At 43.2% G+C, this 136,884-nt stretch overlaps 9 protein-coding genes, 2 long non-coding RNA genes and 3 pseudogenes across 11 annotated transcripts; 8 read left to right on the forward strand and 6 right to left on the reverse strand.

Annotated features, from left to right (window-relative positions):
• Window positions 4,740-7,609, reverse strand: LOC8067412. Its single transcript, XM_002467029.2, has 3 exons — window positions 7,225-7,609; window positions 7,054-7,142; window positions 4,740-5,237 (listed from the first exon to the last, which is right to left on the reverse strand). The coding sequence occupies exons 1-2, from the start codon at window positions 7,414-7,416 to the stop codon at window positions 7,077-7,079; spliced, it is 258 nt and encodes an 85-aa protein (XP_002467074.2). The 5' UTR covers window positions 7,417-7,609; the 3' UTR covers window positions 4,740-5,237; window positions 7,054-7,076.
• LOC110431609 lies at window positions 9,104-13,141 on the forward strand (annotated as a pseudogene).
• LOC110431836 lies at window positions 14,209-15,246 on the reverse strand. The gene is made up of 2 exons (XR_002449297.1): window positions 14,761-15,246; window positions 14,209-14,679 (listed from the first exon to the last, which is right to left on the reverse strand). It is a non-coding gene; the product is annotated as an uncharacterized LOC110431836 (long non-coding RNA).
• On the forward strand, window positions 20,934-22,950 carry LOC8067413. The gene is made up of 6 exons (XM_002464434.2): window positions 20,934-21,180; window positions 21,276-21,402; window positions 21,511-21,677; window positions 21,828-22,116; window positions 22,209-22,366; window positions 22,482-22,950. The coding sequence occupies exons 1-6, from the start codon at window positions 21,159-21,161 to the stop codon at window positions 22,634-22,636; spliced, it is 918 nt and encodes a 305-aa protein (XP_002464479.1). The 5' UTR covers window positions 20,934-21,158; the 3' UTR covers window positions 22,637-22,950.
• On the forward strand, window positions 26,235-28,383 carry LOC110431776. The gene is made up of 6 exons (XM_021451331.1): window positions 26,235-26,364; window positions 26,478-26,685; window positions 26,873-27,042; window positions 27,130-27,430; window positions 27,584-27,759; window positions 27,872-28,383. The coding sequence occupies exons 1-6, from the start codon at window positions 26,337-26,339 to the stop codon at window positions 28,021-28,023; spliced, it is 1,035 nt and encodes a 344-aa protein (XP_021307006.1). The 5' UTR covers window positions 26,235-26,336; the 3' UTR covers window positions 28,024-28,383.
• Window positions 29,587-31,881, forward strand: LOC110431611 (zinc finger BED domain-containing protein RICESLEEPER 2-like). Its single transcript, XM_021450764.1, has one exon. The coding sequence runs from the start codon at window positions 29,587-29,589 to the stop codon at window positions 31,879-31,881; it is 2,295 nt and encodes a 764-aa protein (XP_021306439.1).
• LOC8070477 lies at window positions 39,397-43,952 on the forward strand. Its single transcript, XM_002464435.2, has 7 exons — window positions 39,397-39,479; window positions 39,868-39,925; window positions 40,732-40,858; window positions 41,129-41,295; window positions 41,735-42,038; window positions 43,237-43,400; window positions 43,488-43,952. Exons 2-7 carry the CDS (start codon window positions 39,898-39,900, stop codon window positions 43,643-43,645), a joined length of 948 nt encoding a protein of 315 aa, XP_002464480.1. The 5' UTR covers window positions 39,397-39,479; window positions 39,868-39,897; the 3' UTR covers window positions 43,646-43,952.
• On the reverse strand, window positions 56,252-57,421 carry LOC8070479 (F-box protein At5g65850). Its single transcript, XM_002467030.2, has one exon. It carries the CDS (start codon window positions 57,419-57,421, stop codon window positions 56,252-56,254), a length of 1,170 nt encoding a protein of 389 aa, XP_002467075.2.
• On the forward strand, window positions 61,767-63,717 carry LOC8067414. The gene has a single exon (XM_002464437.2). It carries the CDS (start codon window positions 61,857-61,859, stop codon window positions 63,195-63,197), a length of 1,341 nt encoding a protein of 446 aa, XP_002464482.1. The 5' UTR covers window positions 61,767-61,856; the 3' UTR covers window positions 63,198-63,717.
• On the reverse strand, window positions 68,206-69,071 carry LOC8070480 (annotated as a pseudogene).
• On the forward strand, window positions 76,017-78,327 carry LOC110431616 (annotated as a pseudogene).
• Window positions 87,764-89,217, reverse strand: LOC8070481. Its single transcript, XR_002449474.1, has 3 exons — window positions 88,948-89,217; window positions 88,321-88,850; window positions 87,764-88,238 (listed from the first exon to the last, which is right to left on the reverse strand). It is a non-coding gene; the product is annotated as an uncharacterized LOC8070481 (long non-coding RNA).
• LOC110431621 lies at window positions 89,950-91,392 on the reverse strand. The gene is made up of 3 exons (XM_021450801.1): window positions 90,878-91,392; window positions 90,170-90,308; window positions 89,950-90,038 (listed from the first exon to the last, which is right to left on the reverse strand). The coding sequence occupies exons 1-3, from the start codon at window positions 91,076-91,078 to the stop codon at window positions 89,950-89,952; spliced, it is 429 nt and encodes a 142-aa protein (XP_021306476.1). The 5' UTR covers window positions 91,079-91,392.
• On the forward strand, window positions 120,344-122,757 carry LOC8067417 (transcription factor MYB4). The gene is made up of 2 exons (XM_002464439.2): window positions 120,344-120,800; window positions 121,847-122,757. The coding sequence occupies exons 1-2, from the start codon at window positions 120,538-120,540 to the stop codon at window positions 122,472-122,474; spliced, it is 891 nt and encodes a 296-aa protein (XP_002464484.1). The 5' UTR covers window positions 120,344-120,537; the 3' UTR covers window positions 122,475-122,757.

The raw sequence follows: 136,884 nt of genomic DNA on the forward strand, positions 1-136,884 counted from the left end.
CGACCCCCGACAATCCGCGTGCGGGGCTGGAGTCTGAACCCCTAGGCCACAAAAGCCCACGAGGCCACGCCACCACCTTTCAGTTTCAGGTGTCCCCGATCTCAAACGGCTTTGCTTCGGTGAAGATCGATCGAGCACTTGCTAGTTGTCAAGATCGACCGGGATCACTCTATACATTGAATCCTGACGAGGATGGTTTATATCTAACATATACTTTTCCCGTGTTGGACAGATGCGTCTAGCGCGGCTCAGATGCTTCGCGACATGCATGGACACACGGAATGACGCATGGAAAGCACCAAGGCCCAAAAACTCAACACGTCGCGCGCCCTTTCCCCCCTTTCGCCGCTTCGATTCTTTTCCTACTCCTGCTAGCAGTAGTACTACACTAGTATTTAACTTCACCGACGGCAGGTGCCCCGGCAAGCCAAACCAGAAGAAGTCCTGTCCTGGGCCGACCGCCCTTCCGCGCCATTTAAGCGATCAGCTCTGCACGCCACGGTCCCTCCCGAGAGCAAGAACGCCGCCGGTAGGAGCAGAGGCAGGAAGCAGCTCCTCGTTTTTGTACCTCAGGTCGGTCGCGTACACAGACGCAGCGTCGAGATGCAGATGGTGCTGGTGATCTCGCTGCCGCTGGTGGCCCTCGTCGTCATCGTCGCCATCGTCCTCTGCATCATCTGCCGCTGATCGCCGGGTATCGCGTCTTCAGGCCGCAGCACCACACAATCATGCGCTGCAACGTCGCCGTCGCCTGCGCATCAGCACCTGACTGTTTTGTGATTGTCACGACATAAACAGCGTGCGTGTGTCTCCACTTCGGTGTGTATTAGTACGATTTGGGTATTGATTGGTTTTTATTTGGGTCCTTTCGTGTCCTTTTCCTTGTCTCTCTTTTCTTTTTATCCTTTGACTCCAAAGGCATCATCAGAACCGTTTGTGTGTGCATGCTGTGTCTGCACTAATAGCTTGTCTTCGTACCTAAGCAACTAGAGGCTTCTCAAGCCCTTTTGAGTCTTGTATCAGTTCACTGAATCACTGATGAGTGACGAAATGGCCAATGACCGGTTGGCTTGGCTTCACTCTCCACCGTGTACTGTGTGTGAAGCAACGCAGCAGCATAGCACCGTCCAGCTAGATTCAGGCGCCCAGCGCGGCGCCACCGGCCACCGGGGCACGTGGCACGCGTTTTCGCTTAGCCGATTACATAATTTAACGGGCTCCCACCACCGCACCCGTTGGCATCCATCGCCCATCGCCTTCTCCTCCGCTTTATCGGCTCTCAGGCATCTTGCCCAGCTCTTCTTCCTCCGTCGCATCGCAGTCCCCATACATTCCTGCGCTCTGTCGCCTCCCTCCCCCACCTCGCTGCTCCGATCCAGCAAGAGCAGCAAGTACAGCTCCATCTTCGCGCGCAGGTACTGGTCCCTTCGACTCTGTCCTTCTTGCGCTTCAATTATTTTCCAGTCCGCTCGCCGTCGCAGCTTTTATTACCTCGGCAGTTTCAGGGGCTCCGCCTTTGATCCTGTAGGTTCAGGTTTCAGGGTTGTTCATGATCTGGCCCCCCCATGGAATCTTGAATTCGTAGCCGTGGCTTCTCCCTCCCACCTGCTGTTGTTCTCGACAAAATCACCCATCGATCTTGGTTGCCACCGTCCATATATGCCTTGGCGACTCTAGCTTGTAGTCAAGTCCTGCGAGTGGGGATACGCTTACGCCTACGACGTCCTTGTTAGATCAACCAACGCTAGTACGTGTGCTCATGAATTTCACATCGATTTGAGTAGCTTTCAGCAGAAACGAAAACAGTTGTTTAGAGAGAGCTAGCTGCAGCAGCCAGCACGCAGCATATTTTATATCGGCTTAGGTTAAGAAATGGAGTGGTTGAGGGAGCAAGAACTGTGCCTCACTATTATTCTGGACAAAGTTCCAGACGCAAGAGTCATGTGTTGACTAAGGTGACTGATCTAGGCGAGACTTTGGTGTCCAAGTTTGACTGCGTCCAACTACTAGAGATTAGCGAAGCAGTAGTGATCCATAAGCTCTTAGCCTCTTACGAGGAGCAGAAAAAACCTACTGCACTTCTAGTGCGACTGGCTGAGGGAGAGAAAGAAGATGATACCTTCTACTCGCATGTCAGCTAGCCAAGTCCTAGACTAGAGGGGGACCAGTAGTGAACCAACACCTCCTAACAGCCTTCTGTGATGTGTTGTTCTGTTCTGAAAATCCAAAGGCAGGTTTATTTGACCCAAAGCGCCACACTGATCAAGAATCAATTCGTACCGGCCGGCGGGCAAGGTGCGCCGTTTCCATTGGGGAATCGGATCCATTACCTTTCCAACAATAAGGCACTGTTGTGCCTTTGTCAGTTGTCTAAGCAAAAAGCAGCAAAGATCGAGGCGGTTGACAGGTTCCTCTAGAGGTCCAATGCGCCTGAATTCTCTGCGAGTCCGTGACTGTTTTTGCAACAGACACTCAAATCAAATGTAGTGGCTGATGATCAAGAATACGGATGCCATTCTGAATATATTATACTCCTAACTCGTTGTGCTAATAATGGGCCAGCCCTGCAAGTTATAGAATCTGGCCAGTCTAACTACTAAAACCACCGTATACAGGTGGTGGCAATTTTTTTTTTTTTTTGCCATTTGCTAGTCGTGAAAGTATAAGGTTCCATCTCATTTTGCAGGGCCAGGGAGGTCAGATGGAGTTCGTGCTCATCATTTCACTGCCGCTGCTCATCCTGATCATCATCGTCGCCGTCGTCCTCTGCATCATCTGCCGTTAGGCTGAACATGCACATAGAAAAATATTCATCAGCCCCGTCTCTGCTGTGATGATCATATCATCATACCATGTGCTAGTGCTAAATTGACTTTGTACAACATGACCTGATAAAACCCTTTTTTTCTCTGCATTACCATGTGATTAATCGGCTGTAGCTCTATACATTGTTTCTTTTTTCTTCTCTCTCTTTTTTTTCCCCTAAAAAAAGAGGCTTCGATTCGATCCCGCGTGTCAGATTGGTTGCCTTTCCGTTATTCTGCATCCTTCGAGACCCGAGAAATGTGTTTTGAGGGGATCAGGCATGCGACTCGACACGCTTTGCGAATCCGCGACGTGCGCTGCTGCGGTTTTGTGTCGTTTGTCGTGCCGCCCCACGACGAAAGCGGAAAAGCGCAACGCTGGAACAAGAATCCTCTATTTGTTTGAGCAAGAAACGCAAAGAGAAGCTGATGAACTGATGATCCAGTCATCCAACAACGCGTTGCCGACACTTTACAGACAGACAGACATCTTAGAAACAGATTAGCGCTTCACCAACGCTACATGGGGGCATGCTGCCCTGTCCTCCACGTCTTCACCCAGCCTCCATGTCACAGCAGATGGTGGCCTTGCAGGTTGGCAGAGACTCTTGCAGAAGAGTCTATGGTCTTATTTGGGCCTTGTTTAGTTCCAAAAAATTTTGAAAAATTTTTCAGATTCCTCGTCACATCGAATTTTTAGACGCATGCATGGAGTATTATATATAGACGAAAATAAAAACTAATTGCATAGTTTAGTCGGAATTGATGAGATGAATCTTTTAAACCTAGTTAGTCCATAATTGGACAATATTTGTCACAAACAAACAAAAGTGCTACAGTACCTATTTTACAAAATTTTTTGGAACTAAACAAGGCCTGACAAAAGCTGCAAGCAACCGTTCTAAAGCGTTGCGGAGATGGAGCCACACTGCTATCGAGCGACGTACATACGCGGAGACGTTGATGACACATATTCTCACACGGAGCAAGCACGCCATCTGCATCCTCCGCGAAGAGTTCTGGCAGCCCAAATCATTGATGTCTATGTGGCTTGGGCTTTGTTTAGTTTCAAAATATTTTGCAAAATCGACACTGTAGCTCTTTCGTTTGTATTTGACAAATATTGTCCAATCATAGACTAACTAGTCTCAAAAGATTCGTCTCGTCAATTTCGATCAAACTGTGCAATTAGTTTTTATTTTTGTCTATATTTAATACTTTATACATGTGTCTAAAGATTCGATGTGATGGAGAATCTGAAAAATTTTGCAAAATTTTTTGGAAACTAAACAAGGCCTTGGATTTTCAGTGTGAGGCATATATGAGTTGTGGCCCGCGTTGAAGAAGGCCTCCTGCTGTACTGACTGCTGAGCTAGGCTGCCACATGGCGTGATAGTAGCAGGCATACCGGCACTCTGCACTAGGCTTTCGGATCAGTTCTAATTTTTTTTAATTTTTTAAAATAGGCATCGTAACACTTATTTTGTTTGTATTTGACAAATATTATTTAATTATGAACTAGCTAGATTTAAAAAATTCATCTCATAAATTACAGATAAACTATATAATTAATTATTATTTTTTATCTATATTTAATGCTCCATACATGCGCCGCAAGATTTGATGTGACAGAAAATCTAAATTTTTTTGCAAAATTTTTTAGAACTAAACAAGGCCCAATGTGCTAACAGTGAACACCTAAAAGTTAGCAGAATTATCCAAATATGTCACCTGCTAAAAAGGTGAGCTAACTAGTAACATAAATTAAACTCTCTAATTTTGACCATGTCAACATGGGCAAGTTAAAATAAATGCTATTATCGAAATATATTTCTTGAAGAATCGAACAAAAACAAATTTGATATTCTGGATGTCTGTGCAGTTTTGTATAAACTTGAGAAAGCTAATAAAGTTTGACTTAGGATAAAACCAAAATGAACTATAATTTGAAACAGAGGTAGTATTGTTAAGGTAGAGATTGCTACAAAGTGCTATGGGTTAGGATGCTAAACTTAGCAGGATACAAACAGGCACCCAAGAAGCTTAGAACCTGAAATTTCCCTTTTCATGGATTAGCCCGAATAAAATGCTGCTCATGGATTAGATTACAAAAGCCAACAACATATGAAACGGCACACCTGTCTAGCTACTGTTCTTTACACGGAGACGTCGACAGATGACAGACCTCCCAGCAACCGAAAACTATTTATGCCCAAAAGGGCCACCTTTCAAATATCAGCTACCGTCACTTTTTGTTTTTTTGAAGTGTATCGTCACTTTTGATACCAACATCTGAACAAACCACTGGATGAGATCGGGTTTCCCTGTCCTAGTTCTTTCAGGAATTTTGCCACGACATCACCTGACGTTGGAAGCCTTGGAGATCAGCAAGCAAAGGATGCATGACTGAAATAGCAAACACTGGTTGCAAGCCTGTAACAAAATGGATGGAATCGGTCAATCCCAAAAGGTTACTGGTGGTGTTTGAGAGGCTGTCTGATGTTGCATATTACTCAAGCACTAAGCAGATTTGGAGGAAACTGAAACACCAATTTTCTGTTTTATAGTCAAATGAACTACAAACTTAATAAATACAAAAAAGCAGAGACAGTTTTGCCAGCCCCTTCTCTTCTAAAGACAAAATGCAGAAACAGAACACAGTGACTTTAGCATTAAGGTGAAAATGGGCAATGGGACGTGCTCCTGGTTACTGCTCGAATGATGTTGTACTCAGTCAAGTAATGTAACAATGTTTGCAACAGGGAGTTGTGCTGTTAGATTATTTGAATACCAACATGACTCCATCATAGAAGTAGGAAAGTTAAAATAGATGTTAACCATGGATTTGTCTGTCATCAAGCCTAAGAAAGCAACAGACCAAACATTAAACTTTGCAGAGGAGACTTTTTCTCCAAATCCTCATACAGAAGGCTCACAAATGGACACAACATACAAATACATTAAAATCTTGACTCATCAATCGTTTCCAAGTTAATGTACAACGTAAAAGACAGTATACGTATCCCTTATCGTAGTTTAGAGTGAACTAGCAAATTAACAATTTCGAGGGCACGCCATATTGTTTTGAAATAATTAGGTTTTGTCTAGGTCAAAATACAAGTTGCTGATTTCATCTGAGCTCGAAATCATTGTTTTCTGAGAGAGGCTTTTCAAAGAACATGGCTATTTACTCTTTGTTTCAGAGAACATACAGCTAGAGTAATGTTTCTTTCTTTCATATATGTTTGTTTCTCTTCAGTTAAAGCACATATAGTAAGCACAGCACGATAGATGGTTCAGAAAAGAAAAGAAAATAAATATTGAAATGTGAAGATAAAAACATTTGGAAAATTCTTTTTACTACCAGTACATGATCCAACAAACAAAGTTAATGCACTCAAGACCAGTTCAAAATTTGATTAGAAACACACAAAATTTGAGGAGAGAAGAAAATTAACTCCTCTTACAACAGCATAATGTACCAAATCCAAGAATAATGTGCGGGAGCATATGAAACACTCAGAAGATCAAATACTTCTCTTCAAAACATGAATCCCACAGAAAAATGTTTATGCCTCCGGCAATTTAGACAAACAAACCCCAAGTTCAGCAGGATAACTTGATAAAAAGCTTAACAAATCAGTGACCGATAAAAAGAAGATACACAAATGAGCGGGGTTCAATAATTGTTCTCCTAAAAGGGTTCAATAATTGCATACTGAAGTGGCAACGAAGAAAGCAATCCTAATCCACCAACCGTACCATCACCATCCAATGTCCTACACTGCATCTATATCCAAATCCAAGGGACCCCCAAATATGTATCAGATATCTTCAGTCTTACATATTTATTCAATAAATGCTAAACAAGCAAGGGACCAAACCTAAAATGAATCATCCCTATTTTCCCTAATAAAGAAGGAAGTAAAATTGGACTAAAGCTCCAAACCAGTTGCCACCAAAAGAATCTTGAGAAACCAAGTAAAATTTTGCTATTGAGATGACCGAACTAGTACTGGTGTGATATATAAGATCACCAAAATGCGCAGATCAGAGTTGCGAATTGTTAAGAACAACAAAATTCCCTGTTATCAACGTAGCATTTCGGCAACCAGCATTTCGAGCACCTGCCTGAGCCTAGCAGGAACCAGGCAGCAATTACGTAATCAGGAATTCCTCGTCCTCCGATAATTAACATTCAGTGACAGCATCAGAGCTCATGAGAGAGAGAAGATGTGAATAGCCTTACATCCAGCCGAGGGCGCCCTCTCCTTAGTGCTTCTTGCTCCGCGCGGGCTGCCTGGACCCGTCCGTGGCGAGCCTGTAGATCCAGTAACCCTGCGACGGGAAGCCAAATTCACACCCCCTCCAATCTCATCCAGCAGGTGGCAAGCAATAACAGGAGATGCAGAGGACGCACGAGGGCGAGGACGTGGGCGGCGATGAGGAGGACGACGAGGAGCGGGAGGAGGTCGACGAGCCAGGGGCGGAGCCCGGGCACGGCGGTGGCGGTGGCGTCGCGCGCCATGGCGACGCGGCGGGAGAGGGAGAAGGCGCCGGGGTGGCGGAGGAAGGAAGAGAGAGGGTCGGCCGCCGGGTCGCTCGAGCCCATCCGCGTGGAGCGTGGTCCGGAGCACCAGCTCTCGCGTCGCGTGCGTGACGCTTGCTCACTCTCTGTCTGTCTCTCTGGGTGTCTCTCGGTCTCTCAGGCTTTCCCCGCGGCGTCGTGGGCTGGGCTGCCTGCGTTTCTGCGCCGGTCAGACTCAGATCGGAGGGGCAGGCAATGGGGAGTGGAGCACGGCACGGACGCGGTGGTTGGGTTCGGTGCCGTGCCGCTGTCTTCTGGTGCACCTAAACCGGGCCGCACGGCACGGGCCCAGGTCGCGCGGATTAGTCCCGTCACGCCCCGTCCGCCGCCGCTCTCCCCCGCCAGGAAAGTGTGCCGTGCAAAAATTAAAAAAAATTCTCGAGAAGTAGTGTCAAGGCAGTCCCCCGCGCACACACGTCTTTCTTTTTTTTTTTTCCCATAGCTTTCGAAGGGTTGGAGTCAGATCGAGCTTGGGTTGGAGCCAGAACGACACAATATGGGTGACGAAAGCTCGGTTTGGCTCCAACTCTTTGAAAGCTATAGACAAAAAAAAAGAAGGACATGAGTGTGTGCTTAGGGGCCTTGAGGTGGTGGGCTTGGAAATCTATCAACTATGGGCTGGTCATTTGTACTTTCTTGTAAGCTTCAAGTTTTAGAGTTATCCTAAGTCAAATATTTAAAACTTTAACTGAATTTTTAGAAAAAAAATACTAAGTTTTATAATACTAAATTAATATTATTAGATTTATCATAAAATATATTTTCATAAGATACTCATTTCATGTTATAGATATTGATGCTCTTTTCTATAAAGCTGATAAAATTTTGAAAAATTTGACTGATACGGATTCTAGGAGTTGAAGCATTCAGGGATAGAGGAAGTATATCGTTAAATTGTTAAATTATGAAGAAAACATCATGCTTGAGAGCATCTCCAAGAGATTAACCAAAAACACTAGCCAAATTTACTGATTTAGCTACTCTCTAAAATAGATTTGACAAAAAAAAAATATTAGAGTACTCTAATAGACTATGTAAAGGATGGCTAGTGAGGTAGACTATCCAAAGATAGAGAGTGAATAAGATGGAATCCGAGAGCTAGGCCTTGTTTAGATGTGAAAAAATTTTGGATTTTGCTACTGTAGCACTTTCGTTTGTTTGTGGTAAATATTGTCCAATCATAGACTAACTAGGGTCAAAAGATTCGTCTCGTGATTTACAGGTAAACTGTGTAATTAGTTTTTATTTTCGTCTATATTTAATGCTTCATACATGTGTCACAAGATTCAATGTGACGGATAATCTTGAAATCTTTTTAGTTTTTGGGGTGAACTAAACAAGACCCTACTAAATTTGAAGAGTCATCTATAGAGTCTGTTGAAAACAATTTTCTTTCATCAATAGCTAATTTATTTTTAAAAAATAATTTAGCTAATCTCTTTGAGATGCTCTGAGGTTGAGACGACCTGACCCGTCACTTTGGTTGGAAACTCCCGGTGTACGCACCCATCTGCTTGCATTATATGTGTACTTGAGGCTTATCCAAGCTCCAAAGTCTCCGCGTAAGGAAGAAACCTCATCTCATTGCCCAGTAATTTTGGCACCATCTAATATGGTTCTCCAGCTACTACATAGTACATATAGTGCACTTTCTTGTTCAATTGTAAGGATCAGCGCAAAACCAGGCTGCACTGACGTCCGAACGAACATCATGGGGAACTCTTCGTCTAGCGGTATTTGGAGTTTTCTCTTCTGGAGTGTTTAGTTTTCCATAGAATCCAAAATGCAAAATGACAACTACTTTGGAGTGATGAAATGTAAAATGCCAAAATTTTCAGAGTCATGTTTAGTTCCATCCAAAATGCAGAATTTATTGTCCTCATGAGAGCCTCTTGAGGCTCATTTTGTATTTTTTGGCCTCTTGAGTCTAAAATCTAAAATGAAGAATAACCATGTTTTTGCTAAAAATTTTGCATAGTATTTAGTTCTATTTTGCAAAATAATAGATTAAAACTCAAATTTTTTTGGAAAAAAAAGAGAACTAAACACCCCCTCTGTAGTACAGCACTGAGTTTAGTTGTTGCTGTTCTGTCGTCCGATTGCTGTGTTTCAGGCCGATCAAAGCTGGGGCAGGGATCTAAGGTGGCGCCTTCTTCTTCAGCTCAGCAGAGCCAGCAGACTACTTTTTTCTCAATCACGCAAAAGGTTTGCGCGTATTTTCATTAAGAAGGATAGTTTGAGTACAAGCGAGGCGGTTTACATATGCAGGATCGCTCTTCCTCGCAGCTCAGTCTAGACTAGCCTATTCTCTGAACTAGACGCCCCAGGTTCTTGGCTCCTGCAGAGATCCACAGCTCGACCTGTCCTCTGATCGTGTCCTTAACCGCGCTGAGCTGTGTGTTTGCTCCACGGAAGCATCTAGCGTTCCGTTCCTTCCATAACTCCCAGGCGATCAGGGCGAGAAGGGAATCGCCAGCAGACTACTTTCAAGTGGAGCATCAATGGATTCTACTCCTTCCTTGACAAGGGTGAAGGATGGACCTACTCAAGAGTGTTTGAGATCATGGGTCATATCATAACTGGTATTAGCAGAGTAACAGCTCCTTCTAATTGTTTTATTGCTTCACATAGTCCCTGTGTCTAGAATTTTACTACTTTCGTCGTCTAAAAAAGGATGCAGTTCTATGTTTGGTCTAAATCAAGCTATTTTAAATTTGACTACAAAATATTATCGACGTTTATGACTCCAAATAGACATATATTATGAAAATACACGACATGACTAATCTAATCGTCTAACAACACATATTTAGTAGGATAAATATTAGTATATTTTTATATAAATATGGTAAAATTTAAGATATTTTGACTTGGCAGCATGCTAGAATTGTATTTTCTCCAAGACAGAGGGAGTGGTAGATTGTTAATGATCCCTCTTTGACGTGTTTGCAGGTACCTGAAACTGAATCCAAGGGACAAGAAGAGTGGCGACGAGGAGGAGTATATTTCTCTTCAGGTTGAACTAGCGAGTAGTTCAGTGAAACACAACACTGTTGTAGATGCATCTTTCAAGCTCTTGATATATGACCAGTTGCACGGAAACCACAGCAAGCATCTAGGTAAAATAGCAAATTAGTTCTGCTAGGTTCAGCTTTATACTCACAACCCACTGATGTTTCAGCGTTTTCGAGTTTCTGTTATTCTGCAAAAGTATTCATGATTTCGTATACAAGTTTCTGGTCATTAAGAAAGGAAACGGATTAAGCTTTGAGATATTGTGTATGTGCAGTTAGTCATAATTTCCAAACTGCAAGCAAAAGCTCTGGGGTCTCGTGCATGACCTCTCTCAGGAAACTGAAGAAACAGTCCTCTGGGTTTCTCGTCAACAACAACTGCGTCTTTGGTGTCGAGTTCATCAAAGTCACCACCTCGAAAGCGAACGCAACGTCAGAAACGCTGTTTGTCCAAAAGACGAGCATCTTCAACGAGGCCAAAACTTACACTTGGGACATCGAGGACTTCTTTGCACTGAAGAACCCCGACTGTTCTCCGGAGTTCGAAGTCGGCGGATACAGTTTGCAGCCATGTCGGGTCGTCTGCACATCAACTTTGCCAAAAGTACCCTGGTTCCGATTCATGCAGATGTCCAGCTCGTAGAGCAGTGCGTCCGCATCCTGGGTTGCAGCAAAGGAAACTTCCCTCAACAGTACCTAGGCCTTCCTCTGTCGACACACAAGCTTCCAGCTTCTGCGTTCAACATCTACATCCACAAGTCCGACAAGTTCCTTGCATCTTGTCAGGCTGACCTGCTGAACCCAATGGGACGGACTGTCCTGGTAAACTCGGTGCTCGACTCCTTACTTATTTACTTGATGAGCTCGCTGCAGTTACCTGCGTCCGCTGTGCACGCAATGGATAGGAAAAGGAGAGCTTTTCTTTGGTGGGGGACAAGTCAGGGCTCTCGTCTCCGGCCGGGTGCCTGGTCGCTTGGACGAAGGTCTGCAACCCCCGTGAATTTGGTGGCTTGAGCGTTAGAGATTTGGGAATCCAAAACATCTGTCTGCTTCTCAAATTACTGCATCGTCTACACTGCCCACAATCGTCGGCTTGGGCAGAATGGGTGCAGAGAAGGGCTTCAGTCATAACCTTAAATGGGGATCTCCACGGCGATCACTGGGAGACCTTGAGGGCCATCATCCCACTATACCAAGCCATTACTTCTGTCATGCTCGGCGACGGCAAGTGCACCTCGTTGTCTCATTGCACCCTAAAACAGGCTTCGGTGTGGGAAATCAAAACAACCGGTATTCTGCCGACCCTGGTGCCCCGTCTGTCATCCACAGCAGAATAAGAACTACAACTAGTGCTCCATATCATCGATCAGATAAACCTAACCGCAGAACATGACAAGAGAAGCTCAACTTTCCTCAGGCCAGACAACAGTCTTAACAGTGGTGTGCTTTACAAGATGCTCAAAGCAAGGGGACAGGAGGACAATCCAAGGGCAAACTTCGTTTGGAAGAGCCTGGCTCCGCCAAGAGTGCAACTGTTTTTATGGCTCTTAACGCAAAGGAGGATACAGTGCCGCTTGGTGCTCTTGAGGAAAGGCATCGTTGATTCCGGAATTTGTGAAATCTGCAACGCAGCCGACGAGTCACCGGAACATATCATCCATGGCTGCTCCCATGGTCGCGGTGTTTGGACAAGCTTGAATCTTCTGTCCATGATCTCAGTGGATATGAATGACCTCCATTCAGTTCAAGCTCATTCTTCTAACCCGCTCCCAGAGCTGGCGTCTTTTGTGGCTTTGATCTGCTGGCAGATTTGGAAGGCAAGGAATGCAAAGATATTCAGGAATGAAATGAAAACAGTATCTCAGGTACTGCAGGAGTGCTTATCTGATGCCAATTTGTGGAAGCACAGGCTCCCAACAAGGAAGAAACCAGTCATAGACCAATGGTGCTCCATTCTAGTAATGGCTAGGGAAGGGCTAGGCTAGAGGTTGGTAGCCAAGCTCTCAAACCTCAGCAACGTGTGTTTGCTGCTTTGTAACTCTGTCGCACTCTTTACCCCCCACTATCTCCTCTGTAACCTCTCTAGCCTCTGTAAACTCTACAATCCCGCGAGCCGTTTCGGGCTAAAATAAAAATCTTTTCAGGTGGGGATCGCCTCCCCCCGTTGACTAAAAAAACAAATGGTGATGCCATCTTCAGCTTCGAACGCTTGACATGACTGAATCCTGTTGATTTTATCTGAATTGTTTTACCAGAAAGATTTGGTCATTCAATGCTATTATCATGAACTGAATTGTTACATGCTATCCGATTCGCAGGTATATCAGTATGTATCCATCCCGTGAAGGGAACCATCTCTCCTTGTATCTGAACCTGAAAAAGACCAATGATCTCCCCAACGACACTGCAAACCTTGTAGAACTCACTCTATCCATCAAAAACAAGGAAGCTGGCAATCGCCGGAAAGGAACAGGTTCGTCTACCCAGCAGGATTTGGAGATTTGCTGATGCGCAAGAATTTAGATGCCAAAGTATCTTTGCGTATTTGTAACTTATTTTGTGGGGAAAATCTAGGTCGGTGCCAGTTCTCACGGAAGGCACGTTGCTGGGGATGGAGTAAGTTCATTTCGCTGGGGGATTTCAAGGGCTCGTCAAATGGTTATCTCGTCAAAACTAAGTGCTGCGTTGAAGCGGAGGTTGCAATCGTTGGTTCCTCCAGGATGGAATCTGGCTGAATCGCAGTTGTGCGAAGGTGCCCATCTCTGCGTGTGTGTTTGCTTGTTCGTGCCACAGACACTGAAAGTGCGTATAAATGCCAGATAATGGTTCAGCCATGAACATATCCTCGATCGATTTGCCCAATTGCACGTCATACTTGTTGGTTTAGTTTCATCTACTGGCAATCGCCATCTGTTTGTAGTGTTTGAAATTCTTGATCCCATTTCCAGTGAAGAAACCCAATCCAGAAAATTTTCAGTTTCGTCCCTTACAGATGTGTAACTGAAATTCTAGTTTGAGGAGTAAGAAGTGACAGGAAGAAAATTAAGCACAGTAATACCACGTTACTAGATCATCTCCAAGAGTTCTAAAAGTGCAGGCTGAGTACCTCCCCTTAGGGTGGTCAGAGTTCGAGTCCAAGAGGACTCACTCTTTATTTATGGCTTCAGCCGCACTAATCAAAGGGAAAAAGAAGCTCTCTAGTCTATTCCATATCCAAAGCACAGGTCTAGTCATCTCATCTCACATAGCTATAATGCCGATGTGTATGAGTGAAGCATGAATTCGAGGGTTTTCTGATCTGCATGAAAAAATCTTCTTCTTAAGCCAAAATATCTAGGGGCTATCGCCACCGTGGATCGAGTTTTTCAAGAGTTCTAAAAAATACTTGGTAAATTAACGAGTATTCCAAGAGGCTAATGTATGTAGAGAGAGCTCGTTAATTTATTTTTCTCCAACTGTTTTTAATTAAAAAAAATACAAAAACCTAGCCAACTCGAAGATTTTTTTTTTGAACGCTACACTTGGTCCTCATTTGTGTGCTAGGCTGCTACGCCTACCGCTGCCACCCCTTGATACACCAACGCCGCTCTGGCCACCCTCAGCCATGCCTTAGCCAACCACAAAACAGGTCCTTGATCTTCCCAACCGGCCAGTAGTATGCGGCTAGGAGCTCCTCTAGTTGGCTAGCCTCGAATCTTAGACTATGCAATTCCATCACAACCCACTTGCGGTACTTGCCTTAGAATTAAGAATCACACTAAGGTCAATCTCAATAGCCAGTGTCATTACACGATTACCAAAATTAACATGTCATCAACACTCAAATGAAACTATCTATGAAATAATCCCAACAATGCAAGAGTTTCACTTTGACGTTTCCAAGACCAAACAAAGTATTTAAATGATACAGCTTGTTGGGATTATATGTACTCATGTAATCCTGTAGCCATTTCTCATCCGGCGTCAGGTGCACACGCACCCAACAGAACCTGCAATTTCGCATAACTAGGATGCCAAGATCATTAACAAAATGGCTACTTCTAATTAGAGGAAAACCATCAGGAACATACAGTGGACACGTCATCGTCAGAAATCAGAATATGCAGCAACCGAAACCAGATCATGCTCCTAGACTTAGACTTGTCTGCTATCGCAACCCTACCAGATTAGCTGCAGGCAAGCACTTGCATTCAGAATTAAACTCAGCTAGTTGCAGGCAAGCACTTGCATTCAGATCGACAACCAGGCAAACACACACACCAAAATCAACTACCTGCACAAGCACAAATCGATTTGCAGGCATCAAAATCAACTACTACCAGACATCAACTTGCACAGATCGAAGTTGTGCTACCATGAATTTGGTGCTTGCTGCGGTGTCCATCCTCCTCGCGGTACCGTTGGGTCAGCCCCGGCAGCGGAAATCACCGGCCGCGGAACTGGCAGCGACGACGCATGCGACGGCGCCTTCTTGAGTCCTAGCCGACTGCCCCTGTGTCCCTTTGCTACTCTGCTAGATGCAGCGCCGCCCGGAGCTCCCGGCGGTGGATCCATCCTCTACCATGCCGCCCAGACCTCTCAGCGCTGGATCCGCTCTGCTCTAGTTCAGACTACACGCACGAATCAAAAGGGAAAGGGCGGAGGTAGAAGTGGCGCGGGAAGAGGCAGGAAGAAGGCCGAGGAGCGCGCGTCGGAGTTTCGCCCGCATGGGATCGACGAGATGAAACCTCCCCACCTCAACGCGAGTTTCATGCTGTTTTGGTTACGGTGCCCAAACGTGTCAAGGCCATGAAACATTTGCATTCTCTCTCCTTCTCAAATCATGCAAAGATTACTTTTTTTGCTGACGTGTCATCCTAATTAATGTGCATGACACTCCCATGACATCTCCATTGAGACTGGCCTAACAAGTTCTCGAAGCCATTGCGCTAAACATATTCTTAAAAAGGTCATATTAGGCCAGTCTCAATGTATAGTTTCAACATGCTATCCTACCAAATTTGCTAAAAGTATAAAAATCCTTCTCCAACAACTCCTTATCTCAACTTGCTAAATTTTCCAAGTTGCTATCCAGAGGTTTCTACTGCCGAGATTTGTCAAGTTGCTATCCCAAGTTGCTATCCCGAGCGCAACTTGTTGGAGACACATATTCTTTTACCAAGTGAGCGGGTCCCATCTGTCATCCTCTATTTTTACCAAGTGAGAATAGCAACTTATTGGAGACACATCCTTTTTTCTTTTGCTAAACAAATTAGCAACTTGCTATAACTCAAGATTTGACAAGTGAATTTTACCAAGTTGTTGGAGATGCTCTTACCAAGACTATAAACTAGGTAACCGAGTCATATGAGTTTCATGGGGCTGAAACTCCTCTCTCATCTGATAAAACTTATTCATTTAATGACTCTACCAAATTAGCAATTCTGCTTATGGGGCACCTTATTTAATGTCCATGACACTTTCATTAAACATGCATTAGGCTATCCTCAATGGAAGTTTCATGACCCAGTTTCCAACACATCCATATTTTGGAAACAGTGCATTGGAGTTTCATGGGGATGAAACTCTCTCTGCTCCCATGAAACTCTTATCATCTCTCTCTTCATTACTATAGCGCCATATCAGCATATTTAATGTGCATGAAACTCTATTGAGACTGTCCTTATGGAGAGTTTCATAGCGTTGTTTCCAAGGTTGCCATATCATGTGAAATAAAATGAAACTTGGATAAAACAACCACTCTCAATGGAGAGTTTCATTCTATGGTTTCATGGACATTTAATTTCAAGACTCAAGAGAGTTAGTAATCGCGTCAAGAGAGTTTCATCCAGATGAAACTCATTTCTTCTCTCTCTTCTTAAATACAGTGCCATATCATCCAAAATAATTATATAGCAGCCTATTTAATATGAATAAAACTTAGATGAAACTTCCACTTAAACTAACCTAACCTAAGGAGCGTCGCGTTTGGCTCCTTGGACGGTCACCAGAGCGTGGCTGGTGGCATGCAAAAAGCCTCGCCGGACCTGGTTCTCGGGAAATAGATTTTGATTTCGTTTCTCACAGGCCTGGCTCATGGTGGTGTGAGCGTGCTATCTTGACTGAGAGAGCGAGCACAATGAACGAGCAACCAACCTATTGTTCTTTGGATCCTGGCACAACAGAACAAGGCAAACAAACAAACATGGGTTGCATGACCATAGCCTAGCATCGACTTGGCTATCTAGATGAGCGTTGTAATAGGAGAAAAACATCAAATGACCATAGAAAGTGATGATATAATGTTGTATATCTAGTTATATTTATCTTTTTTTATAAAATTTAAAGCTCGTAATTTATTTTATTGATAACCATGACATCTATAGTATTATGATATTAGATAGTTAATATTTACAATAATATATAGCTTGGAGACATATTTATTTAATAATAAAAATAGAAATTAGTTAAACCTTATCTTACTCTAATATTACCTCTTAATATACCTTAGTATTATATTAAAACATGAGAAGTTTGTTGCTAACTTTTTTTATTTAGATTAGAATTTCTATGAAATATGATATATCAGTTAAATGTATGTAGATTATGAACACATGGGCTTATAAAGTGTTCATATGACATAACAACACATCGTGCAAAGGTAGTGGAAGCATCCTCAAGCATAAATTTAGGTAAATTAGTAAATCAGTGAGATATGCAGAAATGATACTAAAACTTTTATCACAAATCAAGCATCACATTAAATAGGTTATCATGAAATTTTCATAATAATTGGAGCAAGATAACTATAATTTCAATTTTACACTAAAAAGCATAGCAAGCATCTCCAGCAAAAGAATATATTAAAATTTGTGATATTTTTTGTTTACTGCATGGATGTACATATGTAGAGCTGAACAAAATTTGTTTTGTAATTTTTTGTTTTTTCTATAAATTACTGATATTTTTTGTTTACTACATGGATGTACATATATAGAGCTGAACAAAATTTGTGTTGTATTTTTTTGTTTTTTCTATAAATTACTGTACATTTATCAATTTTCACCCAATTTAAAGAATAAAAGAAAAGTAAACTAATAGGACAAACACTTTGTATATATGCTTCTATACTTTTTTTATTCTCGACGTGGTCGATCTGATGTGTATAGGAGATTTTGCATTGAAAACCCCTAGAAAAACTTCTATTTTTTTACACTTCGATCAGCGTGCCTGGGATATTCCGAACGAAGGCCGAGCGGCCAGCGTGCCGGGCGATTTTGAACGGAGGGGAGGGGACAACTTTACACTTAGGCCCCTGCATTTTTCTTATTTTTAATATGCTTTGATGTGTATAGAAAATTTTATATTGGGAACCTTAGAAAAGCTTTTATTCTTTTTTTCTTCTTCCACTACGTATCAGGGCAGATTTCGGACTGGCGGGGCAGACAGAAAAGTTTTAGATAGACTGAAATTTTCTCTCTTTATAGATAGGTATAGAATAGATATGGGCTAGCTAAGAAGCGAACCAAACAAACCCTAAGATATTCTTCTTAGTTGTAGAATTAAGCCCTACACGTACACTTTAGCATACAACCATATTTGTGAGATTCTAGCACACAAACTAGAACTAACTACTAAGCTAGAACAAGCTAGTAATGCAAGAAATAAAGAAGCAAAGAGACAACCAGGTTTTTCCCCATGGCATCAGTTGCCAAATCATAACCTCTAATCTGTGCTAGAGCTCTATCCAGGTGTGCTCCTGGACACAAAGTCTCTTCAGGACATAACGACGCTCCTGAACCACAAAGTATCTTCAAGGCACGATGTTTGCTCTAGTCCTTTCGTGTAGCATGGTGGAGACTATCTAAGTTGTATGGTGACTCAAATCCTAGTTGGACTAAAACTCAAAATAGGTGTACTATTATGACTTCTAATTTTGTTAAGACTTGAGTGTAGAATCCTACTAGGAATCGGACTTCTACTTGTATGTATAAGATCCTTGGAGGAGGCTATATAAACAAGGGGTGAAAGCCATATGCATCAAGTAAGCCAACACACAAGGCTCTCACCAGGGCTTCTAAGGAGTAATTAGAAGCACTTAAGATAATTAGGCTACACAACTCTATTGCACTAGAATCTTGTATAGAGAAAGAATTAGTGGGTCCTAGAGGGTCAATAGGGTTGTGAGAGAGTAACAATCACACATATTCTTTTTAGCTGAGGTTATAGAATTTGTGGTTGGCTTTGCCAAATTCTAATGCCTTGTCCTGATTACTTCAACATCATCATCTAGGGGTTTCTACGAGATCCGTCGGTGCTTGCAATATCGTTTAAAAGATCCAAGTGCTGCTACACAAAGTGTTCTTCTAGTTTATTCTTAAATACACACTTAGCACACATAGTTTTTCCGAAGAAAAAATATGCACCTACCTTTGTATAATTGTGTTCTTTGTGGAGACCAAGAGAAAGAAACACTTGAGTATTTCTTCATTCGTTGTCCTATCTCTCAAGATTATTGGGCACTTCTAAATATCCAGGATCATACTTAAACTCATCCCTTCCAAGTGTTGGAAAGTTTAAAATTGCAACTTTTAGTTAATTCTCGGGTGATCAAGCTTTCACTATTTCAGACGAAAAGAAAATGTAAACTATCATGGAAGAAGAAAGACATGATTAAGGGACAACGTTATATCTGTGTGACATAGAGGATCACATGAGAGGGACTATCCTAGTTTGAAGACTATGAGAGGAGCATGCTTAGTGGCAAGTAAGGATGAAAGTGATGTACTTATCGTTAGTCCATCAGGTGCTATTCATGAGTGGATACTTGATTCAGGGAGTTGCTTCCATATATGCTCGGTGTGGGAGATGTTTGGTGAAGGATCTATACATGCTTGGTGAATGGAACTATTCACATAGCAGATTGCAAGGAGTGTGTAGTCACTACGGTTTCATTGGAGATGCATAATGGATCACACTGATGAGAGATTAGTATATCCTAGGCTTAAAAAATAATCTAATATATGTGAGGTCACTAGAACTCTAAGGTTGTGGTTTATCACTTCAAGGCCAAGTCATGCAAGTTACTTATAAAGGGAAGTTAATTATGAAAATTATCTAAATTCATGGAGGATACTAAGTGATAGGAAATCTTAAGCGTGGTGCAACAATGAGGATATTTGGTATTGTAACATCCCACCTCTTTGTGGCCGGGCCTGCTAATATCTGGTAGCTTTTCTAGGATATAGATTGCCTTCACAAATCAACATCAGTCATTTGTGCACACTGTCCTCACTCAAAACCAACACCAGTCTTTTCTGCATATTTTGTCCTCACTTGTGCGCACCGAGAAAGACTTTCTAGTCGGTCACCCATCCCAAAATTGCTCCAAGCCAAGCATGCTTAACCTCAGAGTTCTTTGAAAATAGACTTTTGCAAAAGAAGTTGCAACTTGTTGGTATGAATACCCTATTAATCCCTAGGCTGGTATGTTACATCACCCCAAGCCAGAAACATCCTCTCTTGGCCACATTCGTATGTCTAGTGGCAGCACATGTGCCATGTTGCATGACCACTCTAGGTCCACACCAGCCATGTACACCATACGTGCGCAACTACGACACATGCGTGCCCGTAAACCACGAGAGTTGGCTCTAATGCTATTCTATAATGGTCCCACATCTTTAAAGCCGGGCCCACTTGCATTTGGCAGCTTTTCTAGGATATAGACTGGCCTCACAAATCAACATCAGTCTTTTCTGCACGCTTTATCCTCATTCGTGCGCACCCGGGAAAGACTTCTCATTCGGTCTCATCCCAAAATTGCTCCAGAACAAACATGTTTAACCTTAGAGTTCTTTGAAAATAGATTTTCAGAAAATAAGTTACAACTTGTTAGTATGTTAGTATGAGTATCTTATTAATCTCATTAAGCCTGAGCCGGAATGTTATATGTATTTTGATAAGGAAAAGGAGGTCGTCTCATCAATGGCATGCACTCAAATCTCAATTTGTGGTCAATTGCAAGGTTGTAAACACGGTTGCAAAATTTAATAGTCATAGAGGTGAAGCTATGAGCTGTTGGAAGAAGGAAGACTTGATGGGACCGACCACGTAGATTCTTTTAAAAAAAGGAGAGCATAATTTCTAAAATCGTTGCTAAGTAGCAAGTACAAATATAGATATAAAAAACAAAACTCAAACACAAAAAAAATGTAACAACAGCTGAACCAGCCGCGTTATTTGTGTAGGTTTTTTCTAATAAGTCGTCATTTGTGTGGGTTACCTTCCAGTTTCAGTCTGACTTGAGACTTTCTTTTTTTGCGAGGAAACAGAGTTGTGCAGGCATGCAGGTTACATCAGTTCGCTTGTCTTATAAGTCGTATTTTTTATGCCAGATAATAGCGTTTTTATCTCATAGTAAATCAGCAAACAATACTTTTAATTATGTTTTTTTAAACTAGCGAACAGGCTCGGTCGTACACTTACACTGCTGCATGGTTTTACTTCGTCCATTGCTTGGAAATTGCTAGCGTGACTTACGCACCCCCCTCTACCTCTACTTGCATTATTTTGCACTTGTAGAGTTGTCCAAATTCCAAAGTCTCCTATGAGAGACAGAAACCTCACCCTATTTGCCGAGAAACTATTCGCACACCTTTTTTTTGACAAAACTATTCGCACACCTAATCAATCTCTTTCTACATATAGTGAAAAGGAACACCTTGTGCACAAACCAAGAGCCTCAATACCAGGCTTAATTGACGAAACGTCATGGGTAACTCTTCTTCTCGAGGTATGCACTCGGATGATTCTTCTGTATTTGCTGCTGATTTTTGCTCTTGCTGTGATCTTTCGTACCGTTTATTTATCTCCTAATTGCTGTTTCAGGGCGATCAAAGCTGAGTCAGCGCCCGCAGACGACCATGAAGTGGAGCGTCGATGGATTCTCCTCACTCCTTGACAAGGGTGAAGGATGGACCTACTCCAGAGTGTTTGAGATTATGGGCCACAACTGGTATGCTAATTAATAGGCTGCTCTTTTTAACAGCCTGGTTGCATCACAAAGTTCCTGTAACTACAGTAGTGTTTGCAGATTCTCAGTGATCTATTCGCTTCTTTGCAGGTACCTTAGACTGAATCCAAGGGACAAGAAGAGTGGTGATGACAAGGAGTACGTCTCTCTTATACTTGAGCTGGATATCAGCTCAGTGAAGCCCGATACTGTCGTGGAGGCCTCTTTCAAGCTGCTGATATATGACCAGTCGTACGGAAACCACAGCGAGTATCAAGGTAAACTGCAGTGAAAATTTTAACATCAAGCTAATCAACAATATATATATTCATATCTCTAACATTTCCATGTTTTTGTTTTGTTCTGTACACTAGAATACTTTTTCCATACACGAGAATTTCATCTTATGCCATGATTTGTCCCTGCAGTTAGGCACAATTTTCAGACTGCAAGCACAAGCTCCGGAGCCTCTTGCATGATTTCCCTTGAAAAACTGAAAGAACGGCCCTCAAAGTTTATTGTCAATAACAGCTGCACCTTTGGTGTCGAGTTCATCAAAGTCACCACTTCCAAAGTGAGCACGACGTCAGAAACGCTATTTGTCCAGAAGCCGAGCATCTTCAACGAGGCCAAAACATACACTTGGGACATCGAGGACTTCTTTGCACTGAAGAAATTCGGCTACTCACCGGAGTTTGAAGTTGGAGGATACAAATGGTGACAGCCTGCTGCCCAGCTCGCAATGCTTGACACTACTGATTCATGTTAATTTCGTCTAACTGAATTTTTACGTGCTGTCCAATTTGCAGGTATATCCGTAGCCACACGTCTTGCGATGGGAACCACCTCACCTTGGACCTGTGCATGAAAAACACAAATGATCTCCCTAATGACTCTGCGAACCTGGTGGAATTCAGCTTGTCCATCAAACACCAGGAAGCCGCGGGCAATCACTGGAAACGAACAGGTTCGCGTACCTTCTAGAGGAATGAAATCTGCTCAATGGACAGTACATATTGCACATGCCAAGTTAATTATCATATATAACATGTTCTTGGCTTGTTTGGTTGGGAAAAATACAGGCCGGTGCGAGTTTACAAACAACGCTCGTCGCTGGGGATGGAGAAAGTTCATCTCGCTGGAGGATTTCAAGGACTCCTCAAATGGCTATCTCATGAAAAACAAGTGCTGCATCGAAGCTGAGGTTGCAATCGTTGGTTCATCAAAGATGGAGTAGTGTGTATCCTTGTCTATATTTGTGGGCTGAATCGCAATGGTGCTGAGGTTTCTCGACGTGCGTGTAATGTGTCTTGTATTGTGTTTGTTTTGTTCGTGCTGAAGATACTGAAAGTGTAAAGTGCCAAATAAAGGTTCGGCGCCGAAGATATTGTTCAGTTTGCCCGCCATCAAGGCCATCGACCTCCCGATCCTGGGCCTCCTCTTCGGCACCATGGTGGTCAGCATCTTCTGTCATCCATTTGTAATGTTAAAATTCCTGTTTTCTCGAATACAGGACAACTGCATATGCCACTGCATATAAGTGTTTCAACACTACAAATGCCTCGAACTTTTTCTCCATTTTTTTAAATTAAAAGATGTGTTATAAATTTATTATTCATAGAAATGTTTTTCAGGTACAGTCATGTATATGGCCCTGAGGTTTGTTTCGGTTGTCTAACTCCGAATGATCAGCCCTCTAGCCGGGTAGCGGTAGCCTTTTTTTTTTCTTTTTTTTTTGAAAGATCTGGCATTACCGGCTTCGATTGATTAATAAGAGAGGAAGCAAAACATCCAAATACATGCGCGAGCTGCGCCCCCCAACTTTGCCAGGCCACGTAGGGCTTAGTTACATAACGGATTACTCGCTAATTACATGGTCGACCCTGAGGGCATTGCAGCTGCCCAGTTCCATTGTTGTGCCATGTCCTTTATCACCGTGAGTGTTGTTTGGATTGTCTTCCAGACCCCTCTGAAGATAATATCATTTCGGCAATTCCAGATAGTACCTTGCAAATAGTGTAAAACTCTATCTAGGCTTGTTCTAAGTTATTTTTTTTTCTTTAGCTTGATGCAAACATGATTAACTAGCGACTATAATAGTCAGATTATATAATTAAGTTTTGATCCAAACATGACTAATTATATGTTGAATTATTATAATTATGCCCCTGGTTACCATAATTTCATTATCTGGCGGGTGAGACTAGGCTATAGGGGATTATGAGTGATGAAAGTGCAATTTGTCCCCAACTGATTGTCCAACTTGCCAAACTGAAGGATAAGATAAAAATTTCTCATTTTAACCAACCATAATCAATCACTATAATCTAAGGACTCAAACACTATTGTAATTCATAACTCTGATTATAATAACCATATGCATAATCCCTATTATAATAATTTAATTGTGATCAGATATACCCTCATCAATATCTAAAAATTTACATAGATTACGACACGGAATTGGCATGCACTTTCCTGATATTACCAAGTTACCAACGTTTTTCCATGTCTAGGTTTTATGTTAAGAATAAAAAAAATCAAAACCTAACAAATACAGATTTTCCTGTAATCAACAATTGTTATAAAACTCTGGGGCGATTAAAAGTGGCACATGTGCAAAGTATTGTGGACAGATCCAGGACCAAACTTGCAGGTTGGCAAGGGCGACTTTTGAACCAAGCAGGCAGAAGGGAGCTCACTCGGTCTGTGCTAAGTGCTATGCCTATTTACCTGCTGACCTCAGTGAGGGTGCCAAAGCAAATGCTGCATGACATTTTTTTTTTGAAAAATCTGGAGGGACGAAGCCCCTACAGTTGAATTATTGAAAGAATAGAAGGTCGGTTACAGTTTGAACAGAGGTACACAAAGAAGAAAGGAGAGAAAGAAAGAAAGAAAGAAAGAAAGAAAGATAGATAGATAGAAAGCTAGATAGAAAGAAAGAAAGAAAGATAGGGAGAAAGTCAAGAAACAAAGAAAGGACAAAATGCTGCATGACATTGACAAGATCAAAAGGAGGTTTCTCTGGCCTGGTGACACGGAACTAACGGGGGAGTGCAAGGTGGCATGGACGTCAGTAGCCAAACCAATTGACTTTGGGGGGCTGGGTCTAATTGAGCTAGAAAAGTTTAGCAGAGCTTTGCGTCTTAGATGAGTGTGGTTTCAATGGACGAACCCAGAACGACCTTAGAGTGGCTCAACATTGCCGGTAGATTCATTGGATATGGCCCTCTTTGCTGCCACTACGGTTACGGTCTGGAATGGGCTTAAAACTTCTTTCTCACACTCTAGTTGGTGGATGGTCGACCACCTGCAAAACTCTACCCGTTGTTGTACAGACATAGCAGGAGAAAAATCGTTCGGTCAGAGATGCACTCACAAGCTAGAATTGGGTCCGAGACGTAGCCTACGACCTAAATCATGATCTCCTAAGCGAGTATGTTAGACTACTGATATTGAGGAGGTTGGTTTCGATCATGATGAGACCGGAGATGACATGATAACTTGGACACTTGAGAGCTCTGGAGTATACTCTGCAAAGTCAGCTTACGTAGCATAGTTTGCAGGTCAAATTTCTTCAAACTATCCATCTCTGATCTGGAAGGTGCGGGCTCCGGCGAAGTGCAAATTCTTCATCTGGTTGCTCCTCCATAACAGACTTTGGATGGCGGCGCAACTATAACTGCGCGGGTGGGAGAATAACTATTTTTATGCTCTTTGTGAACACAGTTTGGAGACGGCGCTGCACCTGTTCTTCGAATGCCCGTGCTCGCGGATGATCTGGCAATTGATAGCCACATGGAGTGCTTGCAGCACCCTCAACCCAAACAGCTTGGGTTCATGGCCAGGAACTAGAACTTGAAGATTGGTACAGCCAAGCCTACAGAAACAATGAAAAGAAATGCTAAACCTTGGTAATCTTAACCCTCTAGAGTATATGAAGAAATGACAAAATTTTCAGAAGGAGCACGAAGACACCCCAGATGATTGTGGCTGAGATAAAGAAAACAATGCTGCAGTGGTCTTTAGCAGGTTGTAAGCCTCTGAGGTCTCCTATGGTCGATTCAATCCTTAGCGAGTAGTTAATTATGTAATAAGCCCCGCACGGCTTAGGCAGTGTCGGGTAGCGCAGCTCGCGCTTGTAAAACGTTGATGTTTCTCTTGCTCCTCTTATTAATCAATGCCGGCATTGCCGGATCTTTCAAAAAAAAACAATTGTTGTAAGGATAACTTTATAACTGATGAACAGTTAGGATTAGCTAACCGCCTAACTCTATAGAACCTTCGATTACCTGTCACCATGACAAACTGGTTGGGACGGCACCAGCTTGTGTAGAAATTTGAAAGCTGAACAACGGAACAAACCATCTCAGGCTTCATTTGTCAAAGATTCCAATTATTAACATAGCCACCCTTCATTTTCCAGTGAAATTTTAATCTGTAAAACTACACCCGTGCAACTGATGATCAACACAGCGGTGACTGTCAGATGACTAGATGACACATTCGCAAGCAAGGTAGATAATCATATATAGACTATTTTCTGCTTAGTGGTTACATATCTCCTTAAGCACTTTGGGTTGGGAGACACAAAAGGGTTGACCTGGACTTTTAGGGTTATTCGCTAATGACATAAAAGATTTAATATGTCCAAGTTTGTTCAGTTACAGGGAGATTTTTTTTTTCTGGGTCGTGAAGCTGAATAAAATTTAGACGCCATAGTAGACTTCTAATGCCAATGCTAGGAAATTTCATGTGGCGTAGACATCTGTTGGGTTCTGTCCTTTTTGAGTTGGTCCTAGTGGCCAAAAAGAAGAAACCTCACCTCAATTACCCGGAAATTCTGAAAGACTTACAGAGAGTTGTATTGTACTTATAATAACGTGCAATCATAGGTGCCTGAAGCAAGAGCAGGAAGACTCTTCCAACAAGCAATCATGGGTGCCTGCGCCTCTTCATCTCGTGGTAACACTAACACACATCGACTTGGCTTTCTCTTCTGCTGTCTTCTACTACTTTCTGCTATACACTTCATATGATCACTTAATGCATATATATGGATTGTGGTTTCCTTTCAGGTCGCTCAAACCATGGCAAGAACCAGAAATCCGCAAAGGTTGCGGCAATTCCATCTACTCCAGCAGCGCAGGCAGGCCGTGCTGTTGCCTCTTCTGGGATGGAAGAAAAGAGCAGCTTCACATGGAGGATCGATGGCTTCTCCTCGCTTCTTGACAAGCAAAAAGGATGGACCAACTCTGGATATTTTGAGATGAAGAAGCTTAAATGGTAATCTTCCATACAGTGTGCCTTTGCCTATGTTTTACCGAGCTATCTGTCGCAAAACTATATTTTCCATCTTCAGTAGAACATTTTTTCAAATCCGCTCAGTTTTAGAATTGCAGAATGCAAGCAATGCATGTTTGCAAACATCTGATGAGCAGTCCTTCATTTCTTTGTTATGACCTCTTTGCAGGTACTTGCAGTTGAACCTGAAGGACAGGAAGAGTGGCGACGAAAGAGACTACGTCTCTCTTATCCTCGTGCTGTCAAAAACTTATGATCTGAATCCCGACACCATCGTCGAAGCATCGTTCAAGCTCTTGATATACGATCAAGAATACGGACGACATAGAGAACATCAATGTAAGATTCAAATTACATTCTAATCTGGTAGGCTATAGCTGGCACATGGAACTCTACTAAGCTCATAGCTGCACTGTTTTGCTTTAGTTAGCCACCAATTCCAGACTACAGAGAGCAGCAGAAGCTCCGGGATCTCATGCACGATCCCCGTCGAGACACTCAAGGAACCCTCCTCTGGTTTCATCGTTGGCGACAGCTGCGTCTTCGGCGTGGAGCTCATCAAGCTCACCACTGCTGCTAAGGCCAAGCACAGTTCAGGAACGCTGAGTGATGTTGAGAAGATAAATGGCTTCAGCGCCCGGGAAGCCTACACCTGGGTCATCGATGACTTCTTAACCCTCAAAGGCCGGTGCTACTCACCGGAGTTCGAGATCGGTGGACGCAAATGGTACCACTGTACCACACACTTGCCAAGTACTATCATACATAACATAACAAATATAAATACTCAATTTAATAATAAAACCTACCTTAGATGAGTATTAAGTTGTTAACCTTTCATCCATGATATATATATGCACTAAGTCCTGTGATCCTTCAGGTACCTGACCATGTACCCTTCCGGCATCGACGACGGTGGTAATGAGGAATTCCTCTCCCTCTACCTTCATATGGCCAAGCCAGACGGAGACGCTTCCCTCCAGAACTCAGGGGTGCTGGTAGAAGTCAGTCTATCCATCAAAGACAAGGTGACCAGCAATCGCAGCGCAATGACAGGTTTGTCACTCGTACCTGCTCCTACTGTAACATGATCCAGATGCTCAGACCGATATACGATTATTTATGCTGTAGTATGAATTTGGGATATGTATTGTGTGTGTGCGTCCAGGCCGGTGCCAGTTCCAAGCGACAGACGACGGCGATGGCTGGGGATGGGCAAAGTTCATGGCGGCGAAGTCTGTGAAGGACTGGTACCTTGTGAAGGGCAGCTGCTTAATTGAGGCAGATGTTGCCATCGCTAGCTCGTCCAAACTGGAATAAGGATCATACGACTCTACTTACTAGTTGTGCGTGTGTCGAGCCAAAATTGGAACTGTGCAGGCGTGGGTTTTGTCTTGTTTTTTTTTCTCGAACACCCAGACAGCTGCGTATCATTATATTAATAGAAGAAAAGGAAAAATCTTACAGGGGCTAAACCCATACAGAGGCAAGACCCCACAAACACACACCGCCTTAAAACAAAACAGCTAAGTCACCGGAGAAGAAAGGGTTTTGTCTTGTTGATATTGTCTTTCTGAACTCTGAATCTAAATGTAGCTGTACACTACAAAATGGTTGACAATTATTTGTTGTGTGACAATATGAAGTGAGGTCGCTCTCCTGCGTCCATACGTCTGAATTTGGCCTAGGATGACTTTTATTGTGTATTCACTTGAGATTGCGGTGGTTTCATCTCACCTTACATGGCGATGGTGGGTTAGACTAATACATAAGACTTTCCATATTGCAATATACCACTAACTTTAGGTTTTACATGAATCGTGGACGAAAATATAAGTGGATCTTAACTGTTTGGACACTAGGTCATTATAAATAAAGATGGCCAAACGGATGGTCTAACCCTAGCATAATATGGCGCAACACTGATCAGCATGGTGCCTAGTTGTCGTTATAGATTTCCATGCAGCCCGCAGCCCGGCGGCCCGGCACGGGGCACGGTTTTTCGGCCCGGCCCAAGCACGGCACGGCCCGTAGGCAACCGGGCCCGGGCTGGCACGGCACGTCGGCACAGGCCGTGCCTGGGCCGCCTATCGAGCCCGCGGGCGAGCACGGCCCGGCACGGCCTTTTTAACGAGGCACGGCGACGGCCCGCCCCGCACCCCCGCGCCCCGCCCCGCACCCCCCCCTTGCCAGTATAAATTCGATGCGGACGGGGGACGGGTGCCCTAACCCTAATCCCCAGCCCACCCCACCCGCAGCGCAGCCGCAGCCGCGCGCTCCCTGGTCATTCCCCACTCAGCACTCACCTCGGCACCTCGCCTCGCCTCGCTCCCTCGCCTGAGCCAACACCGTCGACCTCGACTCCGGTGACCTCCATAGGACCGCAGCCGCCTCTCGACGCTCACGATTGGCTGTGCTGGACGTCGGCACGGCGGCCCGTTGCCGTCTTCTTCCACGACTCCGGTGACCGCATGTCACCTTCGACCTTCCTGAGCTTCCTCTTTGCAGTTTGCCTCTACGTCCTCCCTCTCCAGCTCTCCTTCCCATCTCCCCTATCTAGATCCTGGTGATATGTGAGTTTGTTCTCTGTTGTCCATCCTAGTCTGTCCTCCGCCACTGCTCGCCGTCGTTGACAGTGTATCGTTGTCTTCTTCTCTCTCTCTGGCCTCTGTTACGGCATCCTATCCGGCACCGGGCTCCGGTTGCGTAGGTACACTGAAACCCTAACCCTAATCGCCTAACCCTAACATTTCGTTTCATCTTTTTTGTGTTTTCTAATCTTTGTGTTTTCTTTGCAGGTCGGTAGCCGATGCTGCGTCCTCTAGCTACGATCTAGAGCGAGCAAGGCGGCCACCCGCACCGTCGAGGTACGGGGCTGGAAGGATGGCTGAAGATGAGGGCATGCTGCCTCCTGGCCTTGCACCAGAGGGTGAGAACGACGACGACATTGCTGACGGTGCTGCTGCTTTATTTGGCATCGATCTTGTGGATGGGGACGATTCTGGTGCCCCTGTCCACATCGATCTGGAGGGCGACCGTAGCGGAGGAGTGGCAGGACCGACAGCAACGGTAGACTCTGCTCCTTCTGTTGCTGGTAAACCTAAAGGTTCTGGTAAGCGCAAATCTCCTGTCTGGGCTGATTTTGATGAGATACAAGAGGAGATAGATGGTAAACCTACTGTTGTTAAGGCTGTTTGTAAGATGTGCAAAACTATTTTGTCTGCAAGATCAGCCGCTGGCACTGGTCATTTAATAAGGCATCAAAAATCATGTAAAATGAAAACTGACCAACGTGCTAGGGTTCAGTCTAGGCTTTCATACAATCCTGATGGCTCTATTTATAACTGGGATTACAAACCTGAAGTTGCTAGAATTGAAACTGCTAGGCTGATTGCTAGACTTGATCTTCCTTTATGTATTGTTGAGTCTGATGCTTTTGAAGAATACATTGTTAAAGCTCATAACCCTAGGTTTGTAAAGGTCTCAAGGCAGACCACTACTAGAGATCTTGCTAAGTTGTTTAATGAACGTCGTAATGCAATTAGAAACAATATCTTGTCTGGTGCCTCTTCTATTTCATTGACTTCAGACATTTGGTCTGGCAATGCAAAAGAAGACTACATTAGTGTAGTTGCTCATTATGTCAATTCTGATTGGGAGTTGTGTAAGAAGGTAATTGGTCTTAGATTGGTTGAGTCAAGGCACACTGGTGAATACATTGCTGAAAAAGTTGCTTGTGTGATTCAAGAATTTGGTTTGCTTGATAAGATTATGGCTATTACTCTTGATAATGCTTCTTCTAATACTAAAGCCATGGAAACCTTAAATCCTATGTTTGCTGGTTATCTTGGTTCTGAACCTGCACCAACTGGTAAAGATCCTAATGCTAGGAAGTACCATCTTATACATCAACGTTGTGCATGCCATATTATTAATCTCATAGTTAAATCTGGCTTAAAAAGAATCAAATCCTACCTTGAGGACTTTAGAACTGCTATTATTTTCTTGAACTCTTCTAATACTAGAATTGCATCTTTTAAAAGGTACTGCCAAGGTGAAGGTCTTAGACCTAGGAAATTTGGTGTAGACATGGATGTTAGATGGAATGCTACATACTTGATGCTTCAACACTTGATGCCATATAAAGAGCCATTTACTGCTTTCATTAATACAAATTATGGTAAAACATTGTTAACTACAAAACACTGGAAGGTAGCTGCAAAAATACTTGAGTTTCTTGAGATTTTTTATGATGCAACTGTTTCTTTGTCTGGTGTTTATTACCCAACTAGCCCACTAGTGATGCACAATCTTATAGAAATTATCTCTCACATGGATGAATCTGAAAAAGATACTGATATGTTCCCTATTGTCTACCCTATGAAACTTAAGTATCTAAAATATTGGAAAGACATACCTTTGCTATATTCATTTGCATTTGTTCTTGATCCTAGAGCTAAAATGAGAGGCATGTTTAATGTTCTTCAAATAATGCAAGAAAAAACAGGTAATGATTACACTGCTTACTATGCTAAAGTTAGAACTGAGCTGTTTAAACTGTTTAACAAATATGATGAGAAGTATGGGTCTTCAAGGACTCAAAGGAGGTTCACTCAGCCTGGGCCAACCACTGGTAAGAAAAAGAATCCCTGGGAGGATGTTTTTGGAGGCCCTGGAGCCTCTGGTGTTGTTGGACCTGCTCCTTCCTCTGTCCCAACTTCTTCTGCTGCACCCTGTGTATGTGAGCTATCTGCATATCTGGACTGTGACAATGTCACTGCATATGTGCAAGACTTTGACTTGCTTCTCTGGTGGAAAGACCACAAGCTTACATTTCCAGTTCTGTCTATCATGGCAAAAGATATTTTCTCTATTCCTGTCTCAACTGTGTCTTCAGAATCTTGTTTTAGCTTATCAGGCAGGATCATCGAGGAGCGGCGCCGACGACTACTACCTGAACATGTGGAGATGCTTGCTTGCATCAAAGACTGGGAGCTCGGTGATAGAAGGCTTCAACACTCTGCTGGCAGCCAAGATCTTGCAGATTCCTTTGAGAATTTATACCTTGATGTTCCTGAAGATCAAGGTGGATCTGGTAATGCTAGCACATCTGCTGCAACTCCTAGTGGTTCTGTGTCTGTGGCTTCTGCTCCTGGTCCTAGTGTTGCTGGTTCTTGAGAATTAGAGTTGGGAGTTGAGAGTGTTTAAGTGAGACTGAGACTCTGAGAGGTTGAGGGGTACTTATGACTGTGACTGTGAGTTTGTGATGTATCTGTGAACCTTTGAACATTTTCATTATATAAGAGCTGTGCTGCACTCTTTTTTCCTTTCTGGGGTTTCTCACAAGGGCGAGTTTTACCCAGAAAGGTTTTTAACGAGGCAGCATTGCACACAACTCATTTTCTTTTAACTTGTGTGCTCTTTGTTCTGTGTTTCTGTGTTGTGTTATAATCTTGATGAAATGATGAGTTGATTGAGGCATTTTGAATTACATGGGCCATGGGCCGGCACGGCACGTTATTTTTTTCGTGCTGCTCGGGCCGAGCACGGCCCGAATTCGGCCCGTGGGCCCATGCTTGGGCCGAAGGCCAAGCACGCAGGCTGCTGAGGCACGGCACGGCAGGCACGCGGGCTAATCCGGCACGGCACGCTGCGGGCCGTGCCTAGCCCGGGCCCGTGTCGGGCCGGGCCGTGCTGGCCCGCTGGCCATCTATAGTTGTCGTGTCCAACTTTCGGTCTAGGCATGGCCCTATAGGCACTTAGTCGTGTTGATGGGCACGATGGCCCATCAGGCCCATGCAAGCCCGAGTCCATGTCATGCTATAGTTTGTAGTCGTGTCTCCACACCCTACCTTGAGCCTGTTGCAACATTGTGTGGATTCGGAACGCGTCTATGACTCCCGAGTTGGGAGATGACGTTGACAACCTGATGAGATGGTAGATTGGGAATAGGTGGAGATGGAGGAGGCCATTTATATCTAGGAGTTTTTTTATAAGGTTATCTAGAGTTGAGAAAGATGGTGCTAGAATAGTGCTAGCCCACTAATCGTGCCATGCTCATGCCATCACTACAGGACTAGACTTGCGGCCCAGACATAACATTATGGTCATGCTCTTGCCGACACTGGCACTAGGAACTTTTTCATGCGGGGCCATGTTTTTTCAGATTATGTCTAGTGCTACCTAATGAGTCAAGCCCGTTTGACCATCTGTAATCTATAACTCTTATAAAGCTAAACTCCACTAGATGAATTCTCTCTCCATATAAGGTGTCCACATCATTTCTCACTAAGTGACCCACTAAATATTCTATCTCTTCATGCAAGGTGTCCACATCATTCCCCACTAAGTCCATGTCATCCCATATTAATTACAAAAAATTACCATGTCATCTATATCATGTGAAATACTTTAAATCTTTAATCTATTAACATACAAGTCATGTACATACACTATTTGTTTCATCACCAATTAATTCCTCTATAATGTAACCAAATATTAGATTTTATTCTATTAGCTTAGCAATTTTTTACTAGATCTAATACAATAAAATACATGCAAGTCAAATTCAAATGTATACATACATAATAGACTGAATACTATATAGTAATGGTATATATATAATAATTTATTTTAAAAAAATCCCGCATCAACGCGCGGGGAATTCATCCAGTTACAAATGGTTGTAAGGTCCTAGACTTTTACAAGATAAAGTTACCCAGAGGGAGCTGGACAGGAAGAGGTGGGTGTCATAATGCCTCAGATGCATTAGTGGAGGAAGAAGCTCTTTATTTAGATGTAAATACTACATGGGAACGTGGACACGTGGTGACCTATCTCGGCTCATCCATGCACATGGCTACGTGTTACATACTAGCCAAAATTTAAAACGATTATAAGTTATTATACTCCCTTCGTTTCAAATTATAAGAGATTCGTTTCTAAAAAAATTATAAAACATTTCAAAAATCTTAGAGAGTTTAAGGATATGAAGTTTGACCAAATTTATATAATAAGATAATAATATCTATGATACCAACTAAGTATCATTAGATTTTTTATTAATTATATTTTTATAGTACACGTATTTAATGTTATAAATTTTTGTAATTTTTTCTATAATTTTGGTTAAATTGAAGATACTTTTTTCTCTAATTTTTTTTGAAATGTCTTGTAATTTAAAATAAAGGGAGTAACTAGGTTGCACCCTCCATGTAGACGGAGGCGAGTCAGACTTTCTTCTGTGTTTGATAGTGCGGAAGAACTGCTCCGCCTTATGAAGCCAGATGACGGGATCTGTGGCATCGTGGTAGCGCGGGACGGCGGGTTGTTAAGGCCTTGTTTAGTTGGATTTTTTTAAAATTTTAGCTATTTGTTTCTATTTGATAATTATTGTCTAATCGTGAATCAACTAGACTTAAAAGATTTGTCTCGTAAATTATAAATAAACTGTGTAATTAGTTATTTTTCTTATCTATATTTAAATAAGTCTAAAATTTCGATACGACGAGAAATCTTAAAAAAAAATTGGAAACTAAACAGCGAGCGGTTGGAGCGGCACCCCTGTCTCGGGCCAAGCGGAGGTGTCACCGGTGTCGATCTTGTCACTCTGCAGCCAGTTGATGGCTACTCACATGCGGCTCTTCTGTGTTGCGAGTTCATCCTTGACAGAGAGGATCTCACCGAATAGCTTGTCCATGGTAGTCTTGAATTTGGCGGTCGAGAGATGGTCACCCATTGTCAGGTCCCAGGATGAAGGTCTTTGATACCAAAGATGATATATATGGTGATTAGGGGAAGAGCAAGATACAGAGGGCATGTGCTTGCCTTCGATCCTCTAGGAGCCTCTGAACTGCCGATGAGATGGGAATTTGTTAACGAGTGTTTATTTGGTAGATAAGTCTTAGCTGATTTATTGTGAGAGAAAACTATTGGCCAATAAATTTGATGGAAGCGGACGGGCTATAACCACAAGCCAACTAATCTTCACAAATTACTCTCTTCTTTCCAACTAATCTACATGCATACAGAGCCTAACAAATTGAACTAAAAACGTGGCCTTTCTGCCACTTGTGGACAACGCCAGCGTCACCGGCTTCCTATTGCGGCGCTTAGGCCTTGCCTACAAGAGCGCCCACAACATATATAGTCATTCACATTAAATTTGTGGTTGCAAAGATGATAGAAGATAGAGAAGACGAACACAGAAAGCATGTGTAGTGCTGTGCCTGATTTCATCACCAACAAATTCCACGTCAGTCAGTTATAGCCTTTGTTCCAAAAACAGAAACTAGAAAAAGGCCCATGCGCAACTTGTTAAAACTCACCATCCATGATCATATAAGTATCAATAGATTCTACATTAATAGTTCACTCTCAAATCCAGAAAAAAAATCAAGATTCCCTATTACATCAAATCTTACGACACATGCATAGAGCATTAAATATAGATAAAAAATAACTAATTGCACGGTTTACCTGTAATTTGCAAGACGAATCTTTTAAACGTAGTTAGTCTATGGTTGGACAATAATTACCAAATGGAAACGAAAGTGCTATAGTGTCAAAATTTAAAAAATTGGATCTAAATAAGACCTGATACTGATTGTTTCGTTGATTCACTAGTTGTAGATCTTCACGCATTTGCAGAGGGTTGCTGCGTCCGTGTTGCCACCTGGCAATTTTTTAACCGATACGGTCTGGTTGCTTTAGGGCGTGTTTGATTTGCAGCCAAGTTTGTACATATTTCCTCCAGAAAAAACAATTCTCCGACCTTTGTTTAGTTGAGGAGTTAGAAAGTTTTTAGGTACTGTAGCATTTTGTTTTTATTTGATAATTATTGTCCAACCACGGACTAACTAGGCTCAAAAGAATCGTCTCACAAATTACCGACAAGTAGTGCAATTAGTTATCCTTTTTATCTATGAGTAAATTGCACTCACCATACAACAACTAATTAAGTGGGTGCATGTTAGTCCAACATCTTTTAATTTGTCCAATTTAATATGACAACTATATAGGTGGGTGTTTATTGGTCCAACATCTTCTAATGTGTTTAATTTGAAGCAAGAACTTAGTTCATTGATGTGTGTATGTTCCAAGTAGTGTCTTTATACACTCTGAAGTCTGAATCTCAATCATCAGAAGCTACACACCCTAGCACGCTCATCTCGTCCATCACTCAACTTGAATTATTTACTATATTATGATATCATTTCTCTGACTTTGGCCACAAATAAAAGCTTACATTCAATTTCTATTTTAAATTTGAGTATAGAAAAAGTCATACCATTAAGAGAGACATAAAGTGGTAAGCTTATGAGGAATCAAATGTTCACTACCTATCCTTCTAAAACTTCCGCGAGAATTTATGGAACCTCCGCATTATGCTAATCCGTTGAATCGAGTTTTAAGTTTTTAAAAGCAAATTAACCTCCCCTTCTCTAGGCTTTTCCTATCCTTTGGACGGTGCATCATCTTCTTTTTTTTTGTCTACTGCGTCATCTTATTTTTTGTGTCTACTACATCCTTTAAACGGTGCAACCGCTTTTTATTTTCTTTTTTTAGCTTGGTAAACCTATATAGTTCGGTTATAGGTAGAACCAAACAAAAAAACCAAAACCAAATTTTGTTGATTCTTGTTTTTGAAAAAAACTCTTGGTTCTTGATTCTTATGAGATGGACAACCCACGTATCAGTTCAAGTAAGCCATGAATGACAATAAGTTGGGATTAAAATAATATTATGGTATAGAAAGAAAAATAATCGGTTTGGAATTTTTTATATTTATGAAATCAATGACAACTTTTATATTTGGCCAAATTCATAAATGATATCGTATAGTAAACGCTTCAAGCTGATTGATGGATGAGATGAGCATATTTGGGTCTATAGCTTGCAATGACAGTGATTCATAGTGTACATAGATGCGTTGTTACAATACTTGGACCGTATATGCACGAATAAGCAAGTTATTGTATCAAATTAAACTTGTGAGAAGATTGTGGATCAATATGCACCCACCTATATTGTTGTTGTATTAAATTGGACAAATTATAAGGTGTTGGACTAACATGCACTCACTTAGATACTTGTCGTATGGTGAGTGTAATTTACTCTTTATCTATATTTAGTGTTCCATGCATGTGCCGTAAAATTCGATGTGGCGGGAAATCTTGAAAAGTTTTTGGGTTTTGAGGTGAACTAAACAAGTCCTCACTTACCAAAGAAATAAAATGTATTTAAGCTTGACAAAAAAGTATAAAAGTAGTAGCATTTATGATTTGAAGAAGTATCATTATATTAATTATAAAATATTTTTGCATAGGAAACCTATTTAGATATATAAATATTGAGAGTATTTTCTATAAACTTGATTAAACTTTAAAAAGTTTAACTGACCCTAAATCTAGAATTACAATCTTTGTAGAAGCGAGGAAGTACATTACATAAGATAAGTTTACTAACAATAGGTTCTTAGTGGAAAAAATCTCATGTAGGTAGAACCGACGTATGCCTACGAACTCTCTTCTCTCTATTTTAGGCCTAGTTTGGTAGCACTTCTTATGCTCCACTCTTGTGAGAATCGGCGGAGCACTGCCAAACACCATCGCTCTGTGTATCTACCCGAGAAGCGCTCCCACCTCTTTCTCTTTTGCACTATGGGCAAGAGCGAAAAAACCCACTCTCCATTATTGTGCTCCTCTTTGCCTTCCCACGCATCTCTTCACCTCGTTGCAACCTCCCCCGCCTTTGTCACACTCTTTTTCGTCAGGCAGCTCTTCTCTATCGCAGAGCTCATCAAGATTCAACTTGTCATTGTCGCTATCGTTGCAATCGAGGCAACCGTGACCAAGCCTATTGTTGTCCTCCTTTTTGCACCGTCTCCTTGCACCATCCTAGCTTGCCCCCTCTTCCTCTAGCATGTTAGGAGTGGGAGTTGTTGAGGGAGCTCCACCAAACAGGTCCAAAACTAGTGGGAAAGCTAGAGCAGGAACGGGTGGAAGTGGGTTGGAAGCTCTGCCAAAACGAAGCCTTAGGTGAAATAAGACAATAGCTTGTGTACCACTACAGTGCTCTGTTATGAGTTTCTGTTACTACCTAGGATCTAAAACAAAGTATACAAATGTCACATTCAAATATTGTTCCAATAAAGCATAACTGGTGGGGTCTTCAACTCTAAGTATGTATGACATCTAAAAAAGTGTCTTGTAGATGCCTGATGGAGTGATGGTAACAAACTACTCCCTCATTTTTCAAATAAATTGAATTCTATAATTGTCATCAAATCAAACTTTTATAGATTTGACCAAATTTACTGAAAACACCAATGTTTTATGACACAAAATCAATATGATTAAATATACTATAAATATATTTATATTGTACTTAGGACTACTCTAAAAGTTAAATAATTTGGGGACAAAGAAATATTGTGTTTGTGGATGCAGTGATTTATCTTGATTCGATCAAATACATTACGATAATAAAAAAAGAAGAAACATACACATCAATTTTGAATCTATTTGGATGCCACAAGATTCCTTCAATATAATTAATAAAAAAATCTAATAATATTTATTTGGTATTAGATGTTTTAACTCTCTAAAAAATTAAAATGACTTATACTGTATATAATTTGGAATGGAGGGGGGTAGGAGATAGTCCAAAAAGCCTAGCTTTTATCTTAGCTTCTATAATTCAATTACAACCAACTTCTGTAGTCCATAAGTTGAGAGAATTGTAGCTAGATCCAAAAACATCATCTCGTCTTTCTGTTTTTCTCCTAGTTGTGCTACAGCTAAAGAGTAAGGGTACTTTGGATATTTTACTTTCAAAAGCATCTCATTCAAGCTTTTACTATCTAGGGATCTAAACATCCATGAACCCAGATTTTATAAATAACTTTTTAATAATAATCTTCGAAGAAAAGACATACAATTCAAGTTATTCACTAATTTATCTTCTAAACGTGATAGTTATTACATCTTTTATATGAGAAAGTACTATTGTAGGCTAAATTAACTACCAAATTGAGGCCCCGTTTGGTTCCTGCTGCTAAACTTTAGTCTCTATCACATTGGATATTTTGATACATGCATGAAGTATTAAATATAAACTATTTACAAAACTTCAAATTTAGCTAGAGACTAATTTATGAGATGATTTTTAAGCCTAATTAGTCTATGATTAGACACTAATTGCTATAGTAACACATGTGCTAATGATGGATTAATTAGCCTTAATAAATTTGTCTCACGGTGTACTAACTATAATTTATTTTTCTGTTAGCATCTGAATACCCTATAGACCACCTCATATAATATATGATGTGACACCTATTAAACTTTTTGTTTAGATCCATTTTTTTTGGATTTTAACACTGTAGCACTTTCGTTTTTATTTGACAAACATTGTCCAATTATAGAGTAACTCGGCTTAAAAGATTCATCTCACGATTTACAGACAAACTGTGTAATTAGTTTATGTTTTTATCTATATTTAATGCTTTATGTATGTGTTACAAGATTCGATGTAACGGAAAATCGTGAAAAGTTTTTGGTTTTGGGTGAAAACAATGTAACCAAACTTTAGCCACCTGTCCTTGAGTACACGCTGAAATGCCAGTTTTGCCCCCTCCTCTGTTCACGATCTGTTCCGCTTCTCCGTGTTAAAAAGGCAAAGCCCTCCCTCCCTTCCCCTGCACGCCTCCAAAACCCCCTCGCCGCTGCGGCCAAGGGTTTCACCCGCCGCGGAAAGCATTGCAAGGTGCCGAGGTGTGTGTGCTCAATCTCTTCCCGATCCCCTCTTTCTCTTCGAGTCGTCTCCCGATCCGTAGCAAAGTCTGCTCTTTTGGTTTACCTTCTTCTGCAATCATGGTCCGTAAAATGTACATCGAGGGGAATTGGAAAGTTGGGACTTGATCGGTTTCTGTAGTGGCGATCTAGTGCCCGCCGGTTCTTTGAGTTTTCGGCAACGCAAGTTCGTAGCTTCCGTGGCAATAAGAGGGGAGGGGTTTGTTCTCCAGAGTAAAGTTCGTTTCTTATAAAGTTTTGATCTACCTGTTTGTTTGTAGGATGGGGGTTTTACCTATAACCACTATTTGCTCTTGATTCTTAACTCTGCACTTTTTGCTCATGGCACGGCGATTGATTTCACCTACAGGGATTTCTGAGTAGAGGAGTTGGAAGAGCCATGGGCAACTCTTGCTTCACTGGTGCCTGTAAGGATCCAATTGAGCTTCCTTTGCTTGTCGATTGAATTATTCTGCTAGAACGTTGATTAATACTTTTTTTTGAATGGTCAATTTTTCATCATAGTTCTTTTGGTTGATCTGTGTTTTAGATTCAGATCCCTCCTCATATGACGTGTTTTTGATGAAACTGAGATAATCCTTCTATCAGGAAACGAAATTAAGATAATCCCTTGAATATATAGTTGGGCAAAACTGGAACCCTCGCTCTCCAAAATTTTCTTCTTCTTTTTTTGTTTGATGCACGAAAAAAAAACATAACCAATACTTTAGGTCTTAATGCCACCGCTGCCACCTACCACTACTATGATTTTGCGTTACCAATGTTACAACGCGTAGAATACTATGAATAATGGCATGTGCGTGTGCTATTGCCTAGAAGATTTATTTTGGAAATATATGAAAATGCTTAACTTTCTAAGATATCTACTTATCTATGGATTGTGCAGAAAGAGTAGTGTGTGTATTATGTGGTAAGCTCTGCAAAAGCACATAGATCATTACTTTTGTTTAGCCAAGTAACCAATTATCACGGTATAAGCTGAGTCATCTATCACAAGTAACCTGCGTATATTTTGATCCAGACAGTTCGAAGTTGAATGCAATATTACTATACAGAACTATTCTTCTGTCTGTCATTTCCTTTCTTAAAGTTTCTATTTTGGAGTTTATTATTTTGAACTAGCATGCTCCCTAATCTCCTCATATCATGTAATCTCTACATTTTCCCTTTGCCTTTCTCAAACTTTTTGTGATTGTTCTTGTAATGATTTCAGCTCCTGCACTGCTGGGAAAGACCCATGATCCAGCTTTCAAATGGAAGTTCTATGGCTTCTCAGCTCTACTTGATAGGGGGGCTGTATCAGCCAATTCTGCCATTTTTCGCTGTTGTGGATATGGTTGGTATGTACCATACTCGAAATGAATACATGTTAAGAAGGCACCATGCACACACTCTCAAAATCTTGTCCAGTTTGTTTGAGAAGATAACATAGTTGTCTGCCAAAAATATTAATTAGACTGTCAGGTAGTCGCAAATGATGTTTTAGTAAATTTAAACATCATGGCTCCAAAATTTCAAACTCCCTTCACAGTCCTTAAGAAAAGCCTTTTGTTTTCTTCAGCATTGATTACTAATCTGTGTACATATCTGCTCATTAATTCATTTAACAGGTTCCTGCAAGTGAGCCCAATGCAGAAAAAAACTGGTCACAAGATTCCACATATTGCTCTTTCGCTCTCGGTGTACCAAAACAGCTTAAAGGCAGATGACATCTTGAGCGCTGTGTTCGAGTTGTCAATGTACAACCATTCAAAAGGGACATATCATGGATGCAAAGGTAGTTTTTGTCAAGCCCAAACATATTACAAATGGGAGTCCTTATTCATGCTCTATAAGCTTCGGCCATAGCTCCCTGAAACTGAAACTACTGAGCATCATATTATAATTTACCCTTGCAACTCAATTGGTATGGAATTTGATATATGGTCAAATACTTAGCACATTATCTTTTAGATTTTCTCACTATTTCGTTCACTTCATATAGTCTTCTTATTTGATCAATATTTCAGAGTAAATAGACATGCTGCTGTTACTATTTTGGTCATTCTGTAGTTGCAGTTCACAAAAACCTAGCCCTGCATAGCTGTTTATATACTTTTTAAATTAATTAAAATAATTAACTAGGAGTGGAAACAGATTGCATATGAGTACCTAATTTTCAATGCGTATTTCTAATATATTTCTAATACTGTTATATTTCCTTTATCTATGAGCAGCTAGCTACCACTTTGATATCAAGAACACGCGATCAGAGAAACAATGCTTGATTCCTCTTGAAGAACTACTGAAATCATCTGATTTTCTGGTTGATGATAGCTGTGTCTTTGGTGTGAGGATATTAAAGGCACATGTCTCTTCTCAGAATAAGCCTATTGTGATTCAAAAGAAGCCTAGCACAGTTCAGAACATCTTCCTCCAGAAAAAGGGGTTCATCAAAGGAACCTACACCTGGACCATGAACAACTTCCCTGACATTGTCCCAGTCCGTTCTCCTGCATTTGAAGCTGGTGGGCATAAATGGTATGCATCTATTTTTGTTCCAGTGTATTTGGTTCATATAATATGCATTTGACATTAACCATTCAGTGTGCAAGTAACCTTCCATTCAGGTGGTAGTAATAGTTATTCATGCTGGCTCATCAAAAAAAAAAGTTATTCATGCCACCAACATTATTTTATTACTTATTACTTACTCCTCCCTCTTCCAAACTATAAGTCATTCTCGCTTTTCTAGGTACATTAACTTTGCTATGGACCTCTATAAGCTATGTCTAGATACATAATAAAGGGTAAGCTATGTATCTAGAAAAGCCAGAATGACTTATAATTTAAAATGGAGGTAGTGCTAGTGAATGTTGTATACTATATAATCATGTGTGGTTTTCTTTTTGCAACAAAATCTCTCTTGCTCCTTTAGATATTTTCACTACTCCTTTATCCTGAAACATAATGGCACATATTTCAAGACTACTTTGTTATCGTTGACAAAAAAATTAGTCAAACATGTGCAAAGTGTGTACTACGAAAGTGGTTACACTGGATTCATATTTAGAAATCTATTGATCATAATTAATTTTATTAAAATCAAAGTGGATTCTTCGGTCCATCATATTTTACTTCTTACAATGCTCTCGTGCACCTCTCTTCTTTGTCCATGACCTAAACTTACGACATGTGCTCATACGAGTTAGAACAACACATGTCTAGCCACAGTATGGAGTCTGGTTCCAAGACATATTGGATTAGATGATGCAATAGTTGCAAAAATCTCTTAGTCGTAAGTCTTCTAGGTAACCCTGAAACAGGCTGAATGTTCCATTACAACTCACAGGTACTTTCTAATGATTAAGCTTTTGTTGCCGCAAATGATATACTATAAAAAAAATAGCAGCAAAAAAGTGATCTTTAATGGTTGTACCAAGTCAAACCACGCCTTGTATTTGGGATAGAGGGAGACTTTTGTATTCGAGTTAAATTGTAGTGTTATCTCCATGTATGGAGCCAAGCACTAGTACTAGTATGTTTTGAACAGCCATTTATATTCATTTCCAGTCTGTTAGATCTATTGTTTCTGGAAGCTTAATCTTGTTTAACTGTCACTTGGCTTGGGCACAAGTCTGCCAACAGCATCACCTTCCAAGGAGCCTAGCATCATACTTTCTTCTTTTCTTTTCTTACCTGTCAAGCATTAAGACAGATTGTGTTCATTCCTTCTCAGGTACATCAACATGTACCCACTTGGTGACCAATGCAGCACCAATTCACTTTCCCTCTACTTACACCTGCATGATCTGAACAAGATCCCTCTTGAGACTGGAATGGTGATTGAACTGACTCTCTCCATCTTGGACCAGAAGCATGACAGACACTACACAGTTACAGGTTCAGCTCTCCATAATATCTATCAACATTACTATTGACTAGTGGCTACTTTTGTTTGGATACAACCTTACTTTGCCGCAAATGCAGGTCGCTTTGTTTTTGGAGTTGCAGCAAAGAATGGCTGGGGATGGCCCAACTTCATTCCTCTCAAGACACTCATGGATCCATTTAGCTGCTATATTGTGGGAGCAAACTGTATGCTGAAGGCAGATGTCACCATCATCGGGTCATCCAATGACGGTTAGACACGGATAGACCTTTGATGGACTTGGGAAGGAACAATGGCTTTGGCGACTTAAACTATTTTCAGAGACACCTATATATATAATGCATATGTGATATGTGATACTAATGCTTAGGCATTGTCTTATTATATATGGTATCAGCACGTAAGCTGAGCTATAGAGGTTCAGGAACTCTAAAAGGATAATGTGCCTCGTGTGCATATTATTGGCATGGGGAGTAATACAGGGCTTGTGTTTACCAATTGTTAACTTCAGTTATAAATCGTAAAATAATTCTGCATATATGTTATTGCATTCAGCTTAATCAGACGATTCATGATTGTGAGCTGGTCTCACTGGATCAGTTTGTCTTGTATTCTGTATAGTCCCGTTGACTTGCCTTGTGAATGCGTGCCTGCAAATACTCAAAGGTCTCATCATTTATGGCCAAACTAAGTGCAAAATAGATGGTTCAGTTCCAGGAAAAAAAATTAACTACTCCCTCCGGTCCTATATATGTGGCGTACATAACAGGCGAGGCCAGATTACCGAAGGTTGAATAATTATTTCTCTAGACTGCTCTCAACTTACGAAGCTATGCATGCTGCATGCATTGGCTAGTATTTTCACTTTTAGCGGCGCGTGTGCTATTAGGACCCAACAGTTAATACTATGTGCATATTTCCATGAACATCTTGGTATCTGGAATCAGGCCTTGTACGCCAGATATATATCTGGAGGGAGTATGTTTTATATGCTTTAGCAGCTTAACCAAAATTGCTGCCATAACTGCATTAAAAACTCCATGAACCTTATGTATCAATTATTGGTATATCTTCAGTGTATCAGAAAAGAATAGAGTTCATTCTCAGGAGGAACCACCCATGTAGCTATATACTATTGACAAAGGGACAGAAGATTATGCTGGATCCTAGACCTGAGTTTCTAGTTGATGAACTGATCCATTCATTCTCATATTGGCGATGTGAGGCTGCAATAGCCCGACCGCTGTGTGAACTTCTGCTAGGTGCGCATGAATCAAAAAAAAAATCATGTACCCCTCAAGGTCTCGGCTATTTTATAAAGAACTAAACACCGTACCTCTCAGGGTCTCAGCTATTTATAAGGTGTGTACACTAGCCATTATTGGCCCCTCGGCCGAGCAACCAGGCACGTTTAGATTAGATTAGACTATAAAATCAGTTACATCTTCAACGAACTCAAATTCGATTAGAGATGCCATGTTCGTTGAACGGAGGCGTGAGGGTGTAGGACATCTTAATGATCTACATCTTACATCGATGAAGGGAGGCTCAAATAAAATGATGCCTAGATCAGATGGGTATTAGAGGGAGAGCTAAAAATAATCGCAGTTTTATAGTGGAATTATTATTCACGTCTTGTTCGTTTGGCTGATAAACCATGACAGAAAATACTATTGACTGATTTGTTGTGAGAGAAAAATACGGCTGAATGACTGGCAGTTTCAGTTGATACACTCAAGCGAACAGGCTGGAGTCTTGTGGTTGTGGGATCAAACTGCATTGTGAAGACATATATCACTTTTGTTGGGCCATCCACTTGTGAATAAACACGAGGCTATTTGTGTGAGAAATAAGGCCCTTATGTGTTTGGGAGTATCACCTAAGTGACAATTATGGCCCCATTATCAATACCTAGTCATGGCCTATGGTAACAGAGGTGAACTATTTATATCTTGTGTTTGCTACATGTTCGATTTATGTTATGAAGAGATCATGACGTCTAATAGAGAGATGAATTAGGCAACTTAAATCTAGGTCTCTAAAACCTACTTATCAAAATCTATGCAAGATACTATATAAATTTGCACTATGGTTTTGCCAAGTGTTACTATCTTCACGCTGCTTAAATCTAGATCTCTAAAACCTACTTATCAAATTTCAACCTCATAACCAGAGCCTGCCAGCCCTCACCTCTTTATATAGCGCAGTGTGACAGGGGCTCTCCAGCCATAGATGGGCTGGGCGTCCCTAATCAGGTCGCGAGTCAAGGCCCAACAAGGTCATTGGGCCATATTGGTAGGAGATCAAACCAAGTAACCAACACTACCTTCTCACACCAGCTGAGTATGTGTAGGAGATGAAGCCGGTGCTGCTTCCCAACGGAGAACTAAAGATTGAAGCGGGGCACATCTTCTACTATGCGACCCCAAACCATTATGATCGCGAGGTCATTGGTCGGTACCTGGTGGAGTCCCGTGGCGAACTGCTCATGATCGTCAAGCTTTCAGAAGCTGAATCTCCTGGCCAGACGGGATCATTCAAGGTGTTCCGCATGAGGCCGCTCAAGACTATTACCGAAAGAATGATTGTCGTCTCCTGTGTCTGGGAAGAGGTGCTTGAGATGGATAGGCGCATCTTCTTCACTGCACGGGCTTCCTCCAGAGCCTACGAGTTGGCAAACTTCCCATCGCTGCACTTGGAGGATGCCATCTACTTCCTGGACGATCTGCATGAGAGTCATCAGATTCAGGCGTTCCCATGTCATGACATGGGTAAATGGACGATGATGCCTCCCATCGTTAGCCATTGCTTCCCACCTGAGGTACAAGACTCTGACTATTCACCTCTTGCTTGGCTTCTGCCATGATGCGGCACCGTCCAGGCGTCCGACTGCTGAATGTTACTGATGAATCATATTGAGTTTGAGTGTTCCACTGATCAGACACTGGTTGATCGCTTTGAGATAATTCTTGCATTCCCTTCATCTTGGATTCCTTGTAAACTCAATGCAGAGATTTGTGCCGTTTGTGGACTTTTCATGTGAAGCAATTGAAATTTTAGTTTGATTTGCATCGCATTTGAACGGAAATTTGAACACTGATCTTGTATATTCCTTACAACTCTCTCTATTCATCTGGTTGTAGGCTGATGGCTACAAGTTTAGCATGTAGGTTATATGCTTGTCTTTACTGAAGTACCAAATAGGCAAAGGCTCTGAGATTGTAATCTGAATTACAGAGCCTGCAATACCTGACTGATGGAAGGCAGGGCTACTCGTTTCATGTTGGAAAAGCCATGTCAGTTACCTACCTTTTCTTTTGAAAATACTTCTGAACAAAATGATTACCACTTAATCTGATTTGGGCTCCTTCGTTTCAGCTGAATCTAGGCCAGGAATAATTCCTGTTCACTAAAGCTTATTTAAATTGTATAACGAATCCTGCCAGAATATTTCCAGGGAGTATGTTCCCCTTCAACCGAACGTTGCCTTAGTCTGTCAAAACTTGTTTCAATTACATTCATGGATGTAAGAGCTCATGCCCCTAAGGGCAGATTTAACTTTACCTGGATGGATGTGGATTGCAGACTTGCAGAGCACTGCTTATGAGGTAGTCATGTAGTTCCTGATTGCATTCAGATTGATGGCCCGTTCTCACTGAATGCAGATACGTTCCGAGCTTGTGGATCGGTCGCAATCGCATCTTTAATTTGTCACACCCATATTTTAAGAACAAAATAGGATGCACAAAAGACTCATGTGTGCCCTAGAAACAGTCGCACACATAAGTAGACAAATCTCAAATGTACCATTGCAGTGTTTATTACATAGCGGAACATAATAAATCACATAGTCTTATACAAAAATGATAGCATAAAGTAAACAACGCTCTCGACGGAAGCTCCACACAGGGACACTGTTGACTGGTTGACTCCAAACCTAGTACTCATAACGGTAATCCTCATTCCAGTCATCTTCATTATCATAACCTGGGGTGTTGGAAAATTGCAAGAGTGAGCATATATCGTACTCAACAAGTATAACCAGGGGTTCATGAGGCTCAAATAGCTGACACTGGTTTGACTGTATTTAGCTTTTAATGGTGGATAGCATGTTCATAATTAAATAGCAATTGTCAAGGTAGCATAAATAATCCATTAATCACATGATCAAGTGTAAGCATAATTAATCTCATAGCATAAACGATAATCAAATGAATATAACAACTTAACAAGCTCATCGTCGGCGCAGCAAGAACCCCCAAGGCCGCTCATAACCATGAGCACGGCCAGTATACCAGTTTTACACTCTGCAGAGGTTGTACATCTTTACCCATGAGTCATGATTTACCCTTTCGCCCGAGGTAGCTAATCTCTTAACCCCCTTCCTAGAGAGGTCGGCAGAGATCACTATGAAGCCTTTCAAAAGTTCGTCTAACAAGTTAGGGCCGCAAGGTTTCCTTTGCGCGTAGATATAGAGCCCCCCTTCCGATGGCACAATGACTCGAGCCTATACTCATACAGACAGAGGCCACACTATACCCATACAGACAGAGGCCACACTATACCCAAAACGGTTCAGCCCCTCCGCCCTTTCGGGTAACCTCTAACAAGCTAGAAAAGTGCTTCATACTGAGCTAAAGCCAGAGCCATTATAGCCCTCATGGTTGCACTGTTGTCCTGGTGATCACTTACAGACAAGATCTCATACAGTTATTTGTCATTCTTTTATGTTCATTGCATAGCTATTAATCATCTTGCAAGATCATGGATTATATCAAGCACTAGCACATCTACACCAAATGCATATCAAGTAGGTAACAAGGAATCCAGGTAACAATCATCTATGATTTTGCTAAGGTCGACAAGGTGATAGCATGCATATGATATATATGTGTAGTTATAAGTGAATAGGTAACAAGGATGATCCCAAGTTATACTTGCCTTGGTCAAAGCTCTCCTGAGCCTGCTGGTCCTCAAAAGCTTGGTCTTGGTCACCAACGTACGGCTAACCGTCTAATCCCAATCATCAATCAACAACACGCAATCCAATATAGACAATCATACACGAAGCAAACAAGCTATGATTAGAACATTACACCAACAGTGGTAAAACAAATATAAAAGTTTATGAAAACATTCTACGCAGCGCTACGATCACACAAACGTAAAGTTCACGAAAATCGAAATTAAAACATGAAAGATATGAATTTTTCAAGATTTCCTATAGAGAAATAATTAATTAAATAGTACCAGAAAATTAGAAAGTTTCAAAACAGAGAATAAAAAGTTCTAACATGTAGAGCTCGTAAATACGAATCTAACGAAACTTGGATGGACAAAAACGGAGTTAAAATGAATATTTTATGAATAAAACAAATTCGATGGCAATTCTGTAATTATCTGAAAGCGTATTTTAGTTTAACCGCCAGAGAATACGTTTTCTGACTTTGGAAAGCGCAAACCTGCTCGGGGCGCCAAGGACGGCGGGTCCTATTCTAAAGAAGTGTGAGGGCTCTTTAACAAAAATGCCCCCGATTTGGGCCCTTGATCTGAGAATGGACGGCTTTGGGCGCGTTTGGGTGCCAGGCGGCGGCGGGCCGGCCGCCAGGAAGACTTCCGGCGCGGCGGCGCCATTGCTGCCGCCTCGAAGCTCGCCGGAGCTTGCTGTCCGGGCGTTTCCGAGCACCAAAGTTTGAAAGAAAAACATCGGGAGAACGAGAGGCTTACCACGGACTCGTCTAGGAGATTGTTTTGGCCCGAGGGAAAGCAGGGAGCGCGCGTCGCGATGGAGAAAAAGCTCGGCTCCGGGGAGATTCCGAAACACGCAGTTGAAGGCGGCTAGGGCTCGGTTTCGCGACTTAGGTGCAAAAACACGACGCAGGGCATCACAGGATGCTTTATAGGGCCTCGGGGATAGCAAATCCCGTCTAAGACGGGATCGGGTCGGATCTCTTTCTCGACGCAGCCGGTGTCCTGCTCAGTTACGCAAGGAAGGAGAAGAGAGCACTGATCCGCGGGCCCCACGCGTCAGGGAGAGAAGAACGAGCCCATCCGTCAGCCAGAGGAGGGAGGGGAGAAGGGGACGCGCCACGGCCTGGGCTGGCTGTGCGCGCTGGCTGGTCTGCTGGGCTGAGAGAAAAGCGGGCCGCGGGAGGGAAGGTGGGCCGAGAGGGGTTGGCTGCGGGGTTCTTTCCCCTTTCTTCTCTTTTTTTCTATTTTATTTTTCAAAGCTCTTTTCAAATAGAATTTTGAACACAATTAACTTCAATCCAAAATCTCACAGCACAAATAAAAATATGCCCCAGCATGAATGCAAATTCATGTTTCTAAACTTATGATGAATTTTTAATTTGCACAAAATTATTTATTTGCTAGATTCAAATGCTCACAAAAATACTTAAATAAATCAATTTAATTCCTATAACTTGGAAACCAGATTTTGGGTGTCACATAATTTGTCTCAGATAAGCAAAATGTATGAAAAATGTGCTAGTATGATAGCGTCCTTGGAATTTCCTTATATACATACAAGGTTTTAAATAGCGGGCTAAGGTGTTTAGCGGTTTATGTATAAAACAACTAATAGCGGAGCTAAATCGGGCTATAGCGGGATATAGCGGTTAAATTGTACATGAACACAAATAGCGCAATCAGCAATAGCGGGAGATTTAAAACTATGCATACATAGAGTGGTGGCAGTCTACAAGAATATTTATTATGTATATATCTAGAGGGCATGCTTGTAGGCGACGTGGAAAATCACAAACACAACATAAAACATTAACGTTTCTTTATATTTGAAGGTTTAAAGAAGCCACCACCGTTCGCCGAGAAGACCAAGAAATTTTCACGTTAATCAAAAAAAAAGAGACGGATATATACGGTCGGATTTTATGAAGATCTAGCATTTACATTCACCTAGGGTCTAGGACACGGATACCGTTATAAGATTACCAAATTCGAAAAGAAAAAAAACATCTATTTGAGTTCCAATCAGATTTCATCGACATAGAAAATTTCAGAATTAAAAAAAATAACCTATTTGAATTCCGATCGGACATTATGGATACCGAAAAATAAAAGAAAAACCTTTGCCGGTATAAATTTACTTGACGTTCAATCAAAAAATAATACGGATCGAGATATCAGACTAAAGGAGGAAAATATTCTTTTCTTAAAAGCTTGGCTAACCAAAACTTATGCAAACTTAAACCAATATAGTCTAGTAAGAGTTCACCCCTCAATCTAAGTTCACAAGCACCATAAAAGATCTAAAAAAACAATAAAGGTGTCGTGCTAGCTAGTGCTCACCTAACCAATTCTAGCTTTCAAGGTCACACAAACTTATGCGGTTAGTACTTTAACCAAAGGGAGGAGCACGCACACAAACTAATGATACAAATCGTCCAAAGCCTAAGCTCACTAGCAGTGCTCAATAACAAGGCGACTAATATCAAATTAGAGAGCGTAAATGACTTAGCTACAAACTAAGCAACACGACTAACAAGGTTACACAAATCAAATTAGTCACGCAACGACAACTACTTCTAGCTACACAAGCAAGAAGGTAGCTAGCAAGCTACATAAGCCAACTAATTACAAGCACAACTATACAAGCACAAGTATATGAAAGTAAATACAAACTTGTGTTGAGGATTTGCAAAATCAACAAGAAGAACAATGTTGACGCGATGATTTTTCTCTCAAGGTTCATTTGGTTGCCACCAAGCTAGTCCTCCCGTTGTGTCGACCAACACTTCGTGGTTTAACGGCTAATTGGTATTCCCATAAATCGAGCCCTCACGTAGGGCACCACAAGAACCTACCGTAAGTGTGGTAGCTCAATGACACACTATACTAGTGTTGCTCTTTGCGGCTCCCGTAAGGTAAGCATGGTACCCCTCACAAATTCTTCTTCGGAGCACCGCACAATCTTCTTACGTGCTTCACAACGGAGAACTCGTCACCAAGCCATTTAGGAGATGACAACCTCCAAGAGTAACAAACATCACTGGCTTGCAACTCAAACACCTTGTGTCACTTGATGCAATCTCTCAATGCAATGCACTAGGAATCACTCACTCATATAATCAGATGATCACTATCAAGCATATACGAGTTAGAGGGGATTCAAACACCACTACATAAGCCACCAAGACCCTAGTGTGCTCAGCCTGCTAGTCAATGCCGACCACCATTTCTATTTAAACCCCCATGGCTCAAAAGAGTCATTGCTCCTTCACTGGGCAAAACACACGTCGACGGTCGACCGGACGCGTAGGTATGACTGCGTTCAATGTTGCATGTTAGATCTCAACAGTCAAGTTCACATTGTATGTACTTCACAAAATGACCAAACACAGACAAGCAGCACCCAGTCGCTACTCAGAGAGCTCCAAAAACGTGAACTCCACGCCAAGATGCGTCCACTAGACTAGGACCGGACGCAGCCTAGCGTCCGGTGGTCTCTCTACTCACACGTGAAAGCCCAAGTTTGGTTTTGGATAATTGATGAAACCCTAGTACTAACCTCTATACTAAGTGTGTGTAGACTTAATAAGGTTGGTACATGCCAAGTGATGAAGTAAAAGATGATCATGGTGATGACCACAGGATGATCAAGTGCTCAACTTGGAAAAGAAGAAAGAGAAAAACAAAACCCTATGGAGATCAAGGCAAAGGTATTGCGTAGGGTTTTGGTTTTGGTGATCAAGACACCATAGAGGGTGTGATCACATTTAGGATAGATAGCCGTACTATAAAGAGGGGAATTCTTTGACTAAGCGGTTATCAAGTGCCACTAGGTGTCATTGTTTATGTGCATGCATTTAGAACCTAGTGAGCTAACTTAAGTCTTTCGAAGAAAATGATTGTGAAAATACTAACACACGTGCACATGTTGGTTTACACATTGTGGTGTTGGCACACTTTGAGAAGGAGGTGGAGTTTGAAGGGTAGAGAGGGTTTGGGTTCCTCTCTCCCTAAATGTGGGAAGAGAATAGAGAGACCACCGGAATGCATATTTTCTATTGCACCGATGGGAAGTTTTCGACGCTTTTGAGAAAATAAAATGCATATTTTCTGTTGCACCGGTGGGAAGTTTAGAGAAGTTACGTGAGTGTTTCTCACTAAGAAACACTCACCGGACGCTGACTGCGAAGGCACCCGATGCTAGGCCTGCGCGTTCGGTGTACTGTCAGTGCCTGGCCCTGTTAGGGTTAGGCACCGGATGCGGGTTAAACCCTGTTGGCGTGTGCGATGTTGCCTGACTTCTTTGGGTGTTTCTGACTGAGAGCATCGGACACTAAGGGTGCGTCCAGTGGTGCGCGTCTGGTGTCCTTGCACGTTTGCAGTGTTCTCTAGGTAAGGGACCGGACGCTCAGGAGCGCGTCCGATGGTGTGGGTCCGGTGACCCCGTGCATTTGCAGACCTCTCTGTGCACGTGACCGGTGTGCACTGGATGCGGTAAGGGACCGGACGCTCAGGAGCGCGTCTGGTGGTGTGGGTCCGGTGACCCCGTGCATTTGCAGACCTCTCTGTGCATGTGACCGGTGTCTAACTTGAGCGCGTCCGGTGGTTCAGTTTTGACCGTTAGAGATCAACACGCCTGGTTCAAAGGTTGACACGTGGCCTCTTCTGGTGCACTGGACATAGGGGTTGTGCATTCGGTGGTCACTGGTTGTGCGCCCGGTGGCCCCGTGTGTTTGTCCAGTGAAGGAGCCAACGACTCTATTTGTTTGAGAGGCTTATAAATACATGTTGGCTGGCTTGGGGTTCACTCTCTCAGCATTCTAGCATACTTGACATCCTTGTGAGCCTAAGCAAACAACTTTCACTCATCTTCTTCATAGATTAAACATCTTTGTGAGATTGAGTGTGATTCTAAGTGCATTTGCTTGAGTGATTGCATCTAGTGGCACTTGGGGATCGATTTGGCTGCGGTTTTTTTGTTACTCTTGGTGGTTGCCGCCACCTAGACGGCTTGGAGCAGTGGAGGAGCATTGACACGAGTTGGTGATTGTTCGTGGCCATCTCCCGGTGATTGTGAGGGGTTTGTGCTACCCCGGCGGAGAGCCAAAGGCAACTCTAGTGGATTGCACGTGTCAATGAGCTACCTCACTTGTGGGTAGGTTCTTGCGGTGTCCTAGTGAGGACGAGGTTTGTGCTACATCTCTTAGCCACCGAACCACCAAGTGTTGGTCGACACAACGGGGACATAGCATGCCGGCAAGCACGTGAACCTCAGGAGAAAAATTGGTGTCTCATTGTGTTTGATTGGCATTCTCCCGGTGCTTGATTGTTCATATATTGGTGTTTGGTTCATCCCCTACACGACGGTATAAATATCTCATCCTCTCCATTTACTTACCGCAAAGTAGTGTAACTAGTTTAGTTGCTAGTCTTGCCTTGTATAGCATAGTTCACTAGTGTAGCTTGTAGTGACATAGCACTTGTGTGCCTAGTGATTTTAGCAACTAGAATTGTTGGTTAGGTGGCTTACAAACACCCCATTAGAGCTAGAGCAAAAAACTTCGTTTTGTTATTTACTAACATTTTGCTCTAGTGAGTTTGTAGAATTTTTAAATAGGCTATTCACCCCCCTCTAGCCAATTAGGACCTTTCAACACGCGAAGCCAAGTCACTATGACCAGATGCTGAAAAGAGTTCACTCGGCGTCCAATCGCTTGTGTTTGTTCAACTCCAAAAGGTGAGTGGACACGCCAGTTAGGCCACGCTAGCATTTGGTGCTCAAATCTAGCGAAACAGAGAGCGAGTGTTGCACCAACAACACTGACCAGACGCTGCCCTAGCATGTGGTGCGCCCGACGCCAGCAGCTGGTGTCTAAAAGAAAAAAACTTTCACGACTTCGCCGAATCCTGCTGAAGTGTATACCACTATATGCATATGTGTTAGTATTTCGATAAACAATTTCCCAAAGGAGTTAGCCTCTTAACTTGTCATACCACTCAATCCTAACACGTATCCATAGTTAGATCGCTCAAGTGGCCCTATATGATCGATATGCAAACAAGAGTGCCCTCTTGATAGTACGACTATCTATTCTAAATTCGGTCATCAACTTCTCTACACACCTATGACCGGTAAAAAAAATATCCTAGGTTATACCTTTGCCTTGCACATTCTATTCCAACTTCTCTGATGGTAATGCAACACATGCACCAACCAAATCACCAAATAATATGATCTACTTCATATCATCGCATGACCGTATTGGTTCATCGATCTTGACCCCACATGCTCTTCACCGTTGCGTTGGTCTATCGGCGCCAAGTCTTGCTCAATTTTCACCGTCACACGGGCGCGGTCCCTCACTTCAAAGCCTTCAACTTGCCCTTCACTTGCAACCGGTCTATCGAGCCAAGTCTTGTCTTGATCTTCTCCACCTTGGTCATATAATTCCATGACATGTTTCATATTCAATGAGCTCCTCCATCGCATATTTACTTGTGGACTAATCTCTTGTTTATCTCACATAAACACATATTAATCCACCTAGGTTGTCATACAATTACCAAAACCAAACAAGAACCTTTCATACTCCCACCATTGCAAATTATAAGTCACTTCAACAATCTTGGAGAGTTAAAGTTTTTCAAGTTTGATCAAATTATATAATATAATATAGTAACATTTATGATACCAACTAAGTATAGCTAGATTCTTTATTAGTTATATTTTTTATAGTATATGCCTATTCAATGTCATAAATCTTTGTATCTCTCTATAATTTTGGCTAAACTTAAGATACTTTGACTCTCCAAGATCCTTGCAATGGCTTATAATATGGAACAGAGGGGGTAAAAATTAGGTGAACTTACAAAACCACCCTATTACATCATTTAGGTTATGATATTGATCCTATAAGATGTTTTGTTGCAAAAGCTCACCTTTGTTGACAAAACCACCTCACCACGTATCAAAAAAAAGTCCCTCCCTCTTGAGTTTTGCCCTAGGGAACCCCCCTCCCCTACGCGTGCTCTTCCAGCACCGCTAATCTTCCCCCCTTGCCCCTCCAGCATCTCACTGTAGATCGGAGCGAGTGAGGATCCATTGTATTAATAAGTATTTTTTTCATATGATCAAGTCCTTTAGGGTTAGGGTCTCTTCGTGCCAAGTTTCTTGGCAGTGAAGATTTATCATCTGCTCTTCCTTCCCGATGATGGTGAGGGGGTAGGATTATTTTGGTCAGCGGCTCTAATGAATATGGGGATGACAATTGCAGCGCCAACAAATTCCTCAGCATGACGACATTGAGATATAGGTTTCCGAACACGACATCAAGACGAAAATGATATTGCCACCATAGAATTAATAATTTTCTTTAGTCTCTTCTCTATTTTGTTGTGGTTAAATCTGACGACAATGAAAGACTAGTGAGAATAAGTCTGCCCCCTCAAGGCAGTTACTGGTACATTGAGTTCGAAAGATTTAGATTAGTCTTCCTTATTCTTCGGTGTAGGAAGAAGAAAGAAGACACAAGAAAGAAAAAGCTTCTCAAATGCATGTAGGAATATTGGTTGTTGTTTGTTGGACATCTATTCTCGGGCCTTTTTCTGAGTGTTTGTCTGTACGGTCATCCATACGATTCTGATACAAGTTTGAGACTGAGATTTGGAGCTACACAAAGTGTGGGTGCAATGTAGATGAAGATTAGTTTCTAGATATACATATTGTATTTTAGAATGATTATAACATGATATATGCAGCTATAATCTAATATAAATCTTCTTTTTTCAATACAACTTTCATAAAAGTTATCTTGAAAAAAATTCTACAAACGTTTTTGCAAGACTTTACTATATATATTTGGAAAATGAAGATGGGAGAATAATTACTATGTTATTGTGGACTATGATGAAGATGGAAGAAGTTGTGTCGCTCAAGGCTGTCCCTAAATAAGAGGGCATGCACCAGCGTGGGAGGCGCAATTCCACGCCTCTCATTGTCAGCAAGTAGAATTTTCTTTAACACCCTCTTCTGCTTGACATGGTATAGCCCCACCCAACATGTCCTGCTGTCTCCTAGAAGAATCACATCCTGCCCTGCTGCTCCTTCCACGTCGGCGTTCACCGCCCAACATGCATGCTGCAACGGTGCCGGCAAATAAACCTGGAGACGACGTGTCCAGCTATTGTCATCATTATAGTCCTCCAGCACCGAAAGGTGCATCGAACCATCGAGAAAATCCGCCATGGCCAGCATCCCGTCCATCTCCAGCAGGAAGAACTCGGCGACGCCGTCCCTCCTCCTCAGCGGCGGGCGGGAGATCCGCCGGAACGTCTCCGACATGGTGTCAAACGCCAAGATCTTGTACTTGTCGTCGTCTTCGGCCGCCATGAGGTTCTCTGTCGAGAAGATGACCCGGGGATGGCGCAGCCAGTGAAGCTTCCCGCGATGGTTGAGGGAGCAGATTGGCTGGTCAACCAACAACCCCACGACCGGCAACGCTTGTCCCAGCCGCCGGGCTTGGGCGGCTTCGAGCGAGTAAACGTAGTGCGATCCCTGGTGGTCGCTCGTGAGGCACAGCAGGCGGTGCTCGCGGGTTGGCCCGTGGACGTAGAAGCCGCAGGGCAGCGTGAAGGTGCCGGCGGGACGAGGCAGCACTGTCGTCCACTGCCGGGTTACCGGGTTGCAGACGTAGTAGGTGCCGCCGCCGCGACCTCGCTGGAACAGCAGGAGCCCGTCGCAGGAAGCGATCAGGTTGTAGCCTCGCCAGCTAGATTCCTCGGGGTACTCAACGTCGAGGCACCGGCGCTGAGGCTCGTCGAGGGCGGCCGCCGGGATGCTTTCGAGCGCGCCGCTCGGACCGTGGCGCTGGAAGATGAGCTCCAGCGGGCGGCGGCGGGCGTGGGCCGCGGCGAAGGCTGGGCTGCTGGCGATGCGGCGCCACGCCCTGCAGACGGCACGGGAGCGGAGAACGGCGGCGGACGGGAGGCGGAGCAGGATCTCGCTGACCACGTCGTCGTTCATCAGATCTTGCCGCGCTGCTTCTTCCGGCTGAAACGCCATGATTGCCGTATATATATATATATATATATATATATATACGTACCAGGAGCTAGCACACGACGCAAATCCGGACTCCCCTCCTCTTTCATCATATATTCTTAGGCCTCGTTCACCCCGAAAACAAAAAGTTTTCAAAATTCTTCGTCACATCGAATCTTTCGGCACATGCATGAAGCATTAAATATAGACAAAAATAAAAACTAATTGCACAGTTTACCTGTAAATCGCGAGAAGAATCTTTTGATCCGAGTTAGTCTATAATTGGACAATATTTGCCATAAATAAACGAAAGTGCTACAATAGCGAAATACAAAATCTTTTCGCGTCTAAACAAGACCTTAGGCCGTGTGTTTAGTTCTCAAAGCTAAAAATTTCACGACACTATAATACTTTTATTTATTTATGGTAATTATTGTCTAATCATGGACTAACTAGGCTTAAAAGATTCGTCTTGTAAATTTCGACTAAACTGTATAATTAGTTTTTATTTTTGTCTATATTTAATACTTCATGCATGCGTCTAAATATTCGATATGATGAAGAATTTTGAAAAAAATTGGATTTTAGAGTGGAAGTAAATAAGGCCTTAAGGCCTTAATTAGTATCTCGTCCAAGCATGTTGTACCTGCGTATCCTTATCGTGCGTTAAACGATCCTAGAATTCATAGGCACGCGCGTGTCTACTAACCGCCCCGCGTTAAACATTGCTTGTTCTTGTTGCGGCCATGTAGTCTCAGTGCCACACCGATGATCCTTTGTCAGCACAACTTCAAGTTGCAATCTTTTTCCAAGGAACAATGCAAAGAGTTGCATTTCTTCAAGGGGTTCCTTCCTCTCTCTTTTTTTTAGCAAGTTCCAGGGGTTTTTTTGGCAAATGGAGGACCAGGCTTCGACTGCACCGCACCAGCTCGCATCTCAGATCGATCTCCAAATGGCAATGGGGACTCGAAGCCCGATTCCCCGCGGGACTTCCTCCATTGTGGATCGGGGATGGGAGAGAGTTGCTCCCCACACAAAGACTAATGGAGAAAATTCCCTCCCCATCGGGTCTAGCGGGTTCGGAGATGTTCAACCTGTCCTCTTACCTGAAACACGCATACCCGCCCCGTTAATAGAAATATATGTGCAGAATGTGGATGTGGAGGCCCAAGATGCTAGGTCCATCTAGCCCAACTAACAACGAGTATATATTGAGAGCTTGCAACCAGATAACCCTAATCCCATTACCCTAGTCCCAGACCAGACTCCAGTCCAGTCCCCAGCCGACAGCCGCCTCAACCTCAAGGGCCCAGCGCTCGACGTCCCCAGACGGCCAGACCCTAGATCCAGATTGAGTAGCTCAGCAGTCAGCACGGCAGCACAGCACCTAGCATCCCAGCTCCAGCAGCAAGCCGCCAGCCCGCCACCTAGCTCCAGCACAGCACCCGCCAGGGCGCCACCCGCCGTCCGCCGTCCGCGTGAATCCCAGGCTCCCAGCGCCAGCAGCAGGTCGGTCGCGGGCCACCGTCGTCAGCACCCACCAGGGATAGCCGGACAGGGATCCCAACATCCCAGGTGCCGGCCGCGCGAGTGCACAGGTGTGGGCGCGTGGGTCCACAGCGCAAGTGCACGATGCTCGAGCTCCAGACCTACTGTGGTACTGGTATAGGTTCCCTGCTTCCTCTTCCTGAATCCTGAACATGGATTCGTCTAATGGTTCCTCTTCCTCGCCTATGACTGTGACCATGAGCTCCGATGGTGACAATGCTAGGTGAGCAGTGAGCTCAACTTCACATCTTTTTTGTTTCATAAATTGATATTGAAGGGATCTTGCTAATGACTATGTCGAGCTCGTAGTATACTTGATTTCCATCGCTGCTTGCCTAACTAACCCACATCCGAGGGTCCTTGCGAAGGGACGCCACATCGGACGCCAAGGGGACACCATCCGCAACGAGCGTTGTAGCCGCTATGCCTGCTGTTGCAGCTGCACCTGTTGCGGTGCAGCGTGTGCCTGTTGCATCTGCCACTGTGCCAAGTGTTGCGCCCGCTATCGCCAATGCTAGAGTTTCCACCGGCTCTAAATCAAAGTCCCGCTGGCAGATGCCACAGCCTCGTGTGAAAAGATTGGCTACCACGACGAAAAGTCGTCTTGCAGTCGAAGGAGCTCCATCTGCTCTGACAACTCTAGAAGCTTCGATGGCGGCGCTCAACTAATAAAATCTCTAGGGTTTGATTTCAAGCACGCTACTCTTTTTTGTATTTTATCTGTTCTAACAATTTAGCCTATGTAAGATCGATGTTTTATGAATGATTGCAGTTCGTGATTGATTGAAGTTCTGAATTTTATATTACATTGCCGCATATTGCATAAGCTTATCTATTGATCCTAAACATATGTGGACAATGTGGTGCTGATTTATTAAATTTCAGCATGTTACATCTTAACATGTGGTTCTGATTAATTAAATTTTAGCATGTTACATAATTAAATTGCTGCAGATTTTATATTTGTCATACGATTTTATGTATGCTAAACCTGAATTGTGCTATTTTGTTCCTGTTTGTGGAAGCAGCATCCAACAAGAATCAGAGCAACCCTCCACCGGTCCACCCCACAAACTGAGTCGGTTAATGATTAGCATTGCTCTACCTCTAAAGGCTATTTTTAACCGTGCAACATGTGTTGAGAAGCTTTTTGATTGTGCTCCTAGTGAGGAAGAATGGGCTTTTGCTAAAGAGGTAGTTGATAGGCTAAATTTGTTCAATAACATAACCGAAGTATTTTTTGGAACAAATTATGTGACAACCAATGTGCAACTTCTAAAAATTTGTGAGGTTAAAGAACAAATGAAGCAATGGGCTGCATGTGGCAATCATATTATACAAGAAATGTCAGTAGAGAAGATTGCAAAGTTTGACAAGTATTGGAAGGAAATTTAAAGATATATGGGATTAGCCACCATTCTTGATCCTCGGTTTAAGACTGACTACTCCTTGGGTTTATGGAGACACTTAATGGTGACTCAAGTGAGGATAGTGCAGAGAGAGTTAGTGATGTTACAAACACTCTTTATGATTTGATGAGAGAGTATGAAATGGATGATGATGAAGATAACACAGAATCGTCAACCCCTGCACTTGCAAATTTAGGTGTGTTGTCCACAATCAGTGCACGTGTTGCTAGTAGAAGACCAGCAGCAGTTAGGTTCAAATCTGAGCTAGATAGGTACTTAGAGGATGAGTTGGTCTCTATTCAAACAGAAAACTTTCAGATTCTTGATTGGTGGAAGGTGGTTGGCACACGTTATCCTATATTGAGGAAGGTAGCAAGAGATATATATGTTATTCCAGTTAGCACAGTTGTATCAGAATTGACATTTAGCACTAGTGGAAGGGTTGTTAGTGAGCACTGGAGCCGCCTCACTCTAGAAATATTGGAGGCCTTAATGTGTTCACAAAATGGCCTGCGAAACAAATATCGAGGTATACATGTTGTACCAATTATAGACTATCATTAATACATTTTCTTACTATCATTGTTGCATGACCATTGTAATTGTTTTTTTAGGTGATGAGAAGGAAGAAACAACAAGCTTTTGGAGTTGTCTTCAAGAAATCCAAGATGGGATGGAGGTATTAAATGCATAAAATGATAATTGACATGCATTGCTACTCTACAAGATACTTGGTCAATTTGTATTTATATATTCATTGTTGCATGTTGTATGCAGGGACTTGCGCTTCTATGAAGATGTGAAGTCTTGGACTGCTCCCTGGAGGACTGCTCAATGTTGTTTTGTGTTCTCATTTCTCACTTTTTAGTTATTTAGTGTTTGTTGTATCCTATGCCAATGTGCAAGTGCCACTATCACGAACTTGTAAACTTATGGCTATGCTTTTGTGCTGCTGCTACTAAGGCAAGTGCCATGACAACATGTGCTTGCTTTGCTTAGCCTTGCAGCCTTGCTGGATGTTGTATCTTGTATGCTTTTGTTCTAGTAGCTTGGACTTGGATTGCTCTGAGAAACTAAGAATTTGAATATGTGACTGGCTGTATGCTACGATTATGATGTGTATATGAACTTTAGATGACAATTGATAATCGGTCTTAGTCATGCTTATTGTCCCATTGCTTTTATCTTGTTTAGTGTAAGGTACGGGGATCCCCGTCGGGGACTAATTCCCCGCGGGGAACGGGATGGTAGAAAAATGTCCTCCGATGGCCTTCGCGGGGATGGAGACGGAGATGGTGGGTCAATCGGGAATTCCCCATTGCCATCTTGAGATCGACCCGCTACCATTTAGCCTAGCTAGAGCCCACACCAAGCCCAAGCCAAGCTCAAGCCCAAACCCACGTTTGCAGTCCTCTTCGTCACGCGCGCGTCAACCTCCTCCTGGCCCGAATTCCCCATTCGCTCACCTCGCTGAACGCCGATCCACGCTACGACGCGCCATGCCGGCCGCCGCCGCCGCGCCCGCCCGCGCACCGCATCCACCGCCCGCGAGCCTGGACGCGCGCACGGGCGGCCGCATCCTGCGCCGCGCGGCGGGGCATCTCCTCCACCCAGCCTCCCTCCCGCCGCTCCTCCTCGCGGCGCTCCTCCTCCTCCTCTTCCGCTCCGCTCTCCTGGCCGGCACGCTCCGCCTCGCCTCCTTCGCTGACCGCGACCCGGCCCTCCGCTCCTTTCTCGCCCGCTTCTCCCCTCCCAGCCCGCCATCGCCGCCGCCTCCCTCGCACCACCTCCCGCGGCGCCGCTCACCGTTCACCTCCCCGTCGTCCTCGCTCTCCGACGACGATATCCTGGTCAGCCCCCTCGATCCCGCCGCCTCAGCCCCCTCCCGCCGCCGCAACACCTCCAACCACCATGTCCTATTCACCTCCTACTCCGCCGCGCCCAAACCCTATCCGTTGCCGCTCCCCAACCCGCTTCCGGCCTCCACTTCCCCCTTCTTCCTCGCCGTCTATAATGAGACGGCGCCTCCGAAGCCCGCCTCACCGCGAGGCAGCGAGCTCGGCCTGCTTGACCTGACCAGGCGCGACGCAGCGGCCATCGTCAACCTCATCGCGCTGCTCTCCTCCGCTCATATCTTCGCGATCCTCGGGTACATCGCCGTGCACTCCGCCGCGCTGGGCGCAGTGTTTGCGTCCGTGGCGGGGCACCACGTACCTGGGCGGCGTCTAGTGTTCCTCCTCACCGGTGCTGTGAGGGGCGCTAAGAGACTCACAGGGTTCGCGTTCCTTCGGTGGGCCACGCGGGACGCCATTGTGCAGATGCTCTGTCTCTGGTTCTTTGCTGATGTGCACGACCAGGCCCAGCTGTTCAGGCTCTTTGTGGTCGCCAAGCTCATGCCATTCTCCGCCTCTGTTAACCCGTGGCTTGGTGCAGCGGTTGCAGGCCCAGAGCTCGATGGTTTCTTTGTTGCCTGGGCTGTTCTTGATGCAGTCGTATCAGTTTTGTTCACTGTGGTGCCTTGGGTGGTTGTCATGGACCGTGATCCGCGTCCACCTGGGCGCAATGCTGTGAAGGAAGGGTGCTATCTTGTGTCTCTGATGGCAACTGATGCCACATTGCTCAAGTGCTGGGAAACAGTTATGTGTGGCAGCATGGGGCGGCTCATCATGGTGACATTTTGTGGAAAGGTTTTTGGTGGATTCCTGCATTCGATTGCGCAGGTCTACTTCATGGTGGTATGGCTGCTTTTCTACTTTGCAGCAAGGTGTAAGGAGGTGAGACTGGGTGGTCGTCAGTTTGGACTGGAGGATGTTGCAGCTGCTCTTGATGGATTTAGGTAGTGTCCAGTTGTCGGTTGCCGCTTGGATCATCATTACTTGAAGAGAGGTATATTTCATGGCCCATAGTGCTTATTGATGAAACGCTGCTGATCTTGGCAAAGTAGAGGTTTTTGTAGTTATCTTGATCTTCTAAATCTTGCTGAGATGGTAAATGGTTCGGATGAGAGAAAGAGAACTTGACAATGTTGTATGTACAGTTTTTGCCTCAGAGTGGCATACAAAGAAAGGCTGTTTGGTCCCCTTTTCCATGGAAGGTTAGAAGCAAGATGCCTGGTAATAGGCGATGTAGCTGCAACATGATTTGTGAAGTTTATATACCTGTGTTGTGCCAGCAAAATTTCTCTGGGTAATAGGTCAAAACATGTGATGTACATCCAATCATGGGTATACTTTGTTGATATCCGCCCTTCTGTTTATAAAAACCTTCCAAATCCCATCTCATAACCCTCTTGTAGATGTGGTTGGCTCATGATTGAATTCCTCTATAATGATTACTTTTATCTGATTGATGTATAATGCATGGTCATAATGTCTTGGGCATTTTATTTATGGGCAAAGTCCTGGACCAGTAAATGGTTTCATGTTTTCCTATATCTTTTTAGCTACCTGGATAATTCATGCCACCCTGTTCTGATCCTTTATTCTGTCCATATTTTAAGCAACAGTTGATTGATGGACCTAAAATTGGCAATATAAATCTGGGGGTTAGAAGGTATATGCACATTCTTGGATCGACTGTAAGAGTATTGTCATGTTAGTTACAACCTTGTTGGCCCTTGCAGTTAATTGTGCAGTGGCTCCCCTGTCATGTCCGGGTTCGCCGAACCCAAACAAATAGGTGCTCTTATTATTTTGTTACAGTTCCATTTTGGTTTGTGCATGTTCAAGTTTATACATGACTATACATTTATGTAGATATATTCAGAAAAATAAGATCGACTTAAAAGATGATATTTGGCTGACCTATTATTTAGAGTTTATTTATGGGGGCATGGTTCTTTTTTTTCACCAAATAAGTGAATTATATGTTTCATTTGCTGTGAATTCATGTTTTGTGCCTTGCGTGCAATAATGTAATTATACTGTACCACAAGTGTGCATAAACTAGTATATCCCTGAGCCTTGGCCCTCTTCTTTCTGCTGGTTCATCACCTGTATGCATGTACTTAAGGTCGAAGCAACTATACATGTCAAATGCAAGACAGCTATGAATTACTTCTACTTACACTCCAGTCATGTTATTTCTTTCTGTTTGCATATGTCGATTTCATTTTTTTACTCAATTAGATTGATTGACCAGCTACTGCTAGGCTTTAGCAAAGCATGAAGAGTCTACTTTACAAGATAAGTTCTAGGTCGTCATAAATTGGAGTATTGGACAACTGTTTTCTATTTACTTGAATTTTATTAAATGAACTGTTATCATGTGGTTTCAGCCTTCCAGCTGGAAAATTATATGTACTCTCAGCCTTCCAGCTGGAAAATTATGTTTTCTCACCAGCATCATATACTATGTAGAATTGATTATGCAAAGGCAAAACATCACAAATCATCATGCTATTTCTTTTTTGACCGTTTTCTTTAATGTAGTGACTATTGATGCTGGCATTTCATGTTGAGAAACATAAAGAGAGCTTGCTCTTGTCAAAGATATTTGACACATTTGACTTGCATGGTTTTCATGCATATCTTTGACCACTATTTTTTCTCATATATTCTTAAAATCTTTAAAAGATTTTGCAAGTATTTTGAATCCAAATCTACACATATAGCTTACATGTTTCCAAACTAAGTAATGTAATAGTTATTGATGTTGGTAGTTTTCAAGGTTTATCCAACTCTTGCCCTAAACGTGGCTAGAGGGAGTAAATAATCATCATAGTCTAGTTTCAATGAAAACACTATGCTATTCACTCTGTACCACTTCTTAAGATGGTACTCAGAACAATATATTTACTTTGTCAAGGTGGACTTTGGTATAGTCCCATATCTGAAGTCCAACGCAGCATTTGTATGTTTCTCTCACTTCTGTGGGAAGCAACCTCCGGGGGGGGTGCCTATGGGATGACAACCTTGTCCAGCCACTGATCTTGCCTTGTGTATTGCTTGTTTAATCGAAAATAATGGCGAAAGGTTGCATTCTGTGTGAAGTCATGTTCCTGCTGCCCATCTGTTTCCTGTTCCAGAACTCATGTTCTGTGAATTGCGTGCAATAATGTAAACTACTATCTGAGGCCCTGAGCATTGGCTCTCTTTTGTTTCTGTTGGTTCATCACCTGTATGCATTTACTTAAGGTCGAAGCAACTATATGTGTCAAATGGAAGACAGCTACATATTGCTGCTACTTACACTCCAGCCATGTTCTTTTTCCCTTTGCATATGTCTATTTGCCTTTTATTACTCTGTTAGATTGATTGACTAGCTACTGCTAGGCTTTAGCAATGCATGAAAAGACTACAAGATGAGTTTTAGGCCGTCATAATTGTGACAAAATATTTGCTATTTACTTAAATCTTATTAGTTGCATTTTTGTCATGTGGTTTCAGCCTTCCAGCTGGAAAATTATACATACTCACCTGCATTATATATATGAAGAATCGATTATGCAAAGGCAAAACATCACATATCATCATGCTGTTTCTTTTTTGACTGTTTTCTTTAATGTAATGACTATTGATGCTGGCATTTCATGTTCAGAAACATAAAGAGGGCTCCCTCTTGTCAAAGATATTTGACACATTTGACTTGTGCATGGTTTTCAATGCATATCTTTGACCACAATTTTTTTCTCATATATTCTTAAAATCTTGGGGGGGGGGGGGGGGGAGAAGGAGCAAGAGCAAGCACAGGGGCTACAGATGACAACCTTGCGTGTCCAGCCACTGATCTTGCCTTGTGTATTTTTAGTACAGGGTTCCTGCTGTGCTTGTTTCATTGAAAATAATGGCAAAAGGTAGTAGCATTCTGTGCGAGTCATGTTCCTGTGGCCCATGTGTTTCCTGTTCCAGAACTCAAAAGTCAAAACGTTGTGTGCTAATAACATGCCGAGTTCATGTTTTTAGTGCCAATGTCACTTATCTAGTTAAGTATTAAGTTATGTGAAGCTTACCTCAAGTACACTCAGTGCCCTGTTATCAAAGAACTCTGTTGTGAGACTATCGACACAGGTTGCAAAAACTAAGAATTGTACTGCTGATCTATTCTGTGGCCGTTGTCCAGTGCTTACCTGTACTCTGCTTGTTCGGGGAGCAACGTTTCTCCTAATGTACACGAGGACGATCATCGCTGGCGACCTGGCGCTAGCCACTGCTTCGGGTTTTCTACGTCCGCACCTACTCAATTCATGTCATGTTCGTGTAGATAAGCTGGAAGAACTAAATGGGCCAAGAGGAGGGGTAAATAGGCTCTGAAAATTTAGTGCAACTAATCTTAGCCTATACTATTCTACTCACCCCTTGCATGTCTGAAACATAGAAATAAAAGGACCACATTGAGATTTGTCCTTAAATTTTCCCTCACTATATCCCTACTTTCCAAGACTAACGTGACATGTCTTCGCCACGTACTCGGAGTTTTCTTCTATGCTCTCAAGAGTGGACTACAGTGACATGTCTTCACCATGTACTCGAGTTTTCCATCTTGCTTCTATGCTCTCAAGAGTGGGGTCAACAGTGGTATATATATAGTCATATGGAGCAAGGGGTATTTATAGACTAGTTTGAGGCGGTTTGGCTGGCTTGTGCGCTTAGATCCAACCACCTCTTGATCCAATGCTCCAGATTGCTCCATAAGGTCGGTTTAGAGTTGTTCCAAGGCGGTTTCTAGCGGTCAAAGCTAGTTTGAATGGTAAATCCTTCAAACCATGTATAACATCTTGGTGGCTCTTGGATTAAATCACCATTGAATCAATGCATCAAATCCTAATAGGGCTCTCCTCAACCCTAGTTTGTGAGGGTTGTGTGATTCCTGAGAAATCTGATGGGTTAGATTCAGAGATTTGGTGGTTGTGGGTGCCTGTGGACTTCATCAAACAATTCTCAAGCATTTGCTACTCTTATAGGTCAAGCCCCCTAGATGGATATGTGTCATACCACATGGTGAACTGATCGAGGAGGCGGCGGTGGCTGATCCGTAAAGATCACTGCTGCCCTATCTCCGACAACAAACCCAAAATATAAGACCTATTCTCTCTGTGCATAAATAAATACACATCTCATTTTCCGAGAAGTTAAATCTTTTAAATTTAACTAAATATATACAAAAATATACTAATATTTATTATATATAATATGTATCTTTAAATTGAGCATTAAATATACTTTTATAATATACTTATTCGCAGATACAAATATTGATATTATTTGATATATTTCTAGTCAAATTTTTTAAAAAAATTGACTCCTCGAAAAAACGAGATGTGCATTTATTTGTAGACACAGAGAGTATTCATCTTCTGGGTAGCGCTATAGGCAAAAAGTTTAATACCTATTTTTAGTCTTCTCCAACAAGACGTAAAAGACAACACTTTCTGCAAATAGGTCTCGAGGAAAGAGGATACATAATACTTAAAATAAATCTTCTATATAGATACTTTGTTGAAGGTTATAGGTATTGTGTTACAGACCTATTTTAGGTTTGGATTTCCACAATGAGTCTCCTATTGGAGACAACCTAAGGGTGAGCACAAATTCGTCACTAAAATTAGTCGTCCAAAAAAGGTACTAGGCCACCACAAATTCACACCAAATACAAGAAGCAATGCTTCACAAACAATTACACTATGTTAAATGTCTTCAAGTCTTGTAAAACATCTATCATCCCCTCACTGTATATGATTGGGACTTGGGAAAGCCAAAATTGAGGCGCTGTATACCTGTAACTGAGTTTCTACTTTCTAGATGGGAACAGTTCAGCTTCCGCGGTAAACACAAAGCATTCAACTTTTGTGACGTTTGCTCTACCAGAAATTTAACCTCAAAGCAAAAATGGTCCGCTCAAATGAAGTGGCTATTTCTCGGCACCAACCTTTTCATCTGAGCTTCGCTTGAGACTGGCAGACCTCACTGGCAGGACACTACGCCACTCTTTGCCACCTGGTTTACCTGATGCATTCCCATACCATACCATTCCAAGAACTGCAAGGACCATCCCAAGAACTACCTGAAGATTCAGGCCCTCCTTGCCAAAGAAAAGAAACCCGAGGGACAGCACAAGAACAGTCTTCATGTGGCCCAAGACTTGGAAGGATACAGCAGAAAACCGACCAATGCAGATGAATTGGCTTAGATTGACGCCAATGGCAATGAAGCACAAGAGGGTCAAGAAAAACTACAGAATAAGGGTAGTAGGGTACAATAAGTGCCATCCTTTGCTTCATCTAAGGGTACAATATTGCAACTCTAGTTTCATCTACGCACTCCTGTCAACAAAGGATGGCACTTAGATGAAGCTAGAGTTGCACCAAATTATTGACAAGAGGGCTAGCAGAAAGATGGAGAAACTTCGGCCACAATACAAGTGATCCACAAACTTATAAACCATCATATTGCAAATTTTCAACCAGCTAATATAATGCAGGCTAATATAAACCATCACAATTCGGATACAGCTACTCACCATCACAATCATGGAAAGTAGCAGAGCACAAATCACCATATGCTCACAGAAACAAAAACATTATTGGGACCTGTCAACAAGAAATCCACAAATGGTCCGACTAGCAGGAGGGACTAAATTCACAAAGGGTCTAAATTCAGCATAGTGGTGATCCAATATATAAGAAGTCAGTATACTAAGATGGTCAGATGTACATATTGTTGCAAAGCTGTACTCCAAACAGCTATAACAGCCGCAATTAGACCTGTTGCATTCATCTGGTTGCCAAAAACCTAGGCAAGAAATTTAGACCCTGTTTGTCCACCAACTAAATTTTAGCTAGCTAAATAGTTCCATTAGTCACCCAAGAGTAGCTAAAATAGTTTTAGCTAGCTAAAATTTAGCAAGGGGAACCAAACAGACCCTTGGTATTGGGTCCGCCCTAGTTTTGGCTAGACAGATTTTGGAGCCTAACCAAATGACTGCCTAAGTTTTACTTTGAATGCAAGCTTTTACTTTGAGGGTTTGTTTTTTTTTTGCAGGACCCATATATTCATTTTGGAGGTGCTAATTGTCACAACTAGCTTCGTTTACATCAAATCAATTGCAACAAATTTGAATTGGTTTTGCTAAAATTTTGAGATGTGAACGAGATTTTATTTCCAAAGTCTGGTTTTTTTATGTGAACCCATATGCTCATATGGAGGTGCTAATTAGCACAATATACTGGTGTTGCATTAAACTGTTTCTAGAAAATTTTAGTCCATTTAGCTAAAATTGTAAAGTGTCAACATGATTCTTTTACTTCTAATGTTCTTTTAGTGAGGTCCACATATTGATTTTGCTGCATAAATTGGCACAAAGTAGCTTTTATCACCTAGAATTATTCCAATAAATTTTAATCCATTTTAGATGTGAAATGGGGTTTTAGTATTTTGTGACTTCTCTGTGTGCCATTAACACTGTTGAATTTCCCTGTCAACCATTGCAAAAAAAACCCTATATGCCACTGTTTCATTAGTCTTTTGACGGACAGAGGCATTGAACGAGCATTGAACTACTTGAGGTTCAAGCCTAAAGTAGCATCCCATGGGCCACTTGAAGCCTAGCTTTAAGACGATGACATTTTGATCCAAAGTCAGTCCAATAAGGTTCACGGGCCAGGCCAAACTCGGCCGGGTTTGGGCCAAGTTGATGCTGGGCTGGTCCAAATTATATACTCTTATAAAGCTAAATCTTACTATATGATTTCTCTTTTTATGCAAAATATCCATATCATTCTCCACTAAGTGACCCACTAAATATTTTATCTCTTTAGGCAAAATGTCCACATCATTCTCCACTATGTCTATGTCATCCCATATCTATATCTATATATCCTATAAAGACAAACCCCACTAAGCTAATTCTGTTTTACCTCCTTGCGCCACGTCATCATCCACTTCTGCTGCTGCATGTAATCAAGTGTCCACTCACAAGTCAAAATGGTTTTAATAGTTGATGCAACTACATACACATGATCATGTATGCATACTACTAGCAATTATTCTCGCACGTGACCTCCTCTCTTCCTCTTCAGGAACCAACTACTAAAACTATATATAGATGACTCGATAGACTACAGTGAGGTCATATTTATATTCCTCCTTCATACCTGTGGCAACGCGTGGGGAATTCTCCTAGCTAATTACATAGCTAAACCCAACTACATGATTTCTCTTTTCATGTAAGGTGTTTACATCATCCCAACTAAGGCCTTGTTTAGTTTTTAAAATATTTCAAGATTCCTCGTCACATCGAATCTTTGGACGCATACATAAAATATTAAATATAGATAAAAAATAACTAACTGTACAGTTTGCTTGCAATTTACGAGATGAATCTTTTGAGCCTAGTTAGTCCATGGTTGGACAATAAATACCAAATATAAACGAAAGTGCTACAGTAGCTAAACCTAGAATTTTTGCGAACTAAACAAGGCCTTAGTGATCCACGAAATGTTTTATCTCTTCAAGCAACGTGTCCACATCACTCTCCACTAAGTCTATGTCATCTCATATTAATTACAGAAAATATTCATATCATTTATATCATGTGAAATATTTTAAATATTTAATCTATTAACATATAAGTCATCTACATATGTTATTTGTTTGATCACCTATTTCTCTTTAATGTAATCAAATATTCTAATTTTTTTCTTCTATTAGCTTAGCGATTGTTTACCAGATCTAATACAACAAAATAACATACAAATCAAATTTATATATATATATGCATACAAAATATACTAAATACTATAGTAATGTTACATATATAATGGTTTATTTTTAAGAAAATCTAGTAGGAATGCATGAGAAATTCACCTAGTTTACTTTAAGTCTAAATGCCCTGAAGTTGATTCGTGTCACAATGAATCGTATCATACAAATTTTCCTAAACTTTAAAGTGTGAACGTTGGGTTAAAATGATAAGATTATGGATAGGATGAGTTAGGTAAGGAATAGGTATAACCCATTAGACTAATCAATATCTCCTGTAATATAAAAATACTATCTTCATCCTAAAAAATATAATCCTCGCATCTCAAAGAGTCAAAGATTCTTAATTTTGACCAAATATTATTTAAAAAGTATTGATATTTATAATATGTAATAAGTATCATTAGATTAGTCATGAAATATATTTTCATAATAAGCTTAATTGGAGATCTAACTATATATAACATCTTATATAAATTTTATCAAACTTAAAGATCTTTTGACTTCTTGGAAAGCGAGATTTACATTCTTTTTAGAACGGAGGGAGTGAAAGGTCCTTGTTTGATTTTGGTAATTGAGTGACAATTTAGATGGACTAATAGTGTTTATGTGAGATACATAGGAGATTAGTCCGCAGGTGATGATGTGATGATGGAGGAGCTCATTGCATATGAGACATGACATGGAGTCATATGACCAAGGTGGAGAAGATGAAGATGAGGCTTGGCTCGATGAACCGGTTGCAAGAGTGAAGGGCAAGTCGGAGGCTTTGAAGCGAGGGACCGCGTGTGACGGTGAAGCTTGAGCAAGACTTGGCGCCAATGGACCGAGGCAACGGTGAAGAGCAAGTGAGGTCAAGATCGATGAACCAATACGGTCACGTGATGATATGAAGTGGATCATATCATTTGGTGATTGGTTGGTGCATGTCTTGCATCAACATTGGAGGAGATGGAGTGGAATGCACAAGGCAAAGGTATAACCTAGGGCATTTCCATTTGACCGGTCATAGGTGTGTAGAGAAGTTTATGACCGGATTTAGGATAGATGACCGTACTATCAAGAGGAGCAAACTTGTTTACATATCGGTCATCTAGTGCCACTTGAGCGATCTAACTTTACATACGTGTTAGGATCGAGTGGCGTGGCAAGTTGAGAGGCTAACTCCTTTGGGAAAATGTTTATGAAAATACTAACACACTTGCACAAAGTGATGTACAGTTGGTGGTGTTAGCACATTTACAAAGGAGGTGGAGTTTCTAGGGTAGAGAGGGGTTTGGGTTCCTCTCTCCCTCCCGTGGAGCATGCGAGGCTGGATTTGGCGCTTTTGAGAAAATTAAGTGCATATTTTCTATTGTGCCGGTGGAAAATTTAGAGAAGTCGAGAAAGTGTTTCTCGCTGAGAAACACTTACTGGACACTCGTGTTGGCAGCATCAGATGTTGGACCAGAGCATTCGGTGTACTGTCAGTCTCCGGCATGGGCGTAGAGTGAGCATCGGACGCTCACACTAGACATAGGGTGGACACTGTTCGTGCATCTGGTGGAGTCTGACGTCAGCAATTATGCAAGGGAGGGTTTTCTGACTGCTGAGCATCGGACGTTGGGTTTGAGCGTCCGATGAGGTTGCATCGGGTGCGTCCGGTGTCCCTACGAGTTTGCGTTCCTCTCTACATTTGGGTCTGGTGCGCACCAGACACGTCTGGTGTCATTGTGTCAGGTAGTCGTGCGAGTTAGCCGTTGGCGGCAACAGTCGAGTTCAAATGGCTAGTGACATGTGGCTGTTTCGCGAGCATCGGATGCTAGGGTTCGAGCGTCCGGTGGCTCCCTACAGCGCGTCCGGTGCTCACGGATTTTGCATAGTAAAGAGACAACAACTAGTTTAGCCCTTGAGGCTATAAATAGAAGTAGTGGCCAGCCTTGGCTGGTGCTTGGCACCCTTGGAACTTAGTGTCCATATTTGGGGAGTGCTAGAGAAGCATCTAACTCGCATATGCTTGATAGTGATCATCTGATTGTGTGAGTGAGCGATTCTTGTGCGTTGCATTGAGAGATTGCATCGAGTGGCACTAGGTGTTCGTATTGCAAGCAGGTGTGCTTGTTACTCTTGGAGGTTGTCACCTCCTAGATGGTTTGGTGGCTTGTGACTCTATCGAAGCACGCAAGGAGATTGTGCGGTGCTCCGAAGAAGAGATTGTGAGGGGTACGATGCTCACCCCGCGGGGATCGCGAAGAGCAACTCTATTGGATCGTACGTGTCATTGAGCTACCTCACTTGTGGGTAGGTTCTTGTAGTGTCCTAGTGAGGACGAGGTTTGTGATACACCTCTTAGCCGCCGAACCACTAAGTGTTGGTCGACACAACAGGGACGTAGCTTGGTGGCAACCAAGTGAACATCGGGAGAAAATCATCGTGTCAACTTTGTTCTTCCCGTTGGTTTGAATGTTCCTAACACAAGCTTGTATTTATATTCATATACTTTTGCTTATATAGTTGCTCTTGTAATTAGTTAACTTGTGTAGCTTGCTAGTTACCTTCTTGCTTGTGTAGCTAGAAGTAGTTCCCCTTGCGTGACTAATTTGGTTTGTGTAACCTTGTTAGTCACATTGCTTAGTTTGTGTAGCTAAGTAATTTGCACTCTCTAATTTGGCATTGGTTGCTTTGTTATTGAGCATTGCTAGTGAGCTTAGAAGCTTTGTGCTTTTGCTTACTAGTTGTGTAGAAGCTCCCTCGATTTAAAAAGTACTAGTGGCATAGGTTTGTGTGACCTTGCTTCTAAAATTGATTAGGTGAGCTCTTGCTAAGGAAGCACCTTGTTTACTTGTTTAGGATCTTTTACAAGGTGCTAGAGAACTTAGATAAAGGGGTGTAGTCTTGGCTAGACTAATAGTTTTAATTCCGTATTTGTTTCGGTTAGCCGGCACGATAAGTTTTAGAAAAAACTATTCACCCCCTCTAGTCCGCCATCTCGACCCTTCTAGGAGTAAACTCCACTAGCCTAATTCTCTGGTACCTCCTTGAGCCACGTCATCATTCACTTCTTTGCTGCCGCATGCAAGTATTTACTCATAAATAGTTTCAGTAGTGGATGCAGTTACCTATATATGATCATACATACATACTGCTAGCATTATTCTCTCACGTGACTTCCTCTCTTTCTCTTTGAAAACAAACTACTAATAGTTAAGCTATATATAGATGACTTGATCGATTATAGTGAAAATATATTTATATTTCTCCTCCATATCGGTGCGTATAAAGAATCCTCATAGTTTCTATAGACTAGCAACCTTACTCGATTTGACAATATTAGAGAAAAATAAGCTCCAATGGGGAAAAAGTTTCTATGACTACGTGAAGCACGCCAACCCCCGTACAGCACTCTCCTCCACGCAATGCAGGCTGTCATGTGGCCCGGTGATAGGTGCGGGTTGCGGTCCTCCGAGCTAGCGCCATTCTGGAGATTATGGCCGCGGGGAGGGGATGGGCCGGGCCGTATCCACAAAATGAATCCGATGTCCATCTAAAACGAGTGTGGTCATTTTCTACTTGTCCTCTAACTTTCATAAAAATCTGTTTTTTCTTCCTCAACTCTAAAATAGACAAATCACCTCTCTCACAATAAATATATAATATGATATGTTTTAGTATAAAGTAAACATATAATCTTTAAAAATCATAGTAAATTACAGAAAAATCATAAAATAGAAAATCTAATTTTGTGTATTCTACATGAGTAATACACAGAGAACATATAATATGATATATTTTAGTTCAAAAAAATAATTACAGAAGCAACAACTATGAATTATTTCAATTAATTATAGAAAAATAGTTCTAAAGCTTCAACAAAAAATTTATACTAAAGCATAGAAAAAGTATATGTTCATTGTGTAGATATGCTCACGTAGAGTCTAACAAAATTAGATTTTTTTTCCATTTTATGATTTTTTGTAATTTACTATGATTTTCTAAATATTTTGTCGAAACAAATAAAAAAAGAAAAAGACAAACCTTCATAGCAAAAACTTTATACTAAAATATACCATATTATATGTTTAATATGTAGATATACTCATGTGGACTTTAGACTATCTCCAACAATCGTCACCCAAAATACAAGACTCATTTGTCCTTTGGGTAGCACTACAGGTAAAAGGTTCCATACCTATTTTTAGTCTTCTCCAACGACAAGACCTAAAAGACAACACTCTCTGCAAATGGGTCTCGAGAAGAGAGGATACCCAAATTTGGGTTATGCCTCTCCTGATACCTAAAATGGGTCTTTTGTATGTGTACTCTGTTGGAGGCTATAGGTATTGTGTTGGAGACCTATTTTAGGTTTGGGTTTCCAAATGAATCTTCTGTTGGAGACAGCCTTAACAAATTATATTTTTTATTTTATGATTTTTCTGTAATTTACTATGATTTTTCAAAATTTAGCCAAATAAAGAAAGACAAAAGACAAAATCACTGTCACCATAACAAAACCTCATTCACTATAGTAAAATTATGTTCAAAAACCGCTCTAGATAGGTAAAATATACCATTTAAAAAGTTGAGAAAAATAATTTATCCAGTTCTAAATTAGAGAAAAAAATAGACTATCATGAAAGTTGAGGAGAGGGAGGAAATAGACTTTTCCTCTTCTTTGTGATTGTGATGAGTACGTGTACTCCGTAGTCCGTAGTCCGTAGTGTACTCATGGGAGACCCAGAGCCCGCACGTACGCGGGACGACGGGAACAGCCGTTGCGCGCGGCTCCTGCGTGCTGCAAGTTTTGGCTGTTTTATTTGTACAACTAAAAAAACAAAAGTAAGACCACCACATGACTTTTTTTGGTCGCTCCCCCTCCCGTACCTGCGATACCTCTAAGAGGTGGAAGGGTGAAAATTGAAATAATAAAAAATAGAAAAGGATTCCTGTTGCAAATTTACGATAGAGAATAATATATAATCAGGGATGTGGAAGGGTGCGAAATGAAATAAGGAAAAATAAAGGATTCCTGATATAAAATTTTCAATCCTAAGTACCTGCTATACCTCTAAGAAGTGGAAGGGTGAAAATTGAAATAAAAAACAGAAAAAGAATTCCTGTTGCAAATTTACGATAGAGAATAATATATAATCAGGAATGTGGAAGAGTGCGAAATGAAATAAGAAAAAATAAAGAATTCCTGATATAAAATTTTCATCAACGTAACAACAAAAATTTCGGGCACTTTCCAATCCTTGGTAGATCCTTGTACGTAGCAAAAATTTTGGTCACAGGAAACAAAATACAATCTCGATCCGTCCTCGCCGACCAGAACCTCAGCTCCGGCCGCGTCATTGGCGTCATGCTCATGTCCGACGGGCAGCAAAACCATGGCGGGAACGCCGCCGACGTCAAGATCAGCAACGCGCCGGTGTACACCTTCGGGTTCGGCGCCGACTACGACCCCACGGTGCTCACCGCCGTCGTCGGGAACAGCATGGGAGGGACTTTCTCCGTCGTCAACGACGTCGACAAGCTGACCATGGCCTTCTCCCAGTGCCTCACCGGCCTTCTCACCGTGTTGGTGTAGGACCTCACCGTCACGGTGACACCCGTCGAGGACGAGTCCACGGTGGCCGTCGGAAACTACCCGCAGACGTAGGACGCCAGGTTGGTCACTGTCGCCTTCGGCGACCTCTACAGCAAGGAGGCGCGGAAGCTGATCGTGGACCTCCTCCTCGCGGCCATCGACACCGAGCGCGGCGCCGACATCCTGGAGGTGACCTACGCGTACAAGACGGCGGGGAAGCTGTTCGACGGTCACCGTGCGGCGGAGCGGCAGTGCGTTCCCAGCGGATGACCCTCCGGTGGACGTGGTGAAGGAGGAGGCCCGGCTACAGACGACGACGATGATCAAGCATGCGAGGACGATGGTGGACGGCAAGAAGCTTGACGACGCGCTGGCCAAGCTGGTGGAGGCGCAGAACGCGCTGGGGGACGTGCCAGTGGCGGATCCGTACGACGACCCGCTGCTGGACGTGCTAAGGAAGAAGCTGCAGGAGCTACAGAAGCTGATGAAGTCACCAGCGGTGTACGAGCAGCAGGGCCGGCCGTACGCCATGTCCTCAGAGACGTCGCACGACCGGCAACGGTTCGCGGCGAGGGGCGACATGGAGAAGAACAGGTTGTTCGCGACGCCGCGCATGGACAAGTACTTGGAGCAGGCCAAGAAGTTCGGCTGATGCGGACGAGAAAGAAGAGGTCACCGCCAACCCACTCGCGCCGTTGGCCGGGCCCATCACCTTCTACATCCAGGCCGCCGTCTAGGCGTTGCAGGCCATCGAGAAGCTCATCAACAATGGAGCCAAGGCAGTGCAGCCGTGTCGTGTTTACAATTCTATAGACATCCATCATCATCTCTTCTCTGCGTGTATTGTGCTTTTTTTGTTTTCAACGTCACCTTGCTGCCATATATGTAGTCGAATAATAATTTATTCTTCCTGAAAATTTCTGGACCTAGAATTAAAAGTTCTTGTTCAACTTGACTTTCTATGGCATTACATATATAAGTTGTCATATAGATATTTTATGGTATAATAGTATATTTAAGAAGAGATAAGAAATAATTTTCATTTAAATAAAACTCTCTCGATACGATTTCAACTCTTTATGGGTCATCAAATTAAATGGCTACGAAACTATAAAGGATGAAATTTTGCATTGAGAGTGAGTGTTTCATTCAAGATTTATTTCATTCTATATGACATGACAGTCTTAAAAATAACATCATAAAACTATCCACTGGTATATGTGAGGATATGGAGTACAACTTAGCACAATACAGATACGTAAGTCTTTTGCTCAGCATTATAGACTATTCTAATCGTTATTGTGTTTGCAGTTTCTTTTGCCATGGTTATCCTTTCGAAAATATATGCTTTATGTTTTCGATCAGCGAGAAAAAAATACTTATCATGATTGACCCTAGACCTGTTGAAGAGTGGTGTAAAGACACACCAGCGCTTATGTATGCCAAATACACTCTTGGATTTAGCTACAACTACACGGCCGCAGTAAATAAACATATTCCTGGATGGGATGAGGATGTTTACAAATGGAAATTTAAACGGGCAGAAAACATTGCAGAGGACAGAGATGGGTAAATAACTCAAAATCATCGTCGCTTACAATAACAAATACCTATGATTTAACTATTTCTATATATTGCTGATCGTGAATCTTGATACAGTTACTTAAGTGGATTTTTCATCCTACAGTATATGTCTACATGGAATAGACACAAGCCACACTTTGTCTTAGTTTTTATAAAAGTTTTTTCATAAAAACGTAGTATTATCCATGTGACACACACTAAAATTTATATATATACTCAAATGTGTGACAGGATGGTATGAAAATACGGCGGAACTTATTTGTGGATTTACTAGCGCACGAAAGAAATAGATATCAAAGATTTCTGCCTGCCGATATTAAACATTATCTTGGTCGTATCACGAAAAGGTTTATAAAGTAGAGATTGTGAGGCTATAACGTCGTGCTCTACGTGACTATGTTTGATTTCAGAAACTTTGTTTCTTTAAGTTAAATGTAACTTTATAGCTGGTATTTAAATTTTATTATAATATTATTATCTTATTGTGCGATACATGTATTTTTAATAAAAAATGTTAGTTATCCCGTAGCAACGCATGGGCACGCTACCTAGTAATAAATTAAAAGACGGCAGACACGCAGCCCCTGCCATGATTTTTTTGCGAGATCTAATTATAGACTTGGACACTCACAAATACGAGGGCATACTCACACCTATAAACGCGCGCACATACATCCTACTTCTATGAGTATATCTGAAAAACCGAGTTAGATCATCAAATCTTGAGGTCGATGAAGTCACCACAGACATCTCGCTGTCGACGGGCACGTCATCTAGCACTAAAAGCATAACGCTATTAAATTCTAAAATAATTCTAGAAAAACTCGAGCACCCATATCAAGTCGAAGACTTAAATCTAGCACTACCAAAATGGTGGAGTTCTCCTAGTGTTTTTAGTTAGTAATAAAACACTACCAATAGTCAAAACACTAGGGAATCCTCACTAGGAGACATTTACTCGGAAAAGTTTATACTAAATTTTGAATGCTAAAACATTATAAAACCCCACGTCACTAGGAGAATTTGAAAAATCTGGTTGTGTAGTTAGACAGGTTATACCAAAATCCAGCCAACTGATCTACCATCAGTTTACCCTTTCCATCATTTAAATACATGGTACGTGTTGCATTGCATACGGTCGTAGCTTCGTTCACAGCCGTATACGCTACGCAATACGCAATTGTGCACATGAGCGTGTGTGTGTGCGCGTGTGTGTATATAAGCTGCTTGCCAGCAGGAAGCTACTGGCCGCGCGTCTGAGCACGTAACGTGTATGCCCATGTGAGAAGCATGCAGGGGCGAAGCGGCATTATTATAAGGGCTGCGCGCCATAATCTACTCCATTATCATTAGTAATAAACACTGCATTTTGTTGGGCCCTGCCCCAATTGCAAGAGGAGGATAGAGGGAGACATGTAACCATAAGCACTACTAATAGTGACCAATCATGGCGGCGGGTTTAGGTAAAGCGTGCGCCATCACACACTCACAGGAGTTGAAAAGGAGCTCCGGAGGCTGTTTGTATGTGGCCGCTTTTCCCCTTTTCAGAGATCGGATTGGAGATCCTCCAGACTATTTTAGGAGGGAGCGAAGATGCGTGTGCATCAAACAAAGGAAATATATACATTGTCGGCGGGTTAATGCAAACCTTTGCAAAAGAAAAGTTGCGTGCACTGATTCAACGAATGTGTAAATATATCGCTGATTCAACAAATGTGTAAATACTCCCTCCGTATAGGATTTAGAAGTTGTTTATAACAGCGACACATTCTCTAAAATACAACTTTGACCTTTTATTTAATAAAAATATTTAGGAAAAAATAATACGTGTATATTTTTATAAAAGTATTTTTAAAACAAATGTATTCATATAATTTTTACTTTTACAAACTTAACAATTTAAAAATTATTTATGATTTATATTTCTAATGTTTGACCTAAACCTTGTCCACGATGACTTCCAAATCATATACGGAGAGTGTATATATATCCTAGATATATAGACGATGACTCGCAAAAATAGATATATCAATGATGATATATCCGTCATATATTATACGTACACGCTTTGGCAAAATAAAATAAAATAATAACGAGGTACATAATCCACTGCTAGCTTCTGTTCTTTCTCTCGTTTAAATGCATCTCTTATCGTGTTCCTAATATATCTTGTAGCAGTGAATTTAGTGGCGGAACCAGACAAGCTAGATAAGGGGAGCTAAACAATAGAAGAAGTGCTGAATTGGTTGGAAAATGGATTGAATTATGAGTCGTAGACCTATTTTTTTATTAGAATTATTTTTTAGAATTATATTCATTACTAGAAACAAAAATTTCTCTAATAGTTCGCCTTACACGGATAGAATTGACAGAAAATACAAAAACCGACAGAATAAAGCAGTTCGATAGTCAGTTTTTTGACTATGGACAAAAAAAATCTAATTTGCTTGTGTGTCTAAAAGTTCATCTTGTGGGGCGCTGGAGACCAAAATGTCTAGCCAACCCAGGCCTAGGCTATGCTGACCTTTCATCTGACTAAAAGCGGGCGCGTTATGCCACGGATGTATAAAAGCAACACCCCGAACCCTAGCCCAACACAGCAACACTTTGTCTCTTTCTTCACCGCCCATTCGCCGTCATCGTGGACTCCACCACCCGTTCGTCACCTCCTGTGTTCCGAGATGGTGGTGGATCTGGCTCCTTCACCCCGAGACAGCGCTCAAGTGGCAGGGCGCCCTCACCCTCTCCTCCTCGGACCCCAAGCGGTGGCACGCGGGGCTATGTTGATGAAGATGGTGGATATGACTCCCTTCCCCCACATGGTGCATCCCCTAAGCACGGCAACACGTGAGGTTAGGTTGGAGACGGTGACATATCTGGTACTCTTGCCTTGTCTCCACCTTGTTCTGAGCCGCTACGTAAATCTGCCTCCATGTGGTGAGAAGCTCCTCCAGGGCACTAGAGGCGTGACACCGTATAGTGAGCAACTCCTCTCCAATGCCAACCTCTCATCCTACAATTACTACTATAAGTAAACCACATCCACATATGCAAACTATCAAGAAAATTTGAGCTAAAATGATGTACAAATAAAAAAAACTCCACCATTATTCCCAATCTAAAAAATCATATATTATTTCTCTATTTCTAAACCATGAAATGAGCAATACTAGCAATGAAAAATAAGAGGATGAAGTTGTTAACCTTAGAAACCCTAGAATGGATGGAGGAACAAACTCTTTACAAATCGCTCAAACAAAAAATGGACATGAACTCCTTCACCCAAGTAAGAATAAGAGCTTCAAATGGTACTAGATGGCATGGGCCAAGGGACAAAAAAAGGTGAATATATAGCATGGATATTTAGTCCTGGTTGGTAGGTCAATCTAGGACTAAAGGTGCCCCTTTAGTCTCAATTTAGAGCCACCACCCAGGACTAAATTGTGACCTTTAGTTGCGTTGAAGCCACTAACTGAGACTAAATTTCCCTTTGTGGCCCTAATCATTGGACCCAGGTAGTTTTGGTTAGAGCCATCAACTAGGATCAAAGGTCTCTCTGTGGCCCTAGTCGTTAGACCAGGGACTTATGCTAATGCTGACATTAGCCCCAAGCCCCAAGATGACTAGGACTAAAGCCAAAATCTGAAAGTCTGTTTTCTACTAGTACAACATGCGTGCGGTGAGATGACGCTCATCGTCAATCGTTGTTGTCGCTCATCATCGGTTGTCATCCACAAGATCATCATCTCCGTCACCGCCTCAATAGGGGAGGATGACGAAGTTGGCAAACCCTTGGTGGAATCGTCACCGAGGGATGACAGAGATATGTTGGACAACTATAATAGTCCTTAGACTATCCATTATACCCAGGGGCAGCATTTGCACAAAATTTGAGTGACGGTTATATAGATGCCTCTACAGCTACATGAAAGAACACATATTTTTTGAAACCTAGAATTTGAGGGGGGGCACATGTCACGGTGGGCACGATTAATTGAAAATGAGGAACCGAACCAAAAGAACCGGAACCGAGAAAATCAGTTCCTTATTCGGTTCTAAGTTTTGAGAAACCGAAATAACCGAGAACAATTCGGTTCCTACCCTCGGTTAACCGAATTAACCGAAAGAACCAAAATTCATGAATTTTACTTTACTTACTAGTATTTTGTAAGACAAAGTCTGATTTTTGTGTGACGTCTCATACTAAATTACTATGTATTTTTGTTACTATATTGCTATTGTTTTCTTATGAATTATTATTATCTAAATTAGAAGTGGTGTTGCCTATATTTGCTTTAAAACCTACATATTTTTTTGTATTAATCTTTGCTGAAAAAATTCGGTTAATTCAGTAAGAACCGGAACCGAACTAAAATAACCGAGAACCGAAATGCTCGGTTCCTAAATTTTTTTGGAACCGATTGGTTCTTATGTTCTAGGAACCAAATTTTATAAATAACTAAGGGAACCGAACCGAGAACCGAATGCCCACCCTGAGACACATGTACCCGCTCCTTGTGTACTGAGTTTGCCCTTAGTCGTACTACTGTTGTCACCACCACCACTAGCCATAGTTATTTGAACCGGACCGGACCGGTAGTCGAACCGGTAAAAGATCGAACCAAAGCCTTGACCGGTTCGGTTCACCTTAAATGACCGGTAAGCAATCGAACCGGTATTAAACCGGTGAACAGGCGGTTTTTTCCTTGAAACTGGTATAAAACCGAACTATGGACTGTGGAAAACCGATCGGCCAGCAACTGAAGGTGGGAGTTGAACGTGGGAATGGGGAGTAGAGGAGAGAAATGATGGGAAAATGTGTAAAAAGGGGGATGAGGGGATTCGGGGACTCTGCTCTGCAGGGTTGGAAGCAAGTTCTCCACCACTGAGCTATGAATTCAGCTGTGTTCCTATATCATTCTTCATTCTATTTGAACCGGGTTAAACCAGCGGTTCAACCGGTTGGACCAATCAAACCATGAACCGAAGCCTTCAGCGGTTCGATGTCCTATCCGGTCCTAATAACTATGCCGCTAGCACGGGGGCCGAGCTCAACGATGACCTAGTACACGACTCCAATAGCGACGCGGCAATGATTATGGCGCCAATACCGATCCCTATCTTTTCCACAGTCACACTCAGTCCAATTTGGAATTTGGCTCGTGGTGGCCCATGTGCATATTATGAGATAATTGTGGAGGATTTAATCCAACCTTGATTGTTAAAGAGGGGTTAGACCAATATATAAGGCTTCTAGAGTCCATCTCACCATCCTCAGGTTAATTCTTTTACGCGAAGCGAGGACAAAAGCGTAAGTGGGATGGTGGTAAGTGTGGTTCGCTCAGCGTGCAGAATGGATATGAGCCATTTGGACTCTGAGGCGTTACAAATAGTATCGGAGCCGACCTTCGCAGTCACGGACACGTGCGAGTCAGGGGTGCGAACATAGGGTTCATTGTGCGTATAGGCTCTGCGGGGTGCACAACATGACACATGTGTCGGAGCCGACCTTCGCAGTCATGGGGACGTGCGAGTCAGGGGTGCGAACATGGGGTTCATTGTGCGTGTAGGCCCTGCGGGGTGCACAACGTGACACATGTGTCGGCAGTGGACGTACGGTCGCATATGCTAAGAGGGAATGTTTCTGGTCATTGTTTGCCCGATTGTGGGTATGTTGGGCCGATGAGGACGTTGGGTCCTTTGAGGGGGGGTGTATGTTACACCCGGCCTAATTTGAAATTTGGCCCGTGGTGACCCATGTACATATTATGAGATAATTATGGAGAATTTAGTCCCACTTTGATTGTTAAAGAGGGGTTAGACCAACGTAGAAGGCTTCTATTTTTTTAGGCGAAGTGAGGATGAAATTGTAAGTCAGATGGTGGTAGGTGTGGTTCGCTCAGCGTACACTATAAGGTGTTACATCCGCTGTCAAAAACTGTGACAGGTGTCAACCATTTGGACTCTGAGGCATTACATCCTCTATCATAAAACTGTGACGGGTGTCTTCCATGTCAACCGTCTCTCTATTCTCTTATAATCTACCGACAAGGCCGATGAGCATTGGCCCTTCCTCTCCACCCCCAAGTGTACTAATTTTAGAAAATGGAAAAATCCAGCAACTGCACACAGCTAAGTGTTACAATATTGTCTATAATAAAAATAAAATAAAAAAGAGTGAGTGTACTAGTGTAATGAATAAGTGGTTTATTAGTGTACGTAGCTTGTTTTCAGTGAACGATATAATGTTTAAAAATTGCTTCTAATTTGTTGCTCTAATATGCTCAGAAAAACCATCATACATACTAGTACAAGATTTGGCGGCAGCCAATCAAGGCCTTGTTTAGTTCCAAAAATTTTTAGTTTCAGATACTATATCATTTTTGTTTTTATTTGACAACTATTGTCTAATTATAGACTAAGAGCATCTCCAAGAGACTAGATAAAATTATATTTTAAACTACAAGATTTAGCCATTATGTAAAATAAAAAACTTATTCAAATTATAGAGTTCCACAACAACCTTTGTATAGGATAGTTAGTGAGAACGACATGCTATATACGACAAGCGAAAGTTTAGGGATAGTAAACTTGCTATTTTAGCAAACCAGATAGCACACCCGTTGGACTTCAATTTTTGCTTTAAAATGTAAAAATAGCCTAGATAACATGGATAGCATATTTATTGGAGTTGCTCTAACTAAGCTCTTTAAAAATGTAAAAATAGCCTAAATAATATGGATAGCATATTTATTGGAGTTGCTCTAACTAAGCTCAAAGATTCATCTCACGATTTACAGGACAAACTATACAATTAATTTTTGTTTTCATCTATATTATTTAATGGTCCATACACTAAACAAAGCCCAAGTCTAACGTACTAACATAGGCACATCTGATTCCGTAGAATAATATTGACACACCTACGGTCAGCTCATTCTTGCCTATGAAATTTCCTGGGTAGTGGACGTGGAGTGACGCAAGCAGCTACGTATGCAGACGTGGTCTTAAGTTTTCCAGTGCCTTGTCTAGTTTGTGAAATGAAAATTTTAAGATGTCATATTAGATATGTTAGTATCTATATTAATATTAACTATATCAATTGTATGTTGGACCCTAGTCTCTCCAAGTGGCCACGTCACCTACAATTCCCACATTGAGCCACGTCGCCCAAAATACCTTCTTGTGGACAGCAGCCGGCCATATCATATAAAGATAAACTTCACTAAGCTAATTCTCTTGCACCTCTTTACGCCACGTCATTATTTATTTCTCCTGCTGCCGCATGCAATTAAGTGTCTACTTACAAATAGTTTTAGTAGTAGATGCAGCTACCTACACGTGACCATGCATGCATAGTGCTGATAATTATTCTCTTATATGACCTCTTTTCTTCCTCTTTAGAAACAGATTACTAAAACTATATATATATATATATATATATATATATATATATATATTACACGCGCGTGTAGTTACTCTCATCTATGTATCTCTAGATTTAAGGTGTATATGACCGGACGAAATGTATATAGACAAAGTATATGATCATACTAGACCATCTAGAGTGATATGTATGTTAAGTATGCAAACATACATAGAGTATATGGTTATACTTATTGTATATAATATAGTAGTGACATTTTAGTAATATATTTAAAATATAATTTTTTTTAAAAAAATTTCGCGTGGTAAGATCTAGAGTATCTTAATAAGAGTATATAAACATACTCAAACTGATAAACAAGTATGAATACATACACAATGTAGTTTTTTGAAGATGAGAGTAACTACACGTAAGTGTAGAAAGGAATATATATATATATATATATATATATATATATATATATATATATATATATATACTTAATAGACTACAATAAGTTTTCTCCTTCATACCCGCGACAACACGCGGGAAATCCTCCTAGTATATTTGAAGTGTTAAATATAGACTAGCAAAATATGCCCGTGCGTTGCTACGGGAGCAAACAGACATTTGTAGAAAATGAGCACTTTATTCTATTTATTTGTGTTTTATCTTTTATATTAAATTTTACAATTTTTAAGCTTTTAAAACTGACTTTGAAGCAGACTGTCTATATATAGTTTATATACATGCTCTTAGACTTTTTAGGATTTTTATTTCACGCGCAATGGCACGTTACACTCTCTGGTTGAAAGGAGCCTAATAAACTTTTGAATTATAATTTCTAGATTTGATTTTTATTTTATATAGATTTTATAAGTTTCTGTCAATTTCTACATTGTTTGTGAAAAGACAAGAAGCTAACAATACATTTTTTATTGAGAAGACGAAGTCTATATAAATCTTGAGATTGATTTTTACTACTCATTTGTTTTTTATATTATACTTGTTTGCAGTTTTTTTATCTTAAACCCTACGAACAAGCAAAAAGTCTAAATACAGGAATGAGTTTACCATAATATTAATTTATGGAATTGAAATGGTATAGAAATTGCCTATTTATTTAACAGCTTTGGCAAGTCGTGGCTGAACATGGTGTTGGGGCTGACCATGGACGACGTCGTGAGTTGTATGTCGGCATGTCACCGGCATGCTTGAGCGACAGCGCATGAATCTAGGACTAAGTTTTCTCCTTCATACCCGCGACAACACGCGGGAAATCCTCCTAGTATATTTGAAGTGTTAAATATAGATTAATTCAAAAACAATTTACATAGCTCACCTGAACTCCGACACGAATTTATTAAGTCTAATCAATTCGTCATTAGCACATGTTGGTTACTATAGCAATTATGATTAATCATGAACTAATTAGGTTTAAAAGATTTGTCTCGTGATTTTATAATTAAACTGTATAATTAGTTTTTTTATTTATATTAAATGGTCTATGTATGGAAAAATTCAATAAAATAGGTGAAAAGTTTTTCAACGAAGACTAAACAATGCCGTTACCAGAGGCAGGAGAGCATCCATGACCTTCCTCAGGTTCAGAATTTTAGATTGCAGCAGCTGCTGGTGGCCGAGAAAGGAGAAGCTGCTTTTGCCTCTTATCAATCACTGCAAGTTCTCTCGTCCTACATGGCGTACATCCCATCAAATCGATCACTCCGTTTTCACCTGCTCCCTCCGTCCCTTAATACGTGTCTCCATTCATGTTTATATCATAAATTAACTCTATTTATAAAAAATACATACAACTTTATATTTTTGAATAAATTTATTAAAAAACACTACACCACAACCCTTAATCAGCGACTGACATGAAGTTGCTGTAGGGGGTGTACAGCGATAGACGGTCCGTCGCTAAATCTTACAGCAACGGACCCTAGCAGACGCTAATGAAGCCGTCGTTGTATGTATACAGCAACGGACCTTATATTTAGCGACGGACCGTCCATCATTCCATCTTCAGCAACGGACAGCATGTTAGAACTTTCAGCAACGGGCAGCCCATTGCAGCAAGATATTTTTTGCAACGGGCAGTCCATCAAGCTCAATTAAAATGGGAAAAAAATAATAAATGTATATTTAAACCTGAACCACATTCAGAACCAAATACAATATTGAATGACATACACAATAGCATAATCATACTCTCATTCATCAATATTAAATGAGTACATATATAATCATGTCACTAGCTAGCTCAAGCCTCTTGCCATCAAGGCAACATACAAGCACATATATAGTAGCTGAATACAAAATCTAGCTAAGTCATTAGGTTGTACAACAAGCAATGTTTTCCTGTTGAGTGAAAGCCACTAGCCAAAAGTGATCCAACATGGAGCAAAAGATAGGTTGGAGTCCACAAACTAAAACTACCATATTGTAGTCCAAAAGCATGCAAGTAAGCATCTAGGTCATCATCATTTGATAATTCAGTGGCTTCCTATCAACAAGTTGCTAGCAACAACCCGATGAGAAGATCCTGCAGCATATTTGCTCCCAACACCCTTCCTTCCAACAAAGCTAGCGCCGCCTAGCGTCTCTGAGATGATCCTGCAGCAACATCCTGAGAACGTCTTGGTTGCTGACTGCAGACCTTCATCTGTCAAGTATCATAGTCAGAAACTATAGATATTTTACTCACACACATCAAAAAAAGGAGAACAGAATTAAGTGGACATTACTCGATTAAAGGGCCAGGTAATCGGCATCTTTACAGCATCCCCTAGTGTCTTTATTTCATCATAAGGACGTGGCACTAATGTTTCACGCCAGAGGACAACATTGACAATAACTTCACAGAATTTAGCTCCAAGAGCCACACCCGCTAGCTTATTGTGTGGATTAACTGAAACAACAGTTGCCTTAGCCACTTTTTCATTACTCGACATGGCAAATAATATGACCTCATTTCCAGCCTGAAGTAGATGATGAATTTATGAGAAAAGGATTAATGCTAGGTTCAGCAGCTATTAAATCACAAGTATATATATGCATGAGAGGTTGAGAAGATTACAAGTGCATCACACGTAAATTGTGGGACATCATTGCTTGGTGATGTTGTAATATTAATGGCAGGCGAGACTGCAGGGGCAACAACTTCCTGATTGGCCTCATCATCCGGTTCCTGATCATAGTTGTTTGCCTCTACATAGTCATCTTCTTCACCTTGAACATGCTGATTGGCCTCACCAAGTTCCTCAGATCTTGGGCTCTACATCAATCATAGAAAGATCATATTAATAAGTGGTCAAATTTTAGATTTGTATACTAGAACCATGCTATGAAAAGGCATTTTTGAAGTAACTTACCAATTGCTGTCTTGAGTTTGAACCATTGTGTGAGAATATTTCGACGTTTGGAGATCCTTGTGCCATCCTTTGCTCCTCCCTTTGTTGCATATCCAAGATACGTTGTTGTAGCACTAGAATCTCACTTTCAGCCTTCTGACGTGCCAGAACTTGTATTTGGAGCCTTGTCGATGTGTACGCCTTAAGTCCTGGGATACCAATGTCTTGAGGAGTTGGTCCCAGACCCAAACAACGGACTCGGCCTTTTGGCTCCTTTTTTCCACAAACAACAGCAAGAATATCACCTTGCTGAATTGTCTTATCCATCAGCTCCGGATATACAGCAACAACTTCTTTCAGTTGGTCCTATAAATAATGAACATGTATGTTTATAAATCTTTGATTTTAGATAATTTAAACTAGCTATCGATGCAATAAGGTAATGACTAAGGATAAATCATTGCTGGAAATAACAAATTTATCCAAGTCAAAAAAAGGTAGGGAAGAAAACTGAGTAAATTAATATAGGCATATAAGAAATATTTATAAACTGTAAACTGCTATATTTGAGAGAACTGAAATACAAGAGTGCTACACTATTCAGCCTTCTATTCATGCAGTACTGTACCGGAATGCTTCTCAGAATGCTTGAACAAACAAGGTATGGAATCATTCACATGTTTCTCATGTACCAGAAATATAGGCATAAAAGGCAGGCAAGCATTCACATGTTTCTCATGTAAGAACTCAGAATGCTTGAACAAACAAGGCACCAAGCCACACCTACTACATACTAGTTGTTCTTGAATATGTATGTCCATGCTTTCTACAAAAACTTACAATTGTTGATGCTGCTGTGCTTAAAGGCACTCCATTTTTTTCTGGTATGTGTTTTATGTAGACTTCATCTCTTCGAGGAGGGCGCCCAAGTTGTTTGCCCTATAAGTTTTTATTTTGCACATGTCAAAATGGCCCAAAATGATCCATTCAAATGAGATGACAATGATAAGTTTCTATACCAGTTTATGTGCAGTAGAAGCATAGCTCACACTTCCTGATGTGTGAAGAAACTTCAGCTTTGCACGATTTTCTTTTCCTCTTGCCGCCAGAGCCTATCATAAGAAGTGTTACATTACATCTGCATGAGACTCATGAGATTCATATTAGTTAGTCCTTACTTGAGACTCAGGAGACCTCCAATATTTGAGAAGAGAATCGAATTTATGATAATCTATTCTATGACCATGTAAGTTCTTCAGTTCTTCATCAGTTTTTGTTTCATCAAAAAAATTTTCCTTTAGTTTTGCCTTAAACTGCTTCCATTTTGCTCCAGCACTAGATATAACCCACTCCATGGCTTTATCATCAATATCAAATCGTTTCTGGAAAGTCAAAAAAAAATCAGCCAATAAACCAATGAGTAAAAGAGCCTATATAAGGTAAAGAGGATGATTAGTGCTTGTTAGCTGTTGGGCATGAAGAGGGCACCACAGGAACAGCACGGTCTAATAATCTCCAGCTAATGGGTGTGTGCACCATTCACCAATCACCTACGTGTTGTACATGTGTGTGCACCATTCACCAATCCAGAGTACAGAATGGCTGCCTTCATGTAGATGAGACCACAACAACGGTTTTCTAAACCTGCTGATCCTAAGTGCTCTCCAAGCGATACCAGATACAAATGTCACCGGATCCTGGAGCCTAATAAGGGCCTAAGTATCATGATAGCAGCTAGCAGCTAGCCGCCCAAATTATTTCTAGACCAATGTAATGTCATATTTTAAACTCCAATTAACTGAATTCACATGATAGTGTGGGTGACATATGCTAGCAGCTAGCTAAACATTTCATCAGGCTAAACTGAAGCTTGGTTGTTTCATCATTGAGTAACAGAAACATATACTGCTAAACTGAAGCTAGAGATCAGGTGCGCACTGGAGTACAGTACCTGTATGTCAGCCCAAAGTTCCATCTTCTTATCAGGATCCACAAGCCTCCAATCAGAGCATCCCACTGGCAACATTTTACGTGTTTGAACTCCAATAACACTAGAAAGCTTCCTGTAATTTTCTCCAATAGGCTGGAACTTGTCATTTAGTTCTATTTTGATTTTAGGCACGCTGCCAGGTTCCAATATGATATCTTCCATTTTAGTAACACTCCTTCCTCCTTTCCTCTTCCTTTTGGTACTACTATGAATATCTGCAATGGTTCATGAGGAATTAGCTACAAGATCACATGGGGTCATTTACAATACATGCTACAAACATCACCTTCGTTATCACTTAAGAAGTCTCCAATTGTTTCACAGTCAGCAATTTCCTCATTTGCAATTGCAATCTCAATCTCAGAACTTGCTCTTTCAGGCCTTGGACGCAAATTATGAGTGTTGCCTTCTGCTTCCCTTGTCCCCTGAGTTTTCTGCAAAAACATCATGTCATTTTGGTACTACTGTAAGTACTACTGTACCATGATAATTCAATGCATGAAGATTAGACTGACCTTTATTTTTTCCTTGGTTGAATTGCCTCCTGTAGGGCCTCTTTCCTTGGTTGAATTGACTCCTGTAGGGCCTCTTTGCGGTGTCGCAGTTTCAATTCATCGACTTTCTTTTGGTTCCTTGCAATATTTGCCATTCTCTGCAGCTGATATGGATGGATAAAGACATCCTTATTGCTTCCTCTTGCGTTTGACATTTTTTCTCCTGCATAGGAAACAAACAAGTTAGCCACATTGTGCAAACAAGACTTCTTACATTGCAGAAATAAATGCAACTATTTTGCAAGTAAATAATAACAAAAAACATGGCAGCACATTGTGCAAACAAGACTTACTTCTAAGATTGCTTTTTAGACTTTTTTCGATCAACAAGTATACCATCTATATCTGTTCTAACAGCAGGGACAATCCCTTTAACAACATCCACAGTCACACCAACATTTAAATTAGGCAATGGCACAACTAGTCCATTGCCATTTTCAGTGTGCTCACTCTCCAAATTATCAATGTCATAGTAGTCTCTTGGTTTTGATTGAGAAACATAAACCCAATCAGTATCGATTCCTTCAGGAACATAGAAGACTTGAACTGCTTGTGATGCTAGAATAAAAGGCTCATCTAAAATTTTTTCACCGGTATTGCATAAATGCTTAAAGTTGACAGTGGTGACCCCAAATTGATCGGTCTTAACCCACTTATCTTTCACACGGTTGTCAACCCAATCACACTTGAAAAGAACCACATTACCTTCATGTGAATAGTTTAGTTCAACAATATCCTTTATAACTCAATAATAAGTTTTCTTTCCCATTACAGATTTATTGTTATCTCCTCTTTCAAAGCATGTTGTCTCTGCAACTAGAGCAACCCCACTATTTTGAACAGACCTACCTACATCATAGGAATATGTATGGAAATCAAATCCATTTATTCTATAGCTACTGTACTTTCGTGCAGCCATCATTGGCATCCTCGCTAAAATTTTAATCTCATTTGGTGCTTCCTCACACATTTCTTCCACCTAAGGTTAAACAAAATACTTTGATTAATTACTAAGCTAGAAATGAACTACAGGATAACATGTGTCAAGTTCTTTTCCTACTTACATTTGACCTAAACCATTCATGGAAGGATTCATGTTGCATGCGGCTGATATCTCGTTGATTTCGAACTCCAATTGAGGTTAAATAATGAGTATACTTGCTGCAAATGTCAATTTGTAAATTTACTGTCCATGGGAAAGTAAAAATGTGATGTCAAGTAAATTAGGAAACTTACTCCAAGTAAGATTGTATATTAGCATAGTTGAATAGGACATATCTATGTGCTTGAAGCCAAGTCTTGTGGTCTAAAGTCACCAAGCTCTTCCCAGCCAAATCCCGCCCACTGCTATGAAATATACTTGATTTTTCTATGTGCAGCCCCTCATTAACTGTAACTTGTCGATAAAATTGAGTTGGCCCATGTAAATAGCGAGCACAAAGTGTAAGGCTTGTCGAGGGTATCGGTAAGGGGTACCCTCAGCGATGCGCATTATGAGATTGCCCGTACGAAGGTCGAGACCCTTAATTCGACGCTCTAATCTTACGTATGCGCCGCCATCGACGGTCGCAGCCTCGAAGACGGAAATAGCGTCGAGCGAATCGGTCAGGGGTCGAGCGACGACTGCCGTCGAAAACGGAAGCGGGCTCGAACGAACCGAGAGGCGTCGGGCGCAAGGACACTGTCCGCCGCCCGACGCGCGCACGCGGGCCGGAGCATTAAATGCACCTGACGCTTCCCCACCTAACACACAGGTCACGGAAGGCGTGATAGGGAACAAGCTTCTGTCCCATCGTTCTTTTTGCAGCCTTCCCACCGAACGACCCAGGGCGTGTCAGGATGCAGGAAACAAGGATGGAACGTCTAATCGGGACCCCCTCGAGACACCCAAGGTCAGCGCTCCAGATACCAGCATGTTACACGGCGTCCGACCCTCGACCGAACAGGGTCCCTTCCTAGGGACAAGTTGGGCGTCGACTGACAACACCACAGCTACCCCGCCGGGTCCGCCACCATACCGTACAAGCATGCGACCTCAGAACCAGCACAAGGCGGCTGGCAGGGCAAAACGCAGGAGCACGCGTAATCATCACCGGGCTATCAAGATGGGACGGCTCGAGGCCATGCCGTACGGAAGCCTCGAGTAGGTCAGCGTTCCATGCGGCTATCGATCCCTACTCTAACATCTACGCATGTACCCTGTGTCTCTCCTTGGAGCTATAAAAGGAGAGACTCAGGAATAGAAGAGGGGGACATCACAACATAAGACACACACACTCACATAGTAGAGCCCCACACTTCATACCACGCTTGTATTCGCCCCTGTACAAGCACTTAGGTGCAAGATAATACAAACTCTCTCCCCCCGCTGGACGTAGGGCCTTCTCTTGCCCGAACCAGGATAAATCTCTGTGTCTTCTTGCATCACCATCCGGAAAGGGGAGCACGCATACAAATTTACTCGTTGGTGTGACCCCCCGGGGGAAAAACACCGACAGTTGGCGCGCCAGGTAGGGGTCCTGCGTGTTTTTCATCGATTTCCCACTACTTTCCGGATGGCTACTCTTGCCTCGCCGCTTCCGCGCTCCACGGTGATTTGGTTTGGAAGTCTCGAGTTCATGTCTACGGGCTCCGGCTACGACATGATCTTGCTCTCAGACAAAGGACCAGGAGGAGTCCGCGTTACGCCAGCACGGTTGAAGGCCCCGAGACGCCCTCACCACCACGCCTCCCCGCCTAAGAAGAGGCGCGAGCAGCACCACCGCGGCCCCTCTGCTTCAGCACGACCAACAACTCGTGCAAGGCAGGATGTGGGCCACAAGTCGGCAACACCGTGTGACGGAGCAACAAGCACGCCGACTCAGCACCGCGCGACGACGGGGGGGGACGCGTCTCGCGCGCCCTCCCCCACCGCAGCTAGGCTACTTCCACACGGGTTGTTCTCTCCAAGGGCGGCACTGCCGTTCGGAATGGACAACGCCGCGGCGTCGCTCGCCAGGACGATATGCCCAAACGCCCAGACGTACGTGGAAAGACCCATGGTCCCCCCACATAGCGCTGAAGCACGGCGGCCGGCGTCCGAGCTGCCGGACCTTTCCCGAGTACGAGGCCTCCGTCGTCTAGGCCCCGGACGATACTCGATCACCTCCCTCAGGCAACGATTGCTGGAGGAAGGACGTGGGTGTTTCTACGCCGCCGAACCAGACTCCGACTCCGAGACAGACAGCTATGACCCTACGAGGGAATGCTATCACATCGACGGGGCGGCAGAAACCACCGACGAGACACGGGATGCTGCTGCGGGTGGTCGAGCCCCCGCGGCGCAAGAAGACCCCAGGACGCCTGGGAACGACGGACGACTCGACCCTCTTCCTCAGGAAGATAGAACTGCGCAGCTCGCGCAGCTGCGGGAGCTCAAGATGAAGCTCGACGAAGATCGCGAGCGCCTCGTCCTGCTCGAGCAAATCCTCCAACAAGACCTACCCTACCCGCCTGGCGGAAGTGTCCGCAGACGCGCTCGAGAGGTACATCGACAGATCGTCGGCGACGCAGAGGCGGAGCAACCTGTCAGTCGTTTCCCTCGAGCAGGCCAGAATGTAGTGGCAGCGACGATGCTGCTACGTAACATGCCAGAGCCGTCGAATTCCCAGGCCCGACGCATTCGAGATGAAGTACAGACATTGCTCCAGGTGGCAGCGGTTCAACAAGCCGAAAGTTCGGCGTCTCGACGGCGAGGAGCTGCCACAGAGAAGCGCGACGAACAGCCTCTAAACGAAGAGGAGGTGTCAGTCCATCAACAACCTCCCCCTCGAGGTAGAAAGACCGCTCTCATCCTCCCTGCCGACAATCAACGTCGACACGACGCGCGGCACGACGTCAAAGAAAATAGACGCCGCCGGCACGGAGACGCGGAAGAACGTGGTTATAGCGCGCATCGCGGTGGGAGATACGACAGCGACGAGGACCGGGTGGCCCCCGAGCCACCGGGCCCACTGGTGTTCAGCAGGGCGATTCGCAGCACGCCCCTGCCCAATCCATTTCGACCCCCAACCAGCGTCGCGAAGTACAATGGAGAGACCAAGCCAGAGCTATGGCTGGCCGATTTCAGGCTGGCCTGTCAGCTAGGTGGCGCTCGAGGTGATGATCGAGCCATCATCAGACAGCTACCCCTTTTCCTCTCCGACACCGCCCGTCGATGGCTCGAGGAACTCCCTGCCAATCAGATCCACAACTGGGTTGATCTGGACAGAGTCTTCGAGGGTAACTTCAAAGGGACCTACATACGGCCAGGGAACTCGTGGGACCTCAGCAAATGCAAGCAGAAGTCAGGAGTATGCTCGACGCTTCTCGAAGCAGCGCACTGAGTTGCCGCACATCCCTGACCACGACGTCATCTTGGCGTTTGTCTCGGGCACCACCAGTCGAGACTTGGTGCGGGAATTAGGTCGCAATCGACCTCAGACCGTCGACGAGCTGATGGACGTAGTAGCTAACTACGCGGCAGGGGAGGAGGCAGTCGGCGCCTTCTTCAGCTCAGAAGGAAGAAAAGGCAAGCAGCCCGTCGATGAAGATGGGACTTCCAGTCGAGGCCTCAAGAAAAATAAAAAGAAGCAGAAAGTGCGGCAGTTCCACCGGGAAGATTCAGGTGACAACCTCGTCGCCGCCATGGATCGAAAGAAGCCGCGAGGCCCTCCGGAGGGAGGCATCTTCGACAAGATGTTGGAGGAGCCGTGCCCTTACCACAAGGGGGGCACCAACCACAAACTCAAGGACTGTCGTATGCTGAGAAAGCATTTCGACGGTCAGGGGTTCAAAAAAGATACGCGTGATGACTCCAAGAAGGAGAAGGCTGGCGGCAAGGAGGACAACCAAGATGACGACGGCTTCCCCGCCGTCCACGACTGCTACATGATCTATGGCGGGCCCTCGACTCAGTTGACCACGAGGCAGCGCAAAAGGGAGCGTCGCGAAGTCTTTGCAGCAAGAATGGCGGTGCCCCAATACCTTAGCTGGTCGAGCACTCCCATCACTTTCGACCGAGAAGACCACCCTGACAAGGTAGTCGCCCCAGGCGTCTACCCGCTCGTCGTCGACCCCATCATCGTCAACACCCGACTCTCGAAAGTGCTGATGGATGGTGGCAGCAGCCTCAACATCATCTACCTCGAGACCCTCGATCTCCTCGGCATCGATAGAGGACGCCTCCAGCCAAGCGCCGGCGGTTTCCATGGCGTCGTGCCAGGGAAAAAGGCACTGCCAGTAGGTCGAATCGACCTACCGGTCTGCTTCGGCACGGCGGCCAACTTCAGGAAGGAGACCCTCACCTTTGAGGTGGTTGGGTTCCGAGGCACGTACCACGCCATCATCAGGCGCCCGGGCTACGCCAGGTTCATGGCCATACCCAACTACACATACTTGAAGCTGAAGATGCCAGGTCCCAAAGGCGTCATCACTGTCATTTCCTCCTTCGAGCACGCGTACGAGTGCGACGTCGAGTGCGTCGAGTACGGGGAGGCGGTCGAGAGCTCCACCGAGCTCGTTGCAAAGCTTGAGGCCATGGCCGCTGAGGCCCCAGAGCCTAAACGTCATGCGGGCAGCTTCGAGGCGGCGGAAGGAACCAAGAAGATCCCGCTCGACCCCAACAACTCCGACGGCAAGGTGCTGACGATCAGCACCGACCTCGACCCCAAATAGGAAGCCGTGCTCGTCGACTTTCTCCATGCAAATGCTGATATGTTTGCATGGAGTCCCTCGGACATGCCAGGCATACCGAGGGAAGTCGCCGAGCACTCCTTGGAGATTCGAGCCGGTTCCAAGCCAGTGAAGCAGCGGTTGCGCCGATTCGACGAGGAAAAGCGCAAGATCATTGGCGAGGAAGTCCACAAGCTTTTGACGGCCGGATTCATCAAGGAGGTTCATCATCCCGACTGGTTAGCGAACCCTGTATTAGTTAAGAAAAAGAATGGGAAAATGAGGATGTGTGTCGATTATACTAGTTTGAATAAAGCATGTCCAAAAGTTCCCTTTCCATTGCCACGCATTGATCAGATTGTCGATTCTACCGCGGGATGTGAAACCCTTTCTTTCCTTGACGCATATTCCGGTTACCATCAAATAAAAATGAAGGAGTCCGACCAGCTCGTGACCTCTTTCATCACGCCTTTTGGGATGTATTGCTACGTGACCATGCCATTCGGGCTTCGAAACGCCGGAGCCACGTATCAACGTTGCATGCTCCACGTATTTGGCGAACATGTAGGATCAACGGTCGAGGCCTACGTCGACGACATTGTCGTCAAGTCAAAGCGACGAGGAGACCTGATCCGGGACCTCGAGGTTGCCTTCAGCTGCCTACGCACCAGCCGGATCAAGCTCAATCCCGAGAAGTACGTTTTCGGCGTGCCTCGAGGCATGCTCCTAGGATATATCGTTTCGCAGCGCGGTATCGAGGCCAACCCCGAGAAAGTCTCGGCTATCACGAAAATGGGGCCAATCCGAGACATCAAGGGTGTGCAGAGAGTCACGGGGTGCCTGGCGGCTCTGAGCCGTTTCATCTCGAGACTAGGAGAAAAGGCATTACCGTTATATCGACTCCTAAAGAAGGTCGAGCGCTTTTCTTGGACCTCCGAGGCCGAGGAAGCACTCGAAAAGCTGAAAAAGACGCTGACCTCGGCACCAGTCCTGGTTCCACCTCAACCTGCGGAGCCGCTGCTCCTCTACGTCGCGTCGACGACCTAGGTCGTCAGCGCGGCGGTGGTGGTCGAAAGACAAGAGGAGGGTCACGCGCTGCCGGTCCAAAGGCCAGTCTATTTCGTCAGCGAGGTGCTTTCGGAGACCAAGGCGCGTTACCCCCAAATCCAGAAGCTGATCTACGCTGTAATCCTTGCCCGCCGAAAATTGCAGCATTACTTCCTTGGTCATCCTATCACGGTGGTCTCTTCTTTCCCCTTGGGCGAGATAATCCAGAGCAAGGAGGCCACGGGAAGGATAGCTAAGTGGTCGGTCGAGCTCATGAGCGAGACTCTCACTTACGCGCCTCGAAAGGCCATCAAATCGCAAGCCCTGGTAGACTTCGTCGCGGAATGGACAGACTCCCAGCTTCCCCCGACTCAGGTCCAGGCGGAGCTGTGGACAATGTATTTCGACGGGTCACTCATGAAAACTGGGGCCGGGGCCGGCCTGCTGTTCATCTCACCCTTGGGCGTCCACATGAGGTATGTAATCAGGATTCATTTTGCCGCATCTAACAATGTCGCAGAATATGAGGCCCTCGTCAACGGTCTTAAGATCGCTATCGAGTTAGGAGTCCGACGCCTCGACGTCTGAGGTGACTCCCAACTCGTCATCGACCAAGTAATGAAAACCTCGAGTTGCCATGACCCAAAAATGGAAGCATACTGCAAGGAGGTCCGTCGACTCGAAGACAGGTTCCACGGCCTCGAGCTTGTCCATGTCGCTCGACGCTACAACGAGGCAGCCGACGAACTCGCCAAGATCGCATCTACCAGAGGCACAGTGCCGCCTGATGCATTCTCAAAGGATCTTCACGAGCCATCCGTCGACCTAGGCACGGGGGCTGGCGTCGACACCACCATCGCCCAACCAACCAATGCTGTCGATGCGCTCTTGATGGAGGAAGAGGTGATGGAGATAGAACGACGACCGGGTCGACCATTCGATTGGCGCACACCGTTTCTCGACTGCCTTATCCGCGGTGAGTTGCCAGAAGACAAGACAGAAGCTCGTCGTATCGCTCGACGGGCCAAATCATATGTGATCTATGGCGAAGACAACGAGCTATATCGACGGAGCCCGACGGGGGTCTTACAACGTTGCATCACCGTAGAGGAAGGCCGAAAACTCCTCGATGACCTGCACTCGGGGGTTTGTGGCCACCACGCCGCCCCACGGACCCTTGTAGGAAATGCTTTTCGGCAAGGCTTTTACTGGCCAACGGCCGTGGCGGATGCCATCGAGCTCGTACGCTCGTGTCATGGGTGCCAATTCTACGCCAAACAGACGCATCTGCCCGCGCACGCTCTTCAGATGATCCCCATCACCTGGCCGTTTGCGGTATGGGGGCTCGATTTAGTAGGACCTCTACAAAAGGCGAAAGGAGGGTATACCCATTTGCTGGTGGCCATCGACAAGTTCTCCAAATGGATCGAGGCTCGACCCATCACCAACATCCGCTCCGAGCAGGCCGTCCTTTTCTTCTCCGACATCATCCATCGGTTTGGGATCCCCAATGTCATCATCACCGACAACGGCACCCAGTTCACCGGCAGAAAGTTCTTGGATTTCTGCGATCAGCATCACATCCGTGTGAACTGGTCCGCAGTAGCCCACCCTCGAACTAACGGCCAGGTCGAGCGTGCCAACGACATGATTTTGCAAGGACTCAAGTCGAGGATCTACAATCGATTGAAGAAATTCGGCAAGAAATGGGTCGAGGAGCTTTCCTCAGTCCTATGGAGCCTTAGGACAACGCCAAGCAGCGCCACAAAATACACCCCGTTCTTCATGGTCTACGGCTCTGAAGCTATCCTCCCCACAGACCTCGAGTATGGGTCACCACGACTCAAGGCTTACAACGAGCAATCGAACAAAGAGACTCAGGAAAACGCGGTCGACCAACTCGAGGAGGCTCGAGACATGGCCCTCCTCAACTCTGCTAGATATCAGCAGAGACTCCGACGCTACCACGACAAGCACGTGCGCAAGAGGGACCTCAACGTAGGCGACCTTGTCTTACGACGCCGGCAAAGCAACCAAGGACGCCACAAGCTGACCCCACCTTGGGAAGGCCCGTATGTGGTGGCCGAGGTCCTTAAGCCAGGAACGTACAAATTGGCGGACGAAAAGGGGGCAGTCTTCACCAACGCATGGAACATCGAACAGCTACGTCGATTCTACCCCTAGAAGTCCTAGACTTACGATCCTACTTTTTGTACGAAGACTTTGTAAATGAACGCATGAATAAATAAAGTCTTTCCCTCGAGCAGCTCGGGGGCCAAAAATAGTTACGAGTTATAGTCTCGACGTCAAAAGGGGATGCCGACCATGACCCATCATAGTCCGCACCCCCTCGGGGGCTACCAGAGGGACGACCCCTCCCCAAGCGTCGAAAAAGCCAAGAAATTTTCTTTTCTTGCTTGGTAAACCTTGCACGGTTCGAGTAGCTAAGGCACCTCGAGCCCCTCAAAGGCCGAGGGATAATGAGCCGGAAAACTCCCACGCCCCTGGGCTACGGAAATCGAGGTTGTTTCTGACGAAAGGTCGAGCAAGGGATACAAACGTAGGAACAAAGAGAAATAAAGGAACCTCGAGCGGAAAGACAAATAAGCAGTTAACAATTACGAAAAGATACTATATCACGTAACAGCAAAATTAATAAAGTATCGTACAAGGGGCCTCAGGCGCCCTGAGCAGGCTCGCAGGCCTCAGTCAACGGCACGATCCTCACCGCCCTCGCCTCCGCCCGAGCTAGCCTCAGGAGGGAGCACCTCAGGCTCGAAGAGCTTGGCCAACCTTTCCCCAGGAGCCTCCGCGTCGTCGATCAAGGCATGGAGCCTCTCCTCGTTCTCCGCGTCGGTCTTGGAAATGTCGGTGACGAAGCCATGGGATACCACCTCCATGTCGTAGGAGAAGCCCGAGCAGACAACCGCCATCGCCCGCTTCACCCCGATGTGGAGGGCATCCCGCACCCGATCTCGCAGCGTTGCGCCTATGTAGCACAACTGGTCGATCAGGGCGTCGCCTCGAGTGTCCTCCCTCGACTCATCCATAGGCTCGACCTCCCAAGAGGTCGAGAGATCGCTTATCGCCGTCCGCACTCGACGGTTCAAAGCAACCTCAGCCTCGAGCTGAGCCTTGGCGTTGCGAGCCTCGGCTTGGGCGGCCAGGAGTTCGTCCTTGAGCCCTATAAATGCCAATACAAAGAAGCTTTAGGAAAAACTCAAGCACACCTCGAAAAGGAAATTCGACAAAGGAAACATACCTTTGATGCTCTCCTCTAGGGCCGTGTTCTCGCCGACCAATCTGGTGTTGGCACGCTCGATCTCTCTGTTGGAGCGCGCCAGCTCAGTATTGGCGACGCGGAGATCTTCGATCACCCTGCCAGCCTGAGCGACGGCTCCACTCTTCTCCAGCAATTCTCCCTTCAGACGCTCGACGTCGTCAGAGAGACTGCGGGATCGAGCTCGCTCCATCTCGAGGTCTTCGAGGGCCTTCTTCTTTGCGTCCTCGGCGGCACCCCTGGCGACCTCATTGTCCACGAACGCCACTTTCATCTTTTGGAAGGTATCGCGGAGGGAGTCCAGGTCGGTTTGGAGAAGGCCCTTCTCCTTGTCCAGGTCCGCAATGACGCTCTTGTAGGACAGGGCCTCCTCCCGGGCTCTGGACGCGGCCTCCTCGACCGTAAGAGCCCGCTCCCGTAGCTGCATCGCCTCCTCCTCCGCCTTCTTCGAGACCTCTCGGGCCTCGGCCAAAGCAGCCTCCCTCACCTTCTTCTCCTCCTCGAGTGCTATGAGATCTTTGTAAGCTTTAAGCAGCTTTTCCTGCGACTCGAGGAGTTGATCCTTGAGGAGGGGAAGCTGCTCCCATCCGCCCCTCGTGGCATGTATGAAGCTGGACTTGATGCGAGAGGTCTCTTTCATATCCTGCGAATCAGGGGTCAGAGGGATTAGAACACAGAAACCAGAAAGCACCACAAAGATTGGAGCTCGAGAAACACTTACAAAATAAGCTGGCCCAAGCCCGTTGTTGATGACGTCCGATAGGAGCCCCACCACGTGTTTCATCCAAAGGCGGAGCTCCTCGACATGCTCCCACTTCTCGACCTCCTTCTTGTCATCGAGGAAGATATTGGGCTCGGACGGGTCGTTGGAAGCTCGGATACGAATCCGATCGGGACACCAGTTCTCCATCTCCCGATCAGCCCGCACCTTGACGCCGCGGAGAAAGTTCTCGACGGTCTCGAGGGAACCCCCGTGGCGCAAGAACAGGTCGGCGAGGCAAGGGAACCGCCCGTCGTCGTCCACCGTCTTCCACGTACCGTCCTTGCTCCCAGACGACCCGATCTCATCCTCCTCAGAGGGAAAGCGGTCCTCCCATGCTCGACGCTCCCGGAGGAACCCTGGGGCGATCCCGTCCATGCCGTAGATCGTCCTCTTGATCTCGGACTCGGGGTCGGTGGGGGTGCGCATCATGCAGGCGAGCGCCACCACTCCGTCCGCTCGCCCCGACTCTACCCGGATCGCGGCAGGCGCCCCCGGGAGGAGCCACGCTGGGGTGGGAGGTCCGTACACCGGCAAATTTCCCTCTTGATCGCCGGGCTCTTGCGACGCCAGTGGTGCCGGTTCGGCCAAAACTTGAGGCGGGGGCTCGAGTGGCTCGTCCTCTTGGCCCCCCAGCTGCTGTTGCTGCCCCAGCTGCTGCTGCTGCTCCTCCTGCTGATGCTGCAGCTGCTCCTCCGGCTGGGGTCGCTGCTGCTGCTGCTCCAGTGACGGCTGCGTCGCCTCGCGCTCCCGCTCCTCCTCCTCCACCATCTTCCTTTGCGCCTCGAGAGCTCGAAGGCCTGCAGGCCAGGGAGTCCGTCCCGCGACGTTGGGGGTCTATGCATCTTCCTCCATAGGTCGAGCGCCCCCAGACGCTTCGTTGCCATCAGACGTATCGCTGATGGTGATGGGTTCCCCCTCGACCCCCAATCGAGAGGGCTCGGGGGCTCCCTCTGACGCTCGCGTCTGGGGGGCCGCAACATGAGTCGGCGGCGCCGGAGTAGGCGCGGGACGAGATGAAGCCCTCTCGACGCCGGCTGGAGGTTGGGTGCTGGATGAGCCTACAAAACAAAGGGTAAGGGTCAGACGTTATGATAACCAACGCAAGAATATCGCGACGCCCGGGAATTAACTACGAACCTGGTTCCGTGGAGGCGGCACCCGTTCTGAGCCTCTTGGCCATAGACGGTTGGGCCTGCTCAAGGGTCCGCTTCAGCCTGAGAAAAGGTCGGCATATGGGGAAAGGTGGAAGAATGGGAAGACAAAAACCGCAACATCAAAAAAGGCTTACCCCACGGGGAGAACGGCTCGCCTTCCGCCACCCCGACCAGCGGGCCTCGAGCCACCCAGCGTCGGGGCTCCGGGCCCCTCGAGGGCACGAACCAGCTTAGGTACGTCAGTCCCCGCCTGGCGGACGCCGGGACCCGCGCTCTTACGGCCGGCGTCTCCTCTCTCAGAGGCAGCGGCGCGACCACGGGTTAGCGGCCCCGACGCCTGGGACCTAGCCGGATCGCTCCCCCTGGGCACCGGGGGAGGGCGCGGTGCGTCTTGTCCCGCCTTGGGCGCGGGAGGGGTGTCGGCCCGGGGACGACGAGATCCGCTCGGACCCTCCTCTGGCGCCTCTGTCCGGGGGGCGTCGGCGTCGCCTCGAGGCGGGCCCTCGAGAATCCGATCGAGGCGCGACGCCATCCCCTCGGAGTCGTCGCTGCCCTCGTCGTCATCGTCGTCATCATTGGGGGATTCTTCCTCAGGCTCCCCCCTCTGCCTGGATTTGGCTCGACGCGCCTCTAATGCTTGGCGGTCGAGGTTCTTCTTCTTCTCCCCCTTCTTTGCGGAGTCCTTGGCAGACTTCAGCTTTTCGGCGGATTGGCGCCGTTTGTCGCGATCGACCTCGTCCTCCTTTACCGGAGGCCTCGAGGACCGGACATCAATCCGACCCTGCCAAAACTAAGGTAGACTTAGAAAAAAGAGAGGGGAGAAAGGAAACCTAGAATCGGGGATGCGCGTAAGAAGAAAGCGTACCAGATCGATCGAGCCTGCGTCAGGTCTCATGGGGAAGCCGTTGACATGCTCCGGCTGAAAATCACCGGCAATTGCGGCCCTGACTCGGGCCGCGACTTCGTCGTCCGCCGGAGGCTCGTTGGACATCCGACATGCCTCGAGGTCCCGAGATGAGACGCCAGGGCCCATCTCGTCCATCCTCAACGGTCTTGACATCAGAGGGAGAACTCTCCGATGATGGACGGCCGAGAGGACGAGGGCGGCGGTCAAACCTTCCTGGCGAAGCTTCTTCAGGGCGTCGAGGAGAGGGTCGAGCCGAGACTGATGAGCTTGGACGACGCCGTACGTCCAGTCCGCTGGACGCTCCAAGATCAGACGGCCCGAGTAGGAAGGCAGGAGGTTGTCGTCGTTCCGCAGGTAGAACCATTGGGAGTCCCAGCCGGCGTGGTTGGTCGACAACCCTACCGGGATGTACTCCCGCGGCCGGTCCGTCTTCCCCGTCTTCTGCACCAGATTGAGGCAACCCGCCCGCACGGGCTTCCTTACGCCCGTGGTTCCGGTGGAGGCGTGAAACAGCTCGCCCCTATAGAGGTGGAGCCACAGCTCCCAGTGCGGCATCATCCCTAGGAAGCCCTCACACACGGCGGCGAAGACCGCCGCTACGGTGATGGCGTTCGGAGAGAAGTGCTGGAGCTCCACCCCATAATGGAAGCAGAGGGCCCGCATGAAGCGGCTTGGAGGCGCGCCCAGACCGTGGCGGTGAAACTTGGCGAACGACACCACGTAGCCCTCGGGCGGCTGAGGCGCCCTGTGACTCGCCGGCGGCGCGATCCACTCTGGCGACGACAGCGAGGTGCGGCGGCGCAGCAGTCCCTCCTTCTCGAGCTCTAACAGCCGGCGCTCCGTCATCGACGACGGGCGCCAGTCGTCGGCGGCGACGAGTCTTACAGGCATCTCGGCTAAAGGGACGGTGGGTTCGCTACAGCTCGAGGGGGCGTGTGCGCGTGAGATGGCGAGAAAGCAAAGGCAGCGAAGGAACAAGAGCGAGAAGGCGGAAGGGAGAGGAACGGCGGTGACGCGACGACGTATTTATAGGCAGCTGTCCGCCAACGGACAGATCCAAGAAGTAAGGTAACTCCCCCCATAAATGCGCCGCCTGACAGTCCTCTCTCTCTCCTCACAGGCCGGACTCTCCGAATTCCTCGCCGATACGGTGTCATAACGTCATCCGCCTAAAAAGGCGCGCCCAACGGGCAGAAAGGCGAACCGCCACGGCCGTTTCCTTCCCTCGTAAGCCAAGGGACGTAACCACAAAAGTCTCGAGAGGTCGATGGCTGGCCCGCCAAAAGGGTTCGACAGCCGATCTCGAGCGCCAGAGACAGGGATCCCCAGCGAGCGGTCGAAGATCGAGGCCCGCCTCGAGGACTCGCTGGCGATGTTCAAGGTAGGGTCGAGACAGTCGAGAGGAATCCCCCCGACGGGAGGCATCGAGCCGCCGGTCTCTATCGAATGAGACTGGTATCCCCGACCACGTCGACCCTGCTTTATGAGGACGCCTCCGGGCTACAGCTGACCCCCTCGAAAGGGGCACAGGTTCTCACTTGGACTACCCGCTAGGAACTCAATTTGGGATGGAAGACGCTCGCTCTATCGAGAGTACGTCGAAACCCCCGGGCAAAAACGAGCCAATCAGAATCTCCCACCACTGGTGTCGAAAGCGTTTCTGCGAATTAGACAACATAGCCCTCGAAGGAGTCAAAAACTCCTCCGAGGGCTCGGGGGCTACTGTCGAGGGTATCGGTAAGGGGTACCCTCAGCGATGCGCATTATGAGATTGCCCGTACGAAGGTCGAGACCCTTAATTCGACGCTCTAATCTTACGTATGCGCCGCCATCGACGGTCGCAGCCTCGAAGACGGAAATAGCGTCGAGCGAATCGGTCAGGGGTCGAGCGACGACTGCCGTCGAAAACGGAAGCGGGCTCGAACGAACCGAGAGGCGTCGGGCGCAAGGACACTGTCCGCCGCCCGACGCGCGCACGCGGGCCGGAGCATTAAATGCACCTGACGCTTCCCCACCTAACACACAGGTCACGGAAGGCGTGATAGGGAACAAGCTTCTGTCCCATCGTTCTTTTTGCAGCCTTCCCACCGAACGACCCAGGGCGTGTCAGGATGCAGGAAACAAGGATGGAACGTCTAATCGGGACCCCCTCGAGACACCCAAGGTCAGCGCTCCAGATACCAGCATGTTACACGGCGTCCGACCCTCGACCGAACAGGGTCCCTTCCTAGGGACAAGTTGGGCGTCGACTGACAACACCACAGCTACCCCGCCGGGTCCGCCACCATACCGTACAAGCATGCGACCTCAGAACCAGCACAAGGCGGCTGGCAGGGCAAAACACAGGAGCACGCGTAATCATCACCGGGCTATCAAGATGGGACGGCTCGAGGCCATGCCGTACGGAAGCCTCGAGTAGGTCAGCGTTCCATGCGGCTATCGATCCCTACTCTAACATCTACGCATGTACCCTGTGTCTCTCCTTGGAGCTATAAAAGGAGAGACTCAGGAATAGAAGAGGGGGACATCACAACATAAGACACACACACTCACATAGTAGAGCCACACACTTCATACCACGCTTGTATTCGCCCCTGTACAAGCACTTAGGTGCAAGATAATACAAACTCTCTCCCCCCGCTGGACGTAGGGCCTTCTCTTGCCCGAACCAGGATAAATCTCTGTGTCTTCTTGCATCACCATCCGGAAAGGGGAGCACGCATACAAATTTACTCGTTGGTGTGACCCCCCGGGGGAAAAACACCGACAAGGCTGCTGTAAAACAAAGAGCCCTCCATGATAGATCCCTCCGGATGGCTTTTTGTTCGAACACTACCCTTAAGTCGCATCAGAAACCTATAACCATATATAATAGCCTCATCATGTTCTAAAATTAGTGTTAAGTTTGTTTATTAAGTTCAAATCTACCAAAGAAATTTACCTCTCAACAGGCCACATGCTACGAAAATGTACTGGACCAGCCATTCTTGCTTGGGCAGGAAGATGAACCATCAAATGTACCATCATGTCAAAGAAAGATGGAAGGAATATGGTCTCAAGAAGGCTCAAGGTCTCAGCTATATCAGCCTCTAGATTATCCATGTCACTTTTTCTAAAAACAGGTGCAGAAATCTTCTTAAAAAAATGACTAACACGAGACACTGCCGCACTAACTATCTCTGGCAATATTTTTCTTATAGCTAGCGGCAGCAAGTCTTGTAGAACAATGTGGCACTCATGGCTCTTTAGCCCAAACACCTTCTCATTAACATGAACATTGTGTCGAATATCAGACGCGTAACCAGCAGGGAACTTTATCCCTTTTAGTATTTGGCAAAATAATTTCTTCTCATCATGACTCATTGAATATGGAGCTGGTGGTAAATAATATTGGTCTTCAATTTCAACCGGGTGAAGGTCACTTCTAATACCAAGAGCTTGAAGGTCCAAGCGAGAATTAAGATTATCCTTAGATTTCCCATCGGTACCAGGAAAGTATTAACAAAGTTCTCATAGACATTTTTTCCTATGTGCATGACATCAAAGTTATGGCGCATCATCAAATCTTTCCAATATGGAAGTTTGAACCAAATAGATCTCCTCTTGAAAATGACTAGCGGATCCCCTTCCTTTTTTTTCTTGCTTGCTGGTTTCTTTCCAAATGGATCCTTGCCAAAAACTGTGACAAGATCTTTAGTACATTCTAAAATTTCCTCTCCAGAAAGTGGAGTCGGTGCTTGCCTAAGCTCAGTTGAACCAAATTTCTTCTCATCTAACCTAAATGGGTGCTTTGCTTCCAAGAACCTACGATGACCCATATAGCAGGTCTTGGTGCCATTACCAAGTCTACTTGAGCATATATAAGAGTGGCAATCAGGACATGCTGCTTCACCAGATGTAACAGAACCAGACACATATCCTAGACCTGGGAAATCTGTAATAGTCCACAGTATTGCAGCACGCAACTGGAAATGCTCCCCCTTTGAAGGATCATAAGTTCTAACTCCATTGACAAACATATCTAACAAATCATCAATAAGTGGTTCAAAATACACATCCATATTATGACCAGGAGCATGCTTCCCAGGGATCAAGAAGGAAAGGATGAAGTTTGGTTGCTTCATGCACATTGAAGGTGGAAAATTTAATGGTATACATATACCGGGCCAAATGCTATAAGTAACATTCTGGCTCCTATATGGATTAAATCCATCCGTGGCAAATGCCAGACGGATATTGCAGCTATCCTTAGCAAACTCTGGATGTTTATCATCAAAATATTTCCAAAGAGGAGAATCTGCAGGATGCCTAAGAAAATCATCTCTTGTTCGCTCCTCATCATGCCATCTTGTAAGAGCCGCTATTTTTGATGATAAAAACAGCCTTTGGAGACACCTCTTTATTGGAAAGTAGCGAAGAATCTTCTTAGGAACCTTATAAACATGCTTCCCATCTAGACTTTTCCTAACTGATTTCCATCGTGAAACCTTACACTTTGGACATATATCCTCATTCTCATGGTCCTTCCAATAGAGAATGCAATCATTTTCACATGCATGGATACTCTTGTACCCAAGACCTATGGATTTAATCAATTTTTTAGATTCATGGAAGTTTCTTGGTAGTGCTGAACCCTCTGGTAATGCATCATTAAGAAGATCTAGTAGCATGTCAAAACTTCTATCAGTCCATCCTCCAAGAAGCTTGGTGTGAAGAAATCTAATCAAGAAACGCAGTTTCTTATATTTTTTGCAAGTAGGGTATAACTCTTGGCTATTGGCTTCTACCAACTTTTGGAGGGCTTGTAGGTCCTGACTAGGCTGCTCATCAGAACTATTATCTTCAAAATCCCCTCCATCATCTAGACCACCAGCTAGGTCCCTAACCAATTCAGATATTTCATCATCTTCAGCCTCTTCAATAGGGACAACACCATCACTACTCCTAGGATTCACATTGGATGAACTACCTTCTCCATGAAAGTTCCAAGTTGTGTACCCATTTAAAAACCCATCACATATCAAGTGTTCCCGTACATCACACACCTCTCTCCAAAATAAGTTAGCACACTTTTTGCATGGGCATAATATCTTGTTTTCTTTCGCTGAATTTTTAAATGCATAAGCTATAAAACCATTCACTCCTTGTATATATGCCTTGGTGTGCCTACATGGGATTCATTACGTTAATTAAATTCCATGTTAACTTAGATCATGTCTAAGTACTTAAGAAATATTTCTTGTGTGTACCTAGGCTCATTCTCAATCCACGTTTTATCCATTGAACTTTGTAGGGAGAGCAAGAAGCTTTCTTTATATATATATATATATATATATATATATTCACACTACAACAGCACACATCAATATAAAACCACAAGGCAGATTTTGTAGCTTAGAACAAGGCAATCTGGTAGTCATGAATGAGAACTAGATAAATAAAACCTTACCGTTTCACAGAAGCTCCTTGTACCAACAACTTCTCAACAACAAAGGTTGGCTGCTATGATTGTTCTGGAAAAACAACAAAAAAAAAGGTCTGCGTGACTTTACTTTTAGATCAGTGACGCCTCTAGGGAGTAAAAATCACAGTTTATGCAGTCTTCTCAAGCATTGGTTCATAATGTTAGATTTGCATGTCATATCTGGTTGTTTATGGCTAACCTGTTTCAAGTTAGTTCATCCAGGGACAATAAGACTGTCATAAGTAGTACCCAGTTGTTTACAAGCAACCACAGAAAGTTGCTTCCATGTTTAGTTCATTTGATAAACTAATCAGCCTATTCTATCATTACCTTCCAAAGCATCATGTCAGTACCTTCCAAAGCATCATGTTACTTATCTGTTTTCAGCAATTGCTTCTGACAGCCCTCTACAATTGGCTCTAATGTTTTTGTTTACTTCCTACACAAAAGAGGTAAGATCCACATTCTCTAGCAGCACTACATCTCCAGCAGTACGTACAAGTTATTTAAACAAAAAAAAATCCACAATCTCTCATTGCAGATCGGGGGCAAAGAGTTTGTCACCTGTGGGCTCAGCTCCTCTGCAGTCCAAGCGACGGCGCAGTCCAAGCGGTGTCCGCCGACGGGAAGCCGGTGGGGAGGGGTGGCCAGCCTGGCGACGGCGCAGTCCAAGCGGGATGCAGACCGGACGGGCGGGGCGGGTTCCTCTCCTTTGCGCCAGACGGGCGGGGCGGCGGGTTCATGCGCCTCCTGCGCGGGAGGCAGGGAGGTGGGATGCGCAGCGTTGGCGGAGAGGCGGGATGGCGGCGGGCGGCGGCTTCCTCCGTGCGGCGGCTTCCTCCGTGCGCGGCAGGCGGCGGCTTCCTCCGTCCGCGGCTTCCTCCAGGCGGCGGAGGGGAGGCGGGATGGCCTCCTGCCCGGACGGAGGCGGGGAGGCGGGCGGCGGGCTCCTCCTGCGCGGACGGAGGTGGGGAGGCGGGCGGCGGGCTCCTCCTGCGCGTGTGCGGCGTTTTTTCGGTGGGCGGCGCGTGTGTGGTCGAGGGCTGGGGGTGTGAGTGACTGAGGGGGTATCTCCCTTTTGCTGTTAGGGTTTAGATTATTTCGGGCCAAAATATTCGCGGCAATTCGCGGGCCTTCGCGGGAACGGGCTAAAAACTTCGCGCCCACTGGATAATTTGTTCAGCGACGGACGATCCAACTCAACTGATGATATATAGCAACGGACCATCCAATGCAAAAGTAAAAAATATATAGCAACGGACCGTCCGTCTCCGTATCCAAAATTAGCAACTCACCATCCGAGAAAACAATATAGCAACCGACTGTTCAATGCTAATTATAGACTTTTAGCAACCGCAGTTAGATGCTAATTAAGTGTTGTGGTGTAGTGAAATAAATTAAAATATCTTTTTAAATAATACTAATTATATACTATAAATATTAATATTTTTTATATATATTTAATTAAAGTTGTTTTTCAAGAAACATAAACGATAGATATTTAGGGAGCATACGTGAGCCTTATGCAGATGGCCACAAACAAGGACCATTAATTTGATATCAGTACGACCAGCTTGGACTTGGGTACCATTGAAGACACTGACCATACATATTTTAGATTTCCATATGTCTACTCCCTTTCTTCTAATTTATTTGTCATATTCGGTTTTCGTGCCACACGTTTAACTTGATATATAGAAAAATGCGTGTAATATTTATATCTTTAAATAAATTTTTCTTAAAAAACTAGATTAAAAAATCTTTCCAATGATACCAATTATGTACCATAAATATTAATATTTTTAATATATAATTTGTCAAAGTTGTTTCTCGGGAAGCACAAATGATAGTTATTTTGGGACGGGGGAGTATATGCAAAAATAAACTAATGATTAGGCCTCTCGCTTATTCTTCTCTCCACCAACCTATAGAGAGAAAAACACAGCTTCGTTTTGCTTTTTGTTGAGAGAGAAAGGAGTGGGTTTAGTTGTTGGTGGGGCCTATGGATTTCTCGAAATATACAACACCCTGGACTTTGGCCAAAGGGGCACAATTGTTAAGTGTTTGCCAACTAAAGGCCCTTCCACATGTTCTTTCTATCAATAGATGAAATCATATTGTGTACGGTTAAACAATAGTTTATGGTACATATGATAGCTCATTTTGTATGATTTAGATACTAGCTAGTTCATGAACTGCGTTGTGGATTGTTTATTTGATAGTTGCATGCAGACTCTGTTTATTCAGTTCATTCAATCATTATTGCAAGGATATCTGTCTCTTTCCTTGGTTAGCTTATCTGCTGAGTTTTCACCCGAGAGGTGACAATGATTTGAAAAATGCACGTTGCTTTTAGACCATGGAAAGTAGTATATGTCGCCAGGTTCATCCTCCCATTAGAGGAATTATACCACACTTACTACAAGATTAACTCATCAACATATAAAAAGTCACACACACTTCTCAGATACATTTAGTTTAAATGTAGTAAGTCTATAAGTTAAGTTCATCTGAAGGGAGGCAAAGAAGGTCATCGCCAGGGGTTGGTCTGCAAGGTCAGCTGATTAACCCCTACAAAACGTTGTTGCTAATCCTATAAAAAATCTACTATTCATCATCACTAGCGATGACTCCATTTAATACAATAGAGATGATCCAAATTTAAATGAACTTGATGGTGAGCTCCACCCCAGCTGGTCATCACTGCAGACTCTAGCTTGCGATATGCCGCTATGATGTGGTCTTTTCTCTCATTACTTTGTTGTAAAAATACATGTCGACGCTAAGCTCAGAACCTCTCTTGATTTTAGAGCTCCCATATACAGGAAGACCTCAACGACGCTCGTAGCCGCACGAGTGGCCAATTGTGAGTATCTGAAAATCCTTTGGTTTCTCTCGATCCCAAAATTATGTTTCGTGCATGAATCTCATCATAAAGCATTTTGCTGCTCAATTTCTAGCGACCTTTTACAATGGTTGGAATCGTTTACAATCGCCTTCCATTGTCTCCACTAAAAAACTTGTTTTTTGATTTAATTCGTGAAAAGGTAATAACGTCATTGTACAAGGTTCTCTCAAACCCTAACCCCTATCATCAGCGGCGACGGCTCCCTGTAACACGCACTAGTGGATGTCGGCGGGTGGAACTCTAAGAAGATTTTTATCTAACTATAGTACTTGAATCATACACCCTAACTATGCTACTCAAAATATTATTCTTACAATTACCCTAAACCCTAAACCCTAAAACCCTAAACCCTAAAATCCTAAAACCCTAAACCCTAAACCCTAAACTCTAAACGCTAAAACTCTAAATATAAATTTACCCTTTTACCCTTCATTAAAAAAGAAATACGAAAAAAGGAATTACCCTCCTATATTTAGGGTCCTAATTCTCATAATTTCGGGGCGATGGGAGGTGATGTGACGTCTATGACCCACCAATCATAGACACCTATCGCCTCCCATCGTCTCTTATCGTTTCTCATGTTCTGGATCCACCGACCATAGATACACCAATTACTTCTTATCATATCGTCTCTCCAACCATTGTAAAAATATTCTTGTTGATGTGATGAGATTTATGTAATATCAAGGCCCTAATCCTAATCATTACTTTAGTAGAATTCAAAGACGTGCTCTTTCTTGTATGGATTGTTTAGTGATGTACTAACTCAAGACATTTTTTTGTTGTTCGACACAACGCGCTGCAAAAGGAACAAGAAGTCGCTCGTCAACATTGAAAGAGTGGCATCAGTACGTACAGCGCCGGGCCTGTTTGGATGCTCCAGCTAAATTTAGTTGCTAGGTATCTAAACAGCCTAGTTAAAAGACCAGCTAAAGCTTAGCTGGGTTTAGCTATTTTTAATCTAGCTAAAGCCAGCTAAAATTTAACTGAGTCTATTAACTGGAGTATCCAAATACCTCAACTAAAGTTTAGCTAGGAAACTTTTAGCTGGTTAAAGTTTTACTTTTGAGCTACCTAAATTTTAGTTGGGTACATCTAAAGACCCTAACAAGGACTAGATCAGATATAAACAGTGGAGTAAAATTAAAAGCAATGATCTCAGTCAATCTAATAAGCACACCGCACCGAACTTGTATCCAATGAGAGGATAAAAAAATTGCATGGATGCACGCATGCAGTGCACATACACGCGTCCTTATTCAACGCCATGGCATTTGAACCCTCGGCTTCACCGAGCTTTGAAAAGCCGGGCCCCTCGGCTGCAATCTTCCACAGCAACTAGTAGCCGAAATGGAGTATAGCTAGCTCCTATAGTAGCAACAAGTCCAACCAGACCTCCTGTGTTTCCTCTCATCTTCCACCAGAAACGTTGCAAAATCACGGGTGTTTTCTAAGTTCTCAGTGCACACCTGTTTAAAAAATATGTAAAGTGTTACATATACTCCAACAACTTGCACGAGGGATTACATGTAAATTGTGTCCTTGTATGTTCCATGCTGGTCAAGTAAATGTTTATGGGTCAGCAGTGCTAGTATATACACTTTAGGCCTTGTTTAGTTCCAAATTTTTTTTACAAAATATGAATAGTGACACTTTCGTTTGTATTTGACAAATATTGTCCAATCATGGACTAACTAGGGTCAAAAGATTTGTCTCGTCAATTTCGACCAAACTGTACAATTAGTTTTTGTTTTCGTCTATATTTAATACTCCATGCATGAGTCTAAAGATTCGATGTGCCGGATAATCTAAAAAATTTTGCAAAATATTTTTAGAACTAAACAAGACCTTAGTATAGGCCTTGTTTAGTTCCAAAATATTTTGCAAAATGGACACTGTAGCTTTTTTGTTTGTATTTGACAAATATTGTCCAATCATGGACTAACTAGGCTCAAAAGATTCGTCTCGTCAATTCCGACCAAACTGTGCAATTAGTTTCTATTTTTGTCTATATTTAATACTTTATGCATGTGTCTAAAGATTCGATGTGACGGAGAATCTGAAAAATTTTACAAAATTTTTTGGAACTAAACAAGGCCATAGCTTTGTAGTGATGTTTAATTATGCTGGTTTCGTCGGTCGGTACGGTCGTCGTCCCAAGAGCCAAGAGGTCAAAAGGAGAGGACACGTACTGTCCATCGACGAGCCATGCGTTCACATGAGAAAATGACAAAATATCAGCAACCAACTACTCTGAGAACAACAGATGGTCACATCATAGCATATTTGTAGGAAGGCAAAGGGACGTGATATCATCCAAGATAGTGACATTTGGTTCAGCGAAAACGGTCAAGGGGCACCTCGGGCTATCAAGCAAGTGCCAGTATGCCACTACTCTCGCTAGGCAGAGCCGGGCTGGACATCTCCGCTCCCAGAACACCATATGCATCTAGGCGGGACTTGTTTAGATGCGAAAAGATTTTGAATTTCGCTACTGTAGCATTTTCGTTTGTTTGTGATAAATATTATCCAATCATGGACTAAATAAGATCAAAAGATTCGTCTCGCGATTTAGTTATGATCCACTTCGGCTGTCAAATTCTTTTCTTCTTTGCATTGTACTTCCTGCATATATATGTCTATGTGGTCTGTATACCTTGAGTTATTAGTTTTTTCCTATATATATGAACAATTGCAAAAAAAAAAAGTAATTTAGATATATAAGAGTCGGAAGATTTCTTTTATAATGGCATGGTCATCCTTAGTTCATATGGGATTGGGATTTGAGAGAGAAGAGGGAATTAGGGATGGGCAAAGGGTGATAGATGCATGCGATGCCGATGTGTTCATATGTGATTGAGGCTAAGGAAGACTCTAGTTGTCATCTACATGGTTTTTAGTTTTGGTATTGCAAAAATTTGAGTCACCACTAAAATTACCGAATTTCGCAAAATTCGGCCACAATTTTGCAAGCACATAGTATGTTTTTTCTAAAAAATATAATATAAATAATAGAAAATATAAGTTATATTGCACATGTATTAGTTACAAAATTTTGGATTTTTCTTTCGGCCACCAGAGAAATTGCGGAAATTCATGAAATTTCACCAATTTTGAACCCTGGTGTCTTTATGTCAAATGGCAATTTGGATGGACCTGAGAAAGCTTGTTGAGTGTGGTAGGAAGAGACGAGTACACTGCATTTATTTCAGTTATTTTATAAGTGAATGATAAGGAAATATCAAAGATAAAATACAACGAATATATATACATACGTGTATATTTAATATATATATATATATAATGTTTTGGCAAAATTGTTGGGTATTCCTAAAAATACCCGGCCAAAACAACTGTAGCATGTAGCTAAGTTCAATAGGCAAACGAGTAGCAATAATAAAAAATTTGCGCCTCACTTTATCGACGGCGGCAGACCCGACTATTCCTGTTTGAAAACACAAGAGAACATAATTAGTTTGCTCACAACCTTCTCTGTGTAATATATCTTTTATTTGCACTTAAAAGATACACATGCAGGCAGGTTATATTTGGCTTCCATGGGTCGTGCCCAGCTTGGTATCTGTGCATCTGGACCAGCCCTGTCACTGCAGGAATGAAAAAGCAGAGTTAACAAATAGCTGGATTGGCTAGATACAATGCATAGTTTTACTCTAAGCAAACTACTGATCTTTTTTTAGAAAAGAGCAAACTACTGATATGAAAAATGTTAATACATATTTAAATTTCTACTAGTATGGCGATGATATTACAAGATGATCTATCAAGTAGCGTGTTCTGTGCGAAATGGAAAGATGGGTTGGATATCCAAATTTCTGTGATACGATGGATTTCTTCTCCTGCGAAATGGAAAGATGGGTTGGACATCCAACAGTACTCCTTCCGTTTTTTAAATGATAATTTTTTTATTAATAATCAGAAAAATGTCAGATAAAACATATTTTGACCAGTACGTAATTAGCACGGAGAATTAATTGAACGCATGCATTATTTAGCCCCCAGCACTTTAAATGAGTGCTGCTACTCATTTATTTAATCTCAGGTGTCAAATGTAAGATTATACGTATATGCTATTATATGATTGGATGAATCAGATGGCACTTGCTGGGATATTACCTGGATTTTTTTCATTTATTTTCGTCCAGGAAAAAAAATGGATGTTTCCTAATAATGAATGGCTATGTGCACGTAACTGTGTGATATTGTTAATTCAGTAGTGAGATGTACGAACGCAATCCGTCGTTCCAACACCAGCACATAAACAAGGATCATGATGCAACACTACCATGGTAGTGCCCCGGTATTAAGAAATAGGCTCTATTGTTAGTGGCAAATATATGGCATCTTTATCTTTTTTTTGCCTTGACAATATTCCTGTCATGTTCTTGGAAGAATCATATGGTTGAATATTCGTTGATCCGTCGTGTCAAATTAAACCAAAACGAAAAGTGAATATTCGTTACGGCATCCCACATGGTGGTATTCAGTAAACCAGGCCTCTGCCACTGTGCGCCTCCAGCAGTGCTATTACAAGCTCTGCAAATTGGTCCCTTTAATTTCACGAATGGTCCAGTTCTTTTTTTTCTTAATCCAAGTCCAGCTTTTGTTGGGACTGGCTTCAAATGTTAGCAACTTAGAGCAAGATCAATAATAAAGCCAAGTGCTTGGCTATAAACCAAGTGATTAGAGCCAAGTTATACAATAAGCTAGTTGTTTCATATTTGTCTCTAAAATATCTTCTCTTTTCTATTCCTTCTTATAACACTTGCTATTTCGGCCCACCACTACCTATGCATCCGTGACCAGCTTGGTGCTTACATAAAAGCTAAGTTATCATCTCTTTCCTTTCTTCTTTCCTCCACATCAGCATTAGCTTGGCTATAAGTCTATTATTATACTTGCTCTTAGCATGCTACTGCTGTCCATGAAATACCTTTTATATTTTATTTGGTCGTCCAAACTGGGTTCTACTGGCTTTCTAATTTTAAAATCAGGGCACTAAATCTCTTAGGATCTTGTTGTCAGTTATAATAGGTCATAAATTAATGAGTGGGTGTTGTCGTCATCTTTTGGTTAAATGGCAGTGTGGCATGGGCATTTGGCTGGCACTAATCAAAGCCAAGGATGATGCTGGCTGGCTGATCTGGATGTATATGGTTGACATGGTAAAGGTGCTCTCCTTTTGACAAAGAATTACCTACACTTCAAGGTTAAATCATCATCAGACGACCATTTCCTCCCTCGAGAAAATGTACACACGGTTAATACATCCAAATAGTAATCTAGTATAGTATGTCACTGTTGCATCACATGTCACCGTGGTTAGGCCCAGTCTAAGATGATAGAGTCAAATCCATTTCTCTTGAGAATCAGTAGAAACGATTCCAAAACGGTATTGCAGCCCGGTAAAACGTTTCTAGTGGTCAAGAGATTTCCTTCGTAAAAGACTAAAACGGCATGTGGGTGGTTTTGTATGATGTTTCTACCACCTCATGTGATTCTGCTGCCTATTTTATTTAGTTAATAATTTCTATGTGCAATAAGTTAAAATGGGTTGTATTTAAGTTGTTCTACACTTATAGAAAGTGCTAGATTTTTTAACAATAATTTTATTTATAGAATTTTTTATAGAAAAATATTTTTTTCATCAGAATGTAGTCTACTAGCCAAACGATTTCTTCAAGTAATTTGATACAGCATCTGAAATATTTTTTGAGAAAATCTATAATCATGCCAAATGCATTGTAAATCCCGACCAAACGACCATTTCTCCTTATTGAGTACTATAAATTCTGACTAAACGACCGTTTCTTTATCTTATGAGCACTATCCATTTCGACTAAACGACCGTTTCTTTATCTTATGAGCACTATCCATTTCGACCAAACGACCGTTTCTCCTTAAAAGGACACACTTAATATATGCGTCAAATAATTTGCTTTAGTCGCTATTACATCGTTGTATGAAAACACGCTTTTGAAGAGTATCGCTCAACTTATGGGCGCACAAGTCCTCAACACTTACATGAAGCTTAGTAAATCAACAAAGATGACAACAGCAGCAAACATCATTGAGGGCTGACACAATAAAACCTTCACGTCCTATACGTCTTCCCCCAAAGGTACAGCTCCTATAGTCACAGAAAATCACCCATCCTTCCCGCTGCCCCTTTCCCTGCCCTGCGGGCCCACCGCGGCCATGACATCAGGAGGAAATAGTCCTCCGTTAAAACATGTAAACTAGTAAAAAAACATATTTCCATCACTTCACCACTTGAAAGATTTAAAAAAATAGCACATCCATAATCTATCGATATCTATACTCATATACAAAGTTAGGATACAAAACTTAAAAATCATATTTCCCTCACTCTGTCCCTCGAAAACTTGTAAAACTTGGCACATCCATAACGTATGAGTATGTGCTCACATTCCAAAGTTAGAATATAAGATTATTTGTAAAATCATATGAAAAATAATAAATTTCAAGTTCATGTACACTAGAAAACAAAATTATAGTAACTTGTCTTCTAGTGGACATGCATTTGAAAATTGTTATTTTTATGAATGCACCTTAAAAAAATTGAGTGAAGAAAATAATTTTTTTAGTTGGTTTCCATTTATTTCGAAGATAAAATAAAGCCCTATTTGAAGCGCAGGATTACCAAAATACAAGAATATGAAAAAAAACACAAGATCGAAATGACCATGCAGTTGAAATCCTATAGAAAACTAGAATGCAGAGAAGTTATGAATGAAGCATCTGAATGGCACACAGGAATAAATGACACAAAAATCCTAAGACACAAAGGAAAACAAAACAAGAAGTTGGACCCCATACTTATTCTCCCTCCAAAAGTCGTACAGGATAGATCATTCCATAGAAATTTCAATGGAATTTGTAGGAAAAAATTCCTGTAGGAATTCAATCCTTCAAAATTCCTTCACTTCTCCATTTCAAAAAGGATCTAAAGAAATGATTTTTTTCCAAAGTATATTTTTTCCCTCCGTTTTTTCATAAACCTCTGGAAAGAAAAAATAAAGCCCCAACACTCCTTTTTCCTTCATCATCGGATCAGATAGGCCTTGTTTAGTTCCAAAAATTTTTGCAAAATAGGAATAGTAGCACTTTCGTTTGTATTTGATAAATATTGTTCAATTATGGACTAACTAGATTCAAAAGATTCGTCTCGTCAATTCCGACCAAACTGTGTAATTAGTCTTTATTTTCATCTATATTTAATACTCCATGCATACGTCTAAAGATTCGATGTGACGGAGAAACTGAAAAATTTTGCAAAATTTTTAAAGAAGTAAACAAGGCCATAAGGAGAAAGAAGTTGGAACAACGTTGCTAGCTGCTCTGCTCAGCTCAGCGCTGCTGCATGAGTCCAAAGCTGCGGCCAACGCGCAGCGCTGCCGCTTGCGGGCCCAGCCAGGCAGCCAGCGCACACACACGCACACGGACGACTGGGCCCCACCCGTACCCGTGGAAGCGAAACGCAAGCGAGCGAGCGTGCGTACGCGCAGTCGCGTCTCACACCTCGCTTCGCTCGCGCAACGCAGCAATCGCACGTTTTCCAAATCTGCCCCGGCGACGGCGATCCTCCCATCCCACTCGCTTTCCCCCCACTCCCTCCATAAATACCCCTGAACGCCGGGGACACGGGACAGCCCGTCCCCGTCGTGCTCCATTCCAAATTCGCCGCTCCGCCACTCTCCTGGCCGCCCTGCTGCCGTCGCCGCCGGCCGGATACTAGCGAGCACCTTCCCACTCTCGCGGCGCCAGCCGGCCAGCCACTTGGAGAGCGATCGTCTCGAGGCCCGGGCGGTTCGATGGGGAGGGCGCCGTGCTGCGAGAAGGAGGGGCTGCGGCGGGGCGCGTGGAGCCCCGAGGAGGACCAGCGCCTGGTGGCCTACATCCAGCAGAACGGCCACCCCAACTGGCGCGCGCTGCCCCGGCAGGCCGGCCTCCTCCGCTGCGGGAAGAGCTGCCGCCTCCGCTGGATCAACTACCTCCGCCCGGACATCAAGCGCGGCAACTTCTCCGCCGACGAGGAGGCCCTCATCGTCCGCCTCCACCGCGAGCTCGGCAACAGGTCCGTCCGTCTCCGTCTCCGTCTCCGTCAGCAACACCCCCGCCTCCCCTCCGCACTCATTTTTGTTTGCTTCTGCTCGCCCAGATATTCCGGTTTCGATTCTCAAACCCTTTTTTAGCTTTTTTTTTCCCTCTCTTTTTTGGCCTTCTATCCGCGAAAAGGAAAAAAATAAATGTCGCCTAGAAAATCCATTTCATGCATTTGAGCATTTCTCCCCATGGATTGGAGAGAAAACAAAGGCGGCATTTATTTATTTTTGTTTTCCTCTCTTGAGCAAAAAAAAAAAAAAGGGCCTGCACTGCAGTGCGCTCTGCGGCCACCAACAGTGGTTCGGATGGATGATGGAAAGATACTCTGCTCGCCATCTTTTTCAAGCTTTTTTCGTACGGCTTTTATCATTGCTCGGCGGCCATGGCCATAGCCGCCTCGAAACCATAACTTATCCCCCCGCCCGGCCACCCCCTAGAGAGGACAAAAGCTTGCGGGATTAGCTTAAGCCCCCACTTGCGAGCTAACCAATCGCGGCCATCAAAGTCGCCAGAGATTCCATCTCGTTTGGCCTCTCGTGGTGTCATATGAAAATGGGTTCCTCTGCCTGCCTGCGCTTGCTATGCGCCTATGCCTGCCTGCCTGCCTGCCTGCAGCAGCAACGCCATTTCACCACTTGCAAGCTGATCCTGGCCCTGGACGGCTGGACCACACACACGCACTGCTGCACTCACTGTATTGGATGGCATAGAAAAATGCAGTGTGATTAGAACCCTTCAGTTGCTGAATTCGATGGCGATTGGCAAAGCCAAGTTTTGTTTTGCCATAACAATAAACTAGTAGTAGAAGTAAGTGCTTATTCACGAGCTTGGCTTTTGGCAAAGAGGAGTTGTGTTTTCGAAACAACAGCCTGCGCCTGCACGTTCGTGGAATCAAAATCTTTGCGGCATCGTTTGCATCGAGCAGAATTCCTTTTTTTTTTATTGAAAACTGTTCCTGCTCGTCGTGTCGTGTTCCTGGCGCTGACAGCTGAACGTTTATGTGGCAACACAAAACAGGTGGTCAGCGATCGCGGCGCAGCTGCCGGGGCGCACCGACAACGAGATCAAGAACGTGTGGCACACCCACATCAAGAAGCGCCTGGAGGACGGCGACGACGGGGAGGACAAGAAGAAGGCGGCGCGCAAAAGCAAGCCCGCCGCTGCCGCCAAGAGATCATCCGCCGCCAAGAAGACCGCCGACGCCAACGCCGTGGACAACAACAGCGAGCAGCAGCAGCCGTTCCTGACAGCGTCGCCGGGGCTGTCGAGCAGCGTGAGCAGCGGCGTGACGACGTTCTCCACGGCCACGGACTCCGCGGCGGCCGTGTCGTCGGCCGACAACGCGGCCACCACCAGCCACCAGCAAGAGCAAGAGCAAGAGCAGGAGCAGGAGCAGCTCGGCGCCAGCAAGGCGGAGATGGACATGGAGATGGAGAGCTTCATCAGCTCCGCCGAGTTCCCGCCCATCGACGACACCTTCTGGTCGTCGGCGGACGTGATGGACATGGGCCTCGGCGCCATGGACGAGGAGCTGGGCCTCGCGCTCGCCGGCCCGCCGTCGTCGTCCACGAGGGACGAGGACATGGAGTTCTGGCTCAAGATGCTGCTGGAGGCCGGCGACATGAGGGACTTGAGCGTCTTGTAACTAGAAAATGCAGAATCCAAGCTTAGGAGACGCGCCTGCTACCTGCAAGATTAGAGCATCGTATTTTCTTTTTCTTTTCTTTTTTTGCCCCCTCTTGTCATCTTGAATTCCCCCCATTTTCCGGTGATGAGAAAATGCTGGGAATGAAACTCGGTTGGGTGATTTCATTTTCACCTTCCTTAGAAAAAGAATACTAGCACCATTTCGTTCGTTCTTTCGCTGGTGGTGTCACAATCAGATGCATGCAGTTCGTGCTTATAAATAAATAGTACTCCTATAAATATACCATAAATGAGATGGCCGCAGCGGTTAAATATGATTGCCTACAGTTTTTACCTTCCTAGCTAATTCTTCTCTTGCTTCTATCGAAGGACTACCTTCCTAAATTAATTACCTCAGATGAAGCTAAGATCATTCACAGATGGTGGCACATCAGGTTCAATGTATTGAGCAGGAAAAACAAATGTCCTGCAAAATTAGCACTGAACTAAACTACTCGTAAAGCAAGAGACGGTCCCAACTAAGAGGCATTGTTTCAGAGTACCACAACTGTCACCGCTCGTTGTACTGATGTCCTTGACCCTTTTCATTGCAGCACAAGGTAAACGTTGTTTTATCCATGACGGAATAAAATAGCGCATGAGAAATCTGGGTGCACTGTGGGGATACGGCACCAAATGTTTTCCGATTCACATCTAGAGTATGAAGAGAAATAGGCCTCGTTGTACTGCACCTCCAGCCTTTGCATTCAGAGACTGATAAAAAAATGCGTAAAGCCTTGTTTAGTTCACCTAAAATTTTTCAAGATTCCCCGCCATCAAATCTTGCGACACATGCATGAAGCATTAAATATAGTCAAAAACAAAAACTAATTACACAGTTTGCCTGTAAATCGTGAGATGAATCTTTTGAGCCTAGTTAGTCGATAATCGAATAATATTTACCACAAACAAACGAAAGTGCTACAGTAGTGTTTTCCAAAAAAATTTTGCAACTAAACAAGGCCTAAATGCGTGAGTGCGTATGCTTTTTTAGCATTTTTTTTAAAGAAAAACACTGGATGCTTTGTTTGCTTTTTGTTTCGATCGACTGCGTAGTATAGTAGCAGCAGACATAGTTTTAGAAGTCTCAAAGCTAGGTGGATATATATGCTTTAATGTCGACGAAAGAAAGTGACTGAACATTTCAGTTTCAAAATGTTAGGCTCAAATAGATTCCGTCAAATGACTATATACATACGGAGTGCCCGAAATGTCAACTGCAACAAACTGAAGGCAACAAATCCACTGTGGTTAACGGAGTGGACCGGATTCTTTGGTTGACCATGTCAGTAATAAGATGACGTATAGCTAGTTGAAGATTGCAACAATGGGGGTTCACACAGTAAGTTGAATGAACTAAAGTGAACGTGTAAACTGCTTTCTGGTGCTGCAAATTTATATTAAAGGTGGAGAATTAGTCTTGGACTTTGTTACTTTCTAAATTAGGCACCTTATCAGAAGCCTGTTTGGATCTGGACAGCTAATTGTTACTAGTGCTAATAGCTTTTTACTAGCTGGGCTATTAAGTTGAGTCGTGTTTGGATCTCCTAGCTAATAGTTATGGATACTTTACCTAAGGTCTTATTTGGATCCACTAGATTAATAATTAGTTGACTAATTTTTAATCCACAAGGATCCAAACAAGCGTGCTAATGGGTGGGTTAAACTTTAGCTAAGATCCCAACTAATTGTTAGGCTACTACTCCCTCCATATCCATAAAGAAAGTCGTTTAGGATAACGATACGGTCTTCAAAATCTAACTTTGACTTTATGTTTTATAAAAATATTTATCAACAAGTGATATATGTATATTTTTATGAAAGTATTTTTGAAGACAAATTTATTTATATGATTTTCACGTTTCCAAATTCAACAACTTAAAAGTTATTCATAATTTATATTTCCAATGTTTGACATAAACTTTGTCTAAAACGATTTTCTTTATGAGTATGGAGGGAGTAGTTGGTAAAATCCAGCTAGTTAGGAGATTGGACTAATAGGCGCAATCAATATTGAAGAAGTAAAAAATATCCCTCCATGATATTCGTGTGGAAATAAGAGTAGGTGGACAAGGGGTATAAATGTCTTTGCACAGTAACAGTACTATCCGTTAGTTTTAGAATCCAAACAGCACATGACTAAATTTTAACTAGTTATTATTAGCCAACTAGCTGACAAGTAGTTCTAATCCTAATTTGGACTGATAACTGGACCTCGTCCATCCAAACAAGCCCTAGTTAATGCCTTAGCTCATAATTTTTCATTACCTAATAATGGATTTTGAATTATTAATTGAACTATTAGGGCACTCACAATGCAATACTCTATCACAGAGTCCAAGACAATTAATTGCATATTATTTATGGTATTTTGCTGATGTGGCAGCATATTTATTAAAGAAAGAGGTAGAAAAAATAAAACTACATGTCTTATTTAGACTTCAAGTGCACATTGTTCGGGTTAATAAATAACTTTACTCTATGATAAAGTCTACATTGTGAGTGCCCTTAGCCGAGAGATGTTTAGATCTACTAGAGCTAATTTAGCAGCTAACAGTTAGGTCATGGCCAAATCAATATGCCCTAGGTCGTAGCTGCAGACAGACAACTCAAAGCTAGCTTATCATAGGAAAAGCTATGGGTCACAGTTTCATACTCTCTCCATACATACAAAGAAAGTCGTTTTAGATCAGATTTGCATTAAATATTGGGAATAAAAATCATAAATAACTTTTAAGTTATTGAGTTTGAAAATATAAGAACCATATGAATAGATTTATCTTGAAAAATACTTTCATAAAAATATACATATAACATTTTTTGATAAATATTTTTATAAAAATAAAGAGTCAAAGTTAGGGTTTGAGACCATATCATTGTTCTAAACGACTTTCTTTATAGGTACAGATGGAGTACATCTAATTAATATTGTTTTTCCCTAGCTAGAAATCAAAAGGACAGCTTCATACAGCTTTTTGAATGAGCCATGCAGCTCCACACGAACAGCTAGCTAGTATATTCCCATCAAATTTCCTTTCGCTTTTGTGCATGGGCGGCTCTTTTGAATTATACAAAGGTTTCAAAGGCCACGGTTTGTCAAATTGATCTGATCGACGGACATGTACATTAACAAATGGATTATACTCCTATATAGTACGCAGCACCTAGCTGCATGCATATATATATATATATATATATATATATATATATATATATATATATATATATATATATATATTACCCTGTAAAGTTTGTACAAAGCTCTCCTGAACTTTATTTCAGCATTCCGATCAATCGAACGAGCAGCAGCTAATTATGCACGGGTACGTACGTGTACGCACTTAAACACACAAGGCCACCGGACGGAAGAAATTAAACAGTAGTATAGTACGTAATAAGAAGTGGCGATTGAAGAAAGATGTGAAAACGTGTATATATCGACCAGACAAGTTCAGATAGAAAAAACCAATGTGAAGGCGTCATACAGTTTATCAACGCCGGGACGACGTCCAAACGGAGCTGACCCAGCTCCATCGGTCTGACATCAGTAGCTTGTGTGCTTCGAAGCGCAGTGATGCATGCACGCGGATTTGTTGGTTGGGTTCAGTCAAAGGAGATACGTACTCATATACTGTATATATAGCAGATTAGCAGCATATCATCATCCACCTATATAACCGATCAATAAATAAACTGCTAATTACATAGTATAGGAGTACACACGGGTTACGGACGTCTAGTCGACTAAACATATGAATTCAATTCAACTCGACCGCAATGGCAACAGCATGCATGACGTGAACACGGGCAGACTCGGCTTATTAGGCTCTGTTTGGTTTACAGAGTTAAATTTTAACTTCTATCACATTAATTAAATATTTAGATAAGTATTAAATATAGATCATTTACAAAACTAAAAATACAGCTAGAGAGTAATCTGTGAGACGAATCTTTTAAATCTAATTAGCTTATGATCAGATAATAACTTTAACATCCAATCAAACCGCCTAAGATCAAGACTATCATCCGTGTACGTAAAAACTTGCGCTGTCGTAGACGCAGGACTCGGTTGTGTCCTGTCCTGCGAGTATGACTACAGTATTTTCTCATGTTTTATGTAGACTGGAGTAGTACTAGACTGCATGCGTACGTACTCCCTGTTGGTCCGGGTCAAGGATGCAGGAACTGCAAACTTGTGCACGCCGTTGTACGGTCGATTTGACGACGGTGACACGAACCACACGACGAAAGCGTACTACGGCATACAGGTACGTATGTACTCCGTATGACTGAGTTCATAGCTATAGCTAGCAGTAATTATTCCTGCCTGCGGACTCTGAGGATAAGGTCTTCCCAAAAATAAATGTATTTCTTTCACTACTACGATTTATATTTAACCATTCGTCTTATTTAAATTTTTTATACAAATAATAAAATAAATAAATTATTATAAAAAAATATCTAACAATAAAATAAGTCATGAAAAAATAAATAATATTTATTGATTTTTTTAATAAGACGAACGATCAAACATAAATCATAGAAGTGAAAGAAATATAATCTAACAATAAAATAAGTCATGAAAAAATAAATAATATTTATTGAATTTTTTTGAATAAGACGAACGATCAAACATGAATAATAGAAGTGAAAGAAATATAATCTAACAATAAAATAAGTCATGAAAAAATAAATAATATTTATTGAATTTTTTTGAATAATACGAACGATAAAAAATGAATCATAGAAGTAAAAGAAATATAATTATTTATAGGATGGTGGGAGTATGCTCGATGAATTGGACCTGCTACTTGACGACGAGGTGTTAATATTGGATAATGGCCCAGGGCTCTGGCCATGGCATCAAGTGCTTGCCACCGTTTCGTTCACACAAGGCAACAGGATGATGCATGCACAACGACCCCAGTTCCAGCGCTACACTTGGTACTGCTGCGCATGTGGCAAGGACACGCGGTGCCTGTTCAGGCTCATCAGCTCGAAACGCAATTTTTTTTTTCTAAAGCTACATGCTCTCACAACGTAACTATAGAATTTATACTGAGATTCATACCCAATAGTAAAAAAACAATAAAAAGTTATTTCTCTACTAATAAACATAAATCTCAGTAAAAATCTGTGATCCAAATTATGAGGACGTACCTTAAAGGCAAAATTTATTTTACCCATCCGCTCATGCCATTATTGTCATCGAGATCGAGCTTGATGAGACCAGGCCCGATCTTCCGAGAGGTAGTTGATAAATTCGATTGTGAAGAACTCGACGTTCGTGATCTGGCTTCAAATCAACACGATTCGAACCCTGCAACCGTTACACCACTGCTCTGTTGGTTATCAACCAAGCACAACTTGATTGACCTCGCCAAGAAGGTTGTTCCTGCAAGCGAATCGAAGAACACAAGCAAGAAAGTATAAACACGCAGTCTGAAATTGCAGATGTAAATGACGCGAATATTCAATGAGGGTTCAAGAACTCGGTTCCAAAGGACTAATCGACACAGTGGAGGAGATCAAGAACGGGGGCCCTGGATCACTGTAAAAGGATTTGTCACCACAGTTACAATGAACGATTCAGTTTCTCGATGGAAAACTAAACTATATGCAAAACCCAAGTCTAAATAGCGGCGGCTGCGTGGAATATAAAGGAGAAACGACCTAGGGTTGGAGACGACCAGGGGGAGGCGCCCACAACATGGCTTTAAGGCCCGAATTCGATACATGACCAAGTTGGCCCAAAATAGGTGACGCAGCACCTTGGCATGAACATAACATTTAATCCACGAAGGATCTGGAGCTGGGACCAGATCCAAAATCACGGCGTTGTTGTCCCCTTTCCAACGAGTCTAAGATCACCCCGTTTCGATGTCGTATGAAGAAGTTATGATCAAAACACTGACGACATATTTGTTGAGTCCGAGAGTGACGTGGTAGCTGAGTTGTAGATGAATTGCAACTTGGACAAGACGATGGTGTCAACGTATCCAGCGTGGCGATGTCCTCATCATCCTCCCCTTCTTGAATTGGAGTCGTCCTCGACTCCATCTTGACGATGTCCTCATCATCCCCTCCTTCTAAAATTGGAGTCGTCCTCGACTCTTCCTCATCAACAAACTCCTGCAAAAAGGTTAGTGACAGCAGGCAATGCACAAGACATAATAGGTTGACAAAGCATAGTATAACATGTTGCATCTGAATTATCACATAACGCAGTAGTAGTAGAAGTTGTAGCATGTAAAGCACCTCTATGTAACTTATTTTCATTATTTTTATCAATATTTGTGGAAGATTTATTGTTAATCCCTTTAACATGTTTAACAATATCCATTGGTGACAAAAGCAGCAAAGTAATGTTCTTGTTCTTATGTATAAAAGTGTATGTATTAGTTCTACCATGATGTAAAGCATCAGTATCAAATTCCCATGGACGTCCTAACAAAATTGAACAAGCTTGCATAGGCACAACATCAAAATCAGCAGTATCATGATAACAACCTGTGAAGAAACTAATGCGGGCTGATTTAGTGACCTTAGTTTTACCACTATTATTGAACCATTGAAGTTTATATGGATATGAATGTTGTCGTGTAGTTAAGCCAAGCTTCTCAACCAAATCTAAACTCACCAAGTTGTTGCAACTCCCGCTATCAATGATGGTGAGAACACGACAACCCTGCACAATAAGATATATGTGGAACAAATTGTGACGCTGAATGTGCTTATCTTCTTCATGTACCACACGTGAACTCAACACACGATGCACAAGAAGGCTAGGGTAGCCCGCAGAGGCAGTAACGGAGTCAATGGCGATGGTCTCCGTGTCTTGATCGCCCTCGGTGGGATCTGCAGCAATGTTAGCAGCAAGGGCTAAATCGTCTTCAACATCACTAGCACTTACATATTCGTCCTCGGTAGCAATGAAAGCGCGACGACTGGGGCAATCTTTCCTGACATGTCCCATGCCTTTGCATCGACGGCAAATGATTTTAGCACTGGGCGAAGAGGAACTAGTGGAAGCACCTGGAGTGGCACCTTTCTTCAGCTGTGGGGGTTGCACATTAGACAATTTACTTACCCCAGAAGAAAATGCAGGTGTGAGCGTGAGCGTCTCTGGCTCGGAACGTTGCTGAAAATTTCTTCCATTATTAGACCTGAAAGTCTGGTGTTGCTTGTGTCCCTGTACTTCACGTTCTGCCTTTATAGCAAGATGATACAATTGGAAAAAATTACGCCATTCTTTGTAATCAAGAATGTTCTGGATATCATGATTTAAACCATCAAAGAATCTAGCACTAGCATCAGCATCATCTTCATGTACACCACAACGTGCTAAACCAATAAGCAATTCTTGATAGTATGCTTCTACACTTTTATCTCCTTGTTTTAAAGTTTGCTGTTTAAGACGTAAATCACGTTTATAATAAGGAGGAATAAAATAAGATTTCATACGTTGTTTTAAAGCATTCCAAGTTTGAGGTACAGCAGCAGTATTATTAGTATTGCAAAGATCACTCCACCAAAACAAAGCAAAATTAGTAAACTCACTAGTAGCAAGTCTAACTCTATGCTCAGCAGGCACATTATGGGAATCAAATTTTTGTTGAACAGCAAGCTCCCAATCTAAATATGCCTTAGGCCTTGTTTAGTTCCCAAAAAATTTTGCAAAATTTTTCAGATTCCCCGTCACATCGAATCTTTAGACACATGCATAAAGTATTAAATATAGACAAAAATAAAAACTAATTACACAGTTTGGTCGAAATTGACGAGACGAATCTTTTGAGCCTAGTTAATCCATGATTGGATAATATTTGTCAAATAAAAACGAAAGAGCTACGGTGTCGATTTTGTAAAATATTTTGAAACTAAACAAGGCCTTAAAATCAATATTACCAGCAAAAGGAGGTAGGCTAAATTTAATTTTAGCAAAGGGATCATTATTACCATGGTTATTACCTCCCACACCGCGACGATTGAAGTAGTAGCGGCGACGGTTGCGTGCATCACCGTCATCATCCATATCTTCATGATCAGATAGATCTCCATCTGCATCTTCATCATCACCATGATGAGAATGAGGGCGTTGCTCAACCTGTTCAATGCAGGTGACCAGATTGTTCACATTGCGTGTCAGCTCGGTCATAAGATTGCGCTGTTCAGTGATGAACGCTCCCTTGGACACACAATCATTGAAATCCGTCAGAGATCCTACCATGGTTAGAAAATAGGGAAAAACAACAGCAAAGGATTATCCCTATCAACTAAAATGAACCAAGTGGTGGTGGTGGTAAAAGTGGAATACAAAATCAGAAGTGGCTTACCACCGTCTTACCAAAGCCAAACAGGAGCAAAAACTAAATTGACAAAGTAATCTGTTGTTGAGCCTGGATAAATAGTTGCAAGATGAACCTGTGCAGACAGAAGTATATGTGGAGCTTTGGACATACACCATTTGAGTAGCAAGGATTAGCAATATTCGAATGCAGAGTTAGCTAAGTTCAATAAATATCCAAAGGACAAATCATAATTGCTGGCTAAGACGTGTCTAGACGTAGCGCAACAAGGTGAAACAAGGTATGATGGAAGAACCTCAACAAACAAGCAATAGAGCAGATTTTTCTTTTATCTTGATTTTCCTGGATTTTACCAAAAGGCACTAGTAGGAATCAAGATTTTTTATTTTTTTCACTATTTTTTTATATTTTTCTCTGAACAAGGATCACACAAGATGTAACCACAAAAATTGGCAACTGCAACTGAGGTCAGATGTGGTCTACAAAAAATCAGTAAGTTCTCTGAAAAGCGTGCAAAACTCTTGTTAATTTTTTTTATTTTCCTGAATTTTTTTGGCAAATTTGCTAAAACCAAACAGGCCGAAGGCGAGTTTGGGTCGGGTCCAAATGATATCAAGAAGCTGCTGTAAAAAATTTAGATTTTTCTGATAAACGAGCGAAAAGTTATGCATGTTTTATCGAAGGTATCTCAGGTTATGTTTTTCAGAAGGCACAATACGATGTCGGCGGCGGCGGCGGCAGTTAGGGCAAAGCGTTCCTAAACTCCAACACCGATCACAGGATGAATCGTCCCTGTAACTAACAGCTGTAGGTATTCGCCTGATGATGTAAGGAGGGCTGCGAAGCAGGCAAAATAACAACGGCTTGCAAACTATCTAGGGTTAGCGCGGCGGCGAGAGATCACACAAGGCGGCTAGCGGGGCAAGCCGAGTAAAGTGGTGGCTTCGACTTGTTGTTTGGAAAAACAGTGGATGGGATAGCGGCGGAAACTAAGAACAGCAACAGTGCAATGAACTACGACGACGAACACAATCAAAACCAGCAACTAGACTCAACCACGGACACAAACTCAACAAAGCAAATCTAAAAACGAAATTGCAAGGCACAATGGGTGATAGGACAGCGGAAAAATTAAACTATATAATTTTTTTGGGCTTTTTATGGACTGTAGGTAATGAACAAATATGAATTTAGGGCAAACGACATTATACCTCGCGATCTTCCGAGATATCTAATACCAATTGATGAGACCAGGCCCGATCTTCCGAGAGGTAGTTAATAAATTCGATTGTGGAGAACTCGACGTTCGCGATCCGGCTTTAAATCAACACGATTCGAACCCTGCAACCGTTACACCACTGCTCCGTTGGTTATCAACCAAGCACAACTTGATTGACCTCGCCAAGAAAGCTGTTCCTGCAAGTGAATCGAAGAACACAAGCAAGAAAGTATAAACACGTAATCTGAAATTGCAGATGTAAATGACGCGAATATTCAATGAGGGTTCAAGAACTCGGTTCCAAAGGACTAATCGACACAGTGGAGGAGATCAAGAACGGGGGGCCTGGATCACTGTAAAAGGATTTGTCACCACAGTTACAATGAACGATTCAGTTTCTCGATGGAAAACTAAACTCTAAACAAAACCCAAGTCTAAACAGCGGCGGCTGCGTGGAATATAAAGGAGAAACGACCTAGGGTTGGAGACGTCCAGGGGGAGGCGCCCACTACATGGGCTTAAGGCCCGAATTCGATACATGACCAAGTTGGCCCAAAATAGATGACGCAGCACCTTGACGTGAACATAACGTTTAATCCACAAAGGATCTAGAGCTGGGACCAGATCCAAAACAACGGCGTTGTTGTCCCCTTTCCAACGAGTCCAAGATCACCCCGTTTTGATGTCGTATGAAGAAGTTATAATCAAAACACTGACGACATGTTTGCTGAATCTAAAGATGACGTGATAGCTGAATTGGAGATGAATTACAACTTAGACAAGAAGATGGTGTCAATGTATTCAGCGTGACGATGTCCTCATCAGAGCTAACCGCCGATCAGCTAGCTTCTTGCCTCTGCGGTGTGGATGGGTCATGAGCGGCGAGACGACGACGACAGAAGACGTCGGCGTCGCGCGCCGGCTACATTAGCATTAGCCATGCAATTAATGTGGGGAAGTACTAATATACTACTCTCTTTATTCTGAAAGCTTTAACTTCTAATGTTATTTTAAGTTAAACTTTTAAAATTTTAACTAAATTTTTAGAAAAAAAATACTAAAATTTATAGTATTGAATTAATATCATTAGATTTATCATAGAATATATTTTTATAAGATACTCATTTTATGTTATAGATATTGATACTCTTTTCTATAAAATTGGTTAAATATAAAAAATTTAACTGACACGGATTCTAAGAGTTAAAGCTTTCAGGGCAAGGGAGTAGGTACTACAACTAAGATATGAAACGTACTCTACGGGGGTGTTTAGTTCCTATTTTTTCCCAAAAAAGTTTTAGGTTTTGGTCCATCATTTTGCAAAATGGAACTAAACACTATGCAAAATTTTTGGTAAAAATGTAGTTATTCTTCATTTTAGATTTTGGCCTCAAGATGCCAAAAAATCTAAAATAAGCCTCAAGAAGCTTCACGATGACAATAAATTCTGTATTATGGATAGAACTAAACATAATCCTAAAAATTTTAGCATTGTATTTCATCACTTCAAAGTAGTTAGTATTTTGTAATTTTGATTCTATAGAGACTAAACACCCCCTCAATAAGGCACGTGAGCTGGTGAAGGGTCCAAGCTCTGACCATGCCGATGCCATGTGTGCCCCGCTGCCGCGCGTCCATCCATGCTTGCATAGTTGCATGCATACGCGCGCATGATCCAGCTGACGCAACGACTTTTTTTTTTTGAGGTTAGCTGCCGCAACGACTTATAGTAGTATACAAAGATAAGTGTATCTGATAATAAGATCCAATGCATCCGTGCGTGTTTTCAGCCGTGACCGAGGCTGCGCGCATGCACTGATGCACGTTCTTCCCCTCCTGCAGCGATCAGGGCAGCCAGCCGCCGCCTCTGTCGTCGCTAGTAGTCTGCTACCAAAGCTAGAATGGAGAACAAGACCTAGGCCATGTTTAGATGTGAAAAGATTTTAGATTTCGCTACTGTAGCATTTTGTTTGTTTGTGGCAAATATTATCTAATTATGGACTAACTAGGATCAAAAAATTTGTTTCGTGATTTACAGGTAAACTATGTAATTAGTTTTTATTCTCGTCTATATTTAATGCTTTATGCATGTGTCGAAAGATTCGATGTGACAAGAAATCTTGAAATTTTTTTGGTTTTCGGAGTGAACTAAACAAGGCCCTATGCAAGATGACCACGACGTCGGCATCGATGCATATTGCCAACTCCAACTTGCCATACGTAGGACTAGGATCGGAGTCTACAAAGGACAAACTTATCTTCCTATTATATGCAACTACACCAATTCTGAAACCCAACCGGCTGGTTAGCTAGTATAATCCGCATTACGATCCCTGAAGCCAAAACAATCCCGACTCTGCCATGGTATACATCCTATGCTATAGTATATGGCAAATTGAGTTAATCCATTTGTCCTGCCGTGATACACGGAATTTTGTAAATGATTGAGTCGTGATAAATATTACTTCCTCCATCATAAATTGTAAGTCATTTTAAGAATATTGGAGAGTTAAAATATCTCAACTTTGACTAAAAATATATAGAGAATTACAAAGATTTATAACATCAAATAAGTATAATATAAAAATATAATTAATAAGCAATATAATGATACTAAGTTGACACCATAAATATTATTGTCTTACCATATAAATTTGGTCAAACTTGAGATGATTTGACTCTCTAAAATTCTCAGAATGACTTATAATTTAGGATGGATGGAGTATTAATGTGTTGGATGATGTGACTATCCACTCTCAAGTCACATTATGTCAAATAAATTTGCTACACACGACCATTGTTTCAGGCTTGTACTCCCTCTATTCCGTTGAAACTGTCATTTTTTTACTTTTAGATTTCTTGTTTGACCATTGTCTTATTTAATTTTTTATTGTTAAAGTATTTTCATTGATAAAACAAGTCATAACAAAATAAATAATATTTATATAAAAATTTTAAATAAGACGAACAGCCAAACAAGAAATCTAAAAGTCAAAACAACAGTTCCAATAGGATGGATGGAGTATGTTCTGATCTTGGCTACCTGGCTAGACTTGTTTAAGAGCATCTACAAGAGATTAGCCAAATCATTTTCAGCATCTCCAACAGTTTGCTAAAACACTTGCTATCTCACAAATTTTGGCAAATCAATGATAAAAACTCTCTCCAACAGTTTGCTAAACATGTTTGCCAAAAATCTGGAGTTGCCATCCTACTGATCCGCACGCGGACTTCTACACGCGCGTACTCGTCGCGCATCTCCTCCCCCGCGTCGTCTCGTTCGTTGCCGCGAGTTCCGTGAACCTTCCTGGCGTTCGAACTCGAGACCAGATCAACCTCGCCGCCGAGGCCACGAAGCAGGCCGACCTCCTCGCCGGCCAGATCAAGCACCTCGCCCAACCTCCCCGTGGCCTCGATCCCGCCCATCCCCACGATCCCGGCGCGGGCCAACTCGGAGCAGAAGCCACGACTCGGAGGTAATTTCGATCTCTGGTAGAAGTCTAGGGTATCCTTGGCCGCGACTCCAAGTTCTCTGCTGGAAGCCTAGGTCGTAGAGATTGTAGGCGGGCTTCTTCCTTGATCGCTATTGCCATGGAGAGATCAGTCGTGAGTAGGGGCGGATCTGCACACCCGGGGCGAGCTCATCCAATCGATGAAGGCGGATGACCGATGCACCGAATACTAGTATAGTATTTTGCACTTTTGTATTGTTTTAGTATGACACTAGTATAGTATTTTGAACAATTTCGAGATCCGCTACTGTTCGAGAGCAGATCAGTTCCTGAGCAGAACAGTCCCATTGCGATCGTCGGTAGTTGGGTTTAGGTACAAGTGGGCCCTAGATTTTGTAATTTGGCAACTCAAAATAGCAAACTATTGGAGATGACATAAAATTTCATTTGCCATCTATTTTAGCAACTTGCCAAAACTCAAGATTTGGCAAGCCAAATTTTGCCAATTGTTGGAGATGCTCTAAAGGTAAATTTAGCTATTGTTGAAGGAAAAAAGTTTTCAACAAACTCTGTAAACGACTCTTTAAATTTAGTAGCTCTCCATCCCACCTTATTCGCTCTCTATTTTTGGATAGCCTATCTCACTAGCCATCCTTTACAAAGTCTGTTGGAGTACTCTAATATTTTTTTGTCAAATTTATTTTAGAGAGTAGCTAAATCAGTAAATTTGGCTAGTGTTTTTGGCTAATCTTTTGGAGATGCTCTAAGTTTGCTTTGTTGTACTTGTACCTTTCTTCTCTTGATTGCTCAGGCACCCTCCCAAAAGACAATCTTTAAAGTTAATATATAGGCCGGCTTTGTTTACCGTTGAACAGATTATATTATATAAGCTTTTCAAATATCTTCAGCAGAACCCAAGAAACCCAAGATCAAGCTGTACTACCTTACATATCCTTAGCGCTGACACGCTGTGACCTGCGATTTGATTCGTTGGATTTCATGTAGAACTGTGCAAACGATGCTAAGGGCAGTTCCAAACATGAAACTAACACTGTAGTTTCCATACTTCTCAATTGATGCAAACACGATACAAGGGACTAATCATCTATCTTATCTCTTATTCTTGGTATCACATCTATCTCCTCATTAATTCCAGTATCACGTCTTGATACCATGAACAAATAAGCGCCCTGAACATTCCCGCAAGATCGTGTGCCAGAAGACTGCGACAGTTCGGTCATGTGCAGGGACAGAAAACAGAGCAGGGACGCAACAAGCAGTAAAACTTTCGTTTGGGACACAGGCCGTGTTTAGCTCCAGCAAGAAAAAAAATCATAATACTGTAACACTTTCGTTTATTTATGATAATTATTATCAATCATAGACTAA

The sequence above is a fragment of the Sorghum bicolor genome, chromosome 1 (assembly GCF_000003195.3).
Source record: "Sorghum bicolor cultivar BTx623 chromosome 1, Sorghum_bicolor_NCBIv3, whole genome shotgun sequence".
In the NCBI taxonomy this organism is placed as follows: Eukaryota; Viridiplantae; Streptophyta; class Magnoliopsida; order Poales; family Poaceae; genus Sorghum; species Sorghum bicolor.

What these genes read in the sequence shown, in the direction of transcription:
- LOC110431621 (XM_021450801.1), bottom strand. Translation starts at nt 91,078, where the DNA reads ATGGAAGATATCATATTGGAACCTGGCAGCGTGCCTAAAATCAAAATA. An exon ending in AACTTTGGGCTGACATACAG is followed by an intron (nt 90,309 to 90,877) that starts GTACTGTACTCC and finishes TTGACTTTCCAG; the next exon opens with AAACGATTTGATATTGATGA. An exon ending in AGAACTGAAGAACTTACATG is followed by an intron (nt 90,039 to 90,169) that starts GTCATAGAATAG and finishes TTCTTATGATAG; the next exon opens with GCTCTGGCGGCAAGAGGAAA.
- LOC8067414 (XM_002464437.2), top strand. Translation starts at nt 61,857, where the DNA reads ATGCCGGCCGCCGCCGCCGCGCCCGCCCGCGCACCGCATCCACCGCCC.
- LOC8070479 (XM_002467030.2), bottom strand. Translation starts at nt 57,421, where the DNA reads ATGGCGTTTCAGCCGGAAGAAGCAGCGCGGCAAGATCTGATGAACGAC.
- LOC110431776 (XM_021451331.1), top strand. Translation starts at nt 26,337, where the DNA reads ATGGGTGCCTGCGCCTCTTCATCTCGTG. An exon ending in CTGCGCCTCTTCATCTCGTG is followed by an intron (nt 26,365 to 26,477) that starts GTAACACTAACA and finishes GTTTCCTTTCAG; the next exon opens with GTCGCTCAAACCATGGCAAG. An exon ending in CAATCGCAGCGCAATGACAG is followed by an intron (nt 27,760 to 27,871) that starts GTTTGTCACTCG and finishes GTGTGCGTCCAG; the next exon opens with GCCGGTGCCAGTTCCAAGCG.
- LOC8067413 (XM_002464434.2), top strand. Translation starts at nt 21,159, where the DNA reads ATGGGTAACTCTTCTTCTCGAG. An exon ending in GAGATTATGGGCCACAACTG is followed by an intron (nt 21,403 to 21,510) that starts GTATGCTAATTA and finishes GCTTCTTTGCAG; the next exon opens with GTACCTTAGACTGAATCCAA. An exon ending in AAACCACAGCGAGTATCAAG is followed by an intron (nt 21,678 to 21,827) that starts GTAAACTGCAGT and finishes TTGTCCCTGCAG; the next exon opens with TTAGGCACAATTTTCAGACT.
- LOC110431611 (XM_021450764.1), top strand. Translation starts at nt 29,587, where the DNA reads ATGGCTGAAGATGAGGGCATGCTGCCTCCTGGCCTTGCACCAGAGGGT.
- LOC8070477 (XM_002464435.2), top strand. Translation starts at nt 39,898, where the DNA reads ATGGGCAACTCTTGCTTCACTGGTGCCT. An exon ending in GACATATCATGGATGCAAAG is followed by an intron (nt 41,296 to 41,734) that starts GTAGTTTTTGTC and finishes ATCTATGAGCAG; the next exon opens with CTAGCTACCACTTTGATATC. An exon ending in GAAGCTGGTGGGCATAAATG is followed by an intron (nt 42,039 to 43,236) that starts GTATGCATCTAT and finishes ATTCCTTCTCAG; the next exon opens with GTACATCAACATGTACCCAC.
- LOC8067412 (XM_002467029.2), bottom strand. Translation starts at nt 7,416, where the DNA reads ATGGGCTCGAGCGACCCGGCGGCCGACCCTCTCTCTTCCTTCCTCCGC. An exon ending in CCGCCCACGTCCTCGCCCTC is followed by an intron (nt 7,143 to 7,224) that starts GTGCGTCCTCTG and finishes TTCCCGTCGCAG; the next exon opens with GGTTACTGGATCTACAGGCT.
- LOC8067417 (XM_002464439.2), top strand. Translation starts at nt 120,538, where the DNA reads ATGGGGAGGGCGCCGTGCTGCGAGAAGGAGGGGCTGCGGCGGGGCGCG. An exon ending in CACCGCGAGCTCGGCAACAG is followed by an intron (nt 120,801 to 121,846) that starts GTCCGTCCGTCT and finishes AACACAAAACAG; the next exon opens with GTGGTCAGCGATCGCGGCGC.